The sequence below is a fragment of the Aulonocara stuartgranti genome (genome assembly GCF_965226115.1).
Source record: "Aulonocara stuartgranti genome assembly, chromosome: 2".
NCBI lineage: Eukaryota > Metazoa > Chordata > Actinopteri > Cichliformes > Cichlidae > Aulonocara > Aulonocara stuartgranti.
Genome location: NC_138940.1, coordinates 29218551 through 29340446, shown reverse-complemented (window position 1 = coordinate 29340446; position 121896 = coordinate 29218551). Strand labels below are relative to the sequence as shown.

General features: G+C 40.7%; 5 protein-coding genes across 6 annotated transcripts; 4 read left to right on the top strand and 1 right to left on the bottom strand.

The window, feature by feature from the left end:
* The first annotated feature begins 262 nt into the window (after nt 1-262).
* On the top strand, nt 263-2460 carry LOC309713551 (uncharacterized protein). Its single transcript, XM_082545275.1, has 2 exons — nt 263-384; nt 1379-2460. The coding sequence occupies exon 2, from the start codon at nt 1381-1383 to the stop codon at nt 2146-2148; it is 768 nt and encodes a 255-aa protein (XP_082401401.1). The 5' UTR covers nt 263-384; nt 1379-1380; the 3' UTR covers nt 2149-2460.
* Nucleotides 2461-11384: 8924 nt separating this feature from the next.
* On the top strand, nt 11385-12586 carry LOC309713560 (C-X-C motif chemokine 10-like). The gene is made up of 4 exons (XM_082545288.1): nt 11385-11565; nt 11682-11802; nt 12035-12112; nt 12278-12586. The coding sequence occupies exons 1-4, from the start codon at nt 11502-11504 to the stop codon at nt 12333-12335; spliced, it is 321 nt and encodes a 106-aa protein (XP_082401414.1). The 5' UTR covers nt 11385-11501; the 3' UTR covers nt 12336-12586.
* Nucleotides 12587-16237: 3651 nt separating this feature from the next.
* gfpt2 (glutamine-fructose-6-phosphate transaminase 2) lies at nt 16238-52329 on the top strand. 2 transcript variants are annotated; one of them, XM_082548249.1, is made up of 25 exons: nt 16238-16449; nt 17874-17995; nt 18129-18313; nt 18495-18606; nt 18814-18941; nt 22034-22170; nt 22293-22468; nt 34223-34330; nt 36861-36968; nt 37168-37293; nt 39200-39258; nt 39683-39817; nt 40833-40894; nt 42730-42809; nt 46098-46215; nt 46320-46483; nt 46742-46837; nt 47123-47220; nt 47390-47510; nt 47701-47858; nt 48026-48140; nt 48263-48390; nt 49845-50012; nt 50179-50340; nt 51282-52329. In XM_082548249.1, exons 2-25 carry the CDS (start codon nt 17968-17970, stop codon nt 51324-51326), a joined length of 2817 nt encoding a protein of 938 aa, XP_082404375.1. In that variant the 5' UTR covers nt 16238-16449; nt 17874-17967; the 3' UTR covers nt 51327-52329. The 2 variants fall into 2 exon arrangements, with proteins under 2 accessions (XP_082404375.1, XP_082404374.1); XM_082548248.1 differs by lacking the exons at nt 16238-16449; nt 17874-17995; nt 18129-18313; ... (2 more) ...; nt 22034-22170; nt 22293-22468 and adding an exon at nt 32995-33217.
* Nucleotides 52330-52572: 243 nt separating this feature from the next.
* mapk9 (mitogen-activated protein kinase 9) lies at nt 52573-73673 on the top strand. The gene is made up of 12 exons (XM_082548267.1): nt 52573-52801; nt 57622-57768; nt 60853-60982; nt 61284-61342; nt 61670-61808; nt 62185-62350; nt 65198-65269; nt 66272-66454; nt 66728-66852; nt 66933-66996; nt 67146-67217; nt 71042-73673. The coding sequence occupies exons 2-12, from the start codon at nt 57653-57655 to the stop codon at nt 71176-71178; spliced, it is 1263 nt and encodes a 420-aa protein (XP_082404393.1). The 5' UTR covers nt 52573-52801; nt 57622-57652; the 3' UTR covers nt 71179-73673.
* Nucleotides 73553-77394, bottom strand: LOC309715282 (uncharacterized protein). Its single transcript, XM_082548279.1, has 2 exons — nt 76393-77394; nt 73553-74086 (listed from the first exon to the last, which is right to left on the bottom strand). The coding sequence occupies exons 1-2, from the start codon at nt 77349-77351 to the stop codon at nt 73849-73851; spliced, it is 1197 nt and encodes a 398-aa protein (XP_082404405.1). The 5' UTR covers nt 77352-77394; the 3' UTR covers nt 73553-73848.
* Between the last annotated feature and the right edge of the window lie 44502 nt (nt 77395-121896).

The window sequence follows — 121896 nt, the reverse complement described above, 5'->3', positions numbered from 1 at the left end:
TCAAAACAGTCAGCCAGAGACAGTGCTGGGGCTGAGGAAATGGATGGTGTGTCTATTTTTAGAAGCAGGGAAGGAGGGCAAACCAAAAGTAAGCGAGAGAGAGAGGGAGCGAGAGAGGGAGGAGGAGGATGAGGTGGAGGAGAGGGAGGGGGGATGTGAGGAGAAGATAAACCTGCATTCTGCCTCTGCCTCTGGTCAGAGACAGTTGAAGCTTCACAGCACAATTAACAAGCAGCAGCAGATGAAAACAGAGGATCGTAAATAAAATTGAGGAGACAAAAAAAAGAGAGGACGAGAGCGACGGATGCAGGCTGCTATTTAAAGCTGCACCAGGAGAAGAGACAAGAAAAGATTCGGTGGACTCAACAAAGATCATCCGTAAAGGTGAGTGTGAAGGCAAATTGAGCAGAAAACCTTTACATTATTCCTGAGAATGCATGACGAACACACACACAGAGTGCCTGTTTTGTGCTTCAGCCTCGAGCTGCCGCCGTGGAACCATTTTTAGCTGTTGTATACAGAAGGTGTGGTCTATATTTAGCAGTGGTTACACCTTGGAAGAAACTGGGAGAGGCTGGCATTTTGGTTTGGCTTGCGCTATTTTTGTCATGAGGTCAATACAAGCATATATTGTTGGCTACGCTCTGGGTTATAACAACTCGGCGCTCCACACTCTGAAACAGTTTGAGGCTTTACGTGTCTGAGATCCCACAAAACAGTCATCTGTGTGTGCAGCCTCTCACTGGGATTGTTTGTATATTGAACGGTCAACACACACAACTCCAGAGTAAGCAGCGCACGGTGCCTGAAATGAAGGGAAGGGAGAGGAGAGGCTTCTATGTTTACTTGGTTTTATCGATACAGCCAGCAGTTGTAGTCGGTTGTGTTTTGGGAGCTTCGGGCAATGTGAGCAATGTCCAGATGCACATTATGTCATTAGAAAAACACATTAGACTGATGAGGTGATTAAACAAGAGGCTTTTCAAAAGAAACTGAGGAAAATTTTTTGCAAATACAATGCAACACAACAGTGTGTACGAATGAGAAATTAACTCCAGAAGTTATAAGTCAGTTCGTGAGATAATAGTGCACAGATTAATCTTTTTATTTGTATCGTGTGGAGACACATATTGCAAGTTTCGACATAAATGACACACACAAACAGGGCTCTCACTTTGTAAACTAGGAAGTAAGATTGCATACGCTGCATCTGACCCTATCAGGAATGTGTCACATCTATCAAAATATCCAGTTTTCCAAATGGTGATTATATTTTCCTAAAGGATTCTGCTTTTTTGAGACTTGGATGCAGTATTTCACATTACACAGTTTTTTTCCCCATCTAAATGAGACCTCTCCCGTCTTGTCTTTCTCTCAGCTATGCGGCCGCGGTCCAGACTGCTCTCCAAGAGGAGACTGACGCTGCCCACAATCAGAGAGGGCAGCGAGGAGACGGTTAGAGATTTGAACGAAGCCAACACGCTCCATAATTCTGGTCACTGCCAGGCTTTGTCATCGGAGGACTACCTCCTCTCCATCTGCCACCTGGCCCACCCCACTTTTCCCAGCCGGGATGTTTCCCCGGACACTTTCCACACACAGCAGCAGGACACTGCGCAGCAGAAGCTGAGGCCATCGTGGATTGAATACAACTCGAAAGAGGAGGCACGTGCTGCTGATGCGCAGCAGGCAGAGGGGAAAGAACTAAACAGACAGCTGAAGTTTGGCAACTCTGACCCTCTTGAGTATATTTATGGATACCAGAACAGCTTCTCTACCCTCTCAGGAGGTAGGAGGAGAGCATTTGTCGAGGGGAGGTTTATGAGGCAGCACGGCAGCGTATGGGAGAGCAGAGTGTGCGTGCGAGCCCACAGCATTGCCCTTGGTTCAAATCCAGATTTCCCACAACAACATGAGAGCAGTTGCTCTGAATTAAACAGCAAAACTGACACTTCAGTTCCAAACATCTCCCCAAAACACACCTTGGCCAGGTCAGAGGCCAGCATAGCTTGCAGAAAGGCAGAGGGAGAGAGGCTGAATCCAGCCATCAAACAGTCCCTCATCTCTCAGTGGATCTCTGACTGCAGGCTGGCATGGAGGGAGGCACGCACTCGAGCCTGTATGCTTCCTGCCATTGCTGAGGTGTAGCATGTAAATGGACAGTCAATGTGACATTCTCCAGTAAATTATTCTAATCTTTTGTGTCAGTGCATGAGACATTGACATTAGGAGACACATAGAAATACACATTTGAAAAGATACAGAGACAAGTAAAGACTACTACAATTGTCCATCTGTAACATTATATCAGTGTTAATATTCACTATTACAACCTTTCTGCTCTTAATGTATGCCAGTGATCATAACAAACCATGAAAATGAGCAATTCTGTAATGTCCTTTTTAATATCTTCCAGTGTTTGTAAATGACATGAAGAAATAAAGCAGTCTTTTGATACTCTCTCTCAGATTGTGTGAAACGTGCTTTTCCCCTCAGCTGCAGGCTTTATTTTCCTGCACACGGAGACCCTTCAGAAATGAACTCCACTCTTGGCTCTGCTGGTGCCAGGCGCCGAAGTTTCTATGGTAACTGTCATGGGATCCTGCACTGGTAAACACAAGTGTGGAGAGACACGGGCAGAGCAAAGATGGCACCGGTGAACCTCAACATGCAAGATGCTGGTTATTTATTGCTGCACTGGTACGACAGCAACAACGATGCATGCAGTAAGGTATAACTGGAAAAGGTGACGCTGAAGGACGCAATGCCACACTAATACATTTTCACATTCCAAAGCACAAATGATCTGCATGTAGAATAAAACGGTTCAATGAGGCGTGTGCAGGAAAACTTAACAGGCCATGGCTGTTCTACTAAATAAGAGACACTAGAGGGCAGGCTTCCATCATTACTACTCAAGAAAACACTTTGCATAACTGATTCATTGGACATTTTATAACAGTAAATCTCCCGTAAGCCGTTCTTACTCTCTGTATGGTAAATAATTATTTTCAAAGACTATCAGTTTAGGGATTTAAGGGTCAAAGACAAAGTCATAACTGTACTAACAACCGAATGTTTTGGACTTGAGTCCAAGGTTGGATCCAAAGAAGGCTGTATGCTTTCAAGGCCAGGGTGTTGATATTTAATGCATACACCATCTGTAACTTAAGTTAAAAGGCGACTATAAAGTAGAATAATACGCCATTGTTTGAGGTCAGGGGCAGAGGGTCAGTTCCCCTAAACCAAGCAACCCCCCCCCCCCCCCCCCCCCTTCATTAGTGTACTGCACTGTGCAAAAAGTCTCCAGCTACTCATTATTAACTCAAGAAGGTTATGTTTTTGGTTGTGTGCGCTCATGTCATCATTCTGCCTGTAACTAAACTTAACTAAACTCAAAAAGTTTTGAATGAAAGACTTTATAGGGGTGTAGATAGGAGTCATATTAACAATCCATTCAAACCTGGCTTACAACCACCAAGGTCTTCAAGGTCAGCTTAATAATTTATTGATCCAAAATTGAAAAAATGCCTTATAACTTAAAAATTTAGATTCTTACAAGACTGATGAGCTGTATAAGGATCTATAATAGCATGTCTTATCTGACCTCTGACCTCTCCTTGAAGGTCAATAGACTGATCTAAGTGTAAAAGTAGTAATAATTCTATATAGAGCTACTTGAAACTATGTTTCTTATTTCACTGTTTGTATTGACAACATGTCAGCATATAGGGAATCATATTTGTGGATTCTAAATATCATGTTACTTTATTATGACTTTAATATGTACATTATAATAACAAGTTACAATTTAAACACAATAAAATACAATGTTCCTGCATAAGTATGTAGATATACTACATTGTTTGTATACTGCTTATACATGCTTAAAAAACAAATTAAATTTCTGATGAAAACATTTTTTTCACTTGATGTTTATCATTAATATTCCAAATAAATTTTACTAAACATTTAATGAGTTCTATACCTGTACTATATCCATATAGATAAAAAAAAAATACAAAAAATAATGGTACTCAAACCTATGTCAAGTAAAGGCCTGCACTTTGCATTTGTTTTTGCTGAACTACAATCTGCTTAAAGCATCTTTAAAAAGAATAAAAACAAAACAAAATGAATGTATAGAAAATACAATAATGACGTAAATGAGGAGAGCGAGCTTGCCTGGCAGACGTCTGAGGGCGTCTTGTCTCCTTATACCGTATTTTCCTTCCAAGCTTTAAAGTGGTTTCGAGTCATATTTCTCAGGCTTCCTGAGGGTGTTTTAGAAGTTGTAGACCTTTGAAGCAGTGTGGCAATGTGATGTGTTTATAGACATAGAAGAGAACAAAAGGCAGAAGAGTTTTGAAGGTCCTAGTAATTAAAGAAATTAGAAGAAAGCTTTTCTGATAGTTCAGCCTGTGTTGAAGTTGATCGTAACAAATATTAATTTTCAAGCTCATTAGAATTGTAAAAACTCAGTTTTTGCCTTATATATTATATTTGCTATTTTCCTAACAAAACGTGTATGGAAACTAGTTGGCTCAAGACTTTTGAACAGTGCTGAAGAAAGTACTTTAAAACACATTATGTGTTTTTACATTATGTGTAAAAATGTAAAAACACATAATGAAAACGCTCCACAGAGCGTTTTTTCTTGTGTTGATCAATCGGGGTTACTAGAAAGTAGCAGCAGTGACTATGAGTACCGAATATGATTATTGTGACTGGAGGAAGTAAATCATTTTAGTTCTTCCGTACGCAATATTTATATGAGCAAAATAATGCCAAAAAAGTTGCTGATTGTAAGGTTATTTATTTCTCTGAAAGCAATGGCTTTTAAACCAAATATCAGATTTTTTTAATAGAGTTTGGGACTTACTGGTAGTATGGGAAACCTTATTTGCAGCAAGATTAGCATACACATTATTATTACTGTTGCCACTTCTTATTATTGCTTAAGTAAAAGAAGAAGAGATTTGTTGGGGGGAGAACCACAAGTACCCTGAGAATGAGATATGTTTTAATCAAATATATATTTGCTGTATATAATGCTTAGTGTGTGTGTTAGATTTCTATGTTCAGTGTTGCACATGCAGTATCATGTACTTTCCCTGGTGTTGATACAACGTTATTATAATGTTATTATAACTGAAGAATTCTTTCAGCCAATAAAGGAAGAAAAAAAAAGAAAAACACCATAAAAACTATAAAGAAAAGAAAAGATGTGTCAGCGTTAAGAGGGAGAAAGATGTGGTGGTTGCAGGAAAATATTCTTAGCTGCATTTCACACTTACCTCAACAGGAAGATGAGATCTATTTGCATCAAACTGACAGTTGACTACTAGTAAATTATTAATAATTGTTATTATTATTTAGATTTTTGGTGTATATTTCAGACCGTCCCTCAAAGGGTTGCTGATTTTAGTTTTCAAAATCATATTAAATTATTTTCTTCGTAGCAAATGTTTCAGTAAAGATTTTCAACTGTCAAGACCCAGTGTGTGATTTTAGTGTTCCCTTAATTTCCCTTGTTTTTGAGCAGTATAAATATACCTTAGTAATTTACTAAGGTTTTGTTTTGTTTTTTAGGCACACTATGTTAACAGGTCAGCAGCCTGTTAGCCCTGCAACACACTGGTGATTTGTCCAGGATGTACCCCGCCTTTCACCCTAGCTCCCCCACCCACCCAACCACCGCGACCCTGATAAGGATAAGCCAAAGCGAATGGATGAATGGATGGACTAAGGTAACTCTTCCTTATCTAAACTGTTTTCTACTACATATTTCAACTATATAGTACCACTGATCCATAAACAATTAAAAAATAAGGAAGCATCTTAACCATGTTGTGGAAAAAGTTCACCACACTTGGGAACCACACATACACATGTGAAACTTTTCACAGGATTCTTTGCGAGACTCGTGAAAAACTCCCCATGATTCAACAGCTCGTTGAACACATTTAACAGCAACAAGTTGACACGGGTTTTCGGTATGACTTTTGAAAGATTCGTCTGTCACATTGCTGAGGAATTTCAATGCCCTCTCTTTACAGTGCTTCTTAAGTTCATTGAGGTTTGTCGGCATTTGTTCATGCACAGCTCTCTTGAGGCCTCTCCGAAGTATTTCAGTCAGGTTGAGGTCTAGCTTTTGCCTGGGCCATTGGAGCACTCCAATTCTTTTCTTTTTCAGTCTGCTTTTTGTTTTGTTTTTATCAAAATTAATTCATTATGCAAAATGTTTAAGAAATAAATGTCCATGTGTCTTTGCCTGTTCACACAAACATTCAGCATACAAGTTCATCTCTGTGAGAATTTTTAATTGTTATGCAAAAAGGTTTAATGTTCTCTTGTAATGTATCATATTACCACAAAATGTCAAAATGTTGTACCACCAGCCACAGAGCTGAGGAGTGGGGGTGGAGGGTGGGAGGGTTGGTATCCAGTGCTGTTTTGAGCATCATAGGCTTGTTGTGTGACCCAATTTCACCCAAGCTTTGCCTGTCAGACGGATGACCTCACATTTGACTCTATAAAACTTTAGCATACAAGGATTTCATGGTCAATTCAATCACTGCAAGATCCCTGTGGCTGCAAAACAAGCCCAAATCATCACCCCTCCACCACCGTGCCTGACAGCTGGTACGAGGTGTTTGTGCTGTTATGCGTTTGTTTTGTAGCAGACGTGGTGCGGTGCATTATCACCCAACGTCTGCACTTTGGTTTTATTGGTTTCATCTATCCAGATCCATCTATCCATTGTTCCAGAACTCTTGTTGTTTGTTCAGATGCTACTTGGCGAACTTTGGCCACGCTGCCGTGTGATTTTTAGAGAGAACAGTCTTTTCCAGGCAATCTTTCCAAACAAGCCGTACTTGTTCACTTTTTCTTAAATTATGCTGTCATTAACTTTTCTTTCTTATTTTCTTTGTTCTTTGAATCCAAACCTGAATGCTTCAGAGCAGCAAACTTTCAAAATGTCCGCTTTTATAGGTGTGCCTGCACTTGCTTATGATGAATGGCTTGAGTGCATCTTATTTCCTATGGAAGTGTCAAGTTGTACCATTGTGTACTTTCACCTGGCTACATAAACTCTTGTGAAAACTTTCGTTTACATCTTCTCAACCTTATGAGTTTAGATCACGATCTAAACAACAAAGCCTGAAGCAACGGCTTTTATAAAGTTGTAGTTTTTTAATTCAAAGCCTTTGAGTTGGAGTCTGCATGACTTATGTGCATAAAAAATTTGAAAATCCCTTTAAATTGTTTCCTCTTTCCTTTTCCACAACAAGAAATATTGTTTAGTCGCTTTGTATTTCATCATACCTCCACTCCTACTAAGAAATATCACTTTTTAAATGAAATGAGAAGTGCAACCACACTGGGCTTGTCTAGAAAATTTGTACAGGAAGAGACTCTGCTGATGTTGCTAGTTCCTGTTGGTTTATTCCTATACGGGGTCACACATTGTGGTATTCACCACAAGTAAAGCGGCACACATCCTCACAAAAAGGAAATATAGTCTTAATATGTAAGGTTGGCAATCCCCTTATATACACAAACTCACTTTAACCCCACTACCATTAGGGCTAATAGGGAGGGGGAAAAGCCACTTTCCATTTATGTTCCTGGCCATATCTGTTCCACCGCTCTCCGTTGGACTGCAGTTGCACCACATTTTTGTCCCTGTGCCAGAATATCTGAAAGAACAAGCTGTACCCACAAATGGGAAAAGCCATTAAATATTAACAAAAAGTACATATAAAATATTCAAGCGTGCTAAGTGCACAGAAATACAGTTAATCTGCGTTGGAAGCACTGAATAAAAAAGCGTGATTTCTAAATCTCTCTGTGAGAGCAGGTTTTGATTTGATTTATAGTTTTCTACACGTTATAAGCGCTTCTGTGTCGTTTTAGAGAGGTCACACTTGCTGACCAAGCGACTACTGGTGTTCAGTCTGGCACCGCAAGAAAAAAAGTCCCCATTCTCGCTTTTTATTGGAAGGGAAGATCCCCGTGTCTTAAAATAGCATGCCTCCACTTTGACATTTGTTTGAATCTTTGGTTTAATATTTTACATTTAATCTTCGAATCCAATGATTTTTGTTTTTTAAAGTTCTTTTTGCATGCAACCTCTCAGAAAGCCCTTTTAAAATTGTATTAAATTTTAAATTAAACATTACAGTGCTTGAACCATCATTTCTGCCCCCAAAAACAGATTTTCACACTTAAGTATTGAAATCGATGTGAATGATTTGGATTGCAGCAGCCCACCATCACGGGACATCACCCACATCATCCCAGACGTAGACAGATATGTCAGAAGTTGCAGTAAGTCAAACCAAAACCTTCTGCATGGCTGCAAACGAGATGTTTTGTAGTTTGGGTGAATGCCAAACATGTTTCTGAAGTCCTCAGAGTTGACATTTTAGAGACATAACCCCTTTGATTAATACTATAAACACTAGTTTCATCCTCCTTTCCTCATTTTTTTAAGCTGCTGGTTCTCTACATCACAGCTTTTACAGGAAACTAATGTGAATTCTTCTTATTACATCACTTTCTGTTTCATTCTGGCTTTCTGACCTTCTTGCAGCTGAAAATAGGTTATAAAAAAAAAGAAGAAAATAAAAGTTGATTGAATTTCAGTTTGCCAAGCGTCAAATGAAAAGGGAAATAAAACTGAAACTCCGAAGCTTTCTTTTGAAACCATATTTGCTCAAGGCTTTGATCTTGGTGGCTTTTCTTATCAGATCTGATCAGATTTTATCTGGTGTGTCACCATCAAACCAAAGACAGAAGGCAGATAGTCAGATAAGTCAGAGATTACCGATTTATTCACACCAGAAATGTCACAAATGTACAACTACCGCTTACTACAAATGGAAAGAAATAAAACAAAGCTGCGTGTTTTTCCGAGCACTCACACCTTTCTCATTTGGAGATGAGAATGCTAAAGGTGTCAAACCACTGATGCATGTAACATCATGCCCTCGTGTTGCAAAATAAAAAAAAAGAAAGAAAAAAAAAGAAAGAAAGAAAGAAAAAGCCCACATGTTGTGTAAGTTGTTCAAATATCTGCCTTTGTTATGATAGCAATAAAAAGAGAAGGATTTTTATTGTATTATCATGTGATAGTTGGAATATTACATTTTTCTGATGTTTGAACATTAATAAAATGATATAATTAAAGAAAAAGTTTGTTTCACTTTATTTGTGCATCTGCTCCCTATTTAGCTCAGATATATATTTTTTCTGGTTTATTCAATTAAATAATTTCATTTAAAAATTCCACAAAACTTGATATGACGGAGGTTAAATCCATTATTATTTATTGGGCAGAAAGTTAAAAACATAAAATAAAACATAACTTTAAAAAAGTTATAGGAATAAAGCAGGTAAGCTTTTTTTTTAAGCAAATGTTAGGATTATATGAAATGGTGCATTGTGGAAAATGCACGTGTATGTGAACTGTATGTTTAATGGAAGCAGAAGTTGTCGTTTTTTTTAACTCTGAAACACTTTAATCTGCCCCCATTTTTTATATATATATTTTTTTTCAGTCTATTATGAATTTGATATAAAGAACATGAAATTCAAAATAATTTTCAGCTCTCACAAAACCATAGCCAGTACATCTAAATAGTGGCAGCTTTCTAGTTTGTTAGCCAAGGCCTTGAAAGCTTATTTTACCTACAGCATGTGTGTGTGAGCTTTCAATATCCGCTGCAACGCCGATGTGTTGCAATAACTGCAACTAAATGTTTCCTGTAAAAGCTGCTTAGTCCAACACAGTAACTTAGATGACTTTATCCCTCCATTTAGAATGGCTACAGCTCTGGGATATTTGACAGTTTGCTCACATTAAGTCTTCTAGAGACAACTGATACCCCTGAGAACTCTTATTTTCCAGCAATGGGCTCTATAATGTATTATCTTTTCTGCATTAAGTTTAAACTCACAGCTTACTTAGTTAGATATACCTTACTAGGACCTCATTCTACCTTCAGCAATTACAGCCGTAATTGTTTGCATTCAACACATTGCAAAAAAATTCCCCACAGATTTTGGTCCATAAATTAACACGACAGCATCACACGGGTGCTGTAGATTTGCCAGCTACACATCCATGATGATCTACTGGACTGACATCTGACAGATGAGGAGGCCATTTGAGTACGGTGCACTCACTGCAATGTTCAAGAAACTGATGTGAGATGATTTGAGTTTTGTTACACTGCTCAACTGATACCGAGGGGCCCAAATAGTGCCGGGAAAAGATTCCCTACATCATTAAACCACCACCAGCCTGAACTGTTGACGCAGAGCTGGATGGATCCATGTGCCCATGTTCTTTCTGACCCTATCACCTACATGTTGACTCATCAGACCAGTCAATGTTTTTCCATCTTATGTTATGCAATTTTGGTGAGTCCATGTAAATTTTAAGCTTCAGGTTCCTGTTGTTAGCTGACATGAGTGTCACTTCTTGTGGTCTTCTGCTGCTGTAGCTCATCTGCTTTGAGGTTCAGTGTGTTGTGTATTCACAACAAATGCTCTTCTTCATACCTTGATTGTAACAAGTGGTTAAATGAGTTGCTGTTGCCTTGTATCACCTCGACGCGACTAAATCATTCTCCTCTGACTTCTGGCGTCAACAAGGAATTATCCCACAGAGAACTGCTGCTCACTGGATATTTTCTGTTTTTCAGGCCGTTCTCTGTAAACCCTTGAGATTGTTGCTCAGGAAAATCCCGGTAGATTAGCAGTTTCTGAAATACTCAAATCAGCACAACAGGCACCAGCAAACATGTGACATTATAACTCCTAAATTACCTTGCTTCCTCATTCTGATGTTCTGTTTGAATCATGTCTACAATCCTAAATGCACTTATTTGGTGCCATATGAATATTTAACATGGCCCAAGTGTTTTTCCTTTTATTTCTCACAGGTTAGAAAGGTTTCATTTCTCACATGACCTAAATGTTTTGATGGTTGATGTGGGGGTTTTTTTTGTTTTGTTTTGTTTTTTGTTTTGTTTTTATCAAAATTAATTCATTATGCAAAATGTTTAAGAAATAAATGTCCTTGTGTCTTTGCCTGTTCACACAAACATTCAGAATACAAGTTCATATGTGTGAGAACTTGTAATTGTTATGCAAAAAGGTTTAATGTTCTCTTGTAATCTATCATATTACCACAAAATGTCAAAATGTTGTACCACCAGACACAGAGCTGAGAAGGAGTGGGGGGGTTGGAGGGTTGGCTTTTTCGATTTTGTGGCATTTTTGAGTTTCACTTTCCACTGTCAAAAATTTCCCTTTGTCACAGGAAAGATTACGTATGCAGCCAAAGTAAGTATTTAAGAGCCCACTCTGAGTCGACTCCTCACAGCACTCCTGTCAACAATCAGTCTTTAATTGTTGCAAGACTCTCTCTGGCTTCATTATTATCTTTGCTGCACGTTTTCAGCACCAGTGTCATCTTGAAACCAGCAATGTCAACCCTCATCAAAGCGTTTCTGCTCCTGGCTGTCATGGTCTGCATCTCCCAGGCCCAACGTAAGTTTCTTTCTTTATTTGTCCTTTTAGATGATTTAGATTCTTGGTTGAAATTACGCAAACTTGAATTTGTGCACGTCAAATATTAATTTCTTTTTCATTGCCTTCTTTTCTAGTCAAACAATCAGGACAGCAGTGTCTGTGTCACCGTGTCAGGAATCTTAACGGCATGAAGACTGACATAAAGGACATACAGATCTACCCAGCAACCATCTTCTGCAACAAAGTGGAGATTGTGTAAGTTTTTTTTAATATGACTTTTTTTTTCATTATTACTTTTGATAAATTCAACATGAAGATTTGCTAAGCTTTAATAAAGCATCACACAAGAAATTGCACGACAGTGCAAATTAAATGCATCCTAACTAAAAATACCTTTTTAAGGTAGATAATGATTTTAGAAAAATACTTGTAGGATCCTTAGCTTTTCCATTTAAATTGAACTTACCTCTATTTTCTATTTCAACAGTGTTACCTTGAACAGTGGCCTCCGCTATTGCTTGAACCCCGAGCAAAGAAACGTGAAAAGGCTCCTGACTAAAATCATGTGAGTACACTTCACCACACTCATCCAAGTTTTACATCCAGTACTCTGATTGTCTAAATAATAATGTTAGATTATTAGTGAATCGCTTCAGTTTATAGAAATAAAGTAATAAATGACTTTTTTTTCCTAATGAGTGCACTGTTTGTTTGTTTTTTGTGAATTTAGGGATAAAAAGCAGAAGACCACTTCCTCCCCAGTGGAACCCTCCACAGCTGCCATGTAATTGTCTTTTAAGCTCTCTGAAAGAAAAAGCACCTCATATGACCTCTGAACTCTCAACAAAGTCACCTTGACAAAAAAAAAAAAACATGGACATGAAATGATTGTAGTTTTTTTTATTTAATTTTTTTATATGTGCTTATATTTTATGTCCACTCCGTTGTATCCTGTTTTTATTCTTCTGTGTTTTTGTAAATAGATGAATGTCTCTTTGTACTTCTTGATATTTTTTTAATAAAATTATTAGCTCTTAAAGATTTGTTTCCTCATATTTCATGCCAGTAGGATTTTGTGTCTATACAAACATTTGAACTACTGATCTCTTTAGAATGTATAAACAGCCTAGTTGACGTTAATAAACTGATGATTAATCATTAATTACTGTGTCAGAGGTCAGCGAGCAAGAAGAGAGTAGCATATGTGCAGCTATCCTCTATAATTAATAATATCAATTCAACATTAATAAACACCTCAAACACAAAACATTACAAAGTGCTGCATTATTGCAAAACAGTCTTGCATGTGTGGGACGTGCACATGTGTTTTCCACACTTATTAAAATGGCACAGTGGCAGAATGATTAAGACTTTCCTCTTACAGTAAGAGGTTTCATAGTGTGAACCTCAGCTGGGGTCTTTCTGTGTGGAGTTGGCAGCTCCTCCCAGTGCCTGGGTGGGTTTTCTCTGGGTACTCCAGCTTCCTCCCATCATCCAAAGACATGCGTATTAGGTAAACTCGTGGTTCTAAATTACATGAAGTGGTTAAAGTGTTTGAATTGTACTGAATAAAACACTGTACACTCAAATATAAAAGGTTCTTCATCCTTAAAAGTAACAATTAAGCAAAATGCAACCAAAATGTAACATATTACATTTTATTTATGTAGTAACATTAAATGGGGAAACTTATATGTAAATAAATGAGTTAAAGTCAGTATTTCTGGGCAGAATTATTTTTGGAGTGTATTAATGTATGGTTAAAAAAATGTGACTTGCAGTTAGAGCACTTGCGTTGCGACAGAGTTCTGACAGGCCTGTCCCATAAAAAAAACATGCAGACGGTGTATGTGCAGTCTCACAATTTCAGTATTCCCAAAAACCAACATTTACCTTATTTTGACCCACGCTGGTGGATTTAATATTCAGTATGAAGTATGTATGGGTCAAATTTGATTCTGAACAGCCACGGTATATAAAAATTTGAATCATCTTTACACCAGTGTAAATATATATATATATATTATACAATATATATATATATATATATATATATATATATATATATATATATATATATATATATATATATATATATATATATATAGATAGATATATATATATATATTTTTTTTTTTTTTTGTGTGTGTGTGTATTTTCAGTCACTTCAGTCATCAAATTCCTGTGACTAAAAGAAAAGAATTTCAGTTGTTTTTACATCTGTTGAAATTGAAAATGGGTCAAATTTGACCCAAACAGCATGAAAGGATTAAAACTCAAGTGTGCGCTTTCTCTTTAAGGGCTGTAACTGTTCATATGCTACACCAATAGTGCTATCTTGTGGACCAGCGCTGGTAATGCAAAGTATAAAAATTAAAAATCGTCCATATAATCAGTTGCCATCCATCCATCCAGTTGCGGCAGCACGGTGGCACGGTGGTTAGCACTGTTGCCGCGCAGCAAGAAGGTCCTGAGTTCAATTCCAACATCAGGCCGGGGTCTTTCTGTGTGGAGTTTGCATGTTCTCCCCGTGTTTGCGTGGGTTCTCTCCGGGTACTCCGGCTTCCTCCCACCATCCAAAGACATGCAGCTTGTGGGGATAGGTTAATTGGATAATCCAAATTGTCACTAGGTGTGAATGTGCGAATGAATGTGAGTGCGAATGGTTGTCTGTCCCTGTGTGTTGGCCCTGTGACAGACTGGCGACCTGTCCAGGGTGTACCCTGCCTCTCGCCCTATGACAGCTGGGATAGGCTCCAGTGCCCCCCGCGACCCTGAAAAGGATAAGCGGAAGTGAATGGATGGATAATCAGTTGCTTCTATCTTTACTTACAATCTATGAGATTCTCTTTTGAATTCTTGCAGTAGTGATTGAATTTGAATATTAATTTGACTAAAAACTGATCAGACTTTCATGTCATTTGTAGTATTTTTAAAGAAAATGGCTTGATATTGCACATCAGTGCAAAAATAATCAGCTAAAAATTACTAAAATATGTCTCAGGGAAATGGAAAATATTATAGAATTTTCCACTTGAATTAGTCTTTTAACATAATGAAACACAGTGGCAACATTTAGCACATGCAAATAGCACAGCACAGCCAGTCACACACACAATCCTGCTATACATAACAAGAGGTAGAGGCTAAAGGAGACAAAATCAAACAAACAAACAAGACGGTTGATTTTAAGCAGGTTTGAGTTGCTGAAAAAAATGATATTCTAGAAATATGAAGGTATGAGACCAAAGAATGGAGCATGAATGTTCCCTCTAATTCTGAATTGTATTAATTTGACCCATGAGATGATTTTCATTTATTTTTTAGTCCTGTTCTAGTTATGCTTTATTTATACGTTTTGCTTATATATTTAATTAGTCCCTTCAGGATCTTACTCTCTGTATTCCACTTTGTCCTCCTCCCATGTTAAGTTTATTCATGTGTAAGCATTTCTTATTCTTATTCATGTCCCATTTTAGTTTTGTAATAATTTGTCTTCTGTGTTTCATGTTTAATTTTATTTCACCTCCTAGCTCGTTGCCATTGTCTTCACCTGTGTGATGACCTTGTGTCTGTTTATCCTCCTGTTTTCAACCTCCTGACATGTGTGTATAAATAGTCCTGTCTTACTGTCTTTGAAAACTTATTTCTTCCTCTTTCAGATTCCTGCACTTGGTTCCCTTTCCTGCAATCACAACAGCTAGTCCAATTAGAATATTACATATAAAAAATGTAAAATATAGTATGAATTTCTCTCCTGGAGAAACCACAAGTAGACAGTACATCAACTTTCACATTGACTATTCAAAACCGTGAGAGCTTTGTGTGTGTGTGTGTGTGTGTGTGTGTGTGTGTGTGTGTGTGTGTGTGTGTGTGTGTGTGTGTGTGCTTTCAGCGTCAGCTGTGATGACCCATTTCTGTTGCAATAACTATTACAAAATGTTTCTTGTAAATGCTGAACAGTCCAAGATGCTGACTCAGAAGACTTGCAACCCAACCCTCCATTCAGAACAGCTTCACCTCTGGGATATTTGTGGAAGTGGTTGCACACTTTCAAGCAGATTGCCAAGCATTGAAATTAAGAAGTTAAAGTCTGGCATCAAATAGTACACATGACACTGAAGCTGCAAACAGACTGGGATTACAGGGTCCAGTCAGCAGTCAGCAATGTCCTCACTGACAGGGGTGGCTGAACTTTCCAGAGTCCTATAGGCTGCTATCCACCACACCCTCATCCACATAATTTGCATGTGCATTCCCTGAACCCAAGGGTGACCTTAGCCATCTACCAATGCTTTTACCACGGCTAGACCTCAGTCTAACCTTAGCTTTGAAACCAAGTCTTAAACTGCAGTTCATTTTAAATAAAAGGCCAGGATCTTACAAGGCCCACAACGCTGATCACACTGATCAAGTCTAATCTTTGCAGATAACCCTTTAAACTTCACCATTACTGCAACTCCTCTTATGTAAAACGCTAAAGTTTAAAAATAAAAAAGATCTAAAGTTTTAAATGATAAGAATGAATGGGGATTAGGAATTCACTGCAGATTCAAGCAAACCTGCCTTATCGCCTCAGCTTTGAAGTATAACATTCAGGATTGTTATGAGGTGATAAAATATACACAGTAACGATCTTGATCTATTGCACCACATCAAAACATACTGAGTCAAGTTTCAGCGGATCCCTCCGCGGCGGCTTAGGCTGCTGCCAAGGAGGTACGTTCACCGTGACGTGGGCATATGGACTCTGTTTGCATGTCCAAAAGTCATGGATAAACTAGCCGGCGAACAAACAAACAATATCTTTTTGTTCGTTATCCCAAATCGGCGCGACAGTGGCAACGAAATCACTGCAGCTGTGGAGTAATTTCAGAGGGACAGTGAGAGAATTCTTCACGGGTGAGTTTTAAGTTTTAAATATACGATGAAGGGATCGTGCAAATTCTGGACAACCTAAAATGTAGATCTTGTATGTATATACAAACTAAATGTATAGCCTATTGCAAATCACATCATTTTAAAGTGGTTTGAATGGGCTTCTCTGTTTTTACATACATGTATTTTTCTCGGAAAACACTGCAGCGTGAGTCATGTGTCATTCCTCATTCATTACAGCTAGTTTGCGTTTTTTTTTTTAAATCCTACACCGACACGAGTCAAACATCCCCATGACTTCTTTTCTTTCGGGGGAGGGGTGTGTGCGTTTTTTCTTTTTTCTTTTTGCAAGTCACTGTATCTGGCTTCCATGAGCGCCGACGTGAACAGCACGATGTCAGCTGTCTGGAAAGTAGACCGGACTACTAAACACCACCGACCCGTGTCTGCAAAATCTGAATTCTGCTGCAATATGTATGAGAAACATGTCACATTCTGAGTTCATTTAAGAGCGCATTCAGCTGGAAAGTGAGCTCAGATCACGGCGATTGGGAGCTAAACAAGATTGAGTGTGGTTTTATTCGACTGAATAGGGAACTAACTAACTGGATCAGCTGTCAGACGGAAATGAAAAAGTGTCATTTCCTTGTTTAATCCAGAGCTCGGTTGTGTTGTAGTGTTGTGCGATACTACAGATTGTGATATCAATCTGCTACCAAGAAAATACACTATATAAAGTGTCAATACCGATGCCGAATATGTTGTAGTTGTGTCATGATTTATGAAAGGGATCATCATTATTCTGCGATTTCTAAACACATTTTAACATTCACTACATACTCACTGTGCTTTTTTTCTTTCCAAAATAACGATTTAGCAAAATAAAAGCATACCTTTCAACTTTTCATATATTTTCAAAACTGTTTTTTTATTTATTTATTTTTTACCTGAAATGTAAATATTCCTGTCTCTAAACACTTTGGGTCAGCTTCTGATGCTTTGATGTGTTAGAACTGTATTAAAAATCTTTTGAAATTATTCATTGGGCTGAATACTGAACTTAAATGATAGAAAAAAGTGTCAATCTTGTCACGCTAGTATTAATCTGATACCAGTACTATCGACATTTGGGTAAATTTGGCCACCTCTGCTGTACTCCTCTGCTATCAGCAGGAATTTATGTGTGACTGATATTAATGGCGCTGCTGTAATCAGACTCTGTATTTCTATTTAAGGCAGGTCAGGACATCTTGCACTGTGTTCAGTAATTAATGTCTGTTGTGTTTATTTTTTGCACTTACCCATAATCATGTTGTTAAACATATGCATAGAGTACATGTGTAGGCCTACCTTCTTCCCCAGGTAAAAGAAATGACATTAGTGAGCAGTGTTTTACATTCGTTTCTGTGAGCCTAATAACTTTCCGTGTCTGGTGTCATGTGATGAAGTGGTCAGATCTGAGTCCAGCATCAAGCTGAGTGTCAGGTTAACGGCCAAGCTGTCAGACCCCACCGTTTCCTGCAGTCAGCTGCTCAGAACATAATGGCCTCAGGACGGGGAGACATTCCAGGTAAACAAGATTTGAGATATGGCAGAGTTAAACTGTGAGACAAGTGATTATCTTGTACTGATAACAGAAGTTTTTTCTCTTGTTTATTTGTTTGTTTATTTACACAGTAATGTGTCCTTTTCCTTCATTTCAGTACTTGAGTCCGGCACGCCGTCCTGCCTCATGGGTGCATTATCATCTCCAATTGGAATACAACGACACAATATCAGCTATGATGAGAACATGGATGGCCCTATGCATTCCCCACCTTCTGACTTGACTGTCAACATCCTGTGGAAAGAACCTGTTATCCCACAGAACAGGTTCAGGAAAACTGAGGTGCTCCCGTGTTTACCCTTATTTTCTAACCCACGTTGTTTTGAATTGGTTACCGGAACAAAATGATCCTTGTATTAGTTGCGTGTAAATGCTTCTTGAATGTTAGGTGCGTGCACTTCTTATTTGCTCCATTTCTAATAGTTTGTAAGTGCAGCCTAACACTTAGGATTTGTGTGACTAGGAAGGGAAGAGTGGTGGGAAGTTACTGAGCGTTGAGGGAGCACCATCAGCCAAGTCTCCTGGGCCTGTGGTGAAAGCCAAAGCCACCACTTTAATGAGCTCGCTAAGGATCAGTAAGTCCACGAAAGCAACTTCACTAAACAACTTTATTTAAAAATATAGAGTTACTTAACAAGGCCACTGTCCACTACATGAATTATGATGCTCAGAACGACTTGGCTCCCACTTAAACAATCTTAAGAGTGTTAGTGGAGCTATGCTGGAGTGCAGCACCTTAAACACACTGACTAGTTGTCTGCAATGTTCCCATAATCTCTCAGAGGAATCCCACAAGAGCCTTGAGGAGTTTGAGCACCAGGCTGGACTAACAGAGTCTGGTTATTACCCTCACAAGGGCCTTTCTGCTGAAGAGACCCACATTCACAGACGAGGTGATGTCACACTGCCGGTGAGTATTAACAGTTTTAATCACTGACCGCAAGTAACAATGAACTCAAAAGAAAATGCACACCTAAATGTCATTTGTCAGAAGGTTGTTGTTATTATTATTAAAAAGAGTACATTAAAAAAAACACATCATAAATCTGACCCTTATCAAATTAAGTTGATGGACTGGCTCAGATATATATTTAAAGCCTGTGCTACAAGGCAGGATTTCATCTTATTTGGGTAACTACAGAGTTAATCCTGGGTTTTCTTCCAAATGCAGATCACCATAGTAATTTATGCTGTGAAAGTGACCTACTCTGGGGCAGATTATCATGAAAATTAGAGACCTAGTTTTTTAATAGCTTGCAATGACTGTCTTTCCCCCGATTAGCATAATTAAGAAGTATATGTTAAATGTTCCATCCATCCATCCATTCGCTTATCCTTTTCAGGGTCGCGGGGGGCGCTGGAGCCTATCCCAGCTGTCATAGGGCGAAAGGCGGGGTACACCCTGGACAGGTCGCCAGTCTGTCGCAGGGCTAACACATAGGGACAGACAACCATTCACACTCACACCTAGTGACAATTTGGATTAATCAATTAACCTATCCCCACAAGCTGCATGTCTTTGGACGGTGGGAGGAAGCCGGAGTACCCGGAGAGAACCCACGCAAACACGGGGAGAACATGCAAACTCCACACAGAAAGACCCCGGCCTGATGTTGGAATTGAACTCAGGAGCTTCTTGCTGTGCGGCAACAGTGCTAACCACCGTGCCACCGTGCTGCCCATGTTAAATGTTAACATCTACTTTGTATGAATTATCGGCTGGATTTTAGTTTTCATACATGCATGAGCAATTAGTTTTTAGAAAGAAGAGGACAATATATATCCCTCACCACAACTAGCCACCCACCTACAGGTCCTCAAATTTACTATTTACTGACCTAATTCTTATTGACCTCACAAAGTTACTGAATATCATTAACGTGTAAAGATCACTTAGTAAGGTAAGCTAAGTAAACTTTTACTTAAAGAAACTTGATATGTGCACTTCTAATTACATAAAAACCTATTGTTAACATGGCAAAACGTCTTGATAAACAAATTACGTAATGAGCTCTGCGCTGGCTCCATAGGCTGTAGTTCTTGCAGTATTGTTGCCAAGCAACGCCCCTGCACAAACCAAACCCCTTCCTTTTTCCTGTTCCCCGAGACGGACCAATCACAGAGCTCCTACCAAAACCAGAAAAGGCCTACTTTGCTGCATAGACTGTATCGTCGTCGTTTTTGTGAAAAATAATCGTCAGTTAAACTGGAAATTATGGACAAAGTGAAAGAAATTGTCGGACCGAGGCGTCAACGAAAAGTTATCATAAAAAGGTTAGTCAGACGTCGCTGCTTTAGTTGACGACAGTCAGGTCGAAGGTGTTGTACGCCGTTAGCGAAGCTAGCATTCAAACAAACGTATTTATTCGGAACAATAAAAATAAATGATCGGCATATATCAACTACCGTGAATCTCGCAATACAAAGGAGGGGATGGTGGTTTGCGTATTGATGGGTTAAAGTAGTTAACCATTGTGTGGTTCTTGGCCTTGGTTAGCACTGGCTAACTAGAAACCAGCAGACATTTAAAGGCCGTGTTGCTTACCGTGAGTGGAAGCTTCAGGTAAATAAAATAACCTGAAAGGGTAACTTTAGGGGCTTGGGAAGCCCTTCGCACTTGCTAAGTGAGCGTGATGTAAATATATAACTTGGATAATTACTCTGTTTGCCCCGCACTATCATCATTTTACTATCATGAGGCCTAACGCTAAGAAATGATCGAGGCACAGACTGGTGCTGGCATTATTTTTTTTTAAACTCTTGTATCTGTATTGAAACCAGATTTCACACAGATTCCACTTTAGGTGGTGTTATTTGAAAAGCGTTTTATTTATTACGTAACTGTAATAAATGGGTTTTGTCTTGTTTTATATACACACGAGGAACAAATCGACTACCAGAGGTTTTCCGTGCGATATGTGTATTTATTTTTTTTGCTGTGTTAGTGTATTTGTGGTTTTTGTATGTCTTTACTCTTTTTTTATTTTTTTTATTTTTTATTTCAGCTTTCTGACACTTTATAAGCTATACAGAATTGTTTGCATGTGGCAGGCTGTTGTTATGACCTCCATGTTGATCGTTCTGGCTGAGGGCCAGTCGGGTTCAAGTAGTGACGAACTAGGTTACTGACCCAAGTAATGTGTTTAAAAGGCCACTACGTTGCTTTGCGCTCTTCATTTGCAAAATGGACTCTACCCAGAGTAGAAAGCAGGACCTCATGCACAATGGAGATATGAGCTTGGAAGGGCATTTGCCATATGATTGGGAATATGCCCATACCGAATGGAAACTGGGCACTGAAAATGTTTTTCAAGAGATTAGTCATGAACTCAATTTAAGTCTGATGGCAAGTATAGTGGAACTTGGATTTGTTTTTGGGGTTTTTTTGCCTTTAGTCAAAAAGTAGCTTTTGTTTACTCTGTACTAAAACTGAAGACGACTGATGATTGACAAATACATTAACATGGATTTGTTGTTTTTCGTAGGTGTTTCAGGGATTTCAATCAATTTTGTGAAAAAGTCGAAGTTATGTAATGAAAGCTTAATTTGGTGCGTAACAGTTCTGTGGTTCTTAATGTGTTTACTGCTGTTTAATGATAAATTAAGATGAGTAATTTTTGCACACTTTGTTTCTAACCTTTGATCTGTGTTCCCACCTGCATAACGTAGTCAATGGCAATAGGCTCTGAGAACCTGTGACGTCCTATTTTTCGATCTGCAAACCAAGTAAAACAGTGTTGACCTTGTGCATTGCGTATTTAGGGATGTTTGCTCTGTAAATACAATTAGTTGTTTCACTGACAGATTAACAAAAGATCATAAAACAACAAACTTACAAACAGGGTCACGGGGGAAACAAAACAGCACTGTTTGTGCTTTTGTGCTGGCCAGACACATGTGGGAAGATTAAAACTGTTTAATAAATTTACACTGACAGTGGAGCAGATGGGAGCTTGTGACTTTTTTTTTTTTTAAACTGTTTTTGTTTTTCTTGCTGTGCAGAAGTTGAGAATGCCAAGTGGAAACTTTGAGGACAGGCTTACAACATCAGCATCAACCACCCCAAGTGGCACCCCTTCTGTTACTCCCAACATCACCCCCTGCGTTAGTCCCTACTCTTCACCGAGTGTTCATCGCAGGTAGGAACTGTACTGTTGTAAAGCCAGTTGTCATTCAGCAAAGAAACCCCCTTATATTTATACATTTGTACAATTTCCAATTGGCTGTATGTTCATGTTGTTCTTGGGTAATGGGAATACAGGAACTGGTTTCATCTGAGTCCTGTACCTTTCCTTGCTGCACCTGAGACCCACAGTCCCAACCCAAGCACAGACATGGGAGGAAATGAAGGAGGAGGAGGTGATAGGTGGAGTTTCTTCGGAATCCGATCTGTGGTACAGAAGTCCCCCACTGATCCTGGCTCTGAAACCAGCACAGGTAAAAGATTTGTGCTCACGCCTGTTTCTGTATCTTCAGTCTTTTAGCATTTCTATGCCGATACTCTGCGAATAGGGTGAATTGTCATACCCCTGAACCTTACATCAAAAGAAACTGCACTGACCCTCCCTTTTATTTTTGGGGGAGAAAAAAGTTTGTAAATTGATAGCATTTGAAACTACTTCCTTCTAGTCATACCACAGCCATGTTGAAACCACAACCTGCAGAACTGTTTACAAAGACAGGCCTCGCATCACAGAAACCAAAACAGAAAATGTGATCCTAATCACATGTGATAACATAGCTTGTTTTCACTGTAACATGTAGGGCTGAACGATTATGGAAAATAATCTAATTGCGATTTTTTTTGCCCCAATATTGCGATTGCGATGCGATATGCGATTATTTTTTAAGGTCTTTGTCTTCTGTATTATTAAACAAAGACAAGCAATACATCATATAGTATGGCCAATACTATATTACATTAATTTTAAACTGTTCTTTCCTGGAAGACAGACCTCTGTTATGATGACATGAGGTGATGCATGAATTGATGACTGACATTTTTATTTAACTTCTTCAATCACAACAGTATATTTGAACATACACAATAGTTTATTTTTAGCTTACAAACATCTGAGCATAAAGTGCTGACAAGGAACCCTGGTGTAAACATTAAAATGAAAGTCAGTACAATGTGCAGATTGCAGAAATATACATAAAAAAAATCTGTGGCTTTACCACACTCAGTTTTTCGACATCTGTGAACTACTAGACAGTCATTCAATTAAAAAATAATATTAAATAAATAAAACTAATAAATAAAAAATACACACATCTTACTGATCTCTGCAGTCAGTAACATTACACATAAAGTGCAAACATAATAGCAATTGTATAAACACACACACAAACACGCCTTTAAAATTTAAAGGCGTGAAATTGGACGGTCTAGCCTTCTGATTAGCGTCACCGCTGTCTCGGTGGAGTTTATTAAACTCGGCCGTCTGCTTCTTGCTATCTAAAATATAACCAGACACTGGTGTAAATTCTCGACTGTCTCATACTTCTGTTTAATAAGTTTTCTGTTTGACGTTTAGTCAGCTGTGTGAAAACCAAGGAGGAACCCACCCGGGGGATTAATAAAGTTTTATTTTATCTAATCTAATAACTTTAATCTCAGCCAAACCGATTTACTCACGAACAAACAAAACACTGAAAAAAGCCCAACAATAACATTTTTAGGTTGTCTAAGTGACTTATATATTACGTTTAACCCGAGCAGCGAAACTCCGCGGTGATCTGAAAATGATGTGCCGGGAGTTGTGCCGTTCTCGGCCGCATCAGTAACCCTCGAGCTCCCGGCTAGCTGTCGAGCTGGTGGGTAGCAGACGCCTCTGAAAACGTCGAAGCACTTTTGCAAATATGGGATATCTTGATAAACCGAGCAGATATTTGATGTTTACACAACTACTTTCTCGCCTGAAAATATGTTAAAAGTTTATTTTGTGACCCAGAAAGATTAGTATGAGTAATTTTAAAACTTAGTAGCGGCCGCCATTGCTGGAAACTGGAGTTTGGCTGGGATATGGTAGTAATTTGGACAGCCTTCGGCGCGTCGCTGTGACGTAATCGGTCTACAAATGCGGCCTCAGGAGGATGCAGCCCATGAATTTGGACATGTCCAGAGTATAATCGCAGCCTTTGCGGTTAGAAAATTGCACTTGATCATGTCGCGATATTATCGCAAATGCGATATATCGTTCAGCCCTAGTAACATGCATATTTTAACCCTGTAAAAGACTAGACCTTTTTGAGACCTTGAGTTTGTCAGAAAGTTCAATAAACATTCCAGTTTTTTGTTTTGTTTTTTAAAGAAGAATTTTCTGGCAATTATTTCGTGGTTCAGGCTTTACATGGTTAAATGCAGAATAAGGTGCAATTTAAAAGTTTTCTTATAGAAGCTATAACGGCATGTAGGTGGAATATTTCAGGGAAATTTCACACGGTACACCAGTGATGCTGTGTGTTTCTCTTTGCAGCTCTTAAGTAATTAATGGCATCATCTACCACACCTCTCTCCTGCAGGTTTGTCTCTGCAATCTTATTTTGGTCTGCAGAAATCCTCAACCATGGATGGCACCAACACCCAGGTCAACCTCAAGGTTGATGACCCTACAAAATTTATGCCACCCAAGATTGAAATCTCAGACATTGAAGCCAAGCGGCAAAACCCACGGCCCCATAAACTCAAACCTCGGGACATGAATGTTTTGACACCATCGGGCTTCTGAAGACCAGCTATGTAGCTATTCCTCCGATTCCACATTCTCAATGTTTGTTTTGTTTTGTTTTTTTTGTCTGTCCTCTTGTTCCACATTTGCCTCCCTGTCTACCTCTGTTCCCTCTGCCTCCATGCAATTTCACTCAAGCTGGGGGGAATGAGGGCCCATAGTACCTACAGTATTAGCTAACTAGCAGCAGACTGCACTGCTTCTCCTCCCCAGCTCACAGATTCAGATCAGTTGCTGTCTGCTGTCTATGCCCCCTCCTCTCGTTCTATCTTATTAGCCAAATAATGCAACAAATGGAGTAACTTCATTTGTAACCCTAACATTGGTACTGCTTCCTATTGCTTTGTCACGTAATGGGTGCGTTGGTATGCATCGCCTAGATGTCCTCGTTCCATTGTCAGCGATGGCTTGAGATTAACGTTGAAATATCTTGCTGCTGATCATGCTAAAGTAGCAAGATAATTCAATTTATATCTCAGGTTCCTGTCTTTAATAGTTTTTGGTTTAAAGTTATGTAGTGGTTTTCTCCATCAGCATGCAGAGTATCGTGGTATATGACTGATATTGTGCCTAAGGCTGCAATGGGTGTGCTTTTGGCATCAAATTTCAGCTTTTTTTTTTTTCTTTTTGTTTTTTTCATTATATGTAAGAGCATCTGTGACCATGTGCCTGCTGACCTGAAGTTTTTTCTTTTTTTTCTTTTTTTTTTATATGTATATTCTGCTTTAAATCAAGGTTTCTAAATTGTAGGTAGTGCAGTTTGTTGGGTTTGCCACTTTTTATTTTCTTCTTTTAAACGTAGGACTGAAGTGGCCATTGTCAACTTTTCAACTTTTTTTGCGTGTGTGTGTGTGTGTGTGTGTGTGTGTGTGTGTGTGTGTGACTGAATTTTCCTGCTGTTTTGTTTGGGGGGGGAAACTGATGAATTCTGCTAATAAAATGCACAAGGGAGCTCTCCCACTTTCATCTGTAAATAAATCTCATTATGGAACTAAATTCTTTTTTGGTTGTTTCTTTAAAAAAAAAAAGGGGGGGGCGGCGGCTATTCCCGGTATTTCATATTCAGTGCTCTGTTCAAACAGGAAGTGATTCAGAGGCTCCGAGCCAGATGCATCTCATTCAGTGCCAGAATTCCAGTCATGAATTTGAAAATAATACAGGAGTCACGAATCTATGTATGCTTGTCTCACCAATTTGCCAGAGTTAGAGTAGTACTTTGCATTGTGCTAAAAATGTAAAATATTGATTAAAATATGAAACTGCTCTTGAGCATCTAAAGTGGCAGTTTTCTTTTGTCCCAGTTTCTTAATAACCAATTCAAATATAACACTTAAAATGTTTTCTTTTTGGTTTTGTTGCTACAAGTCTTTTATAATTGTTAAACGTTGTCCTAATTCATGGATAGACCAGAGATGAGTCCTTATCTTTATATTTTCTATATTTTTTTTCAGACAGAGTATATCTAAACAGTGCAACCCTCTTACTATGCTACTAAAAGAAGATGCATTTAAAGTTTCCTACATTTAGTTGTACTATACTCATCCTCAACTTTCACAGTCCATTACTGTGAAATACTTTCATTTTTCAACAAAAATGCTAATGTTACCCTATTAAACAAACATTACAAATATATATTAGAAGTATTTTTGTCAGTCTACAAAAAACTAATGCATCCAGTCAACCCTGATAAGAACAGAAGACATTTAAATTAAAAAATGTAAGAATATAAAAATTATGAAATTAGTCTGTTTTTTTGTTTTGTTTTTTTAGCTTACAAAGGTTTAATATATTCCCTTTTTTATAGTTACTACTTCGAGTGCTGGTGATACAGTTGTGCCAAGCATCTCATTGTTGGTGGTTCATTTAAATAAAACTGAAATTTACATTGAAAAAACTTCATGTTTTTTAGCATTTGTGAAACATAAATTGTCCTCCAGTTCTGGAATGACCCATTTATCCATTGTGAAATGCATAAACGCACTGTAACCTGTTCATCATTTCCTTTGCTATTGCACCATTTACAGTCATTACTGTAGTGATATAAAGATATAAACTGTGGCGCAACAACTTGGCACAAATGTTTTACCTACAATTTTTCACCACAAGATGGAGCAACAACTTCAACATGAGCTCACGGGATCGCTGTAAGTTTCCTCCTCACTTTGACTCTCAAATTTCACTGTGATGTTACTCGGACTACTTTGCATTAAAAGTTAAGAAGCGATGCACAAATTCTGCAGTTACACTGTAGTAGTAATCAGTTCGTGGGATGTAATGAGATAATGAATTTGACCACACAAGCATAAAACCCTTTGAGGAGCCAGAGGGAGGTTATTGTTGTCTCCGGTCATCTACTGTGCACACACTGATTTAGTCTTGTCCCGTAGTCACAGAGCCTGGTTTTATTGCACTAATGCTACTGTTGACAGTTCCACACAATTGTCAAATTTCAATTTCCAAAGCTATTATTACCACATTAAAGCAAACATGTCATATTACAGCAAGCAAACAGAGTTTTTCCCCTGAAAGCTCAACCGTGTGATGGAAGACTTTACCTTGTTAAAGTTCTCAGTAGTTGGTGGTTAATGTCCGGTATGTTGTGTGTGTGTAGGAGAGAGAGGGAGTGAAACAACAGAAAAATGTCCTGTATGTTCATGTTGAAGATTTATTAAAGGACGGACCTTCTATTTTTAATAAGAATAGTATGCAGGGTTGAAGTTCACAGCATTTCAATAATATTTTGGCTACCAACAGAAATACAGTGTCTTACTTTGGCTTTAGTGCTGTAATTTAGGTGTTAACAATGCTCTGTTTGAGGTAATTCACACTTTAGCTGGAGCTTTTAACTGGAGCACTCCTCAGCTTAATGAAAGGCTGTAAACAATTCACATGTGGTTTCCAGGTGGTGCTCAAGAACAGGCTTGTAAATCGAATAAGAAAGACAAGTGAGGACAGAAAGCTGATAGTCAAAAACCTAAAGGTGGTCAACCACTAAAAGCAAAACAAAATGTGGGGGTGGTGGCAGAGGGGACACAAGAACACAGGGTTAGGTGCAAGAGTTTGGAAAAACTACAAACCGAGGTGGAGCTAGTCAGCCTTTTCAGTCTTAAGCCACATTTGTTTAGAGATGTGCAATACAATACATAAACAGCTGACACAATAACCGTGTCTGTAACACTAAACCAAGAACACACAGCAATACAGCAAAGGCAAGACAAGCCGTGGGTGGGGGGAGTCTGGAAGGGAAAAAGAAAGACACGTTTTTTTTTGGTTTTTTTTTTGGAAGATCGCCTACCTCCAGTAATGCAAGTTTATGTATACCCGGACAACATTGTTAACGTTTAAATGTGCATAAAGGTCAGCCTGGAGAAAGATTAGGTGAACTTTTATCTAATACGTGTAGGAGTGGTAGATGCACTTTATGTCAGGTTGACTCCGGTGAGATTCTGGGAAATCCTTTTAAGCACATGCTCTCAAATGGAAGGATTTTGTAATGAAACACTGTTGGGCTGTTGATACGTGACCTAGACAGAGGAATTAAGGCATAAAGCATGTGTTTTCTATTTCAGCTGTACTTAAAATGTTCTTCACTGAAGTTCTTGAGAAAAAAATCTTATGGTGCATTACTAAAAGTGATGAGATATTACCACGTCATAGAAGTTTTTATTACTGGTGTTACATTTCATTTATACTGTAGCTTCCACTGTATATATACTGCCACTTATCCGTCTAACTATTAATAATGGTGATAAGTAATGTGTCATTTTGCAGGGGTAATGTAGCTGTTCACAGAGCTGGTGACGAAATGTAAGGAGGGATTTTTGAGACAAAGTGGGTGGGGGGTGGGGGTGGGGGTGGGGTCTGTTTGACGTTTGTTGGGTGTTGTCTGTGTCGTACGCTACGCCATCTGTCTCCAGAGTCACATCTGGGACTGATTTACAGTGAGCTGGCCCAGAGGTGAACCCACCAAGCTGAGTGAGTGAGAGATAGAGATAGGGGCTGGTGAGGTTGGGTGTTGACCACCGGGACTTGATCAGACCCTCAGGTTGTCCTCAGGTATCCTGTGAAAATAAATATCAATCATGTCCACAACTCTTGGATAGGGTTAAACTTGTATGGCTATTACCATAGATGTGGGTTGCGTACAAATCAGATCACTGTGCTTGTGTTATGCAATAACAGTTTTCTATTCCTCAGAAATCGTGAAGACATGACCCCTTGCTGCGTCTCTGTGTTCCCAAAGAGCCCCCCACAAAAGACAAAACGCAAGTGTCTGAGTAACAAATGCTTTGCAGCTGTGATTTTTGTAAATGTATTCAAAGCTAAATGTGAAAAATTTGTATGGTATCTGATTTTAGTAGCTTTGTCTCTTCTTGATAGGCTTTGATCTTGGATCACTTCCCTCCTAAACTATCAAGATCCAATATTGGTTCCAGCAGAGAGCTGAATTACCTCTGTATTGCCAAAAGACTCTCCGTTTACTGCACTACTTATCTAAGGCAGTGCTTTACACTGTTTGTACACAGTGTAAAGCACAGTACACAAATTTAAGGCATGCAGTTCTTCTGGGTTTTATAAACACCCACACACACACACACACACACACACACACACACACACACACACACACACACACACACACACACCACATATATATATATGGCTTTTTTCTTTCTTTGTGTTCTTTGTGCTTTCACGGAAAACAAATCAAAGAAAGAGGGATCTAAAGTTGCTACCTGTTTCCTATAAGCCAGCTTCCAGCCTCAGGCCCTCATGCTGTTGGTCTCTTCTGTGCAGTTCAATAGTCATTTTCCTGCCATCCCCCACAAAGATTGTTAGGCTCTCCTGTACTGGCCTCCGCGATCTAACTCGAAACAGATGTGAGGGGAGAATCCCCTACAAACTGTGTCTGAAACAGTCAGACTTAGCTGGTCAATACACAAGAACCACATCCGGTTAATGTACTCAGACCTCAAACATTCATTCAGAGCCTGTAAATGCCCGGAGAGTGTGACGATGTCTGGCACACTTTAAGCATTTCCACGAAGCCCCTGCTGTGCATGTCAAAGCAAAACATATAAAAGTAGAGATGAATCATTTATTGGATCTCCTGATATAAATGAAGAATTTAATACCCAAGACACGTATTGTGCAATTGACCAAAGTACATCATATTTTATAATCTCAATCACTCCACCCATGCTTCAGTGTTTCCTTATATAATCTACTCCAAAGCTTGATGCGTCTTCGTTTTCGTTTATCTATGTGAGTTGGCTACTGACCAGGTGTTATCATCACCTTGATATAGGTGTTATCATTACTAATGTTTACACAAACTTCATTAATATTACACTATAAATTACAAGAACTGTTGCCAACATTGCATATCATGCATTTTCTACCAGACAGGTTCAGTTAATAATTTATGATTGTTGTTTTACTATTGTTTTTATATGGTTATAAGGTTATGGTATTTTTTTTATGGCTATTAGGTTTATGTGGGTGTGGCCTAATGAATATTTCTGGCACTTAGAGAGTTAGATGGTATTAATCACCAGTGAAATATCAATAAATCAAAGACTGACTAACTAGACAAATATAAGTTAAAGGGTTATTGGTTCAAACCCTCAATGTGAAAATGAATTAAAGCTTGACTGAAGCTGGGGCCAAACCTCTCTTTGAGCCCATCATTTTACATCGTTGTAGTCATTAAAGAACCTTTGATCTTTGGGGTGAATCTCATTGGATAACCGTGTCAAATCGCACAGACAATTATACTTATTAATCCCTTAAGCCAGGGGAGGAATGTGGTTCTTTGGCTCTTGTCACTGATTCTCACTCACAAACTTCTACAGCAGAACACCTTGACATGAGCTGGCAGAGAGTACAAAAAAAAGGGAAGAGGATTGTACGCAATAGGCTTCAATTAAACACCATTTTCAAAATAGTTCTCCCTCAGTGTGGGCTGATGGGGTTTGGAAAAAGCGAGGCGAGGCGTGTGACTTGGCCAGACCGTCACACATTCCTTAAAAGTAGCCATGGACTGTGGATATGATGTGGTCAGAAGGAACACAGGAACACCCTTTTTCATACTTCTCTGAGTCTGGGATTTTAATTTAACTGGGTGGACACATGCACACTACCTACTCCGTGTCTTTTGATACGTATGCAACCAAGTTACATGCCGGGGCACAGATAAGTTCATATCTGCCTCTCTGTCTAAATAACATCATACATAAATCGACATAAACCTGTCAGTCGTTTCATTTATTGTCTTCATTAACAATTAATGTTGCCTTGGAGTCAGTTCAGAGCACTTGGAGGACCTTTGCACCACAGAAAACTAGAAGCAGTAGGAACTATAAAACTGATAGGGGTTAAAGTTACAGTATAAGAAATAAAACTGAATTATTGGGCAGTTGTGAAATGAGTTTATTTTTTTATTTTTTTTATTTTTTTTAAGACTTTAGAAATCAGAGCGTTTACCATTTCACCAGATGGTCACTACACAGTTGCAAGAACTCATCAAAGTATATTTTTATGACAGGGACTAGCAAAATTGCTTTTCTGGCCACATAACACAACAGGAACTATTCACATACTCATGGAAGTGGGGATCTATTCACAAAGAATTATTTTCCCACCAAATAAACAGTCATTTTTTTTCCCCATATGATTACAATTTAACAGCCCACACCATGGAGGCTATGTTTTTGATAGCGTTGTCATTCATCCACCAAGGTCTTCTGGCTTAACTTGATGATTTATTTGTTGAAAACTGAATGCTTCTTGTTACCAATGCAACTTTTAATCTAAAAAGAGTTTTATCAACAATTTTTAAAAATGCTAAGTTTATTAACAAGCTGAGCTGCTGGAGCGCCTGTGACTCAGGATGACTCAGGAGGTAGAGCAGGTCATCTACTAATTGAAAGGTTGGTAGTTTCTCCTGGCTGCTCCAGTCTGCATGCTGAAGTATCTTTGGGCAAGATGCTGATACTTCTACACGACATCGTCTCAGCCTGGCTATGTGCTAAAATCTCAGTTTCTGCAAGAAATTACATAATTATGGATAACTGATGTAAATATGCCCTGGGATAGCAACTGGTTTTGTTTTGTTTTGTTTTGTTTTGTTTTGTTTTGTTTTGTTTTGTTTTGTTTTGTTTTGTTTTGTTTTGTTAATCTTGATTATTCCGTACATTATTTGTAACATTAAGTGCAGAAAAATATAAAGCTTTATTGACATTTCAAAAGACAGCCACTCCTGGACATTTCTGAAGAACTCAACTTGTCACCTTTCACTACAAATGCAGGTTCATCAGGAAAACGCATTAAGGTAGCTTAAGTCACTGAATGGATGATTAGCTATGACAGAACTATAAATACTGGAGTGTTACTGTTTAACTATTACACTATTCCAACTGTAGGATATGCAATCAGCAGGATTAGGACTGCAAGTCCAGTCCGAATACACTGACCACAAGGTCTCTAAGGAATCCAAGAAAGCAAGGTTTACACCTACAAGGGAAGAAATGTAAGGAAACCTGCAGCTTTAGCGCTTGAAGAAGTAAAAGTTGTTTTACAAAGAAGCAATGGACGCTAACACACTCATAACAGCTAAAGAAAAAAACAGTGATCTCTGAAGCATGTAGACAACATTCCTGACATGCCATATTACTGAATGAATGAATCACCATTCCTGATAATGTTCTATTTTTGCTTCTTTTAAGTAGACACCCTTACACAATGGTCCTTAATGCAAGTTTTTCAAACACCTCGTTATCACGAACTGTGCCGATTGATTCCTGAGTTTCTGCTAATTCGGGGATAAGTACAGAAAACTAGACGTCATTTTAGAGTAATGCGTGGTTATAAACGGATCCCTGTTTAAAATGTTGAGTCTGGATTTAAATCGATTCGTTTTTCCATTTAAATAGATTAACAAATAGATTTTTTTTTAAAGCCTGCATGCTTCAGTGATGGCGAAGGCCTGATTCTTCATTCAGAACCAGAAGTGCCGTGAAAACTGTTGAAGCTGAATTAGAGAAGGCAGGGCCCCACCTTACCCAAATGCATAACTAAAGAGAAAAGCCATTATTATTATTCACACTGTGGTCAAAGTCTACAAACTCCTGAGTCCGGCTGACGCTGGCAGGTGGGTTGGGATAAAACCAAGTTCATCCATCTTTCGACTGATGAAGTAGTGAACACCTGCGTCCGACACCAGGACGGGGTTAACAGAGCAGGCAACGGGGGAGGTGTTAGAGGAGGTGCGGCAGCCGCCTCTCCAGGATTCAGTAGTTAAATAGAGAGGGGGAGTGAACTGGAGAGCGCAGTCCATCTGGATTTAATGTAGAAGCGGTAGAAGCATCACTTCGATCGGGAAATTACAAACGTTCTCTTTCATTTTTCAGCGGAGCCGTGTGCGGGAGCGAGGACGAAACTTGAACCATGTGCGGTAAGACTTATCTTCGTAAATTTGCCTTTTTTTTAGAAAGATGTTGGAAAGGTTGCGGCAATTACGCACGGGAGTCGCTTTGATGGACAGTGGCCAGTGAAACTACCGATGATTTAAATGCAAGTTACAAAGCAAGATACTGGCGGACGTGTCATTTTGTCAAGGTTTTATGTAGTCACTTTGAACTGTGTGTAGTTTGAGCTCTGTTTTCGACTCTGTGTGGATTCCTGAAAAGTTTCAGACTCAGCTGCTACGTGTCAGTGTTTTTACTCACGGGTGTGAGGGACAGGTCAGAGCAGTTAGACCAGTCATCCAACTGTCAAAAGATCGGTCTGTTTCATTCACAGCGACCCGCTTTTGTCCCGGGAAGGTTGAGGTGTAATACTTTTTTTTATTATTTTATTGCTCTTAAAGAATAGCGTTTACAGTCTGAAGTAAATGTTTAACAGTTCTCCGGCCTCACCCCGAGCCTGCAAGGAAGAGGCCGATATTGCAGGAGTTTTACTTTACCCTCTCTACCTGGCTGCTACAACACTGCGTGCAATGTTTGTCCGTCAATGGCCAGCTGTGTGCCTGCGGGAGTAGAGCTGCCCGGAACATTCCTGCAAAGACACACACGTAGTCGTGTTTCCACCACTTCAGAGGACATATGCCCTAAACCTTACAACAAGTCCTTATACTACATTTTACTTACAGACTCGTTGTCGCAAAAATAAAGATCCTCTGATGATTATTCTTCCTGTAGTTGCTCATATCAAGTAGAGCAGCTTAAGTTTGATGAAGGTCATAGTGAATCTTTATTGCAGCTTTATCTTCTTTATTAATGACCTATTAATGAAACTCACCAAGTAATGTTTTCTATCCACTGTGTGTTTCTTGATGCTGTTTGCAAGAAGTATTCCTAATAAATTGTCTAAACTAAATGAACTTTGACAGCAGTTTCAACTCTGACTGCAGCATTGAGCCTCTCAGAAGATTCCGGTTCTGTTTCTGTTTCTCTAAAAGGGATCTTTGCCTACCTGAATTACCAAGTGCCTCGCACCAGAAAGGAGATATTTGAGACGCTGGTGAAGGGACTGCAGAGACTGGAGTACAGAGGGTACGATTCAGCAGGTGAGACACTCAACTTCACAGTTAGCACACACTCCCACACCCACACACGTATACACACGCACCACAGATGCTTTTAGTTCCCCTGTATGAAATCAAGGAAACATTTCACAGAATTCAATTCATAAACACTAACTAAATATATCAGGATTTGCTCTTGAACCCTTGTTTATAATATTTGCAGGCACGCAGTGAATACTGTGATCTCTATAAAGGCACAGTCTTATCCACTGAACCGCTTCCAGCACATGTAGGCTAACTTAGAAATGAAATACTCTCAAGTATAGAAGAACCAGTGTAGCATTCGATACCTGTAACTCTTAGCAAAGTGATATAAGTTACGTGTCAGCACAGCTTTCCTTCTAAAAGCATATTTGACCTACATACATTTCTAGCTGGTAGTGGTGTCATTCATTTTGCTATCATTCCTATACCAGGTAAATACAGCGCCAGTATGGCGGATACCAGTACCCATCCTCTCAACCTCTAAAGGCAGCTGTAGGAGAAAGCAGTGCATCGTGGTTTAAAAGATAGATCATCATCAATTTGCAAATTCTGAACACATTTTAATAACCACTGTGGTTTTAACATTCCACAATAATGAGTCAACACAACAGAAACACATCTCGGAACACTCTGGGTCAACTTCTGTTTTAAAAAATAAGCTCACTGGACCACATTCTGAATTTAGAAGATAGAAACAAAGTATGGACCCTCCAACACTAATATCCTTCCGATATTGCCTTTATAGCCCCAGAGGAAACCTATTTAGACAATAACAACTTAAGCCTCAGGTTCCACATAATAGTATCTGACACGACTTCACCTACTTACAGGCTGCACGAAGATGAGGAAAAGTGGTATTTGTGCAGTTTACCACTGGATTCTTTTAAACTGTCTTAAAGCACTTTGAGTGCTCTGGGAGAGCAGAAAGCACTATAAAAGAATCAGTCCATTTAGCATTTACCAAGATCAAACTGGCCTCTGAGACACAGCCTTTATCTACTAAGTAAGCCTCATACTTAGCAGAAAGATCCTCTTCCTCATCTTCCAGCCTACTTGCTTGTGCTTTACTTGAAGGTCCTATTAGTTGTTTTGAAGACTGATATGACTGCAGATTTTTTAGACTCTTTGAATGACACTGCAAGTTTAATCACTTACGTAAGGTCCTAGAAAACAACATTCGCCTTCATATGAGGAGTCTTGGTATAATTTCTGATTCAACTATGAAATTCGAGAGATGGGACAACTGTGTGATTGTTTCGTTTTAAAGCTGAGGAATATTATCATATTGCATTGTGTCCTCTTTCTCAAGGATATGAACATTGTTAGTACTGCACTAATCTCCTACAGACTTTATTATTACAGCTCACCGCCCCCAACTTATTGCCCAGTAAACACTTAGAGCTGCTTGTGGACGGGTGAGCTCCGAGTATGTGGACTAGCTCTCCTATCGCAATCAAATGTTCTTCTATAAGCACACAGATGCATATTATATTTTACTTAATAACATCATGAAATGTTTTCATTTACATAAGCATGAAGCCTTTAAGTACAAAAAGCATTGCGCCTGCAGTGACAGTGATGAAGATTAACTTCTCCTGACTTCTAAAAACCAAAATGAAAGTATCACCATTTACTCAGGCACTGCTTAAATAAAATCTTTTGCCTTTTAATCGTTCAAATTTATTTCAACCTTCCAAATTCCTAAGAAAGATTTTCCAAGTTTGGCATCGGGAACGATCCACTCTTTCCGGTGTCTCGATACATGCTCAATCACCCAGAGAAAGAAATCCCAGAAAGTCGATTCTGTTCATCTGAAAATGCTACATCCAGATGAACAGAATCGACTTTCTGGGACTCTTTACAGTGATTTCCATCAAAACCATTTCCCCCTCACCTGGCATATCATAGCAGCCTTCACAGGAATACCACCAGTTTCCAAAGGTGTGTTTTTCTTTCTGCCTTCCTGCCCCAACACTTTTCTACAGTTTGATTGAGCTCCTCCTCCACTTCCTGCTACACATCAAACCACTAAGTCAACAGGGAATTTCGTCATTAAATTTTATTGTCGTCTGTAAGCATGATCCGAAGCCGCAGTACCTTCATTAAAGAGAAACATGTCATGTTTGGGATAGTTGGGCTGGAAAACAATATGATCTTTTGACAGTGACATCTAACTCAGAGCCTTTCTATAGTATCCCATACAAAAAGCACACCCATACAAACACATGCTCGTATTTGTTCATCCTGTTAGAGCAGGATGAAGCAACAGAATCAGAAGGTCATTGTAAAACAAACACGCACATGCAAAATCAGAAATAGTACCTCCTATAATAACGTATTGTATCTCAAGCTGCTTTGATTGTCCTAACTTATCTTGCTGCAACTCATGTTCAAAATCTTTCATGTCTTTTTGTGGTGAGCATTATTGTTATAGTGAGCACAGCATTTTGACACTTTACTGTTTGCTGCCTTTTTGTTTGAAAAAATGAGTTAACACCTCACCTCCACCCTCTCTCCCTGTTACCAGGTATTGCTGTGGATGGCCCTAGCAAGACAACAAGTGACCGAAACAATAACAGCATCTGTTTAATCAAGAAGACAGGGAAGGTCAAGGCTCTGGACGAGGAGCTTTACAGTAGGTTTCCTCGGGGGGGGGGTTTCTGTGTCTGTTCACTTGGTTCTGATTAGCTCAAAAACCTTCTCATCGTCCTCTTTAAAAGTACAAAACAATTGAAGGAATTCTGAAAAAAACTTTAGCATTTGTCAAGCTTAAAAATCATCTGAATTCTTGTCATGTCAGTAACAGGGCTGGTTTTGTGTTTTTGCTTGTCCAGAGAAGGACTCGCTGAACCTTGATGAAGAACTGTGCACACACTTTGGCATCGCTCACACCCGATGGGCCACCCACGGAGAGCCGAGCGCTCTCAACAGCCATCCTCATCGCTCTGATAAGGATAATGGTAAGATGTACTCACAAAGTATATATTTATGGGATCCTCATAGACAGCAAGTCACTGAAAAACAAATCCATAATAACTGCATGTTAATAATTAGCATCTTGCTCCTCTTTGGGGCTGGTTTTTACTTTTACATGATCTTTTTAGATCAAATCAGCTAAATAGAATAAAGAGCAAGAAAGTCTACACAGGTGTACGAATAATTAATGTTGCAGAGCAAGGATATCAGACATAAGGAAGATATAGACGGGCAGCACGGTGGCACGGTGGTTAGCACTGTTGCCGCACAGCAAGAAGGTCCTGAGTTCAATTCCAACATCAGGTCTTTCTGTGTGGAGTTTGCATGTTCTCCCCGTGTCTGCGTGGGTTCCCTCCGGGTACTCCGGCTTCCTCCCACCGTCCAAAGACATGCAGCTTGTGGGGATAGGTTAATTGGATAACCCAAATTGTCACTAGGTGTGAATGTGCAAATGAATGTGAGTGCGAATGGTTGTTTGTCCCTGTGTGTTAGCCTTGCGACAGACTGGCGACCTGTCCAGGGTGTACCCCGCCTCTCGCCCTATGACAGCTGGGATAGGCTCCAGCGCCCCCCGCGACCCTGAAAAGGATAAGCGGAAGTGAATGGATGGATGGATGGAAGATATAGACTCCAATCCGGACTGCTGGAAGGCTTTGGAAAAATGTGAAAGAGTAAACTTTTAACTGTATTTTCATAACTTTTGCATTTTTTCCTACCAATAAAGAGCTCCCTAATGCCATTCACACAACACAAAATAATAAAGTTCCTGTTTTTCACTACCTACTATGGAAAAAATAATCCGGTGATTTAACTAAAACTGCGTTTTACAAATACAGGCCAGCCTGGGCAATGATCTACCACATCTTTTTTGCTAATTTTACATCTCTATAATTTAAAAAATGAGATTACTGTCTTTTTTATATTAAAACTTGTCGGGGATTAAATGTTTCATTAACCTCCTAGGACCTGGCGTCCACATATGTGAACATCACATTTTGGGATGTCTAGACCAAAATACCTAATTTTTCTCTACAAGGGGCTGATATCCACTTATGAGGACATTATACTGACACTTTTCTATCAACATTTTAAACGAATGTCCTCATATGTTGATCTAATTTTTCTCAGAAACCAAAATTAGGTGCATGCCATGAAAGAGCTCGGATCTCAGGAGGTTAAATATCTTTGACTCTGTCGGCCTGCATTAAAGCAAAGTGAGCTGTACATATGTGAAATGAGTTTGGCATCTCTGTTGTAGAGGGTTGACGAGAGACTTTCACATGGAAGAAGTTGGGTTCACGTCCAGGGTGACGTCAGAACTCTGCGCTGGCTCACTTTTTTCTCCTTTCCATGTGAAGCACATGCAAATGCCCTCTTTGCTTATTTGGTCAGAGTTGCTTAGAACGATGAGTTGAGGACTATCTGTTTTCAAATTCCCTCAGAATTCTTCCAACTACTGCTTTAACATCCATGCCCAACAAATTACCATGCTGCCTACCTTTTTAGTGCACAGGCACGCCTTCTATTCATGAACTGAAACCAAAACGTTTGTCCTAAGTGTGCCACGTTTACAGGTGTGTCAGTTATGTACCTTGGCTTTAGAACATGCTCATCAGAATTAGTGTGACAGAAAATTACAAAACTGACTCAAAATTAGTTTGCAAAAAAATATAGCAGTCTTATTATGTTGTTATCATTATGATAATATATGTTTTTGCACTTGTTCGTACTCTTTTAAATTGTCCACCTTGTATTGATAGTAGTGTTGAGTATCTGTTAAATCCAGTGCTTTGTGTTAAACTTGCCTAAGCGCATACTTAACATTGTTGTCCTAAAGGTGCAGCGGGTACATAGCTTCTATAATCTTTTCACTCTTGTTGTCTTTCTCAGAGTTTGTCGTCATCCATAACGGCATCATTACCAACTACAAAGAGCTGAAGAAGTACCTGGTACGTAATCATCTCATTAGAAAATAATCCTCTTGACGTAAACGCACTTCCTATGCTAAAGGCCTTATTGTCATTGCCATTTGTTCCATTGATTATAACACTGTTATTGTGGATGTAGATGGGTTTGGTAGTCAATTTGTCACATCACTTAAGCAAATAAAAGAAAATATATATATGTATGTATTAAGATACTAGATGTTACAAATCTGATTGGATTTTTCTTCTAATTTTCGTCTACATAAAGAAAATATGGACTTCAGTCTTAAGTCAAAACTTTAATCTGTTCCACATTAATTCTTTTGAGGTTTCTGAGCTACTGAGCATGCGTGTGTTGCTGGAAGATTCATTAAATGCTTTTAATACAGAAACAGTTCAACAGTGTGGATTAAATTAATATTAACTTCTTTTTTTTTGCCTTCCTCAGATCAACAAAGGTTACGAGTTTGAGTCAGAGACAGACACAGAGGTGATCCCGAAGCTGATCAAATATGTTTATGACAACAGAGAGAATGACAGCATCACTTTCTCCAAGCTAGTAGAGAGGGTGATTAAACAGCTGGTGAGTTGCTCTCATAGCAGCAATGCACAATGGCCTACTTCATGGCTTCACAGATGCACTCTTTTGCTTTCTTCTCCAGTTTTTGCTTCAGTTTAAGCAGTGGAAAAGTTTTACAGCGAGTTTGCTGGTAACCATGAAGGCTAAAAGACTGTCACTGAATGTCATAAAGTGTATCCGTGACAGTCATACACTCATGTACGTATTTTACTTGTTGTGAAACTGCTTAGATTTCCTGTCCATTAAAAAACACGCTCCATTACAAACACACATGCTATGGCAACCGCCTGGACAACATCATCAGTGACATCATTAGTCACAGAAAAAAGGGAAAAAATAAAATGAAATAAAAAACGTCAGTTTTTAATCATGTGAGTAACGCTTTAATGTCACAGTCGCAGAGTAGAAGAACAGAGGAAGTATAGGCGGCCATTCTGAGTAATGGGAACCAGACGGTTGAGATGCCCACTAAAAAAATCCCGGATCATGACACCATCCCTTCGCCCTCTACTGAATGCTTGCTTACCCACTATCCACCCACCCATCCTTCAACCCCCACCCCATATTTCACCACCACAGCCACACACTCAGCCAGTTTGGCTTCAATAACCACCACAGGCAGACTTGAAGTCAGTCCTTTCGAAACACAGCTGATCTTGTACAATAGGGGTCTCTTTTCTTTTAACCCCCCCAGTTTCCACACGCACACCCACCACCTTGCACCTTAACATCCCCCCTCCAACACATACAAACGCACATGCGCACACACATGTTTAAAACCCGTAGGGCCAGGAGAAACATTTGTTTGTGCTCTGTGTCTCTCAAAGGTCCCACACTTTCCTGGAATGGTTAATTGACTTTACGTTAACTTTTTGAGATGTTTCTTTTTATTTTATTTTGATATTATTATTATTATCCTTCTTCCTCACCCTTCGTTTCTTCATCATTTATTGGACTGAATTATTTCATCAAGCTTAACTGAATTCTTTTTTCCCATTGCTTTTTTCCTGTGTTATAGGAGGGGGCCTTTGCTCTCGTGTTTAAAAGCCGTCATTTCCCCGGAGAGGCCGTGGCAACCAGGTTAGTATGCACGCTCTGACGCACATTCAGTCACACACTGTCTTTCACACATACCGCCCAGGAATATGAACCAGACTCACTGGGAGTGACTCATTCCTGTTGTTACCACAATAAAGCAATACAATATGATTTTAGGAGGCTCCTTAGATTTATGTGTTGTGGCTTATCTGAGCTTACATTTACTATGACAGGACTCTGGAACTTCCTTTGTTTATAATAGTGGATATATGCGCTGAGGAAATTCTTGTTCGGCTATGTGTGAGTACAACCTGCATCTTAGGACCAGAGACTGAATTGAGAGCCTCCCCTCCCTTCTGGGCCCCTGGCCCTGGGCCACCTTCTCTGTAATTTATTAACAATGAGGGGTTCGCGTTTCAGCTCCAGGAAATTTGGCTGGGTCGCATGAAACTCCAGGTTAATTGTTTCTCATCAGTTTATTCATACCTTTCCTGGTTCAGTGACCCTGCCAGAGATCAGGGAAAAGGCAGCGCACTGGAGTAAGTTAAGAAGGAAGAGAGAAATGAGGAGGGCGGCAAAATGAGAGGTGGGCGTAAAATCTCACCGTGTTTTTAAGATGAATTTAAGATGAATCTCTGCTGTCTCAGCTGTCGCCTGCGTTCTAAAAGCCGATATCAGTATAACGCATGTCATTGGCCGTACTCGATGTATTTTTGTGGTTTACATGTTTAACAATCAGCATTGTCTGCCAAGACAGAGGGAAAAGAGGAATGTTTTCAATTATCTAGTGATGCTAGACACCACCCACCCTTTGCCATCATGGATGACCTTCACAGCGAAACTTTTACTCTCACAACCTCGGCTTTGCTTTCTGGGACTTTGTTCTGCCATTTCCACTCGTGTCTTTTATTTAATACAAGTCCCTGTCATACCCTGTTGAAGGTGTAGCATTGCGCCATTTTTCTGCCTCACCGGTCTCTGTAACAGGCACTTTATTGTTGTGCCTTTCAGCCTGGAGAGGAAGTTGTAACACTCTGAATCTAACCAAATCCGAAAGTAGATCCAGCACCATTCCATGCAGATGCTGTTGTGTTAGACGTCACACCCCTCTGATTCTGCTATGCTTGCATGCCATACACACTAGAGTGTGCTTGGTGTGGTTTAGTGTAAACAAGCCAAAGTGGTCCTTTAAACATCGTTATCATGATAAGGCTCTCCGTTGATTTCACTTCTTCCCATCTCTCCCTTCTTTGGCGAAACTACAATATTGTACTGGATGGCCACCACATGTTTCTGTTTGCAATCCTCCATTTTCAAGCCCCACGCCTCTTAAAACAACCATCGTGCTTACGTCAGCAAAGCCCCAGAGACATGCGAAGCAGAGAGAAAAGATGCAGACAAGAGAAGGAGGAGAAGTAAGGAGAGGCCTTTAGAATACGGCTTCTTAACTCACAATGAAGTGGTTTTGTGTTGACACACTGTTTGCACTGCGATCACTAAAGTGCGTGTAAAGGTGTCTCCTGTTTTAAGCTTGGCATCCTCACACCTTCCTCCCCCACCTGTGATACATGTTTACACTTTCTCTGCCTCCTGAGCCAATAAGAGACGTCCACATGGCATCAACGGCCAATGCGGACCCAGTGACTTGTTCCAGGAACAGTCAAGCAGTCTTGGAAATATGTACAAAATATGGAGGACTAATGTTGAACACACTGAATGTGCAGTAGTATAAGCAAGAACAAACGAAAAGATTTCTTTAATATTTTGCTTTGTTTAGAAGTATTATAGTAAAGAATGTCAGGACATGTCCTGCAAAGCAGACGATGAATGTGAAACCTAATCTTTCTCCCATCTCTCCCCCCCCCTTATCTTGGCAGGAGAGGAAGTCCTATGGTCATCGGTGTGCGAAGTGAGCATGAGCTGCTGACCGAGCACATCCCCGTGCAGTACAACAGTGGTGAGCTCTATTCCTCTTTTAGTGCCATATTCACTTACACTGCACCCTAAACCTGCCCGTCCTAGAGTCTAACTGTAGATATGAAGATTTACTGCACGATAGAAAAGTGGGACATGATGAAATATTTGGAATGTCAAGATAAACGCTCTGTTAAATTATCTAACATGATCTCACTCCTGCTGGTTATCATATGGATATCTGACCCCTATAAGGAAGCAGTTGTAGTTTTATTGTTCAAGGAAGTTTCAACTGACTGGGACAGTCCCCCTGAAGCAATTTGCTTTCTTATAACAGAGCTGTGAAGTTTAAAATATAAATATCCCCCCGCCTTTTTTTTTAAGCAACGCTATTTCATCACTGCTTAAGAAGCATCTTAAGAACTGTGTGGTAAAATTCTTACCAATTTAAAGCTTGAAAATGTTTTTTCTTCATGTTTCTAGTACCAAGTTTAAATGCTCATTTAAGGATGAGGTGAAAACCCAAACCATTAGCAGCATTTTCTTACTTATGTGTGTTTCTCAGTCCCAAGGTTAGTCAGTCCAATTTAATTTAGCTAAACCTGTATAAATATTCTGAGCTCATACGTTTTTAATGCTTTCTGTGACAGTTTGGCACTGTCATTCTGAGCAAACTCATACTGGAGCAAATATTTGTTCGGCCTTGCTCTTAGCCACTAATAAGATGCACTAGTTAGTATTTATAGCAGCAGGATGGTGTATTTGGGACAGAGTCAAATTAAGATACAACGCCTATGTTTATGTTTAAAGAAGGTATAGAGATTGGTTCATGTATAGCCTACAGAAACAACCCCACACTCTCAAAATAATTTTCCCAGCTACTGTCAAAGTAATACCGGCTTTCCACTTTTTACTGTAAAGTAATAATAAAATAAAACATTTCTTACAGTGTAATAGGGAAACTTTGTGTCAAGTTTTAAAGGCAGTGGTGTTTTGGAAATTGAATGACATCTTGAGAAACATTTAGTTTAACAAAATTCGAGACTTCCCCAGTTTGGGTCCAAACTTTTTGAAACCACCCACCCTGGTGCATTCACTGACTCTAGTGGCGTATTCACATGATAGAGTGTCCACTGTTAAAAAACCCCAGTCCAGTGAGAGCAGCGGGAAGGCTGACCACTAGTCCCTATGCTCCATGAGTAAGAATAACACCGATGTTTAATCTGAGCGTGAGTTCTTCCAGGCTGTGGAGTGAAGCTCAGCCGGCCATATCAGGTCAGCTAATCCACATCAGATCAGCTGATGTGGATCTTTCTCATTTGCAATTCTCATACGTGCTGTGCTATTTAATATATTTTGGGGCTATATACAGTTGCAGCCTCTGCAAGCTGCTTTGCAGACGCACCTCCACCCCAACTCCTCAATTTCATGGTATTCTCACTATTTCTGGCTTCATTATTGTGACTGCCTCTGTTCTGTGAGTGGGTCCTGCTGCTGCTGCTGCTGTTCCTGCTCTCCCCACCTCGTGCTTTCCACAGCGGCACACGAAAGAGCAGGGAGATCCTGGATACAGAGCTAAATATAAATGACTGTAGTTTGAATAATAATCCCATTTTGAATAAAGTGATCCTGATAAAGCTTTTGTCAGGCGTTGTCAAACCACAACAGGGATTTGTTAAAAACCACTGCTGATCTCATTTAGACACTCCCAGTCATTGCTGCTGAATGAGAGATGGAGAAGCGTGCTGAACTGGTATTACTTGCCTGGCTATAGCAAACTGCATTTTGGTGTAGCCAGGCATGAGTTTGAATTTAAATTGGCATGATGATTCAGGTGGCTACATTGGTTTATAGTGATTGCTTGGCACAAATTCACACAGCCCTTCACCCACAGAACCTGCAGATAGTGGAGGGAACGAAGAGGAAAATGTAGTGAGGTGTTACAAACTGATCACAGTTTGAATGTCTAAAATCTAAAACTTGAAGTATCTTTTTTAAATGTCCAGATATTGAATCTTACAAAGAAATCCTCAGCTGCTACGATCACACCGCCCTGCTGGTGTTCTTTCTTTCTTTCTGTAGACTGTGTCCGCAGTATCTTATCTATCTGCGGTTGTTAATGAAGGCATCCAAAGTTCAAGGCAGAGGTACTTCCAGGGCAAGCACTGAAAAGCTTAGTGTCGTGTTTTAAATGACCTCAAAAATGGCGTGATAAGTCCTTTTTGGGTCATTTATTTAAATATACCATTACATATAAGATATTTTCTAAATTTAGTGACTCAAATTTAAATCCCCAGATTAGCTAACAGGCAAAGAGTAATTTATTAACCAGACATATTAAGTACAAAATCGGTGTTTCACTTCGTCTGTTGTTCACATTAAATGTATAAAATTTCTCTTTTTTAGTTTCAAGCCTTGTCAGAATTAGAAAACGTCCCAGCCTTAGCAAGCCCCTCTTCATCTTAGAAAAGTAACAGACAGATATGAGTAAAAAAGTCAGGTATACTTGGAAATTAACAAATTATAGGCTGATTTGTTTGTAGAGGCATGAATGCATACTCTGAGTAGATTCAGAGTATGTGTATAATGTGAGGAGGAGGATGGTTTGCCTCTGCAAATAACCCAGTCTTAGGTACACAATAAGACTTCACAGATGGAAACCACTCTTTCACCCTGCATAAACACTTTGTGTGGGGCTTCAGCAACCCTCAGCAAATTTGTGGGGGTTTTGTTTGTTTTTTTGTTTCTCTGCATACTTTTGAATCTTTTGATTTGCGATAAAAAAAACAGTATCTTTTTGAGCTGCAAAGCCACTCTACTTCTCGACTTTGCAATGTGCAGGTTTCTAATGCTGAGAATGTAATGTTTGCTGAATAAAAGCGACTTTCAGCTGCTCCCTTTTTCACAAGGGGGTCGTCACAGCAGGTAGCTCCACATGTTTGCTTTGGCAGATTTTTTTTTTTTTTAACACCAGATGCCCTTCCTGACATAGCCCCAGAGGGATTTATGTCTCCTCCCTGTAATCAAACAGGACAACTTTTGTGTATTAGGCAAACGTGCAAACCACAAATGAATAAACAAAGGAAATACAGTGAAACAAACTCCAAGGATACAGGAATAAAATCCAAGATATTATTAAGTAAGCCATTCTTTGCACAGAAGCAAACAAAATCCAAGATAAGTCTAGTCGTAAGAGGAACTTGCTTGAAACTTAATAAGTAATAACAACAAGGATAAATGGCTGGGTATGTTGACTACAATTAGTAAAAAGACTAAATGGCAAAAACAGCAGCATGTCACTGAACCTTGATTTTTGACTTCTGACCTGCAGCTCAACACAAGGAGGAAGTCCATGAGAAGAACAGTCGCAACCGAGCTGACAGCTCCAGCGCCATCAACTCTGTGGGGGATGGCAGGGCTGTGGAGTTCTATTTTGCTTCTGACGCCAGGTGAGGCCTCTTCTATGTGACTCAAAATGCAAAAACATAATATTACTAATTTATATTACTCATTCATTTCTTTTCCCCAAATGACCTTTTCTGTCTACCCACAGTGCCATCATTGAGCACACCAACAAGGTGTTGTACATGGAGGATGATGACATAGCAGTAGTGACCGGAGGGAAACTCTCCATCCACAGAATGAACCGGCAGGCCGGTGAAGACCCAGTCAGAGCTATCATGACCCTACAGATGGAGCTGAAGCAGATCATGAAAGGTCAGAAACTATTTGAAATTACTTTGTGGCTCTTAGGTAGCTAATTTCAAATTGCAAGTACTGTGCATGCAGTGCAGCAGATTTAAGTCAACAGTTACACATGCTCGCCCTCTGCTGGCTGAATGCGTGCAAACAAAGCCACAAGACTAACTCCGTGCATCCTTATTTTCTGTCTCACTTCTTGTTAGGAAAGCATTCAGCATGTCACGGTGTGTCAGAGAATGTGATGGTAATGTATGCCCCTGTTGTCCTTTGCAGGAAACTTTGATGCCTTCATGCAGAAGGAGATCTTTGAGCAGCCGGAGTCAGTAGTCAACACGATGAGGGGCCGCATTTGTTTTGACACCAAAAAAGGTGACAAGTGAACTGATAGCCAGTCCTATGTTCTAGCGTGTCCCACTACCCTCTAATATAACTGGGAATTTAAAAAAAATGACTCTCAGATATAAAAACATGTATGTTATGATCGCTACAGCAAAAAACGTGTTTTTATGAGCCTTATTTACCTCCTAAAATGCACTATTTAATAACTGCAGGCGGTAAACACATGATGACTGGGCACTAAAGTGTATGACAGACATTAGTTGTGATGCAGTGAGTGATCAGTAGGTCTAACTGTTTCACGTTCTGTTCTCTCAGTTGTTCTCGGAGGGTTGAAGGACCACCTGAAAGAAATAAAGCGTTGCAGACGGCTAATCATGATCGGCTGTGGCACGAGTTTCCACGCTGCGGTGGCTGTGAGTACAGCAGTTACATCATTATTTTAGCTTGTATATGCTTGATGATGGCATTTTGCAGTAAAGAAGGCAATCATTAGTAACAGACGAGTTCAAAGAATTAAATTATTGTATGGATAGAGTGTAGCAGTGTTAATTAATCCTCTGTTTTTACTCACTTGCTCTACAGACCAGACAGATCCTCGAGGAGCTGACGGAATTGCCTGTCATGGTGGAGCTGGCCAGCGACTTCCTGGACCGTATCACACCTGTTTTCAGAGATGATGTTTGCTTCTTTATCAGCCAGTCAGGTGATAATGTTGCACAATAGCACTTTTTTATCTTCACTTTCCTGAAAGTGGCTTTAGAAAGAAAAGCTTTATTTACACTGTAATTTCCTGTGTGACACCTATCCACGTTCAGTGCCTTTTTCATTTTTTCCTGAAACAGGAACATTGTTGTGGTTTATGAACATATGTTTTCATTCTCTGTGCTCCTTAGGAGAGACAGCAGACACTTTGATGGCACTGCGCTACTGCAAAGAACGGGGAGCTCTGACAGTTGGTGTAACGAACACTGTTGGCAGCTCTATCTGCAGAGAAACCGACTGTGGAGTCCACATAAATGCTGGGCCCGAGATAGGAGTGGCTAGCACAAAGGTATGGCTGGTTTATGGTCTATACTTGTCTCGACTGGTTTTACCCCCAACCGGTTGTGGCAGATGGCTGCTCCTCCCTGAGTCAATTCTAAATTGGTGGGTTCTTCCTCATTGTTCAGCACAGGGGGGCTTATAAAGTGTTTCTGTGTGTGTGTGTGTCTTACACAGGCTTACACCAGTCAGTTTGTCTCACTCATTATGTTTGGCTTGATGATGAGTGAGGACAGACTCTCCCTACAGAAGAGAAGAGAAGAGATCATCAACAGCCTCAAGATGCTACCTGGTCAGTACCCCAACAAATCTTACAAAAAGGCCTCTGTGGATTCAAAATAAGTATTTAGATGTGGAGATTCAAGCTAAACAACATTAATGCATCGTTCACTCATCGTTCTTTTACTCTCTTAGAACTGATAAAGAAGGTGTTGTCCCTGGATGAGAAGATCAAGGCCATTGCCAATGAACTGTATCAGCAAAGGTCTCTTTTGGTTATGGGTCGAGGTTTCAACTATGCCACCTGCCTTGAGGGGGCACTGGTGAGTTACAAAAAAGCCATAATATCAGTCGTAAAATGAGTACAGTGGAATTAGGAATCAGGACATGTTATATAATCCTTACAGGGAAATTGTTTTGTAACAGTTCCTGAAATAAAAGCTATACTAAATAATGACTAACAAAATTATAAACAATCAAATGGCAACACTAAAAGAAGTTATGTAACTAGATGGCCATAGGAGTGATGTTCAGTGGAGCATTTAGTCATTATTAGTCTCTGGCTGAATGTGCACCTCTGGCTAACCACAACGCTGTGTAGAGGGAAGGGAACATTGTCTATGATGCAGAGGAGTTTTGACAACAGCTTCCTCTCTGCTACTACATGTAGACGGTCCAATTCCACCCACAAGACTCAGCCGAGTTTGAACAAGTTTACTGAGGTTTTTCGTATCATGCACCGTCAAGCCTTTGCTCTAATTTATCACAACACAGAAAAAACGTCTAATCATCAAAGGCTCAGGAAACGTCATCAACACTGTGACATTTACGATGAAGGAATAGCTTATAAAAGTAGTCAGTAGGTGACTGCGTCCAGGATCTGTTGAAGAAATCATTCAGCACTGGCTCTGTTGATGTCCCCATCTACATTTCGACTTCCGGCCTTGTAAATGGACTGGTTCTTATATAGCGCTTTTCTACTGTGTCTGAGCACTCAAAGCACTTTATACAACTAATTCATTCACCCAATCACACCCATTCACACAAGCACTTCTTCTAAGGTCTTAAGTGCTAAGTATCCAACATTCATACACATTCACACTCTGATGGATGCATCGGAGAGCAACATGGGGTGAGTATCTTGCCCAAGGATATTTAGCATGCAGACTGGAGCAGCCTGGGATCGAACCACCAGCCTTCTGGTTAGTGGCTGACCTGCTCTGCCATGCACCTGAGCTACAGCCACCCCTTGTAGCCATGGACAATCCACATGCCTTTCTGGCTCTGCAGCGTCTGTGCCATGGTGTTCCCTCGTCTATGATTCACTGAGTGTTTTAGATGTTTTTAATCTCCTTCCTGTCACCTGACATGAACACCCTAACATCTTATTTGCCACTCTCAGATTTCTTTCATTGCCGAGGCGACGTTGCATCTGCATGTCCTTCTGATTTCTGGGATATTTGTTGTTGAGCTGATAGCTGTGTGGGCTTGCTTCAGTATCATCAGCTGGTCCCTGATACAAAGAGTGTAAGCATGTAGCTGATGGGCAACAGTATTGTCCTTGAAAAGAGCACACACGCAGAACAGAAGATGTCTAACTATCATATAATCCAAACAAGTTTAAGGAAAGAATATAATTAAGTTGAAATCGCATGAGAAAAAGCTGCTCACACAGCTTTCATACCATGCAAGGAATGTAGGCTGTGCTGTAATTTGTCTTCATTCTTACTATTAATCTTCATCCTAAGCAAGTTTTACTATTCTTATTCTGATGCAGAAAATTAAGGAGATCACTTACATGCACTCGGAGGGCATCCTAGCTGGGGAGCTGAAGCACGGTCCTCTTGCACTCGTTGACAAACACATGCCAGTCATCATGATCATCATGAGGGACGCCTGCTACACAAAATGCCAGAATGCTCTGCAGCAAGTCACCGCCAGATCAGTAGGTCTTTAACAAAACACATCTTACACATCCACCCAAGGCACACACTCAAAGTACGACAAACAGACACAAATACTAAATTTTGAAAGTCCCAAGTACAACAGAAATGAGTGGACAGACAGACTGATGTTAATATTCTTGCCCTCTCGATGTCTGTCTTCATCAGGGTCGGCCCATCATCATCTGTTGCCAGGATGACACTGAGTTGACTAAGAATGCCTACCAGACCATCGAACTGCCACAAACTGTGGACTGCCTGCAGGGTATCCTCAGCGTCATCCCTTTGCAGCTTATGTCATTTCACTTGGCTGTCCTCCGAGGATATGATGTAAGTATTCAATGCAACCGTTGGTTTGATTATTGACAAGAGTCCTGGGAATAAAGAAATCATCATGACCAAATCCTCATATTTAGATATATAATAGATATCCATAAAGACTAATAATGGGCATCGTTTTAGCAAAACACAAGCACATGCACAGTCACTGCGATGTCTGTAATACCTCAGTAATCACATATTGATGTTAATATGAGATTTATAGCAATATTGATTTTGTTCAAATTCACCCAATGCTAAGAGCAGCTAATTATGAATGTAATGTGTGCTTCTGTTGTTTGGTTTTCAAATGCTTGCAGTGGAATCTATTTGCATGTGGATTTGATGTTGTCACACATTCATTTCAATTCCACACTAACACACTAAGATACTTCATCTAGTTGTCTGATTTAAAACTGATTTAAACTGATTACAAAACTTAAATCTAATGGTACAGTCATGGCACTCGAACATGTGCAGAATTTGGCCTTGAAAAAGATTTCCTTGAAAAAGACAGTAATGGCAGCCAGCATGTGTTCTTCTAAGCTTGTACATACGCTTTAGGGATAGTGGTGCCCATGAATACCAATGCTTTGTCCATGTCTCTGGTTCTGCTTGTGTCTATTCATCTTTTCTTTCCTTGTGAATGCTTTACTTTACTAAGAAGGCAGCTCATGTTCCCTACTCACCACAGTGCAAACAGACTTTATCTGTCAGAATTGTGAACTCTTTATTTACAGTCCATGATCACAACAATGTACAATGTATAACATTTATAGCCAAATCCTTATTATGGCACATCTTTACCAGGATGCAATTGTTTTACCATGTACACTAATATAATGAGTTGGGAAATGTGTTATCAAAAAAAAAGTTATACAGTGCTGCTAAATTGATCATGGAGAATTTGTTATAACAAACTTTCTTTTCTTTTGTTTTGTTTTTTTTTAAAGGTTGACTTTCCCAGAAACCTGGCCAAGTCTGTGACAGTGGAATAATTACAGTTCACAAAGCCCTGGAGAGGAGAGACAGCTCTTTAGGAGATTAACAGTGCAATAGTGCAATCAAACATTAAGTGTGTGTGTGTGTGTGTGTGTGTGTGTGTGTGTGTGTGTGTGTGTGTGTGTGTGTGTGTGTGTTGAATTGGGGGGAGGAGAGAGGGGTATTGTCTATTGTACAATGAACTTGTAAAAGAAAAAAAAGCCAAATGTGAAATCAGACCAATACACTGCTGAAGAATGGCCGTGGTATCACTTGATGAGGCCTTGCAGAACAATCTATGAAAACGACATTCACACAGCTGCTGTGCCTTTTTCTAGTCACGAGATGAGCCAAAACCGTGTAAGAAGTTTAGCATTGAAATGGTATACTGAAGTGTTTACAGTTGTGCAATACGGGGACCAAATGTGCATTATGAATGTACACAATCATGAGGTGATTGATTCAGAATTTCTATTTTATGAGTTTCGTATGTCCACCGGGGGCTGCATACCTCTAGGCTGCAATATCATGAAAAGTCATAAAATCACTGTGCCTGGTGGGCCAGTAACCCATAACTTTGTTTTTTTTTTTTGTTTTTTTTTTAATTTCATCTTAATATAAAATATGTCATCTTTCTGTTCTGTTTCACAGAATTCCAATTTCCCCCGCCCCCCTCCCTCCAAAAAAAAACCCCTTCCTTACTTATAGGGTTGAGCATTTCGATAAATTAAAAAGCACTTATGCAGCAAAAACAAATAATATATCATAACTTTTAATAATAATTGTTTTCTTTTGCTTTTTTGTTTGTGTGTTGTTTTTTGTTTCAGGCATTTGAATGGGTTTATAATGATTCTAATAATAATATTCTGTATTTGACTGTTTTTTTTTTAATTATTATTATTATGGGGAAGACTGATAAAATTGGAGTTGTATCTTTAACTATGATTGTGTTTTATACTGTATCTTTATAGACAAATGGGAACTGCCAATCAATAAATTGAAAATTCATTCTGTTCAAAAGGTTTACCTGTCTGTTCATTTCCCCCACCACATCCCCATTCTAATATTTATGGCTAGTTATTGATTTTGTCTTGTGTGTCTTTATTTGTGCCCTCATAGGATTATTAGTATTATTTTGTTTTTTTGTAATTTTTCAAAACACAAACATTATTACATTAACCAATCACACGAAGAAGAAAAAGTTTTCCAAGTTTTGCGAAGAAAAAAAACTTTGCGCCCACGTAAACTCTGCGTGATGACGTCATGCTTGTGCTGGGTCTCTGCTTGTTGTGGCGTTCCCTTCCTCCGCACCCGTCCGTCCGTGCTGCCGCTGGAGTTAGCTAGGAACTAAAGGAAGGTCTGTCAGTCGTGACAGCCGGGCCGACCGTCCTTTTCAACTTTTCCAAGCCCAGGTTGTGCCTGAGGAGCTCGGGGAGTGTTTTATCTATATTTTCGATGCATGGGAGTGCCCTGGGAGAGGCGAAGGGAGAAGGTAGGTCTCGCCGCAGCAGCTGCATCCTGCTGCCCGTTCTCTAGTCCGCCGGAGCTTACAGTTCAGCCTGACTACCGCATTGCTGCCCACAGAATTGAAAAACAATGGTAGTGTAGGCCCTGCTAACTTCGTACCTTTACTGAGGTTTTGGAAAGTCAGATGTCGTTAATGCTGGTGTAACTTTAGCTGTGTAAACCGATGGTTTCTGACTGTGTTAAAGCACCGAGTGCCAACAGTGCTGCGGCCACGGTGTGTCATACCCGGGTGACTTCATACCTCACTCTGTGTGTGTGTGTGTGTGTGTGTGTGTGTGTGTGTGTGTCTGTTGTAGAGCAGGCGTGTGGCGCTATGAAATGCTAAAAATTCACGTCGTCTAGCTGTCAGTGCGCATACCTTACCCACAGAGCCTCGAAAACACACATGTAGTCCAAATTAATGACATTTGTGTAGGCCTGCTCACAAACCTTAACCACAGTCACCACAAGCGCAGGTGCAGATGCAATGAAAACTAGGGGGATTTTTTTTTTTCACAGCCCAAGCTAGGTTTTTCTGGCATGTCATTGGCAAGGCGAGCCCGTCAGTGATTCAGCCACTTTGTGCGCACTGAACTTTTTAGTGGGATCACATGGATGTTCAGAGTGTGTCCAAGTTTGCTGTGTTTTAATTTGCATCCTTCTTCTTCCCCGGGAGACTGCTCTCAAAGACTAATTTGGTGTGTCTAGTTCAGCAGCAGTAGACTCCCGTGTAGTTTTACCCATCCCTGCTGTGTTTTGTAACTCTGCTACATCGAGATGAGATGCTGAGGCTTCAGGCCATGCTAATATGATCTCATAGCCAGCTCACTGACTCCCCATCTTAACTCCCAAGTCTAGGCCACGTCAGACCCCCAAGCCTGGACTAGACTGAACTGAACAGTCACTGCCACGAGCTTTGGTTGAGGTCCATGATGCTTGTGTGAAGGTCACTTCTCTCATCAACTCTTTGATCATCATACCATTGCATAAATATGGATTAGTGTAATAAGTATCATCAGGTAAGAGAAAGAGTACGTAACCCCCATCTTTTCATTCATATTCCAGATAACTGTATTCTTTACAGTTTATTTGAGTACATTTTCTCAGGCATAAAACTGTAACACTGTTTGCACTAAGAAAACATCCAGCTAAGCTGGATATTCTATACTATTCTGATTCTGATAAACTATTGCTGCATAGAAAACAGTTAAAAAAATTAAATTAATAAGGCTTCCAGGCCTGAAAAGTGAAACCAACTGAGAAGTATCTTAAGCCTTTTCTTTTTTTTTTTTCAAATGGCTACGTGGGCTGGTGTTTTCCGCTGTTGACGTCACATTTTCAATCTCTATAGTACACAGGAGGGTTTGTATAATAGGTAATATTCCCCAACTGGTTGATTATATTCTGCCTTGATTTATGGGAGTAAATATATATAACTGTGTAAGTGAGAATGTGTGAACAATGGCCACAAGGGCCCCGATACCAGTGTTTTCCGGTTCTGCAGAAGTTTACGGGAAAACAGACCTCAGGCTTGACCTCTGTAAACACTTTCCTGATGACATAATGAGCTCAGTCGCTCATATCTTCGATACAACATAAACTCCATTTAGTAAATTTTGGGTATTCTAATTTTCAGAAAGGAGGATCACACACGGTGTGCTTATTGAGCCTGCGGTGTCACTGTCAGACTCACCCCTCGCTTGTCACATCGCTTTTCAAAACACCAACCAGATATGACACGGCGAAAACACTCGGCTCGAGGCTTTTACTCTTACTACGAGTAACCCTTGAAGCTCTTTTCTGAACTGAGCGGATTCTGTCATATTTCAGGCCTGCTTATAGAACAAAATGACTGGGTTTGCATCATTAGTGAGGTCATCAGGGTTATTGATATATACTGAGGTATCGAAACTCACCATTAAGGGTACGGGTGAGGTCATTAAATCTCGTCTTTATGTGGAAAAGAGTTAAAACAGGACTTCACAAACCAGTGGATGATGTCATAGTAGCTACGTCTACCTTTAATTCAGTCTGAGGGGAAAAAATGGAGACACTGTTGATGACAGTGTTCCCTGTAAGCTTTGAGATTAATAGGCAGTTTTGTGGTTAACATGGTTTAATCATCCTTTTTAAAATAATCATCAACCTAAAGCAGTGTTTTGTTTGTTTTCTCTGTAGCGATTGATAAAGTGTTTTAGCAGTTTATCTGCATTCACAGGATCAGCTGCATCAGTGTCGCCCTTAACCTTGGCTAGTAATGATTAATGGTATCATTCATAAGCAGTTTGTTCTGGGATGTCTCTTCCTTTTAGTGTACCCACAGTTGCTGAGGAATCTCTGGGGAACTTTTTTCCACACGATCGATTTCCCTTTTGATTTTAAATAAATTCCTCAGAGCCTGCTGCCCAGAACTGTGGCAGGTGTCTGCCTATGTTTCTGTTTGGCTTTCTGAGCGGTATGTAGCTTTAATCAAACAGTTGTTCCCTGTCAGTGTTTGTGCTGAATCGACTTTAGAATGACCCAGTAGTTGTGACTAACCTGGCACCAGGTGACTGATGAAGCTACAGTGGTTTTGGTTATGAGTAATGGTCTCCTCAGAGCATGCTTTAACTTGATGTGTGTGTTGCAAAAGCTGCACACCAGCTCTTATATGAAAAAATATAAATATCTCAAAATGCTGTTGTCAGTGAGGCTAAAATAGTCTTTTCTGTATTTTTTAGCAGAAGGTGTTTGTGTCCTGTGGCCTAAGATCTGTGCTGTTGAGACGTGCAGTACAGCTTTGGTATTAGCATGCTGTTTTGCCTGTACCTACGTTTTACATGTATGTAAACAGAAAAGCTCAGCTTGCGTGTCAGTCACAGCAGTCATGAAAATATATATCTGTCAGGACCATCATTGGAGATATCTGTGAGGAGGCCGTAGGAACGAGGCAATTGAGGGGGATGTTAGTAGCACAATAGGAAAAGGACAAAGCCAAAGAAGTTGTGAAAAACAAAAAGAATGAAGGAAGTAAAGGTCTTTGGAGTTTTTCCTTTGGGTGTAGTCAGAGAGCCAGCTGGATTTATGTTTGAAAGAGAGGAGACAGGCAGAGGAAGAAAGTAACTGAGAAGGATTCATTTTTCATCTGACTAATGGCAAGGTTGCAGATCGGTACCTCCTACACGTGAAGGCTTTTTCCCAGTGTTTGTTCATGGGCAAAAACCCCGGCCTACAAGCAGGCAAATAAGTCATAACAAACCACAGTAGGAAATAAACAATCATATACAATGGCAAGCAGAGACGTGGACCAGTGCCATCAGTAAATGTCGCCTTATTTGTCGATAACAATGTTTGGCTGATATAGCTCTATACCAGTGCATATCAACCAGTAATATTATTTACACATAACTTTCTTTCTTCATCTCAAAATGGAAGTTAAAACTGCGAAGCGAACAATGAAAATCCACACACACACATGCACTGGAGATTATTTAGGACATGTTTGAAAACAATTACCAGTGGCTGTTATGCTTTACATGGCATGGAAAAGGCCCAGCTGAGGCATGTATAGGTTTTGAAGGAACTTAGTTTGATCTCCAGGCAGTGATCTTTTACTGATGGCCTAGCTTAATTCAACAATGTGGCACTTACTGAGTGTGATGCAGCACAGTGGTATGTGACCCCTTCTTCCAGCTAATTTTGAAATGTATTCCTTGTATAAAACTCAGAATACGCATCACCTTCAGGTAAATGTATAATTGAAATAATTTGCACGCTAATTCTTGATTATTGGAGAATGAACTACAATTATTAGATTTTCTTTTGATTAATTTTTAAATAAATGTTTCCGTCTCCAGTTGAACATTTAAACTAAAGACACACACTTTGATATCTGACAGCAGTTCTCTTTCTAATTCCTTATGTAGCTCTTTGCTTATTGCAGTGACTTTAGCTTTACAGGTTTTTTTTTTTCTGGTCCATTTGATCATAAACATCCTTTATTTTTCTCGTCAGTACTTTGTGTCTGTGACCACGAAATCCAGTGAGTGCTTGTCTCGCTGTTCCCCGCTAAAGGCGGAAAAAAATTGGTCTGCTTTAAACTGATGACTGTCTTCTGAAGGAATGACAAACAGCCGTGACTGCTTGGTGTTGCGTAGCTACACGATTATGTGTTCTCGCCCACAGATGTATGCACATGCGCACATAAACTATTGCCAAGAAACACTTTCATATTTTGTTATAAACACTCAAACACATCGTGTAATTTATTAACATGTATGTGCTCATCCAGTGCTGATAGCTGAACGCACACTTGTAGTGAAGCTGGATGCAGTTCAAGAAATAATGAAGAGACTCAAGCTAAATGCTGCCTGTGTGAGTGTGCGTGGTATGTTCGTGTTTACTGAGGGAACTGTAAGCTGTTAGCTTTCTCTCTCCTCTGTTTTAACAAGCACACCAAACATTAAAGGCTCAGCCTTTAGCTCCAGCCTTATGCTTCTGTTATCATAAAAAATATTGGAGAAACGTAAGGTTATCAATTAATCAATGAAAGCATTTAAAGTTCCATGCAAATCAAGTCAAAGTTAATCTTGGATTAGATATTTTTTGGGCCCTAACACACAAGTTCATCTTTAGTTTTAGAAGGTTTTCAAAGTTTTTACCTCAATAAAATGCTACATTCAACTGAGCCTGTCTCTCATGTGTTAAGCTGTGCTGTGTGCTCCTCTCCAGCCCTTTTCACACACTTTGAAACGGAGAGCAGAGGAGAGCGTACATGAGATTAGAACGTGGTGATATTCATCTGTTTTGTTTTCCTTTGTCCTGCAGACAGCGCTGGTGGTCCTGACTGTTCAGCAGGATGAGTGAGGCGGAGGGGCAGTTCTACAGTGTTCAGGTGGTGGACTCCACCTTCACTGTACTCAGACGCTACCAGCAGCTGCGGCCCATTGGCTCTGGCGCCCAAGGCATTGTTTGGTAAGACAAAGAAGTTTTTTTCAGTCTTTGATTGATTAAATGGGCACAGGTTAAAACTTTAGACTGCTTTGGGAAATCTGCATTCTAACTTGCATAGTAAACAAAAACTCCTTTTTTCCCTACACCATAAACTTCCATACCATTCAAGTTAACACATAGTTACATTTCTCAGGAGGTGTAGGTTACTTAGAATATTGTGGCGTAGGATTAAAATGGGGTTACGGTGTAGATCTGACGCTGTATAATTCACATGTTAGTGATTGTTGCTGAATCGGTTGAGCCCCTTTGGGGTCAGGTGTTAGATAAGCTGGCTCATTATCAAGTGTCACAGCTTGCAGCGACTCTTAAATAGAGACACAGTTAATGTGATCAGTAGTGTCAGCTGTGTTTTTGCTTCCATCATGAGTGTAAATGTTGCTGGAAAAAGTACTGTTATGTCAATATCATTGTTCCAAGCTGAAAATCTCACATTTGTTGAAGCTATTGATTAGAAATATTGGCACCCTTGACTTAATTCATTATTGGCTACATGATTATATCAAACGGAGCTTGAATTTAATTTTAGATACATTTCCCTGAATGTCAGACTTGCAGAGTACTGTGCAAAAGTCCTGAGCCATTATTTCTTTGTTTTGTTTCCAAGGAGCCAGATTTTCTGGCTCTGTTCTTGAGCAATCTTTCTCCAGGCTTTCTGATGGTCTTCAAAGGTTTTCTTTGGAGATTGGCTGCTTTTTGAGGCCAGTCCATGTACCTGACCATTTTCAGAAGATTTGTATTTTTGTTTTGTGTTTTTGTTTGTTAAACCACTTACACCAGGGGTCGGCAACCTGCGGTTCCGCGTGGTTTGGGAAAATAAACTGGAAGTATTTAGCTGAAGTGTATTTTATTTATGTTAGTTCTTTTTTAACTTGTAGTTCTAAATTGGAAGATTATTGTGATATTGAAATATAAAAATAAAATTATATTCTATTATTTTTTCATTGCTCAAAATAAGCGTCACACTCGCGGAAGCCGGTGTACCCGCCAAAACGCCGTGCATTTATCGAGACTTTCAACCCCAGGTAGGCCAATTATGGATCTTCAGATCCACATTATGTCAGCAGCTGTTCTCTATTGTGAACTACGGCTGCTTGATTATGGCAAAAATGATAATCACGATTATTTTCACTGAAATTGAGATCTCGATTATTTGATAATATTTATTTAACAATAACAATGTGTTGAATAATGGCTTTAAAGATTGTCAAAAAATAATATAAAATAGTGTGCAAATACTGATAACAGTGCAAATGTTTGCAATATAAAAACTAAATGAAAAATGTAAACATTAATTTTTAGTGAACTTAAAAATACTGCATAATATTTATGCATACAAATAACCAAACATCAAGGCAAGCTGTGCAGCCACACAATGCACAATTGCATCAAACTGACATTGAGGTATGTCAACTAAAGTTGCTGCTCCTTCATTGTTTGATCGTATGTCACTTTGTGAGCGGTCTTCAAATGATTGAATACATTTGTAGTGTTGCTCTGTGGTGCAGCTACGACACCGTAGCAAAGTTTACACACTATGTCTACTTGATCCACGTCTAACTCCACGAGCCCATAATGTTTCCACACCACTGAAATCGTTTTACCTCTCTTTTCGACCAATGGCATTCTTTCTTCAGCAGCCATTATCCTTTCCTCTCCAAATAACTAGAAGTTATTTGGAGGTTAGCAGAGGTTCAGGAGCAGAAGTCCCATTGTAAACATACCACGGCAGAACCGACGATGTTTGCATGAACATGCTTTTCAGCACCTCTTTATAGGCCACTTTTCACACACGGTTGCTGTACACATACAGCCAGTTGTAGCTTTTCAGCTCACAGCCCGACACATACCAACACAACAGCACAGATAGCGCAGATGTCAAGGCGGCGAGGCGTGATTGCGGGTGGCGCTCAGGTGCGTCCGCCTCCCCTGCAGCGGCGCTGCAGAGCATGCCCTGCCACACACATTAACCAGGTAAAATACATATTTTACATATACATATCTTATGGGATGATTCAGTGTTGATCCCTTAAGTTAGGTGTACAAAACAGACATATTAGCAAAGAACCAATGTAATATAATGTGTGTCTTTAGGCACTTTGTTAGACAGAAACACAATTTATTCAGATTTCCTTAGTTGAGTCAATGGAAAATGACATCCAAAGAACAGCTTTGAATCTACTTAAAGAAGCCTGGAGAACTATTCCTGAAGACTACGTGACTCAGGCTCAGGCTGTGTAGACGTTTAAAGATGTTCATCTCAATTTTTAACTTTCAAACTTGTTGGAATTATATATAGTCTCCCTTTCACTCATATACTGTATTTAAATGTGTTTTTGTACATGTTTCAGTAAATCACTGCCCCCATTCAGTTCGGGTTCAGGTTGCTTTATGGGTACAAACCCATGGGTAGATTTGGTCTGCAGTCGTGAGTCATCTATCCTCACACGCACCCCACACCTGTTTTATGTTGTATTCTATTAATTTGCATTGTTGTGTTATACTTTTATTTTCGTAGGTTTTATTATGAAGCACTTTGTGATTTCTGTCTGTGAAAAGTGCTATATAAATACATTTTACTGAGAGTTAAACTGCTGTGGTTTAGGTCGGCGGTCCCCAACCTTTTTTGCGCCACGGACCGGTTTATGCCCGACAATATTTTCATGGACCAGCCTTTAAGGTGTCGCGGATAAGTATAACAAAATAAAACTAGTACCGGAAAAAAGAAAATTTATTCATAACACACGTAAAAAGACCCAGGAAAACAGAGTAAACGATAAAAACGATAACAAAATAACGCTGAAAACCGATAAAAACCCTGAAAACTATACATTTCACACCTGATTATTTTCCTCTGTGCAGCCCCGATCATGTTTAAAGTAGGGTCGTAAAAAATTATATTTTTATTTTTACTATTTTTAAAATGTGAATGAAACTGAATGTGTAACTAGGAATTTTTGAATAAGCTGTTTTCTCTGGGATGCACTTAGTTTCTTCTTTGCTAACATTTGTCTCTGTCTTTTTTTTCTTTAATGAAATCTGTTGCAGCTCTGCTCTAGATACGGTCCTCAGTATACCAGTGGCAGTGAAAAAGCTGTGTCGGCCCTTTCAGAACCAGACCCACGCTAAGCGCGCCTACAGGGAGCTGGTGCTGCTCAAATGTGTCAACCACAAAAATGTAAATCTTCTTTTTCGACCTGCAATAAAATGTGTTGAACATTTGATGAAGGTTAAACCGAGGTGTGGCAGAAAAATGTTAAAGTTGATAATTTCCATCTTCTCATGTGTTGGACAATATTTCTAATATTAAGAGGTAGCCAGAACATATGTAATATAAATTTAAGTTCAAGTCATCTCCTTGGACTAAATATAACATTTCTGGTTTGGGGTAACAGAAGCCCTGCTGTGCCTTTAGTTGGGCCTCACCAGTAGGTAGGAGAGCGACAGAGTAGAGTAACGGCTTGTCTCTCTGCTTGCAGATCATCCGTCTGATCAATGTATTCACGCCTCAGAAGTCCCTGGAGGAATTTCAGGATCTGTGAGTGGCACTCAAGTGTTTTTTGGCTGCTTTGGTTTTCTCTCACATGCAAAGATTTAAGCTGAAGTATTTTGTGTCTTTTTTTCATTTAACAAACATCCTCTTATTTACTTTCCAACGTTCTCTAATCCTCTGCGTTGCTTTCATTCGCTCTCTGGTTTCTATTTTTCACGCTTTGCTTTTGTCACATTTCCTTTATCTGCTTTCTTATTTTGTCTTCTTTCTGATTGTTTTTTAAATTCCTGTTATTTTGTTTCTTTTCTTTGCACTTGTAGCTCTCGCACAGTAGCACACAAACACAGTTTGCACTTGTTCCCCTCCTCTCAGGTATCTGGTGATGGAGCTAATGGATGCCAGCCTATGCCAGGTGATCCATATGGACCTAGACCACGAGAGGATGTCCTACCTGCTATACCAGATCCTTTGTGGAATCAGGCACCTGCACTCTGCTGGCATAATCCACAGGGTAAGTGCAAGCAGTAAATGTGTTGCTGGCTAAAAGAGTCACTCTGAAAACACAGTAACTTAATACTTAAATAGCGCTTAAAAGTGTAACGTTTCCCATGTTGTGTCTGTAACCTGACAGCTCTTTAATATTTATTAATACATGAAAAAATTTGCATTTATTTAAACTTTTGCTTGTTTTGTGTATTTTAGCATTAGCCAATGAGTATATCTTTGATTCTGAAATAACATTATTCATTTTGTATTTAGATAATTCTTCCAAAGTTTACTTTATAAAGTGGTTAAAATGGTTGTATTACGTTTCCATCTGCTTGTCAACTTTAAGATTATTGTGCCTGTTTTCCTAAAGATTTATCGAATTTTTTTTCCCCCTTCAGGATCTGAAGCCCAGTAACATTGTGGTTAAGTCAGATTGCACACTAAAGATCTTGGACTTTGGCTTAGCTAGGACAGCCTGCACTAATTTCATGATGACCCCGTACGTGGTGACCAGATATTACCGTGCCCCGGAGGTCATTCTCGGTATGAAGTACAAGGAAAATGGTGAGTACAAACCAGCCTTAAAAAAATCATGTAAACACTACTTGGTCAACATGTAACACTGCTCTCTTTCAGAATAATTATTTTCTAATAATCTGTTTAACATGACTTTATGTAGCGTGTCCGAAAATCATTTAACCCATCAGGACTATCAATACAAGCTGCTCCCTGGAGTTCTTCATGTTCTCGAAAAGCCAGGTTTTTTTAAACTTTATGATTAATTTAATGCTCCCAAAAAAAACCCCAAACAACAACACTCACTGAACACTTTATTAGATGCACCCTGCTGGTACTTGGTTGGTCTCCCTTCTACCTTCAGAACTGGGAAATTCCCAGCAGATCAGCAGCCCCAAAACCACGCCACCTTCAGAGTCGCTTAAATTGCATTTCTTCTAGGGCTGGTTATCGTCACTGATTTCTAGGATCGATTCGAATCCGATTCACAAGGTCCCGAATCGATTCGATCCACAATCCGATTCGATTCATTTGATTTGAATTGGGGAAATTTTGCCTCAGACAGTCAGAAATATTATAATTCTGATCACTTATCAGTACATATCTATATTTTTATATCTATAAAAAGAAAGCTGACACTTGTGAGACTTTATCAAAGGTGTGAGCATCACAGCAGATTCCTTTGTGTCAAAGTAACTGAGGATAAAACACAGAAAAACATGAAGGCGGTTTTCCTGGTCTGGGTTTTTGTAGCAGATGACCTTAAAAATATTGTGCAGTAGATCAAAAACGAAGCAGAGCAAAGTTACTGAGGTTTGATTAGAGACACAGCTAAGCATTTTGAAATTTTGCATAATTTTAAAAAGTTTAAATTTGTTCAGTATTGAACAGCCGAAATGAGGCTTTCTTGTCGTAAGTAAAAAAACAAAAAACAAACAGCGACTGACACTGTAGACTGGTGGGTAATAACTAGGGGTGGGTTTTGATTATTGATTTAGAGAGGGAGAGAGAGAGCTCTACATGAAGTGTGATTTTTATCGTGGTGGAAGCAAAACAGCAAAAGTAAGAGGAAATTTGTGACGATGTTTATGTGAAGCGTAGTTTGGATCATCTTTAGTGGCTGGTTCAGTCAATATTGTTTGGAGAGAGATAAAAGATGCAGCTTCAGAATCGAGCGCAAAAAGGACGTAAACCTAAAGTGCCCGCCGACGCTTCAAAATCAGTCTGCTTTCAGCCCCGACGGCGTGAGAAAGGCAACATCTCACTGATTCGGATGCGCCGGGTCTGCGTTTTGTTTTTACATCTTTGTGCAGAATCCGTGTACCTGCTCTCATTTACTGTTTTAGCTGTTTGGTGGTTGTAGAAATTTTGTGAGGTTTAACCTGAGATTCTGGCGTTTCAGGCAAAATAAATTTATATTTAAAAATCGATTCAGGATTTTAATGAATCAATATCACGTTATCCAAGCCAGAATCGATTTTAATCGATAATCAAAACCCAGCCCTACTTTCTTCCCTATTCTGAATCTCACTATGATCTACAGCAGGTCATCTTGAGGCATGTCTGCATGACTAAATTGGGTTTCTGTCATGTGACTGGCTGATTGGGTATCTGCATTAGTGAGCAGTGAACAGGTGTGCCTAATAAAGTGAAAGGTGAGTGTATATTAGCAATGGTTCTCATGTACAAAGTGGAAACATTTAATGGTGATTTTGACTCGTCATAGTAAGTTTGACTCTTGATATATTAACATGATGTTAACAAATATGTTTACTATACCACCACTCTGCTGCAGTGGACCTGTGGTCAGTTGGCTGCATAATGGCTGAAATGATTTCTCACAAAGTCCTCTTTCCTGGAAAGGACTGTATCCTTTCTTGTTCATCTCACACAACAGTTGGTTGCTCTGTCTGGAGCCAGGAGACACTGAGATATTTTTGTTTATTAAAGGCAAGAATTGTTTATTTAGTTGTATAAAACACATCTGGAGGGGGGAATCAAAGCAATAGTTAAGTTAATATTCTGAGAAATGTATACTCTGTGTAGAGCCGTGTAGTTGTCAGTATAGCCATTGCAGTCAGAGATAGAAACCTGACCCATGATATTATTTATCTGCTAAACAGACAGGTTATCTCAATCTTTTCTGACCTGGGTTAATTACAGGGTGGAGCATGAAATATGACTCATCATATTGGGGTAGGTTTGCAAAATGGAAGTAGTCCTTGAACTGCTCTTCAAAGAATGTAGCTAAGCTGTGAGACCAATCATTTATAGGAGTGAAACCTGCCAAGTGTTTACATTTATGTAATGGCTGAGTGGACTTGGAGTAGATTCTCTGGAGATATTTTCAGAGAGAGAACTTTTAATTTTTAGTGAAGCTGAATTTCAGGGAAAAAGAGGAGCTGATGGGTATTTGCCCCTGACGACCACTGACAAGCAAGCAGTCGACTTGGAGAGTGAGAGAGAGAAACGAAATACAGCCTGTCCTGCTAAGTGCGTGCAATTACACACATGAAAAATGAGGGAGAGCGCAACAGCTGTGCAAACTGATAAGCCAGGCTGTGGAGAAAGGCGTGGAAAGCTGAGACTGACTCCGAGAGAAAGAAAAGCCTGAAGATGGCTATGATGAAAGCCTCAGGCCGCGACTCTGCTGGCAGATGCACCAAAACCGATGAGAGCTCGTGTTTCGCATTTTAAATGTTTCTCATTCAAATTTGAATCCATAGAGCATGATTTCCATCATTCTGTGTGTCACTTTATGTTACTATACTTTCAGTGTGGATTGTATTATCTAGTTGATGTTATCTGGTCACTTTTAAGTTAATATCTCTTCTGTGTGGTTATGTGTGTGTGTTTGTGTGCATCTGTGCGTGCTTGTGCGTTTTCTGTTCCCAGTGGACATCTGGTCAGTGGGGTGTATCATGGGAGAGATGGTAAAGGGCAGCGTCATCTTCCAGGGCACTGATCGTATCCTTCGCAGCTCTCATCGTCTCTGTGCCAGTTGTTGTCCCTCCTCCTCCATCGTCATTCACACTCTATCAAATATTTCTAGTCTTGTGGGTCTCCCGGCACACTCGCATCTTCTCAGCTGTTGAATTTACGATTTACAAAACACTCGGGCTGAGTTTAAACTTAAAGTTTTGTGTTTTCTCTGCAGAGTCTAACTCATTATACACTGATAGGAAATATTTATTTTACAGATCATAACCCACTGATAATTTAGAGAAGTTTTTACTCCTAATACATCCATTATAGGTCAGGCTCTAATTCCCGTTTCTCTTCAATAAATATTAATCTCTCTTGTTACATATGTAAGCTGCCTCTTAGCTCCCAGCTTCCCCTTTGCATTCACACCCGAGTAGCTGAGAATGGATGCTGGGCACAAGTGTGAGTCGATGATAGATTGCTTCCCATCCTTTGAAGTAATTGCCTTGCGCAGAAGTAAGTCAACAGACTGTGCACATCTGTATTTTTAGCCATGCTAAAATGGTTTTTCAGGTTGTAATACTGCTCTGTTCACTTAACAGAGTGGCTAAATTAACCTAAACTGAAATTGGCCAATATCCACCTGATGGATTGGGACAGATACCCATTGTTCCCAGATTAGGGACTTTTTATATGTTGCCATGATGTGGTTACATCTGTAGCTTATCAATATAAATCATTGCTTTTGTAGTTATTTGACAGTAAAATGACTCAGCATCTATTTGATGCATTTACATTTCTTTAGAGCACAAATTCTTGTTAATCTGAGTGTGAATGGTAATAATTGGTAATCCTGTAAGGTCAAAATTTTCATCTCTCCTATGCTTTGGTGAATTAAGGCTTACCTTTGCTAGCTTTCATACAAAATTATTTAGTGTACATGTCGGATCTATTCTGTACCTTTTCATCTGTTCTTTTCACTTGCTTACATGTGCACAGGCCCATCAATTTACTGGAGATTTCCATAACAAGTGTGTTTTCTAGACATCGACCAGTGGAATAAGGTGATTGAGATTCTGGGCACACCCAGTCTAGAGTTTATGAACCGACTGATGGAGACTGTGAGGAACTATGTGATGAACAAGCCACAGTATCCTGGTGTCAGCTTTGCCGAGCTTTTCCCAGACTGGGCCTTCCCTTCTGAGTCAGAACATGACAAATTGAAGAGTAAGAATTTTTGATACTCTCTTTATGTAGAGTGTTATTTTTAGTATCCAATGATACTCCTGTACTGCATAGATTTAGTAAAACTCTGCGGTGTAATGTTGTCGTTTAAGAGGTCACATCATTAAATAAAACGGAACAAATCTTGACATTGACAGACATGTTGGCCAAACACCATCAGGGACAATATTCAATTGTCAAACAGAATACTTAAATTTAATGATGTCGTAAGCCTGTTTCCATAGTAATCCTGCCCTTCCTGTGTTGTCATAACAGCAAGTCAAGCACGGGACTTGCTTTCCAAAATGCTAGTCATTGATCCCGAGTGCCGCATATCTGTAGAAGAAGCTCTTAATCACCCCTACATTCACGTGTGGTACGACCCGGCAGAGGCCGACGCGGTGAGCAAGCAGTTCCCCTCAATTTGTGGTAAACTTCATCAGTGCTGCGGCTGTGTGTGACATTTCCTTTTGTTTCACAGCCTCCTCCACAGATTTCTGACAAGCAGTTGGAAGAGAGAGAGCACACTATTGAGCAGTGGAAAGGTGGGATACACTGACCTCTAGAGAAGCAAACCAGCAGCGCACCATACCGGGCAACTGCTGTTCTACTGTTGCTGTTGCTTTTGTGTTGAACGTGCAGGCATGAGTGTGGTCACCACTGAAAGCCATTAACCTGTTCTGTTTCTCCACAGAACTTATTTATGAAGAGGTGATTGACTGGGAGGAGAGGAACAAGAATGGTCTAATGAAAGAAGATTGCTCAGGTACAAAGTTTTCCTCTATCAGCCCAAAATTGTTAGCATAAGCCCAAAGCTGCAGCCTCACTGGACGTGTCACTGTTTGAAAAACGCTTCACACTGACAGCTTCACCAAAACAAACACTCACTTTGATGTTCACAAGGCGCAAAAGGGTCCTAGAACAGTGTGTACATGTATGTGGATGGATGGAGATATATATATATATATATATATATATATATATATATATATATATGAGAGATAGATATAGAGATAGATAATTTTTTTTTTTTTTCGTTCACACACACATATGTCAGTATGCAGCAGTGGAAACAGTAGTTGTCCCTAAATATTGTCTTTCAGTACAATACTCTTAAAACAACTACAGTATCTTAATGCCCTACTGTAGCTAAGGAGTCTGCTGGCATTCTCATGGGCCATAAGACGGGTATCCTTAAATGTGCCATTGTGGACACATGCACTCTGTTAGGTATACCTTGGTGGTACGTTGCTGGACTGCCTTTTTGTCTTCAGAACTGTCCTTAATTGTTCGTTGCATAAATTCAACAAGATGCTGGAAACATTTCTCAGGAATTGTGGTCCATATTGCTTTGATAGCCTCACACGGTTCCTGCAGATTTGTCGGCTGCATGTCCATGATGTGAGTCTCCCATTCCATCACATCTCGAAGAAGCTCTCCTGGATTGCGATCTGGCCCATTTGTGTAGACAGTTTGAATGCAGTGAACTTGCTGTCATGTTCAAGAAAGCAGCTCGAGATTGTTAGCAGAAGAAGCTAGTATAAGAGGGATACACTGGACATGGTCAGCAAGAGTCCTCAGGTAGCCTGTGATGTTTAAATAATGCTTAATTGGTACTAAGGTGCTCGACATGTGCCAAGAATATATGCTCCAGACTATTACATCACCAGTAGTAGCCTGACCTGTTGATGCAAGGCAGGATGCTTTCATGTTGTCGACGACAAATTCTGACTCTACCATCTAAATGTCACATTTTTCAAACCTGTGGTAAGCCCATGTTAATTGTAGCCTCAGTTGCTGCTTGCTGGATATTTCCTATTTTTCAAACCATTCTCTGTAAACCTTGGAGATGGTTGTGTAGGTCAGTAGTTTCTGAAACACTCAGACTACTCTGGCACCAATGACAATGCCACATTCAAAGTTACTTACATCATTTTTCTTTCCCATTCTGATTCTCCGTTTGAACTTCAGCAGGTTGTCTTGAGCATGTCTGCATGCCTAAATGCACTGAGTTGCTGTCATGCGATTGGCTGATTAGGTACTTGCATTATCAGTTTAACAGGTACAGTGGGGCAAAAAAGTATTTAGTCAGCCACCGATTGTGCAAGTTCCCCCACTTAAAATGATGACAGAGGTCAGTAATTTTCACCAGAGGTACACTTCAACTGTGAGAGACAGAATGTGAAAAAAAAAATCCATGAATTCACATGGTAGGATTTGTAAAGAATTTATTCGTAAATCAGGGTGGAAAATAAGTATTTGGTTACCTCAAACAAGGAAAATCTCTGGCTCTCACAGACCTGTAACGTCTTCTGTAAGAAGCTTTTCTGTCCCCCAAATCTGTTTTCCAGACATGTCGTGCCTACTGAGTTCCCACAGATGAGTAGTTTTAAGGCTAAATGTTTTTGAGTTCAAAAGATTTCAAAAACATTAAAATCAGTTACTAGAATTAGGATGGGACTGCATTGTTGATAGATTTTGCATGTAGTCATGATTTCCTGTAGCTGTTCGCGTATTTGTTGACAGTAGTATTTTCTTCCTTTTTTCCTATCCAGTGATGGTATGATTTTCGTTGTGTTTTGCTGTTAGTGTGCCTTTGCTAGTGCTGTAGTCACACGATACAAGACAATGCTCTCCTCCTATCAAAGATCAGTTTTACCAGCCTCACATTGGCAGTTGTATTTATTTATTTTTGGGCAGTTAAAAAAACTGCTGAAACTGAAACATTAAAATCCCACAATGCTTCCTGGGTCCATCTTACATATGCTCAGATCGGCAGTACATTAACTTGTTTCCATGGTGACAGTTCATTGATCTGCCTGATTTCTAGTCATGGATGAACTGTTTTGGCTTCTTTACATACAGTGGGGCAAAAAAGTATTTAGTCAGCCACCGATTGTGCAAGTTCCCCCACTTAAAATGATGACAGAGGTCAGTAATTTGCACCAGAGGTACACTTCAACTGTGAGAGACAGAATGTGAAAAAAAAATCCATGAATCCACATGGTAGGATTTGTAAAGAATTTATTCGTAAATTAGGGTGGAAAATAAGTATTTGGTCACCTCAAACAAGGAAAATCTCTGGCTCTCACAGACCTGTAACGTCTTCTGTAAGAAGCTTTTCTGTCCCCCACTCGTTACCTGTATGAATGGCACCTGTTTGAACTCATCATCTGTATAAACGACACCTGTCCACAGCCTCAAACAGTCAGACTCCAAACTCCGCCATGGCCAAGACCAAAGAGCTTTCGAAGGACACCAGGAAAAGTATTGTAGACCTGCACCAGACTGGGAAGAGTGAATCTACAATAGGCAAGCAGCTTGGTGTGAAAAAATCAACTGTGGGAGCAATCATCAGAAAATGGAAGACATACAAGACCACTGATAATCTCCCTCGATCTGGGGCTCCACGCAAGATCTCATCCCGTGGGGTCAAAATGATCATGAGAACGGTGAGCAAAGATCCCAGAACCACACGGGGGGACCTGGTGAATGACCTGCAGAGAGCTGGGACCAAAGTAACAAAGGTCACCATCAGTAACACACTACAACGGCAGGGAATCAAATCCCGCAGTGCCAGACGTGTTCCGCTGCTGAAGCCAGTGCATGTCCAGGCCCGTCTGAAGTTTGCCAGAGAGCACATGGATGATACAGCAGAGGATTGGGAGAATGTCATGTGGTCAGATGAAACCAAAGTAGAACTTTTTGGTATAAACTCAACTCGTCGTGTTTGGAGGAAGAAGAATACTGAGTTGCATCCCAAGAACACCATACCTACTGTGAAGCATGGGGGTGGAAACATCATGCTATGGGGCTGTTTTTCTGCCAAGGGGACAGGACGACTGATCCGTGTTAAGGACAGAATGAATGGGGCCATGTATCGTGAGATTTTGAGCCAAAACCTCCTTCCATCAGTGAGAACTTTGAAGATGAAACGAGGCTGGGTCTTCCAACATGACAATGATCCAAAACACACCGCCCGGGCAACAAAGGAGTGGCTCCGTAAGAAGCATTTGAAAGTCCTGGAGTGGCCTAGCCAGTCTCCAGACCTCAACCCCATAGAAAATCTGTGGCGGGAGGTGAAAGTCCGTGTTGCTCGGCGACAGCCCCAAAACATCACTGCTCTCGAGAAGATCTGCATGGAGGAATGGGCCAAAATACCAGCTACTGTGTGTGCAAACCTGGTAAAGACCTATAGTAAACGTTTGACCTCTGTTATTGCCAACAAAGGTTATGTTACAAAGTATTGAGTTGTATTTTTGTTATTGACCAAATACTTATTTTCCACCCTGATTTACGAATAAATTCTTTACAAATCCTACCATGTGGATTCATGGATTTTTTTTTTCACATTCTGTCTCTCACAGTTGAAGTGTACCTCTGGTGCAAATTACTGACCTCTGTCATCATTTTAGGTGGGGGAACTTACACAATCGGTGGCTGACTAAATACTTTTTTGCCCCACTGTATACCTAATAGAGCGGCTGTGAGTGGATGTTCCAGTAACAATGTACTAGGAAGTGTAAATGTTGTTGCCATATGCAGCTAAATTTCCTGTTCTGTCTGTTGTTTTTGTGTTTAATGTGTCAGATGTGGTGTCAGGTTCGGCCTCCCAGTCCTCTTCAGCCAACGATATCTCGTCCATGTCCACAGAGCAAACCCTGGCCTCAGACACAGACAGCAGCAGCATCGACACACTGACAGGACCTCTGGACGAGAATCACTGAACACAGACATTTTCCACACATCTCTCTCTGTCTGCCCGCCTGCCATCTCCAGTTTTCGCTCTCCAAACATCAGTAGCCCTTTTCAGACATGGAATATATAACATTGGTGAAGTCAGCAATCTGTTAAAGTGACAGCACAATCTTTCAGACATCGGTCAGTTTTACATCGGTGTTTTCATGGATTCAAACCAACAAACATGACATGCCTGAATACTGTCAGCATTGCCTTTAGTTAAGCGGAAACACATTCTTGAGCGAGTTGTTCTCAAACAGGGGTACTCTGTGCGTGCGTGCGCTGCTGAGAAAAACCTTCCCACACAGGCCCCAAAACAAATCTCTTTCTTCATGAGTGGGAATAATGAAAATGAGGAATGTTTTAATCTTATTGCAAACCAAGTTTATGAGCTAAAATGTTAATATGCACATATTTTATTGTTTAGGGTGTTCTCTTGTGAGCTGAGCAACTCACAAAGACGCGTTCGCGGCACACCTTTTGGTGTTCGTTACCGTTAATGTCCTGCATGCTCTTAGTCTTGTGCCGTGCTGGAAGTGTTACGTAACTGTTACGAGGTCTGACCCAGGAGATTTGCCATCACAGGTTTGAATACATGAAGCAAACATGTTCAGACACCGTCAGGAGAGGGTACATGTCTGAAAGGGGCTTAACAGCCATCATCATCCTTTCTTTTCTTTGTTTTTTAACTCCACATACACTTGTTCTGTCCCTTTATGTCTTTAGTTTTTCTCTTTAGTCTCAATGGACAGGTTTATTTTTCTAATTTGTTACCCGCTCTGTCGTTGGAACTGCTGCCTGCAGGTAAAAGATACCTGTGCTCTCTGTTTTCTCCATTGTTTTACTTGATCACCTGCCTATATGCGGTGTATGCATCCATATTGATTTGCCAGGGAGTCGTTTGTTTTTGTACGCCTGTATTTTAAAAGTTTTATTTTTTTAGCAATTCGAGACCAGAGGTCATCGTCATGAAATCGGGGCAGGCAAGCATCACACTGCGACCTGCTCTAGTGCATGTTACGCCACAAAGAACAAAAGCTTACCATAAACTGATGGCATCAATCATGATCAAACACTGATCAAAAGTTTCATCAAAAGTATTGCAGATCTCTACAGCGGTGCGTTCTGCACAGTGTTTTTGTTTTTAATTGAATAATTAATTGGCTTGAGTGATGTTGGTTTTAAGCTTTTCCCCATGACAGCGAGGGGAAGCTGTGATTGCAGTGTTACTGTTTATTTCCCGATACAATGTACTGTATGTAAAGATGTCACTCATAGTGGCTGTAGACCCTTTCATTACAAATAGATAGGATGTGCTTGTTTGGTTAAGAAATTCAACATGTCTGTGGAGCTACATATATCTATATCTATATATATATTGCAATCACCCTTATTTGACTTACGGTACTGACTATAAGTGTGTACATCAAAAAAAAAAAAATCGTAATCCTGTACATCCGGAAGAGGCAAAACAAGATACTTGTATTTATTTTTGTGTGTTCTTGCAGAGTGTTGCACACAACCACAGTGACGCCCGTGGGAATTAAGCCTCTTGTCAAAACGTTTCATTGACAAACGTGTGGACTGCTCCCTTTTGTCTTTTTTTCTGTCTCTCTCTCTCTCTTTTTTTTTTTTTTTTTTTTTTTTTTTAAAACCATTCCATTAGTGCTGGAAAAGTTACACAATGAATCATGAAATCAGACGACACGTTTTAACCTGCATGAAGGCTTCACACCTGTAAGAAATTGTAGTTCTTGCTATACAAAGAAATGCATTCAAGAGCATTCTTTCACTCACAGTACGTTTCCGTTCTTAGTTCAGAAAGCTTTTAGAGTTAGGGAGCTGTTGTAGTTTTACGAGGGTTTGTTTTTTGTTGTTGTTGTTTTGGTTTTTTTGGCCTTAAATGTGTGTTGTATGTTTTACAAGAACATGCTGTGCAGCACTCGTCCTTTGAATAATCTGACCCAGCTGTTCCCAGAGAGAAAGCAGACATGCTGTGGTTTAAGCGTGGGTGAGACTGTGGAGTCCTGAGTTCAACTGAAGATTGAAAGTCAAAGATAAATGGACTGTGCAGATACTGCGCCCCCCCCTTTGTTCTTCTTTTTTTAAACGTTTTTTTCATAACTGATTGCACATGTGATGGACATGCAGAAAGAAGACACTATGGAGTCACCGAGAACTTATGCACTATGTTGTACACAACCATGACCTTATTCTTTCAGTCATGCCTTAAATGACCTGAGGAGTGGCCATCCAACTCTCCAAATCTTAGCAGATAAGGACTGAGCATCACGTTGCTCAGGTTATCTCATGTGTTTACTATGTTTTTAAAAGAAAAGACTCCATTGTATACACTGTACATCTCGGTTTGTTCCTCCTTTTATTTCCAGAGATGTCCTCTGTGATTGCAATGACCACAATATGACCTTTTGGCCAACATCTTTTGCCCATACTCAGCTAATAAAGTGGACATCAGTGATTATTTTTCTTTCTTTGATGCTGTTTTGTGCAATTCTCAGATTCTTCATGAGGAAATGACTGTACATTGCTTTATTAGTGACATAGTGATAAAAGACCCTCGTTAGAGTGTAATGACCAGCTCATCTTGTGCATTTATTTCCTACTCTTTGCACTCACTGCTCGTATCATAAGCTTTCTCAAAAGCTCTGCACAATGTGTTCTGTTTTCTTTTCCTCGTTGTTGAGCTCTCCAAAGATGTCGAAAAACTGCTCCATCTCCCTCTGCATCGTGGTGTTGTGTGCTTCCGCGGCAGCCCGTGCCCGTTCAGATTCCACGATCTTCGCCTGCACAACCTGGTACCAGTGCCGCTGCTGTGCGAGGTTTGTTTTCAGACGAACTACCTCCATCTGTAGCTCTTCATTTCTCTGCTCCAGACTGATGACGTGAGGAGGAAAAGAGAAGCAATATTAAAGTTAAAAAGGATAAAAATAGGGTGAAGGATACAAATTTATTTTTAATTTATTTAAAAATGACAGGATGGATTACTGGATCGTTCCTTATATCAACAGCATCATTGCAGTCCTGTGTAAAAGTACACACATTTTAATATCCAAGGTAACCTGAGTGAAAATAAAAAAGTTTTTAAATGATTTCCTTTAAGGGGAAAAACACTATCCAAACCTACTTGACCTTGTATGAAAAAGTAACACTGCCAGCTTATTAAATCATGACTTAACTATGATTAACCACACTTTCTGGGAAGCCCAATTCAGTTTCACAGGGCACCTCCAGGCCTCATTGTTACCATATGTGTTAAACTAAGCAGTCACTTAAATAGAATCTGACAAACTGAAGTAGGCTAACTTGTTTCAAACAGTAACACATTTATTTAAAAAAAAAAAAAAAGCCCAGCAAGAAAGAATTACAAAGCTGTTTTTGTGGCTTTGGGACTAGTGAACAACAGAGAGAGCCTTTATCCACAAATGGAGAAAACATGGAACAGTGATGGCTGACCTACCAAAGTTACTCCAAGAGTACCTCGGCGACATCTAAAGAACGGCAGGCATCACCTGCCTCCGTTAAAGTCAGAGTTCATGATTCAGCAATAAGAAAGAAACTGGGTAAAAATGGCCTCCATTGTAGAGTTCCAAGGAGAAACCCACTGCTGATCAGAAAGAAAAAGGCTTGTTTCACATTTGAAAAAACAGAACAAAAAACTTCTTGATGATTTGTGAAAATATTCTGTGGACTGATGAGGCAAAGTTAAACTTTCTGCAAGGTTTGCATCCTGTTACATCTGGCAAAAAAAACGACAGCATTTCATAAAAGGAACGTCATATCGACAGTCATACACGGTGGTGGTAGTGTCATGGTGTGGGGCTGTTTTGCTGCTTCAGCATCTGGATGACTTGCTGTAACTATTGAAAATCCGGAAGGAGAATGTCCGGCCATCCGTTCACACTTGGGTTATGCAGCATGATGATGAGCCAAAATGAATGAAGGTAGTGAAGTGGCCTAGTCAAAGTCCAGTTCTAAATCCAACTCGGATGCTTTGGCATGGCTTCAAACAGGCTGTCCATGCCTGAAAACCCTCCAGTGTGGCTGAATTAAAACAACTCTACAAAGAGGTGTGGATCAGAGTCCTCCACAGTGAAAGGCTCACAATTATTCCAAATGCTTAATTACAGTTCTTGCTCCAAAGGGTGGCACAACCAGTTATTAGGTTTAGGGAACAATTGATCTTTCTTTTTTCTTTTTACACAATTTTGGATAGCTTTTCCCCCCTTAATTAATAAAATGGTTATTTTAAAACTGCATTTTGTGTTTACCCTGGTTATTTTCATCTAATGTTAAAATTTGTATTGCGCTCTGAAACATGCAACTGTGACTAATATGTAAAAAACTAAGAAATCAAGAAGGGGGTAAATCACAGCACTGTCTCGTTGGAAAGTCTGAACGGATAGTTCAAAAGCTTCGTGTGCAGAGTTAAAGCTGTCTTTTGTGACTTTTCATACCATCCTTATTGAGCTAAAAGGATTGTCATCTCCACTACTACCAATGCATTACCTTACTCTGAGTGTTGGTCTATCTATATCAGTAATAAATGAGGTATGTGTTGTGTCTAGGTCAGCAGCATGGCCCCTTAAATTAGCTCTCTTTCCACTGTCATGAGCTGGTCTATATGTCATGCACACGGGCTGTGCTTCTTTTTTTTGCTGGCTAACTAGATGGCAACAAAAAAGCAGGTTTCTTCTTAATTTGCCAGTATTTTGCCACAAACATAGATGCACATCCATTTCCAGACTAAAAAACCCAAATCCCAACTTTGGTTATCCAAAATGCAGTTTCGTGTGTATACAAGCAGCATTTCCATCATAGCACATCATGAGGAGATCTGTGGGAAACTATGACAAAATTGAATCGGCTCTCGCTGATCTGTGAACCAAACAGGATGTAGGGTGAAGCTTGGAGTCAACTGATGGACCACACCAGCACAGCTGAGTGGACACATGTACACACTTTCTTTGCCTGGGAACAGTGTGTTACCCTTCATTGAAAATACACCACAGGCTGGAAAATTCTTAAAGTCATTGAGCTGTAAGTGTATGCTAATATTAAAGCCAAAAGCATCACCACGTTACATTTTAAGATACTTCATATTGTTTCACATGGCATAATTAATCTTTGTTGGGGATTTATAAATAGAAAATGTAGGACAAAGAAAAACAAGCTGACGTTACCTGATTATCCGTGCTTCATATTCCTCTCTCTGCTTCATTATCTGGTGCTGCAGGCTGGTGAGGAGGCTGCGTAAAGCACTGGCAGAGGGGTCTGCCAGGGGTAATGGAGGGGGCACTCTGGGAGACGATGTCTGTTTTGGCTGTTTGACATCAGCCGGAGGCCACAGCGGTGGGTCGTGAGACTTGGTTTGACGCATCTGAGCGGAATTTTGTGTAAGATGTTGAGGAAGCGACGTAGGGAGGTGGTGATGCTGCATCAGGTCCCCTTCTGTTAATCTACAGGATCCTGAGTCCAGCTGTAGCTCCGGTTCATGCTCCTCATCTTGGTCTGGTTTCTGGTCCTGGTTGCTAGAACATCTTTTACTGAGCATCTTTTCAGTCGCACAGTCATCCTCCATCGATCCCTGGATTTGTTTGGATGCTACAGCTTTGTGCATCTGCTCCTGCAAGTGTTCCTGGAGGCTTGTTTCTGTGTCAAAGTCCTGGAGGCTGTTTGATGTTTCAGCATCAGGGAGATTATCATACAGAGACAGAGCGCTCCGGTGCTCCTCACTCTGTGATGGGCTTGGGCTTTGGTTCACATGAACTCCCCAGCTACACCCCTGTTCTCCTCCTCTGTCTCCTCCTCTTGCTGTGTTTATGCCTCTGCTTAGCTCTGCTTCCCAGGCCTGTCTTCCCAGGCCTTCTTTACAGTTGCAGTAGCTGTGAGCTGGCCAAATGCCAAGCCCTCTTCCCCCACCGACCACTGTCTGAACCTCAGCCACAGCTGGGGCCAGACCAGGCAGTGGGCTCTGGGGGCCTGGGAGTCTGGTTACAGCAGGGCACACAACTCCACTCTCCATTTCCTTCTCCCTGGCTCTCTCTCGCTGGCCAAAAGGTGGGCAGTTGTCGTACGGGGGATCCGTGGAGCAGGAGCTGGCTGTGGTGGGGGTATCAGTAGGAAGGCAGTGCAGCTCCATGATCCAAGCAGGCACATGGGGGTGCTGAGAGAGTTAGATAACTGCCCTCCCCTTTTAAGTCTGCTGTAACTTGGGATTAAAGGCTTGGATTGTGGATTTATGAAGCGTGGTATGGCGCCTCCTCTGTGCCAAGTGCTGATGTGTCGCAGGGAGAGGAAGGTGCAGGAGCCCTACTCCCCTTTGGCTGGCTCTCTTTGACCGAGTAGCCAGTGTGGTCTGTGTGCATGTGTGTTCATATGTGTGTGTGTCTTTAAGCAGGACTGACATCAGCTGTTACTTTAGCACAGCTTCTGGGGGAGGGAAGAGGGTGTAATATAGTCCGGACCATTCCTGAAGACTGTCACAGATAACTGGGACCACAGAAATAGATGATGGCCATGGGCACAAAGTGTGAAACACTCTATGAAAGCTGTAATTGCTACACAATGTTTGTGCATTTAAAAAATATATAAACCACAAGGCTGAAATTTACTGGAATTACTTTGAATGCACTCATTCTGCATCACTACAAGTCGTAACCAGCCGCTTGTACTGCAAGCAAAAGCTCACAGCATGAACTCCTGAGGAGTTCATTAGTGAATAAAAAACCACATGGTGGCGCTACAGACAAGCTTTTTAACAGAGTGTTTTTCTGTCAGTGGGTGGCGTACCCTTGAGATCACTCAGGATATTATTTAGTAAGCTCTTAGATGCATGTGATTTAATTAGCTCCTCAAATAAACTGTTATTGTTATTCAGTTTCTTTTGTTGCCTCTCATGCACCTTCATTCACCTGAATACTACAAAAGTGGTCAAACGTTTAGTCTATAGGTGAATAGTCCTGATAATTTGGGGCTCTTAATGATTTCTTTGAATGGCTCTTATATAGAGGGTATCAGTTGTATAGTATACATCTTTGTTGACTTAAATAAAAAAGAGTAGAGTATATAAATTTGACTTTAGTTTGGATTTTCACACCAGGCCAAATTATACACGCAGGCTCAAATGTATCCATACAATGTCCTGTTTATTTTAACCACTTGTCCCACTGAGGACCACTTCCTTTCTAGACCTTAAACAATTCCAAAAAATGTGTTTTATAAACTCGTCACAGGAGTGTCTCACAAATCAAGGATGCACCGCAAATGTATTCTCTGCACAGCCACATTAAACACTCAGTTGTCCATCAACACTGACAAAGCTCCACTTTTATCTGCCCTATGTAAATTACCCCATGCCCTTCAAGGCTGTGCAGACAGACTGGGGTATTTTCTGTTTGTAGTAGTGCACTTTTCTGCTTTACAAAAATCCTCCTTGTCAATCTTGAAGTTAAAGAGGGAATTGCTTTGAGATTTCAAAGCACCTCGAGTGGTCAACAAGACTAGAAAAGCACTGTATAAATGCAGTGCATTTACTACTGACAGATACGGGTAATTTTTTGTTGTAGTTGTGCTCAAGGTAAGACCAGAAAATACCCCACTGAGGCAAAGCAGCAGCAAGAAAACAAGCCAGACATTAACTGTAATCCCTCTCACATCCCTCTGAGGGTTTGCCCTGACCTTCATGCGTCATTGAATATAGGATGGCCAACCTCGCTGTCCCCCTCCTCGTGCTGAATGCTGTGACTTATCACAGCTTGATCTTCACCCTGCAGAGGTTAAGCTTCCTTCAAGTCCGCTTATCACCCCAGCCCACTGCGCTATTTCCATCCTTCTATACTTCCTGTACATCTGCGTAGTTGTTTGTAGCCATGACGACAGAATCCATGGCAACAAAGATCTCCCTGGTATTAAACTAAAGGTAGCTGTATGAGGGGGGAGGAAAGGCGGTGGGGCTGTGAGGGTGTTTTAATAAGCGTCTGGATGGAGAGTAATTGAGAAGGGCCTTGTTAACAAGAGACAAGGTCTTCTGCTTAACAGGCAAAGCTTCTCCGAGCAACACATGCTGATGGCTGTAGAGAGGCACGTACACAACGCACGATGAAATTCAGTTCGTGACTAAGTGTAAAACCAAGAAAAAGATAAAGGAAAGTGTGACTGTGAGAGTTCTGAAAAGGAGTGGGAGAAATCACACAGCAGCTTCGCGAGGGAAACAGATAAGAAAAAGGCAGGAAGGATTTGTCTGCAATGAGATGTTTTTGTCTGCATCCAGGTGTGTTTTGGCGAGATTAACATCCCTGCCTTTCCTTTTCTTTCATCTGCAGCCTCTCTGTGTGAAGCTTCTCTGCTACCTGAACAGGTTATGAACAGTTTCCTTGCAGTGTATGTAGACAGCCACGTGTGCACTTCAGCAGTCACTCCAGCAGCTCTCGCCAAGCCTCTCAAACATCAGTGCCACATCAAGTATAGTGCCAAAATATGTTGCCATGGGTTGGGGATGTTTTCAATTGGGTTTTGCGTATGTATGTGTGTCATAATTGATGAATAGATTACATTAGCTCAGAAAAAATGGGCCTCATTCACACATTTAGAGATTGTCAGCAGGAAGCTGCCATACAAGATATTGATCTGAAGAGATGGGTTTAGGATTTATGTGTATGTACACACATACATGTATGTATATGTGTAAGTATATGCAGCTTCCTTTCTAGTAAAGTCAAATGTTTCTCTCAGTATTATTCAGCACATTTGCATATTAAACTGTACACAGCTCAGTCCATACTGTGTTGTACAAAGACTCAGTGCTCATAGCTTTACCTTTGTACACCTACACAGTGGATTTAAATCAAACCATGAAGATGCGATTGATGTGCAGACATTCATCTTTAATTCAAGGGCTTTTATAAACATTTTACATTTATACTCTGATTGAGAAGGTGTCTGCAGCCTGTGCAGTAAGTGGTGCAGAAGGTGAACAGGATTATCCATGATGGATACCAGTTTGTCCAGTGACCTCCTCTTCACCACAGCTCAAAAGGGTCAGTGTCACAGAGCCGGCCTTCAGAATAGTTTTATCTAATCTGTTGGTGTCACCATCTCCAGTGCTGCTCCCCCAGCAGACCACAGCAAAGTACAATGACTGATAGAAAATCTCCAAACTTTGCTGTACGCACTGAAAAAAATTCTGCTTCTTAAGCAAGAAATATACATATACAGCCTCCGTGTTGGTCATTCTGTTCAGTCTGCTGCTGGTCAGACCGGCTTCTTGCTTTTGAAGTCGATCACCATGTCACCATTCAGAAGCAGAAGATTCCTCGCAGACCCATCCACAAAAACATCCACTAGTGCTCTGTAATCCTCCTCCTGCCGATCACTTATACATCCACTGCAGAGTCCTCAGAATATTATTGTAGGTGATCTGAGGTGTACAAGGTAACCAGGAATGGAGACAGTACAACCACCTATAAAGTTTCTGTACTGCACATCACCAAATCAGACTGAGCTCTGCAAAGTGTGAAGACTCAAACCAGAAATGGTGAATGTTTCTTCAGCTTATATTTTCAAAGACAAGCGTCCTCTGTTTGCAGTTTTTCAGTTTTTGTTGCACTTTTCACATTTTCACTATTCTGTGGGTGTTTTGTGTTTGCAGACGACCTGGCATCCTCCATGCAAATTACAAGTGGCTGAAACATCTTGCTAGCAATGTAAAGAATCTCAAAGGGGCTTTTGTTGCAGCACTATAACCTCTTGGTAACCAGCTTCACCGAGCAACAGCCAGTACAGCCAATACACATGTTGCACATGCGAGAGGTCTCTAAATCTGAATGACTAAGATCTTATATGACTGAGGACCTATAAGGTTAAAGTGTCTTATAATCTTCTAAATATTTACAATTTTCCAGGATATGAGAAAATTTTAAAGTGGGGTTGGATCGAAAACCAGACATGAACCAGAGAAGTGCCGATGAAGAGGAAGACTGAGCTGAATGCATAGGCAATCTGAGGCACAAAAAACATCAGGTTAATAGATGCATGAAGAGGAATAAAGCTAATCATCTAACAGCTAAATTGCCACCGTAACCACTAAAAAGGTAGAAATGAATGTCTGGGACACATTTGGCCTTGACTGACAGCAATGACTCAAGGTAAGTCTGGTTGCCTCAAGTCAGCAACAGTCTGCCTTATGTGGGCCATGTATAAGATGTGTTGTAACATTTGTACATCCTGCCCATGCACCATATGTTATTTGCAGCAGTCCATGTCAGCTCAGATATATGACTTTTGGGCTACATCTAGTCCAGAGAACACATAATTGAGCCACAGTTACCAAAAGTAGACCCAAAATAAAGCTTTATATATCTAAGACAGACTGGAGTAGATACCTATACTTACAGATAGACTGTGGGTAGATATCTACCCTGACAGAAAGACAAAGGTAGACATCTACCCTGAAAGATAGATCAGGATAGATATACACCCTGAACTAAAGATCAGGTAGACAGCTAACCTGAAAAACAGACCAGAGTAGATATCTACCTTGAAAGACACATGAGAGTAGAGATATCTAACCTGACAGAAAGACAAAGGTAGACTTGTACTCTAAAAGACAGATCTGGGTAGATATCTAACCAGAAAGACAGACCTGAATAGATATCTACCCCGGAAGACAGATCAGGTACATATATAACCAGAAAGATAGACCGGAGCAGATATCTAGCTTGAAAAACAGATCAGAGTAGATATCCACCCTGAAAGTTAAACCAAGTTTTGCCATTTTTCAGATGAGTAGATAAAAGCCAGGTGTGTTGAATCAGTAAACCAGTATGAGAGAATAAAGTACAACACCTGCACACACAAACACATCAGCATGAACAGGGAACTAGAGAGGCACAAAAAGAGGGGAAAACCCGGGAATTTTTTTCCTGGTTCTACCACGTACAGTGGGATGCAAGAGTTTGGACAACCTTGTTAATAGTCATCATTTTCCTGTATAAATCGTTGGTTGTTACAATAAAAACAAATGTCAGTTAAATATATCATGTAGGAGACACACACAGTGATATTTGAGAAGTGAAATGAAGTTCATTGGATTTCCAAAAAGTTTCCGAATGGTTGAATAATGCACAGTGACTCCATCTGCTGCAAGATGATGTTGTAGGTCTTTGGTGCTGGACTGGCGATTGACTCTTACTGTTATCACCATTCGTCGCTTCTATCTATCCGAGATTTTTCTTGGTCTGCCACTTTGAGCCTTACTGAGCCTGTGGTCTTCCATTTTCTCAATATGTTGCTAACTGTGGAAACAGACAGCTTAAATCTCTGAGACAGATTTCTGTATCCTTCCCCTAAACCATGATGGTGAACAATCTTTGTCTCCAGGTCATTTGAGAGTTGTTTTGAGACCCCATGTTGCCACTCTTCAGAGAAAATTAAAAGAAGAGGGAAACTTACAGTTGACCCCCTTAAATACTCTTTCTCATTATTGGATTCACCTGTGTATGTAGGTCAGGGGTCGCTGAGCTTACCAAGCCAATTTGAGTTCCAATAATTAGTTCTAAAAAGGTTTTGGGATCAATAAAATGACAACAGTGCCCAAATTTATGCACCTGCCTGATTTTGTTTAAGCAATTATTGCAAACTTTCTGCAAATCCAATAAATTTCATTTCACTTCTCAAATATCACTGTGTGTGTCTCCTATATGATATATTTAACTGACATTTTTTATTGTAACAACCAACGATTTATACAGGGAAATAATGACTATTAACAAGGTTGCCCAAACTTTTGCATCCCACTGTATATTAAGATAACATCAAAATAAAGCAAGATACAATGACGAACTTTACTCGACATGAAAATGTAGAAATGTAGTTTGAAGCTATTTCTGGTCCAAGCAGTTAGTGTGATCCCATTGCAAGATTTCTACCGTAGTTAATGATTTGCATCATATTCAAATTCATATTCAGTGACCTCCGCTGCCCAATTTTTCTTTCATTGTGCTACATTAGTATCTTGTCACCCATTTACAAGCTTTTCAGGACTGATTGTTAAACATTCAGATTTTAACAGAATCAGAACTTTTCCGGTCATGCAGCACCCTTGCCCTTTTAAAGTGCCTGTTTCAAGGTTTCACTTACCACCATGGATGATTTGAGAACATTAACAGTGTGACTTCAGGCAACAAGAAGCACGCGCTCACATGGATACACACTCCTGTTCTTTTTCTCAGACAATCCCACACAGATTCATACATTGGAGATGTGCGTCACTGGTATTCATGTGTGGGTAGGTTATGTTGCACACCATGCTAAATAGGATTATATTGCTTTTTTCTGCATGCACTCTCAGTTAAAACCCTCAACACATTTTAACTTTTGACACATTCATGCCCCTGTGCGAGTGTCCAGAGGCTCTATAGTTTCATTATAGCTCATATCATTAACATTTTGATTAGATAGCTCTTATTATCGTCTCTTGAGGCAGCTGTGCAATGTGATTATCTGCAGAATAAATCAGTGACACACTTTTGTTTGCCAGATTTTCTCTCATCACAAAGTATTACACATTTTGACAGACAATTAGAAGACCTCCCAGGGTTACCATGGGAACAACTTCTTTGAGAGTAGACAGGACAGGCGGGAGTGCTCAGGAGTAACATTTCCCAACAACTAGCCTTTCTGGATCACTTCAGCCCTGAGCAGCTGATGCATGTGTTAAATGTATATATGTGACTCCTATTTGCATAGCACAGCTGCCGTCCCAGGGTAGAGTGAAACAGATGTTCACTTTACTCAGGCTGAAAATGAAATAGAGGGGAAGAGCATTTTATTGGAAATCCCTCATGAATTTAGGGTGGAATCAGAGTGTCCTGCCATCAGATTCCCGAGTGAGGGGATGAACAGGACGACTGTGTACAATGTACAATGAGAGTACTAAACAGAGATGGGAAAGGAAATTAGCAGAAAAAAAGTTAGTTGAACTGAAGGCAGTGAGGTACAGAGAAGAAGAGAATCTACAAGGGATGAAAATATTTGCATGAGGAGATAAAATGGACAGCGCGCAGTTCAGAAGACAAAAAGGAAAAAGAGATTAGATGACTTATTCGGGACTATCTAGTTCTCTCCTCTGAGGATCTCTGTGAAAAGCAGCATGTTTGAAGTGTCTGCATACGTGATATTCTGTCTGTCAGTGGGACGTGGAGCAGGAGGTGGTAGAACAGACACAAGGACAGATACACAGCATGAGGAGATGTGACTGCAAGGAGAAAGGAAGTAGAGGAAATGTGACAAAAGAGGGCAGAATATTTATGCTCTCTTCTATACGAGGCCTCAGTAGGCACCAGCAAGGTCGGAGCATGAGAACAGGTTATTAAAAGAGCTAAAGCTTATCTCTTGCATTTGATTAGTAGTAAAAAAAAAAAAAAATCTGGGACGGGATAGAAAAATATAAAAAAGAGCAGGATGGGAAAGGACACAACAAAGGAATGTAATACATGAATAATAAAAAAAATATAGAAACAGGCTCTGAGAAGAGAACAGCTGCCTAAACATTGGTGAGATATTAAAGCTGAGAAGTGGCACCTCCACAGCTACGTCGTTCGCTGGCCTTTTCACGCCATTGTGAGGAGAAAGGACAGGCCTGAGCTTCTGGCCGGCTAATGGGCAAACAGAGGCCTGACAGTTTCTCAGTTTAACAGGACAATCTGGACTCAGTGTGTTGGCTCCCAGGCTCCTTTGTGTGTGTGTGTGTGTGTGTGTGTGTGTGTGTGTGTGTGTGTGTGTGTGTGTGTGTGTGTGTGTGTGTTTGCATTTGGAACATATCCAGCTTTCACCGAACCCCCGGAAAACTCGGCTCATTGGCTAACCTAGCTGTTGCCATGGGAGACAGCCGATTGGGTCTGGGAGAGTAAACAGTAGGACGATGAGAATAGCCAAAGCGAGGGTCAAAGGTCATCAGGGTGGATACATATGAGCGGTGCAGCTACATGCAGAGGAATCACATATAACACAGTGTAAATACTGTAATGAATTCATAGATGTCTTTTATGAGAACGTTAATCTCAGGTTGTGTGTGTGTGTGTTTATGTGTGTTTATGCGTGATATTGATGAGAGAGCACTGCATGTGTACGCTGTTCATCTTGGCAGGCTTTCATGCAGCATGCGTAAAGATACTGCTCTATTGGTCCCTTTCTATTTGAAAGATTAGTGACAGCTACAGCTCATGTTTATTTATACGGCTGATACATACAGAGACAGCAGGTGAGGGCTGGTACACTGCACACAAACAGCCATGGGCATTTATTAGCTCACAGTTAGCGTGGCTTCATAAAGGCACAGAAGGAGACTGTCTTTTCTCTTAGTGAGCGCTGTGCTTTAACATATTAAAGGGATTTTGAAAAAAACCCAAAAACAAAAAAACAATCACAGTAAGTGAGATATGACTCAGTTTGTACTGATCACGTGTGGCATGTTTGTGTGCACTGTAGGTGTGTTTCTTTTGCCAGAGCTGCTCCCATCCCCCTCTGAGAACAGTGGAGGAAGGCCATTTCTGTGCTGTTTAAACTGTAAACACATAGGAACTATGCCTAACTTCCTCCATCATAGCAGACATACAGGGCCAATTTAATACAATTTTAGTACTGAGCAAAGGTCTTAAGCTACCCATCCTATTTTTATATTTTGCTTCCAAGGAGCCTGACTTTCTTGTACATTCTTAAAGTACTCTTGAGTAATAATTTTCCATGCTTTCTGAACATTTTTAAAAGTGTTTTATTGGACACCTTTTCTTTCCCATGGTTCGGAGCTGAATTTCAGCCAATGATGTTGAGGATAGGGATGCACCGATACCACTTTTTTGGAAATGAGTACGAGTACAAGTACTTGCATTTCAGTACTCGCCGATACCGATACCGAGTACTTAATAAAAACATGATTTAAATTTGCAGGTAACAGCTTTAGTCCTATAATTTAACAAAAAACAAACAAACACGGGACTAGTTTGGAAATAAGAACATTTATTTAAAATGAAAAGCATGCAACATATTACATTATAAATAATTATAAAAAAAAACAACATTTAATTTTAAATTTGTTCGTCTGTTTCTCTGTTTAGAAGTCTCACTAGCACAGTCACAGCTGGGATGACATCAGAGGCTAGTGCGTCGTAGCTGCTCACTTTTTTTAGTTAGTTCCTCAAAGGGGGCGCCTGTGATTAACCCCTTACATGCCGCTCAAACATAGACAGGTCTCAGACCGTGGTATCGGTCCTCGGTATCGGGGGACTTTTAACAAGTACGAGTACTTTAGAAAATGTGGTATCGAGGCCGATACCCGATACCGGTATCGGTGCATCCCTAGTTGAGGATATTGTCAAAATTGACTGAATAATAAACTGAGAAAAGTATCAACAGATACTTTCAACACCATCCCAAACACACTGTCAGTACAATGGACTGGTCTCCCCACAGCCTGGCCCTCAACATTACTGAAGCAGTGTGGGATGATGCAGTCACAGAGTTCGGGCTGTGTTAAAGAATAATGGTGGTTGTACCAAGTATCCACTTTCAAGCTTATTAGAATTGTACAAACTTGTATGTGTGTTTACCATATTTCCAGTTATGCTTGCACGTTTCAGCAGAAACATGTCAACACACTTTCACGCAGTACTGCACTATCAAAGGGAAATTCCAGTGAAATATAACTTGTGTTCCTCATTTGATTACTGCTCTGCTTCTTGCCAGTCTCCACAGTTTTCTGTCATAATAAAGCATAAAAAGCTTATTTCCTAATTTCATAGATGACAGCAAGTGAATGCTATAAACTCGGCCATAGAGTTTTAGCTCTCATTATTTCCTTATTTTGATAAACCTGTTTGGTAAACCATCATGAACCCACAGTTCATGATGATATTTCAGCAATACGGTCGTGTATTTTGGTCTGAACTGCATAGCTACGTTCCTGTATCTCATTAGCATAATGAATGCAATGTTATTATTAGCAATGGAAATGACCGACGAAACCGTAACTCGTGTGATATGAAACTGGAATTTCCTCCCAACTTTAAGATGAGGAAATCTCAAAATAAAAAAATAAAGTTAATATGTGATTCTGAATAAAAGAAGAACACAACGCAAAAGCACTGTTTGCAAGAAAAGGAACAAGCTGTTGCTTTTGTGTCTGAACAGTAGCGCTCACGCACAGTGTTTACCTGCTGCTGTGTTTGGAATTATACTTCATATGCACACCATCTATCTACACAGTGCATGTCATAATCACACACCTCTCATTCTATACTGAACAAAAAGCTTCTGTGTCCTCTCCTGCTTTAACTTCCTCATCCTCGATGGAACAACTGCCGCGTGCTGGCACGAATTTACATTAAATGCTGCAGAAAACAGATTTCTTCATTCACATAATGTTATGGATATTACAGATCAGTTAAGACTTTATATAATGTGACAACTTGAGTGTTAATGATACTGAACTTTTGCAACAGGTAGCAGATCTTCCTTACCCCCGTTACTTTGCTCATCAACAGCTTCCCTATTATATGTTAGCTAGACATGCAGTTATCACTGTTATCTCCAAAGCCTGTTTTCCAAATCTACACATTTTCTACTATGCACTAAGCTGACTAGGTAAACTGTGGCACTAGACTGGATAGCACATACGAGGTCGGTTGAAAGTAACACCAAGAAGCGCTGCAGGCATATGCTCTGTCTCACTCCGCTGTCTCCCTCAGTGGGAGGGCCGACTATCGCAAACCCAAATACTTCTGCATGTGAGTATGCACACCTACCGCTTTCCAGCCCTGCAGGCACAGACATTTGCTATCTATAAAAACAATCTTTCCTCTTTAATTCAAGCTCAGCAGAGACTTGTGCTCCAAATATCAATGATAAAGGATTCACGGAGCAATCATTCGCTTCATCCTATGGATAGTTATACAAAGCCTTGTGAAGGATATGGGAGTGTTTTATTATGCACAAGAGGAAGCTCAATACTCCATCTGTCACACATAATTCCCAAACCATTATGAGTCCTCCCACGAGCAAACATCCATGTATAAATAGGAAGACTTATCTCCTAGAAAAGATGTGATTATGAGTGAGGTGGGAGACCATAAAGCGGAGATTTAATAGGCGGAGGCTGTTCTTTTAATGTACCTGCTGCTGCAGAGACCCACATCCATCAGATACTCTTTAAATTCTCTCACACAATGACAGGAAATAGGCTCGTTCAAGCTTACAGAGGATCCACATAAAATCAAATTACTGAATATAATACTCTCTATTTTTGTCTCTCTCATTCCTCTCTCCCCCCAAATTCTAAGCTCTCTTATCCACAAAGACGGCTTTTTTGTGAAGATTTTGAGTAGTTCTTCCAATCGGGAAATGTGTCAAGCAAAACAAGTCATATATTTTTTTGTTTGTGTCACAGAAAAAAAGACAGAAGTCATTTTTGAACACAAAAATGAAGCAAAGTGACAAAAAAGGAAGGATTTTTTTTTAGAATGAAAACATTCAGTTAAATTGCATAACAGCATGAGGAATGATGAGCAATACCATTAACAAATCAGCAGTGCCAGCAATTTGCATTAATATTCGTGCTGGCTTTATCATTACTTAGAGTGTAATGCTTTTTCTCTCTTTTCCTCCTTCTGACTTGCCCATTTTCACTGGCTGTATCCCAATTCAGGGTCTGCAGCCTTAAAGGCCGCATTTTAAGGCCGATTACGTCACCGCGACGCGACGAAGGCTGTCCCAATTCGAAGGCTGCTCGAAATGCGGCCCTCAAATGCGTCCTTCCTGAATATTAAGGACGTGGCGTGACTTCGTGGCCCAACATATCCCAGAATGCATAGCGCGGCGGTGGGTGTGGATAATTTTGCCGAAAAAAACGGCGGATGAGGGGCGCCCAAAGAGTAAACTTTAAGTACTGAATATTATGTCACTTATTTATGTGCAAATGTTTAATAACGAAGAAAATTAAAACATTACTGTTGGCCACATGTCAGCAGAGTTATGTAACATTAGTGACGTTTGTACTAACTTGGTTTTAAAGCCTTTACTTTAAAATATACGCCGTTCAATAGCTGAGCTTAATCTTACAGAGAATGATCAAAGCTCATGTAGAAACAAACAAACAAATGAACAAAAGATTTTCTCCTTCATTTCTGTCAAACAAAGCTGTATGAAACGTTTCCAGCTGTTAGTATCATGGTTGCTAGGCAACCTGGGCAGCGCAACGGAGGCTAGACCGTCCCATTTCACAAGCCTCGCACTTCCGGCCCTAGCGGTCTTTAAGTACGCGGCCCTTGAGGATCGTTGAGGCTGCGTACTTTAAGGCTGCAGACCCTGAATTGGGATACAGTCTTGTCATTGGACTGGGAAGCACAGGTGTTACCAATTAAACCAGGTCAACAGGCTGAAAACTTGCTTCAATTTGAGATACGTGGGGCTCAGTCTCAAATTGTCCTCATGTGTGGACATCAGCTCTCTCTCATTAAGTGAATATACACGGGCCAAAAAAATCAAAGGAACACTTTTTAATCAGAGAAATCAGAGAAAATTAGTTACATGTTAAGTTGCAGAGAGGGGTTTGTTAATCCACTTCAGCTGGTTTGGTGTTATGACATTAACAATAGAATAGAATAAAATAAAATAGAATAGAATAGAATAGAATAGCTCTTTATTGTCACTGTTGCAAGAACAATAAAATAGGTGCACTAGGCGGGAAACAATGAGACAACACCCAAAACAGGAATGGCTTTACTGGTGGAGAATAATGACATTTTTCCCTCCACATTTTTTTCTGACTGTTTTTATCACTAGTTTTGCATTTGGCTACAGTCAGTGTGTCAGTACTGGTAACATGAGGAGATACTGAAACTCTACAGAGATTGCACAGGTGGTTCAACTCCTCCGTGAAGGCACATCAGTATGTGCCACTCCCACAAGGTTTACTGTGTTTCCCAACACAGTCCTAACAGCATGAAGGATAGATAGATAGATAGATAGATAGATAGATAGATAGATAGATAGATAGATAGATAGATAGTCATCCATAGATAGATGCAATCTGACTTCAAAAACTGAACGTTTTATAATATTTTTTTAGTCCATAAAGCTTTGCAAAAGATTAGCAGATGCATGAGCTGTGCCGTTGAGGTGTTCCTTGTAATTTATTCAGTGTGGTTTCTGTGCAGACTGTGATTGCTGAAGTAGCTGGAGGTGTTATTTCTACCTGAGTTTCATCTTATTTCCCCAATTTATTTCTTGAAAACATTACCAAGGTCCTGTTACAATTATAGCGAGGTGTCCTCTTTCTTTGGTTTCTATAATTGCCTTTTTGTCTTCCATAAGAGGCTTCATTAGAGGAGAGGCAACACCCAGTCTCACCCACACATAATGAGTATTCCCCTGGATCTTATTTGGCCTCTTATACTGGAAATCAATGAGGGCCGAGAGAAAAATTACAGAGGACTCTTACGCTGATCAGCCAGCAGTTAAAGACAAAATGTGTAGTCATTATTTACCCATTAGATTCACATCGAGACATGCGGGGAGCAAAGGAGGCAACACGCCAGCTCCAGTAGGCTATCACAGGCAAAGTGGGAGTAATGATGGGAGGAGAAAAAATTTAAATTGGCCTGTCGAAGAGAAAAAGAGAAGAGAGGAGGCAATGATAGAACAGTGGAGAAGTAAGTATTTATCCGGTCATATCAGAAAGGACCCTCCGTCCCCAGCACCTCTTCTGCTAAGCGAATCCATGATTTAAATTCAAACAGTGGGATATTCTAAACTGAGATTCATAACTTTTATTTTGAAGAACACAATTTAAATAGAGCTCATCTCAGTGTGTTATTGCAGTGTGGTAACGGATTTAGAAGTGTAAAGACGGCTGTGTCATAATGTGATTTGGCCAGTCTCCTATCAATAGTATTTTACAGACAAAGAGAAGCCACACCACCCATACTTCCCCTTCCACTCTCATTCCTCCTTCCTCCCCCAATGCCGGTAGTCATTTCTCAACTATCCATTAACTGCGCCAAATAGATGCCTGGAGGAGGAGAGGAAAAGGTCCTCACTCTGTTAAAGAGATTTTCTGAGAGATGGAAGGACATGGAGAGAGGCAGCGAGGGAGAGTTCACTAACAATGAGCGGGCACGAAAGAAAAGGGGAGTGAAGAGCGAGAGAGGATGAAATGGCTTTAAAATGATAGTTTGGAGAAAAACAGGAGAGGGTGGATGGATGGCATTCAACATGACATAGAAAGTATCCGGCGACCTACTTCTGCCATCTCATTCATTATGTTCCTCTTGGCCATTTCCCTGTTACTGGTTACCAATTAACTTACCGTATCCCCTCACATTCACTATGCATGAGATGACACCAGCAGTAAAAGCATATAGCACTTTGTTATCCAAAAGGAGAAATACAGCTATTCTTCTACAGAAGAAAAGCGTGCTAAATATTATGAGGTAGGGGAAGTCCTGCCCATTTTTCTCTGTTAGAAAAAAAATACAGTCTTTTAATATTTTTCTACAGTTAAAAAAAAGGGGAAGAAACACAACATGTGGGGGATTCTGTCTATAGTTTAAGCTAAGCTGGTCGTGCTGTGCTATTGTACTAAAAAGTTCCTCATGATGTGAACTGAGATAAAGCAACAAAGCTGTTGTTTGTATCCAAAGGCTAGAATTCAATGCATGAACAGCTTATATGAGACACTGATTGGGTGGTAAAGCCTGGAATACATTTTCCATCCTAATCAAGTCCGAACTATTTTTATTCCAGACCGGGGATGTCAAAGTCGTTTTACGTCGTGGACCACATACAGCCTAATTTGATCTTAGGTGGTCCGAACTAGTGAAACTACACGATAAATGTGTAAAATTACTGAAAATGTTTTGGCAGTTAATGCACAAATCATCCTATAATTGTAAAATATTAAGTTTTTCTGTTAGTTTTTTGTTTACTGTAGATTAATTGTTTAAAAAAAAACACATTTATATAGCAGATAGTAGAAAAACAGGAACGTTTTTGCCAATTAACCTTTTATCTATTACTTAACAACTTTGATGTAGTATGAATGGCAGTGGTGGGGGTGGGGGGTATGAATAGGAAAAGCTTATGAAAATACAGTTAAAAGCTCAAAATCTATGCACTCTTTCACATTTTCCAAAGCCGTCCAATGGTCCATAGTGGAGTCTTTGCTGAGCCTATTCTGGCCCCCAGACCTTATGTTTGACTCCCCTGTTTTACACTAACTACACCTGGTTTATCATGTACCTCTCACTTTCAGCTTAAACACTGAAGTTTGAAGAACACTTTTATTTTATACTTTTATTAAAAAGTACTCTCTCGATTCCACGGGCTTAGGAAGCACTGGACTGCAAACAGGTCTGGAGGTTACAGTTATTGGTTTGAGGTACTGATGGGACATGAAATCTGACTCTAAGAAGTCCAAATGGAGTAAAGCATTAATGCCTGTGCAAGAGAAATAAATAAATCTTTTTAGGTATTTTCCAAATATTGGATATCTATAGGGTTTGCTACCGGGAAACAAAGTCAAAAACAAAGGAATAGACTAGTGTGACCTTAAATATGTTCGATCTTTCCTCCCCCTCAGTGCATTTTGAAGTCTGTCTTTCCACTGTGGTTTAGAGCATTATCAGTCAACATCAAACAGTGGTGCTGCTGAGTGTCATGTACTGATTTGTATATTTTTTTAAACTCTGTAAAAGAGACTACTACCAGTGGCAAAGCAGTCACAAAGCAATATTTTGACATGACCAGGGAGTAAAATAGGTCCTTCCTAGTTTAGTCAGTTGGTGCTTGTGGTGGAAATACACTACCTCCAAAAGTTTCTAGTCACTGGGGGAAGTTTCCAGTGGTATAGATGCGGTCTTAGTCTTTCATACTTGTCGCTGTCCTGTTAGGTGCTATTCCACCTGAGATGTTGAGGTCTGATGCTCCTGTGGTTATATGGGACGTAAATACATTAAGAAAAAACTCCTACAAGCGCAGAGTGAATTTATAGATCTGTCATGCATCAGAAACTGGGCCATAAGCACACCACTTCCCACCACAACGCTCTGGTAATCTTTGCAGCTCAATCTGCTGTCGCACATTCAAAGGTTTAACATTTAATAGTGACTAGTGAAATTCAGAGCAAGGCTCACTGATAATGTACATACATTTGAATGAACGTGTATCAACCAATGCAGTACAATAGAGTAAAAACATACTCATCAGACTCCTTGTTAAAAATATGTGCCACAGCTACAGCCTGCAGCATCTGGGTGTTTGAAAAGAGGGCTTTCTGCTGGTGGACGGCCAGCGCGAGACGGTGGAGAATGGCCTCAATCTAGATGTAGATCTGGGTTCAGACTCCAGACAGAGGCAGTCTGTCTGCCTTTGTGGCCCCCAGTGCTTTCAGCCTCGTCTGTGCTCTCAGACAGAGGTAATGAATGAGCTAAATGCTTTTAGGTCTCCTTAGTGTTTTGAGCTGTTGTCTAATTCCCCTTCAATAACCTTAAAACATTTCCTCTGGTCAAGCTTGTCTCGTTTTGTTATTATTTTATTTTTAAACACATACATTAGGACAAATCGATAATGGAAAACTGCAGTGTATTAACACAAAACACTGGGTTGAAGTTCAGGCTCTCAAAGCCAGGGTGCTATAATGATGTAAAGTAGTTTCAGCAACTGAGAAAGAGGTGGAAACACAGTCTGGCTTATACTGAAGCCCGGTGATGGACACTTTGTTTTCTTGTTTTTCTGTCCAGCTGGGATGAGGGCTTAACAGACGTGACAGCATAAACTGAAAAAAGGGTAAAACAGGGAAGCAGGTGGGCTTTTTAAATCACCATGAGCTTAGACCTCACAATAACAGATCACGCTTTAAGGGAGGGGAAACAGAAAGATGCTCCTTAAAAACTGAATTCACCTGGTTATTCTCAGCGGTACAGCGGATGAATTGCTGGGATTGTATTTTTTCCCCCGTGTGTGCATGTCTGCTCTAACTGCTCTGGCTTTGTTTGCAGTATATATCCCCCAAATAATCAAATATAATATATATATATGTGGAGGCTAAGCTGAAGGATATTGACCAGCTCTGTAACAGGGTCTCCTGGGTCATTGTAAGATAGAAGAAAAATTCATGGCTGACTCGCATGCGTTCATCATCCCTCTCTCTCCCCCTCCTGACTTTTACTCTCGCACATTCAGCCTCCTCTTTGTCTGCAAACCTCGCTGCTTCTCCTGTGCACATGTCCTTCCATACGCCCACATCTGAACATTTTTGTTCTTCTTCTTCCTCCCCAGTGGCCTTCAACCCCCACACCTCTTCTCTGCCGGAACAACAGTTATTACAACTCTAACTTTCCAGATGAGCAGAGATCAGTATTGACTTCCTATGACTCCATCTTCCTTGCTCGTCTCCCGTGAATTGCTCTGGTATATCATTAATTTGAAATTGAAATTTATATTCAGTGTTTTGTTCTAGCATAGAAAGCAGTGTGATGTTCACAGACGGGAGCCAGAAGTCAGGCTGGTGGATTTGGATACAAACCATATGACTTGGCCTGGTCTCCTGTTTTATGATTTAAGTCAGAGATTAGATGCAGATGATCATAAAAGCCTTACTTTTTTAATTTAATAAAGTGAAAATGATAAAATAGACAATGTTATGAAACTGTTGTATGGTTTAGAAGGACAAAAGACTGAGAATCAGGGGCAGATGGCAGCTGCAGGAATACGTCTATAATAGGCTTAATAACATTGACTGTGCCACTGAAACAATTATCAAATAACATGAAACCCTTTTTTTAGTTGATTTCATAGGTAACACTTTAAATTACAATGTAATTATATTTACTTACAAATACTTGGTCAAATCAAATACATTGAAAATCCATTTAATTACATGGAAATTACAATCCTTATTTGTAGGCTGTATTATAAAAGGCTACCAAGACTTTTGGCCATCATTAAGATATTTGCACATCAAAATTCTTCCATCTTATCTTGTGATAATGGTTCTTTCTTCACTTTCACAAGATGGTTGCAGCTGATCGTGACACTCCACATCTAATAATCAGGCAGTGTGTGTTTGAAAAACTCCCTGTGACAGAGTCCTTAATGATTTGGAGCTATTTGAATGTACACGTCAGCTTTAACGTGTAGGTTGATTCATCAAGAGTCGCAGAGCCACCTCCATCTACTGCACCCCTCCTGCACTTGCCTATTATCATGCTAATGTTCTGGAATGAGATTAGATCGCTGTCTCACTTTGGTCAGATCAAGCAATCCTATAGTAATACCGTACTAGACAAAGCCGCTGTATTGCTATTGAACTTCAATGCACCACTGACAGAGGATAAATGAGGCAGATCCAAGCAGCCAACAGCCTGTTTGGTAATCATCCCATCTTTCAAATGATTTATAACCACTTTGCATTGGGTACTTCTTTATAGATGCAGCTGATGATTCTTTTTATGGTCTTCTTCAGTGTAGATGAACAACAACAGCGTTTGTAGGGTGAGAATAGAAATCCACGGTTACTCCCTTATTTCCATATCTGGTATTTAAGTCTGACGTTATTAGCCCTTTTTGGGTCCAACCTCCGCTTCAGGTCCCAAAGGCAAACAAACACTGCGGCGTCACTGCGAGTTAAAAACTGTCTAAATTCTTTCATCTTTAATAAAATGATCAGTGAGGCTGCTCTACCAGGTGTAACAATTAAGTTTAACATTCAGGCATCAATGAAAACAGGATTTATGACGTTTAACAGAGTTAGAAGTTAGCATGGAGTTAGCTTGCTAGTTTCCACCTAAAGATGACATACTGACTGAGGGATTTCTGAAAAATGTAAAAGTACAGCTCTGCTATCACTCCTGACGTAAATGAAGACAGAAAACCAAACAGCAGTGATTTTTGTAGGGTTATTAAAGTTGGGCTAGCTGGTATATGATGACGTGCTACGTGGTGGCTAGCCACACAGCTATGTTAGCATAATATAAACACAGTGAAGCTGGAGGATGAGTGCTAACCTTTTTCTACTCAAAAAAAGTTAACGTGAGGGTTCCCGATGGTTAGGGACAAATGCAATCACATGGCAGGATGTTGTAAACAGACCAAACTTCATTCAGGAGAACAACTGAGATAATCCAGCCACAATACAAGGTTAGTCATTAATATACTGCTGCATGGGCTGGGCTGTAGTTACATCATAAGGTTTTAAAAACTGAGCTTTAAAATGAATAGTGGTAATAAAAACTGAGAAAGGCCGAAAGTGATCACTGACTGTTTTTAGGGGCTTGTTCAGATTAAATAGAACAAGATACAAAGCATTAAAACACTTTGGACCCAGAAACAGGGTTCATACTTCATCACTTCAAGACCGGATTGGATCCACTGCAGTGGATTGATTCAGCACACTTAGCCGGGTTTGGAACCGTCATTAGAAGCACACTATCTTGTGTCTCAATGAGACTGGGTTTGTCTCCTCCCAGTCTTGAACTGGGGATCTTTCACATGTTAGGCGAATGTGTTGACCACAAATGATTCATCTTGTTTAACGCTGCATATTTCCCACCTTACACACACCTACGCGAATATAAAAGGGGATTTTTGCATGCACTGGAGAGACCCTAACACAGGTCTGAGATGTAAATAATAAAAAAAGACAACAAGCAAATGATGGCGAGACAACATCTTATGATCTCACAGTTAATAGAATAAAGACATAATGTTGCTGATTTAATTTAATCTGACTACAATTATCATTATGCCCATAATGATGTCATCAGTAGTGCTCCTTAGCCTATAGGTTTGGGGAATGTGAAAAGCTTTGTCCTTGAAGGTGTGTGGGTGTGTGCGTGGACGACCATACACCGGAAATGTCAACCTAATGAACTTCAGTCTGATGATGACAAATTGGAGTGGAAACACACCCCTCTGCACAATGAGATTACTTAAGCATTGTAAGTGAAGTCACATTTAACGGGCTTGTGAAGGTAATAAGGAAGTCATACAGTCATTTAGACATAATGACATGAAATATGGACATTGTGACATCCCGTGAATACATTCAGGAGCATTATTATGCTTATTTCTCGTCTTTGAGTAGAATTATACTCTGAAGTTGGTAGATACTTTTAAAAATAAAATAAATCTAAATGTGCTATACATACAGAAAAGTAAAGAGAACAGCTACAGAGTCCTGCCCTCTCTCACGTGGAGCTCATGTTCCTTGTTAAATTATGTGCTTTCACAGCATAATTACAGAATTTGTTCAGAAAATACTGAAAACCTACCAAGTGTAAATATATATTATGTAATAAATCACACAGGAGTTGTTGCAATTACTAAAACATTTTGTAATTTTGATTTTAAAAAAAATTAAATAAATAACTAAAATGCCCTGCTGGGTGTGCAGTCTGTTATGTTTTGTCTCAGTTCTCAGGAACTTTGGGTGCCTCAGCAATAATTTCCACAGCAAAACATGTTATATTTATATATTGTGCTGGAAATAATGAGAACAAAGCCGCTCTCAGTTTTCACTTCTCACTTCCTCTGTCTGTGACCTGACGTGGTCCTTTCTTTCAATGGCCAGACTGTGGTCACTTACTGACTCTGTACACAGCTTATTGCTGTCTCTCTCTCTCTCTGTCTCCCTGATGGAGGAGGAGACCTTCTATCCCAGATCATGCAATGAATCACTCAGAAGCACAATCATCCTAAATCACACACTATAAATCTCTCTGTCTTCCTTTTCACAAACACACAGACACACACAGAGCAGGTTTCTTGTTGAGTTGGTGCAACATGGTGGCTTTCTCCAGTCTATAATAAGTGTCTGCAGCCTCCAGGCCTGCAGAGCTCCCGCCATGCATCACGGAGGAGTACATGTTGTGCTTGTGTGGCTTTGTTTTTGCATTCATAAATAAAGTAACTATTAATAGTTCATGGGCTGCCATTGTTCTAATGAATACTTTCAATCTGTCTGCGTGTATTAATGTTATCCTGTGTAGCACTATCTACAGATTCATACTGGTCTTATCTGTCAATTTGTAAAATGAGCCACCCGTTTAAGGAGGAATGCTGTTTCCAAGTAGCCTGAACGAGCGTTGTTGTTCTTTAAAATTAAAGCCCACTTTTGGGAATTGTTTCATGATTGAGCTGAAAGAGAGGGAGAGCAAGGGAGCAGAGGCTAGTTATCCACTTGCTGATGTGGGGCATTGTGTAGAGAGCAGGAGATAGCGGAGAATTATCTTTCACCCTAGTACAGCGCTACCAGCTGTCTCCCAAGCCCCAGGAATGAAGACAGATAGCAGTGAATGGCTACGATCAGCAGGAGCGGGAATTCATTTGCTACTGTAAGAGAGAGAAATGGAAGAGAAAGAGACTGTGTGTGTGTGTGTGTGTGTGTGTGTGTGTGTGTGTGTGTGTGTGTGTGTGTGTGTGTGTGTGTGTGTGAATGACGCATGTTGCGGGAACATAAATTTGTTTACACAGTCACAGTGTGGGGACCCACTTCCCCTTTCAAAATGAAATGTAAGTCAATATAATGTCCTGTGAAGTAATGAAAATAACATTTTCTGTGTGTGTGTATATGAGTGTGGACATATATTTGTGTGCGTGGTCAAGCTGTAGAGCAGTGATAGAGAGGAGTGAGCCATGCCGCTTTCACAGACCATTTCACCAGTTACACCTCAAAGATAGAGGCAACACTTCATATGGTTTAAGATACTCAGGATACTAGATGATGCAACAGTAATGACTGTGGGGTTGAAATTGTTGCACTACTGCTGGAAAAACCATATTAAGTAAGCATTAGCTTGTTTTCCCTTGAAACATATCCCTGTGTTTTATTTGGATGTTGTCATTAATACAATGCCAATGACTTCTATGAATACTAGGTGTGTACTTACTTTAGTGGTATGGGTATGTTTTCTCAACCAGTTGAGAAAAGAAGATCACAACATCTGACTGTGTCTTCATCTGCAAGTATGATTTGAGATGCTAAAACAGCAAATGATGAGTGTTGATTTCATTTTTAGGGGTCTCATCTGTGTTTAGTCAATTAATGAGCAAACACCATTTTTAGCATTGCTAGGGATCATACATCAAAGTAAATCCGTTGGGCATCTTTCTTTGCCTTTAGACAACAATTCTGATGGCAAAAGAGCCAAATGGGACAGGCAAAAAAAAAAAAAAAAAAAAAAAAAAAAAACTTATGATGTAACTACAGCCCAGCCCATGCAGCAGTATATTAATGACTAACCTCGTATTGTGGATGGATTATCTCAGCTTTTCTCCTGACTTAAGTTTGGTCCGTTTACAGCATCCTGCCATGCAATTGCATTTGTTACTAACCATCGGGAACCCTCATCTTAACTGTTATCAAGTGGAAAAAAGTTAGCGTTCATCCACCAGCTTCACTGTGTTTATATTATGCTAACATAGCTGTGTTGCCAGCAGGGATGGGCAGTAACGCGTTACTTGTAAAAAGTAATCGGATTACAGTAACACGTAACTTGTAACGCGTTACTGTAATCCGATTACTTTTTTCAAGTAACGATTAAAGTAAGGGATTACTATTGCAAAAACGGTAATTAGATTACCGTTACTTTCCCGTAGGAACGCTGCGTTACTAAAACCGTGATTTTCTTGCGAGAATGTCTCATGACAGTGACGTAAGCGAGTGCGACGTTCGTGACAACAGCTGTGTGCAGATCAACAATGGATAATATATCGAGTGCAGGAGAGAGTGTGAGCGCGCAGCGTTTAAAGCGTGGAAGTACTGACCTTACTTTAAGTTTGATTCCATAAAAAGTGACAAAAACATTAGCGTCTGTTGTGCGTGGGTAGAAAATTTCTTTTTACAGCAAAAAAAAAAAAAAAAAAAAAAAACCCTAAACTTCCAAGCAAGCACCGAGTGCGCAACGACGTAATGGGAAATTCACAGAGAAACTCGCGGATTCTTCCACTGACCACTGCGGCACACCCGCACCAGGGTAAACCTCCGCCTACGCCAATCCTGCTTTACAGGTGAAAATAGAGCAACAGGACCGCTAGTCTTTGACTTTATTTATTTTCTGCTGTGTTTTACTTGCATCTATTTGAAAGACTGGGTGTAAACACAAAAAAATATATATATATTTTATGTGCTGGAATGTGCAGAAAATAGGTTTAAATATTAAACAAATTTCTTCCAGTCAGAGAATGTTGCATATAATTACATTTTTGCTTGATGCATAAAGTTAAAAAATAAAACTAATAAAACAAGTTTTAAAAAGGGACCTTTCCATTTGATTACATTTTGTATGATGGATTGTAGAAAAAAAAATCTATCACTTTATCACCTATTCAGGTTGTAAATCGTGTTTTTAAAAAGTAACTGGTCGCCAGCGATCACTTAGCACATCGTTATATACCAGCTAGCCAAACTTCAGTAACGCTACAAACATCACTGCTGTTTACTTTCCTGTCTTCATTTACGTCGGGAGTGATAGCAATGCTGTACGTCTTAATTTTTTCAGAAATCTCTCAGTCAGAACAGAATATTATATTTAGATGGAAACTAGCGAGTTAACTCCCTGCTAACTTCTAACTCTGTTAAATTTAATAAATTCCATTTTCATGGATGCCTGGATGTTAAACTTAATTGTTACACCTGGTAGAGCAGCCACACTGATCATTTTTTTACAGATGAAAGCAAAAAAGCCCAAGCAAAAAAAAAAAAACAAGGAGCACCAGAGTCCAAAAAACGCAGGAAAGCATATCAAAAACAAAACGAAACCAGAGCTCACCAAGAGTCTACAAAAAGTCCAGGGGGCCGACCGTGCACACGGCAACGGTGGCGACGTGCGAACAGTTCTGGAGGCCGACCGTGCACATGGCGACGGCGGGCAAACAGTTCTGGAGGCCGACCGTGCGGACGGCAACGGCGGCGAGGAAGCAGTTCTGGGGTCCGACCGTGCGGACGGCAACGGCGGCGAGGAAGCAGTTCTGGGGGCCGACCGTGCGGACGGCAACGGCGGCGGGAATGCAAGCCTGGAGGCCGGCCACGCGGAAGGCAGTGGCGGCGTTCAGGAGGGCGTCCATGGTGGCGGAGATGCCCAACAAGCGGCCAGGCAGATGACCGACGATGTGGAGGTGGTAGTAGGGGACCTGAAGGCTGCGTGGCCCCTGCAGCCCCAGGTGAAGCGGAGGCTGGACCAGACGAGGCGGACGCTGAAGCGGAGGCTGGACCAGGCGAGGCGGACGCTGAAGCGGAGGCTGGACCAGGCGACGCTGATGAGGACGCAGAGGCTGGACCAGGCGACGCTGATGATGAAGCAGTGGCTGGACCAGACGAGGATGAAGCAGTGGCTGGACCAGGCGAGGCGGATGAAGCCGAAGCAGACGCTGGACCAGGCGAGGCGGATGAAGCCGAAGCAGACGCTGGACCAGGCGAGGCGGATGAAGCCGAAGCAGACGCTGGACCAGGCGAGGCGGATGAAGCCGAAGCAGACGCTGGACCAGGCGAGGCGGATGAGGCCGAAGCAGACGCTGGACCAGGCGAGGCGGATGAGGCCGAAGCAGACGCTGGACCAGGCGAGGCCGAAGACTCTGAGGCCGCAGCAGGCGAGGACGATGAAGCTGCAGCAGGCGAGGACGATGAGACTGCAGCTGGCGATGAGACTGCAGCTGGCGATGAGACTGCAGCTGGCGATGAGACTGCAGCTGGCGATGAGACTGCAGCTGATGGCTGGACGGGCTCCTCGGGCCCCCCAGCTGACGAGGCAGAAGGCTGGACGGGCTCCTCGGGCCCCCCAGCTGACGAGGCAGGACGCTGGACGGGCTCCTCGGGCCCCCCAGCAAAAACAGTCTCAGAACCAGTGGGCACTGGAGCCCCTGGCACACACAGAACAGAACCAGCAGGTGCGGAGACCTCTGGCAGGGACGCAACAGAACCAGCAGGCGCACGGGCCTCTGGCAGGGACGCAACAGGACCAGCAGGCGCACGGGCCTCTGGCAGGGACGCAACAGGACCAGCAGGCGCACGGGCCTCTGGCAGGGACGCAACAGGACCAGCAGGCGCACGGGCCTCTGGCAGGGACGCAACAGGACCAGCAGGCGCACGGGCCTCTGGCAAACACATAGCAGACTTCAGCCGCCCAGAGCATTGACTCTGCTCAGGCAGTGACAGCCGGGTGCAGTCCTCAGCTGGGTTCCTAGCCTCCAGGGGTCCAGAGTAGGCTGAGGGCTGAAACTCAGCCTCTGGGGAGGCCCTGGAGCGCGTCACAGTCTCTGAACTGGCCAGCTTTTTAGGAATGATTACATTATCATGAGGTTTGTTGCTCTGCTTAGAACAAACTGATGAAACACAGTTCCTTTTAGATTGATTTGACTGAGCTTGTTGTACCGGGGTAGCAAGTGACACAGGGTGCAGGGCTAGTGGCTGCTGAACAGGAGGCTGAACTGAGGGTGACTGAAACAATGGTTGGGATGACGACGGTGGTGGAATTGGAGACTGAGCTTGAGGCCGGGCGGCTAACTGAGCTTGAGGCCGGGCGGCTAACTGAGCTTGAGGCCGGGCGGCTAACTGAGCTTGAGGCCGGGCGGCTAACTGAGCTTGAGGCCGGGCGGCTAACTGAGCTTGAGGCCGGGCGGCTAACTGAATAAACATAGCTCCAGAATAAACAGATCCAGACGGAACAGTCTTAACTCCTGGATCTGAAAAAACATCAGGCGCACAGTCTTCTGAACCAATGGGAAAATAGTCATTCTTAAAACGAAAACTCTTATTTTCCCGAACCGGAGAAACACGAGCTGTAGTGTTCATGTAGCTGGCGTTCGCAGCTTTGGGGGAAACAGTCTGTCTATCCCTTGACAAAAAAGGCGAATGAAGGGAGACTCTGTCACTCACCCTAGGCGGTTGTTTGAGCTGAATCCCAGGCTCCTGCTGGAGCTGTGAGTGCTGGCTGCGTGTTCGCTGCCTCCCTGTTGAAGAGGGAGCGGCGTTGGCGGAATGTGACGAGGGAGGACTCTGCTGTGGCTGCTCCTGCTATGATGTGGAAATGCTGGGTGAGTCAGGTGGCACGATAATAATCCCTAACATCTTGTAAAAGGCTTGTGCAGGCGTGAGCTGATTGCTTGCAGCCTCGTAGTAATCCTCCCGGGACCGGCTGGAGCGTTTTCTGCGAGACCTGGGCGTCCGCGGGGAGGAAGCAGACGAGTGGGGCGAAGGGTAGGCTGCCAGCGAGGAACGGCAGCACGGAGGCCCTCCAAGCGCTGGCCGAGTCCCGTCAAAACGGGAGCTGCGCTTCCACGGTGAGTCCGCTGGATCCATTACTGGTCGCGTCGTTCTGTCAAGGCTCTGTGTGCGGGCAGGCAGAGATGAGGATCCAAATGCAGGACTCGGAAAATGGAATGTAACTCAAAAAACCTCAGCTTTATTGCTGGCAGGAAAACAAACATAAAGTGAGGACGGAACACTGAGACCAAGAACACACAGGCAAAAACTGATGGTACGACGCGACACTGAGCATGGGAAAACACAGGGCTTATATACACAGGGTAGTAACGGGGGAATCGGCAACAGGAGGGAGACACAGCTGGGAGAGATCAGGGCTAACGAGACGGGGGAGCTAAGCTGCACACACTAACATAAGACAAAGACTTTCACAATAAAACAGGAAACATGAATTACTAAACAAGCATGCAGACTTTACACTGAGAGACAAACAGAATAACACATGGAATCTGAACTAAACTAAACGTCAGATATAACTGAGAACAAATCCTTAAGCACGGATAAACAGAAACAAGAAACTAATAATAATCATCATCATCACTACGAGAAGAAAACAATCCATGAAGCAGAAATAAACCAAAACATAATAAACTCAAAATACTGGGTCCAACGGACCCAGAACCGTGACAGACCTGCAGTAAAGTTTGTGCCCAGACACGCTTAATGACGTCAAACTTAAAGACCGGATTAAGTGAAAAAACAATTCCTTTAAAAAATATCTCTCACAGACAGTGAAATTTTGAAAGGCTGTCAGAAAATCTGGAGAACCTTTGCTCAAGACTAGAGATGGCACAATACCACTTTTTTATGTCCGATACCGATACCGATATCATAAATTTGGATATCTGCCGATACCGATATGAATCCGATATAGTGTTTTTTAATCAACAAAACTGTTTTTTTTTTAAATATCTTGCTGAATTTTGTATAAGTTCATACTCAAGTTTAAAACAACAACTACACTAAAGCTATTCTGTTATACCTGTATGCAAAAAAAAATATTTCATAGTTCAGCAATACTGATCAATCTAATAAACTTAAACCTACACCATCCTCCCTATTCTGGTATTTTAAAGAGTACTTAGCATAAATATTAAGCAACCTAACTAATAGGGTTCCAACTCCTAGCAACAAAAATAAATAAATAAAAAATAGGGAACCACCCCTCACGCTCCACCTCATGATGCTTAATCGACGTAATCAACCTTAATTTGATGCAGTGTGAAAAAAAATGCACAGAAATCAATTATTTTTCAAGAAATATTAAATAGATTCAACATCTTTCTTCAACAAAATTGCAGACTGCACAGATGGTACCTTCCCAAAGGAAGTAACTTAATAGTTACTATATACAGTAATGGACTTCTATTCCTTTTACATCAAATTAAAACTTTGGGTGTAAGATTCAGATAATTATTTATTAAAAGCTAGACATTTTAAATGAGAATAAAGAAAAGTATGTCTTTGTGCCCCTTTTCCCTGTTAATGCCCTATCAGCCCTCCTGGCTAAACTTTGCTAGATCCGCCCCTGCACAGTTACCAGCGTCAGCTGTAGAAAAAGATCCTGGAGTAGAAATTAATATTAAATAAATTCTAACAACAGCTGATCAAGCTTAAACGTGCTGCTGTTGTTCAGCCGCTGGTTTCCTCTTTCTGGTGCAAAGTGGGCCAAAAGCAAACTAGAGACACGGACTCGCAACAGAAAAGCCGATCAGCTGATCGTTAAGCAGTTTCATGATTGAAGTAGCAACAAGAAGAGGCAGTCGCTCCATATATCGCTTGTTAAGCTTAACGCAGGAATGCTTTACAAACATTCAGAGATGGACTTACACACTTGCTTTACTTCTCTCGGGATAACTTTGTCGGAGATGAAATGCCGGGTTGCTAGCGAAGCTCCACATGCTATCCAGACCACCGACAGGTCCCGCATGCCACAGCCGCTCTATCACGTGATGCATACTGCTCCGACGTGCTAACGTTCTGAGGTGAGTTACGGCGTGTTGCAAGTTTTGTGAGGTGCTTTCGTGATATTTAATGGATCGGATTACATTTTTTATTTTTCTCCGATATCCGATCCAGTAATTTAGGTCAGTATCGGACCGATACCGATACGTAATATCGGATCGGTCCATCTCTACTCAAGACCACTTAAAAAATGGCAACAAGGTCAGACTCCTTTGAAGCAAAATATAAAGAGATGAGTGGTGCCTCAAGACTTTTCGACAGTTCTGTAGACAAATGTAATGCAGCCTTATGGCAAATGCTGCAAATGATTCTTAAACATTTCCAATGCAGTTCTTACCTTAAATGTCATGCTGCAACATTTTGTATCATCGTCCTCAATAATCCGTCTTGTAACTGAAATGTAATAGCATTGGAATTCTAATTAGACTGATTGTGTCAGTACTCTAAGCTCCTTTGTAAATGCAGCCCAGGGCCTTGGCAAAGATTCATATAGGCCATCTGGGCACATGCGAGGTGGAACTAATGCCATGTTTCTTTCGGCCTCTTGCCAAAAGACAATAAATGTTTACATTTTATGGTTTTTATGTCATTTTTCTAGAAGAGAAGCACCTTTGCTGCAGCTGCGTTGGTGTGTGACTTGGTGCTCGTGTGTGTATCAATAGGCAGTGAAAGATAAAATGTTTCCCCCATTCCCAGTAGAGTTTAATCCCCATTAAAACAGGAATGACACAGAACAGGAGATTAGGCAGTTATGCAATAATTGGAATGTCAAATAGGGAGATGCCCTTTCCCTACGCTTCCTTCACTTTTTTAACCCGAGGGATGTTTCACAAGGCAGAAATCTGCTGACTCATTAACGAAAGCAAGAGAATACTTCACACTATGAGAGTCTGTGCACGCACATGCTCATGCAAGTTCACGCACACACACATTTTCTGCTAGTAATCCCCCCAGCCCTGTCTTTCTGAGCCTCAAATCAAAACGAGCAGCCGCTGCAGAGAACACCGCAAAAACAGTTTGGCTCCCAGTTAGCTGTGGAAGTGGTGAACAATCGTCAGAAAACCGAGGCGGGAGCATTTGCTGAGAATTTGACACCTTACTTCTAACGCAGGCTCTCTGCGCTCTGGGAGTACACACGGAGACGCACAGCACCGGTGACAAAGCTGGAGGCTAAAAATGAGAGAGCACCCAAATTTACGGGAAGGTGTGCACATTCGGTCGCATATTCTGTGGCACCTTAAAATCACATGTACAGAGAAGCACACGTGCGGGAACACAGGGGAGTATTTAAAGAAGCAACCTTACATCATGCACAGAAAGCAAATCCACTCTTATCACCCTCTCCCCCAATAACACAGCCATACTCCTGCCAGGATGAGTGGGTTTGAATAGTGTTTTGGATAAGCTGCCCTGACTGATTGGTGTGGGCGTGCGGGTAGTAGTGGGCACGACATCTTCAAAGACTCATTGTTTAGTGACACGTTGGGCACGAAAACAAATCTCCGAGATGAGGAGTATAACCCTTTGTGCTTCATCCACACATATATGTTTTTCCATAGAAGTATGACAGCTATGTTGTTATGTAATCAGCCATGTATTGAAGCTGTCACCATCTTCAGCTGGCTGCAAAGACGCTGTCTATACATAGATTCCCCTTTCTGTTCATCCAGCCTTCCCTGGGCCTACACGCTCTGACTCACCAGTGGCCTCTGTCTAATTCTGCAGCAGCGCTTACCGTGAAGATAGATGCTGTCACTGCTACACTTCAGAGTAGTTTGATAGGTTTGTTAAAGACCTTTTGTAGTCCTCAGTTTTTAGACTGTTTTTAAGGTAAGCAAATGTAGATGCTCTAACTACATCATCTCATAATGAGAAGGGAGTGAGAGGAACTGCAATGCACAGTTTGCAAATGCTGTTTCACTGATAGAGAATATTACTGAGGAAAGTGAATGAGAATGCTTGAACTAAATCACAGCGAAATGAGAAAGGAGTGAGAGGAAATGCAACGCAAGATTGGTAAACACAATTTCACAGCTCTTCACCATAGTAACTGCGCCGGTCTCTGCAGGCATGTGGGCCTTAGCTGGAAGCTGAGCGGAAATGACACAAACAAATGACTGAGCTGGCACAAATCTCAAGCATTTACTTTTGTAGTAGAATTTTCTTTTCTTGACTTTTGTTAATTTGCATTTCAAACTGTGGCCCGAGGATGTGGGCATTTCAGTAGCGACCATGTTTGTGCTGCATAAGAAATAACTGCAGAAATATGTTCTAAATAAAGCTATGGAGTAATATTGTTACATATCTGCTGCAGCTCATCTGCAATCTACATAATCACTGGGTCCAGCTTATTAAATGACAAACTATGTTAATAGCCCAATCAAAATGAACAAGATTAACTTCATCACTGTTGGGGGATGGCCACGGTGCTTTTAGCGCATATGGATTTCCCTTTAATATGAATCATATCACAGCCGTGAATGATAAGAGTGTGACGTGCTGAGGTGAATTCTGTATTTACCCTAAAGCAACGTCTTTTATCACTGTACAAGTTGTTCCAGCATGTTCAACAAATACACCCACACGATATCGGGTGGGGTCCTTTTGTACCAACACACATGCAAAGACACACATCCGTGCCCACATTATGAGTTGGGAAAGACAGCTTCTGTTTCTTCAGGGAAACTCTTTGCAGCAGGCAAAATATCTTACTTTTTTCATCCTCCTCAGCTCCTCGTCATCCCCCCCACCTTAGCATCTTCCACTTCTTCTTCTTCTTTCCTGCTCAGCTTATTTCTCCTTTTCTTACTTCTCATGCACACTTAGACTCACGGTAACCATGGGTACTCTAACGATGGCACAAGTCAGATGAGTAACAACTGGGTGACAGTAAATTGTATGTGAAGTGTGCGTGCATATAAATGTGTGTGCTGCATCTGCTTTTACAACAATGCTTGTGTGTTTCTTACAGGAGGATGTGACAGCAGTTCGCCGCTCGTCTGCAGAGGAACAAGACAAAGCGGTGTACAGCTGTGCTGCTGGCCTTGTGAGGCTGATACACAGCGGCACTTTCAGCTAAATGTTAATCTCAGCATGTTAACATGCTCACAACTAAGACGCTGCTACAAGGGCTTGTCTTAAAGGAGAACCGATCCGCCAATGAGCAAATTCGCTGCCTAACCTTATTTTTTTTAAAACAGCTTAAGTGGCCCCCGCAGCATTAAAGTAGGAGGAAATACACAGTGGCTAAGCAGCTGCTTTGATAGCTGCCAATGTATGAATGTCTAAGAAGAGACTGTGAGCAGGTGGGGGTACATATCCAGAGAGCCTAGCTTCCATTAAAGTAATTAGAGGGTAATCAGGATGGGGACACTGCTATCCCCCTCTTTGCACCAGCCCTTACACAGACCTGTTGCTAGGAAACCCAATAGAGGGCCTGTGGAAGGACTATCAAAAACAAACCAGCCTGATAATAAATTCCCTGCATCACAGAAGGCATCACCAGATGAGATTCTGGCAAATGCATACATGATTATGTGATGGAGCAGTTATAAGGCTGAAAGGAGGGCTGATAGCGTAAATAGCTTTCCTCACAGGTAGGAAATAGGTTTCAGGTTCTGAAAGATGGGATCACCGACGTGGTTTATTTGATGCAATCTGAAAAGCATCCGTTTCAGCTGTTTAAAGCGAAGGAAGTTAAAAGCTAGAAAACTGCTTCGACATATGTCTTTGTGTGTGCGTGAGTGTCATTGCGGTTGTTTTGTGGTGTGTGCTGCTAAGTTTATTTTAATCCCGCTAATGACAGAGCAGCGTCTTGGTAATTACGGAGAAGGAGAAGCGACCACGTGGGTTCATTTTCACACATAATGAGACGAGATGCTTCTTCACGCATCCTATCAATCTCGCCACCATTCTCACTCGCTTCTGTCCTTTTTTTCCTCCTTTTGCTTTCTTTCCCTAACTCACTCTCTCTTTCACAAACAGACAGGGTTTTTTATTAATTCCCCAGGATATGTGGCATTTACGCACTGTGGGCCTCAATGGCGACTAGTTTCTCCAAGATCTGGGGAAAAAGAGTGGGCGCAGAGTAACACAAAGGATGGAGTGAAAGAAAGTGATCGAGCAAAGAAAGAATAGCCTTCTTTAGAAAAAAAATACAGAAAGTGATGTTTCTGTCAGGGTGGGATTCACTCGAATAGCAGCAGACACCAGCGATGACAACTGCAGCTCACATCATGTGGCTCTGAGTTTGTGTTTGGTGAGGGTTGAAGGGAGTTTGTTATGTCAGCTGGTTAAAAAAAGCGCACCTTGATAAATCCTGTGAGTCTCCATGAGGAATAACAAACTGCCGCAGCACATGCAGGGGGCAAGGTGACACACTGCACATATTACAGACGTGTACGCAAAATAATTCTAACTCAGACTGTCTGTGAGTCATAATTTATCAGCTCCTATCTTTGCATTATCCAGCATAAATTGACTATCAGAGTCATACACCCACTCACTGCCCTGACAGTTCAAAGTAGCTGTTATGACTTGAAGCACTGCTCACACACTGACTTCGTGCAGTTTTGGATAGCATTCTATCAACTCTGGTGATGTGAAGCCATACATGTCACGCGTGGTTATCATAACTATGGCTCAGAGGGGGTGGCTTTAATGCAATGCCTCTTTGCAAGTATGGACATGCACATTTCTTATATTTTCTTCATGAAAACAAAAGCATTTTGATTTTTACTGTCAGGCCACATTTCTCTTTCGATCCTGTGTGATCTGTATGCACACACTTTTGATTTGACACTGTACTGCTGTTGCATTTTCACAGCACCCTCTGAGGTCTTTTTTCCCTTCATTGATACTCATGCTGTCAGAATTACTGATGTACACACTGCTTACTGGCATGTAGGCATGATCAAGATGACCTGATAAAGTTCAAACTGAGCATAAGCATGGGTACAAAAGGCATGGGTAAGTGACTTTAAATATGGCGTGTTAGTGCCAGATGGGCTGCCTGATTATTTTAGAAACTGCTGATCTATTGGGATTTTCCCACACACAGCCATCTCTTGGGTTTACTAGAAAATAGGAAATTTCCACTGAACTGTAATTCATTGGGTGAAAACCCCTTGCTGGATAGGTCAGAGAAGAATGGACAGATCGTGTTAAGATGATAGGAAGGTAACAGTAACTCAAATAGCCATTCATTACAAACAAGGTACGCAGAAGAGCATCTCTTCTTGAACCTTGAAGCTTGAAGATGAGCTACAGCAGCAGAAGACCACACCTAGTGCCATCCCTGTCAACTAAAAACAGGAAACTAAGGCTACAATTCACACAGGCTCACCAAAACTGGACAACGAAGATTTGAAAAATATTGCATTGTATTGTCGCACAGCTCAAATCATCTCAAACTGATTAATTGAGCATGACAGCGAGTTCACTTTACTCAAAGGGCCTCCACAGTCACCAGATCTCAGTCCGCTAGAACAGTGGTGCATCACAGACCGGTTTAATGTCAGACAATATTTTCACGGACCGGCCTTTAAGGTGTCGCGAATAAATACAACAAAATAAAATTATACGACCAAGAGAAAAACTGTGGTATTTTGTAAATATAATAATAAACGAGAATTCACTGTGTCATTGTGTAACTTTATTAGTAGCGTCCTTCTGAAATGCGCCAACAACACTGAGAATAACGTGCTCCTCTCTTCCCCTTAATGCTCTCTGGTCACCATGGTAATGCGTAAATATTTCTTTCAAAATAAGACACAACTATAACACGGGAAAAGACGCAGGGAAACCAAGTTAACTGTAAAAACTCTGAAAACCATACATTTCACACCCAAGCCTCAACTCTTGCGGCCCAGTACCAAACGACTCACGGACCGGTACTGGTCCGTGGCCCTGGGGACCACTGCACTAGAGCAGCTTTGGGATGTGGTGAAACAGGAGAGCATTATGAGTGTGCAGCCGACAAATCTACAGAATCGTGTGATGCTGTTATGTCAATACGGATCAAAATCTCTGAGGAATGTTTCCAGCACCTTGTTGAATCTATGCCAAGCTGTTCTGAAAGCAAACACAGATCTCACCTGGTATTAGCAAGGTGTATCTGAAAAAGGGTCTGGTGTTGGTGTAGTTTCTAATTTACTTTAAAATTGCCAAATTTTACTCCCATTATTCCCCTGTATCTACCCTTCATTAATTACATCCTAAATTTATAAAACATTCATTCCATGAACGTTGGGAAATAAAACCATAATCTGCAAACTGTATTATGAAATATTACTGAAATGATTTCTAGTTCATACCAGGCTCGTGGTAGTCAACTGTTGTATTTAGAAGACATTGTGTGTGCTTCCAGCTCTTATGCAATTTCTGTAGCCATCACTGCTGCATGGAGAATCTTCTGTGAAGCGTTCCTCCTGAAGCTGTAATACAGCCTTCCATGTTTGAGCGTTTGACATGATGTTCATTATCCACCCGTAATTAAACATGTCACATACCTGCTGAACAAAATGTGTGAAGACTGCTCTGAGATGTGACAGAGTGCTGGCGTGTATCTTTGTGTGGTCATGTGCCTGTGTGTGTGTGCATACCAAGGTGTGTGTGTGTGTGTGTGTGTGTGTGTGTGTGTGTGTGTGTGTGTGTGTGTGTGTGTGTGTGTGTGTGTGTCGAGCCCCTTATGACTAATTCGACAGTCACACTTGTCCACCTGGTTCTTCCTTAATTATCACTCCAAGACAGCTCAGCGTCTCACCATGTTCCCTTATCTGCTTCTTCTCTCGCATGTCTGGCTCCTAACAGGGAGATAATATACTTACCTTCGAACACCAACACAAAACTTAGAGGAAAAAAGGACCTAAAGTTTAAGAAACGGGATTCCAGGTAGGAATCTGTAATTACAATATGGGAACATTTTTGAAAAAGACGACCCAAAAAGGAAATGTTACAGCAAATGAAAATGTTTGGAGTTTTATCTCATTGGCATCCACCCAATCAAATATAGGTTCATCACTCTTTTCGAGGTGTAACCTGACATAAACAAGCCGATGTGTTTTCTCCAACCATGTGCGAGCACGTTTGTCATCGTGCACATAAATGCTCGCACGTTCCAGTAATACCTGTCATCAGTTCTTCAGTTGTGTTTCGCTATCTTAGCTCCCCATGGGAACTTACCTCCTTCTGTCAGGGAATCTTATGAGTGTTTCCCCAGATTTTCATTTTTTCTTCTGTTTGTTTTCAGACTGCCAACACGCTTCAGAGATCAAAAGCATATACAACCTGTAATGGGTTGTAGATTTTTTTATATTTATTTACTTTTAAGGCTGCTCTTGTTTTCTGCAGACGTGTAACAGAAAAAAGAGCTTCACAGGAAGAAATATTCATTCAGGGCTAAGATGAGTTTCCACTCCTGCCAATGAAATAAGCTGATAGGAAGACCATGTTTTTGAATAATACAGGATCAGGAAAAAGCACAAGGATTGCCTTGGGTAGGGTCGAATCAGAATATATGGTAGAAGCAACAACAGCAGCAGCAGGTGTGCTTGTTTATTAACTCAACAAGCAGGCGCACAGACAGTCTACATATGAGTTATTCTTCACACCTGGTTTTAGATGATAGATTTCCACATTGATTCAGGAATGATCTGGGACCTGTAATCATTACTAGTGAGGCTCTAAACAGATTATTAGACACCTGCGATCGTAATAATTGACTCAGATGGATGATGTCAGCGCCTCCATAGGGAAACTGACTGAAGGGTGATGTCATGGTCTCAACGCTAATCAAGTCCAAAGCTTCATACTGGTGCCTCAAAGCCTGACTGGACTAGTGCACAAGCACAATGGATGATGTCATCTATTTCACTTGGCACTGGCCCAATTGTGCCACGGGCACTGCCAGCGTGAATGATGAGCTGTGCTAATAGCAACGTTGTTAGAGATGATGCTAAGTGACAAAAGGAAAAACGGGGGGGGGGAGGAAGGGGAGAGACAGAGAGAAGCAAAACGAGAGCTACTTTAGCTGAGGAAGCAGCTGCCTCCAGGCTGTTTTTTTGACCCGTTCCAGTTGGTTTTGAATCAAAGACTCCCACCTCTGCCGGCACAGGAGGCCAAAGCTCTATGTTTAAGCATCATCCGAGGGAGAGCAGAGAAATATCTTCACTGTGAATCACAGACAGGCACAGTCTGCTTTTAATGTCAGCTCCCATTCCAGAGAGAGAACAGTGTGCAAGATTGGTGTGAGAGACTATGAGGCAATGTCACAGTTAGAAACACAAACGACTCACCGTGCACTGTTTGTCTGTGCCGCTGTCATTTGTCATGGGAAGTGTAGGATTGACTAGGACTCAACCACCGTTCCTTTCTCTCTCTCGCACGCTCACCAATCTGAGGTGACAGAGATGGAAACCGAGTGTTACAGCAGAGAAAACCCATCTGTCACCCAGGCAACGAGAGAGGTGGGAAGGGTATTATCCAGCAGGAGCAGAACACAGGCCTGTCAATCACTCGGCCTCCTGGAGCATCTGGTTGTGAAGTGAGAGGATGGAGAGACGATCAATAAAGAGAGAGGAGTTCATAAGGAGAGCATGATAAAAAAAGAAAGCAAGTTAATGTAAGCTGTTATACTTTTTTCCTCTAATTTATAGTCTCGCCCTTTTAGCCCCGACGCACCTGTTTAATGGCAACTGTTAAATGCACCATATAGAACGAAAATGTGGCCTCACTCTCTGTTGCTTCTGCGATATTGTTCAGACCCATCCAGTGGCATGGTTGTCAATCATTTTAAGACTCAACAGCGCCCAAGTTCGAGACGGAAATAGCTTCACTGCTCCTTTCATCTAATTTTTTCAAAAGCAGGTCAGAGATGAATAGTTTCCACATCAAAATGATCAGTTTTACTCGTGATTGTCGAAGTAAAAGCTCCTGCATCAAATGAATATAGCAGTTCCTAGCACCTACATGAAGCCAGATTAAAAGCATCATAGTAGTATCAGACAGACACAGATCAGTCCTCTATTTTCTTGGGGTTTTAGGAAGAAAATATGGCATAAAAGCCTAAAATAGTAAAGTATAGACGAGGACCTGTACTGCTGAGTTTTTGGAGAGGTTTGTAGATGAAAGTGACGATGGGGATGTTTTTATGTGGAATCCATTCATGCCCTGTTTGGTGAAAAATAACATTTTGTAAAGTTTTTATAATGAAAAAAATATAAGTATTATTATTATTGACACTTTTTGTGAAAATTTATCCCAAAACAATTTCATTTCTTTTTAATCTTGATCCATATTTACCATCCAGTATCAACCAAACTGAACCACAGATGCTCCTGAACATGCAACAAAAATGTATTAAATATTACAGCCAATATTCATTCTTTTAATTTGAAATCCAAATTCAATAAATCCAAATGCAGGATCCAAATAGTTTCAAATCTATTCGAGCTCACCTCTGTCCCCTCCAGCAGAATGAAGTTCCTGTTTTTCTAAGTAAGTTTCTTTTACATTTTGGCCCTTGTTATGTAAATTGGTTTTAAATTTACTCTGTAGTCTTATCAGCTACTCAAAGCGAACTGTCGTACTACAAGCCTCATTCAACCATTCAGCACTTTCACTGTCATACTAACAGCCAAGGACACTTCAACATGCAGACTGAGCCACACATTAAACCACCCACCTTCAGATAAGTGGACGACCTCCTCGACTTCCAGATCCACAGCCGCTTGTTGTAATCATTGGCTCTAACATCCAGGATTTTGGACAGCACATATAAGCCTTTAACTGGGAAATTTTCAATTTAAATATTGAAAGTTTATGGACGCTGGGTTGACCTAACTTGGCCAACCTGAACAACATTCAGCTTAAAAGTTTCATTACATCCTGATAGCCTCATGTGCTGCCTCTGACTGAAGAGGACAAGAGTTAAAGTGTCACTGACATAGAGAGCAATGTGGATAAGAGATTTTTGGTTTTTGCTGGTTCACACTCATTTGTCTACAAACATTTATGCCTTAATTATTGAACACACATCATATATGGTCTCAGTTTCCCTAAAAACCAAAATTACTGCCACTTTTTAAGGGGTTTTTAACTTGGCAGTGACAGTCATGGTGAAACATGGTAATCATTTAATTCCGTATGTAAAGCACAATATAAATAAATATGAACGTTGCAGAATGTAAGATCACTGCTTGCTTATTAAGTGCTTACTTGTCGCACTCGATTCAATTGCAGTTGAAAAACTGAGTAGAAATTTTGACAAAAAAAATATGCAACAACTGTAAACACCACCTGCTGATGAAGCTGCCATGATTGACATTTGAGAACATTTACTGTATTCAATCATGAAGTCACGTCAGCGTTTCCAGTAGCAGGAATGAACTCTGAAAGGTCTGCTAACCACACTAAGGACAACGGCTCTGATCACATGGCTCAGACGTGCACGTTATTGCAGTAGCACGTGACCTCTAAAGTGAACGGTAGATAATAAATGGTGTTTCTGTTTTTTGTTTTCATCACACAAGTGATGCAAAGTCAACTTCACCATCTTCTTGAATCAAAAATCATTTTAAGGGGTGGGGTAAAAGCTGCTGTCATGACTGTATATTAATATTCATGTTAAATTATCAACAAATAGATGTTCTGTGTCTGTGCCAAGTTTTTTTTTTTTCAATTTAATCATCACTCATAACTTTGGAGCATAAGAGATGAGGCAGGTCAGAAGCTGTGGCTCGGGAGGTATGTTGAAGTATCCCTGGGCAAAATACCAAACATTGAGTCTCCACAGTTCTTCCATCAGAGTGTGAGGCCTTTACAGTGCCTTGCAAAAAAAAAAAAAAAAAGACACGGCATTTTTTGTAACATATATACACACCGAAAATTTTGCAATTTTGCCAAAAGTTCATGCTCACTACAAAAAACAATTGAGGTCAACATCAAGTAATGATGTTTGGAGCCGATGTGTCTAAACAAGAAAAGGAAGAAACAGAGATTCTGGGAGCAGTAGGGAGAATTTCATGGTTTGATCGAGGTGCTGAAACTGTATCACGGCCGCTTTCTGACATATTTCAAGATGTCAGTGGGGCAGTTTGAGCTAATGTCAGCAGAGATGGGACCACATCTGAGGAGGCAGAGAAATAGCAAAAGAGTCGATTGACCCAGAGTAAATCAACCTGTGCGTCTGAGGCGAACGAGTATTATTTTCCTATGTCTGTATCATTGCATATTCAGTACCAGTGCATGTTTTTAGCATTGGTACTACCCCCGGACCTCAGAAATATTAGTTCATTCTCTCTTTTTAAGTCCACCCTCAAAACTCATCTGTTTAAAATTGCCTATTCTTAAATTTCTGTATGTTTTAACTTTTATCTTCTATTTTTATCATTGTGTATATTTCCAGTTTTTATCTGTTGTACAGTGTCCTTGGGTGCTTTGAAAGGCGCTATTTAAATAAAATGTATTATTATTATTATTATTATTAAATGCAATGGTCAGATTGATCAGATATGTTAATTTGCATGATAAACACAGGAAATATCAAGTGTGATCTGAAACAAATGGTGCAAATCCATCCTGCAAAATTCCCCAGATGGTGTGAATGTCTACATTATGAATAAGTGAGTCTGAAAAAATGTTTTATCGCACAAATTTCATCCATCATCTGTGTAAAGGCCTTAAATGTTAGGTTAAGCATACATAAAAGGACTCGTATGAATGTGCGTGTATGAATGGTGAATGAGGCTTGTAGTAAGAAAATACTTTGAGTGCTTTTTTTCTAGCAGAAAGAAGAGCAGAAGTATTACTCCACAGGCAAAAACCAGGTCAAACTTAAGTTCACAGAGATTAAAATGAACTGTTTGACATTCGTTTTAATCTCTATTTTACACAATCAGCGTTGAAATCATTCAGTCAACTAAAGAGATGGCTACCTACTCACAAAGTATTAGTCAGAATTCTTTTATTTGCATAACTGCTGCAGGTCTTTTCTTTAATAAAGCAAACCAGCAAGCAAACGTTTGTATCAAATAACTGTGAATGGGTCTTTTTTTCTTTTCTTTTTTTTTTTTTTACATCTGAAGCCACTGAGACATACAGTAAGTACAGTGTGTGCTGAAGCCCTGGCAGATACGTGATGTCAGGACCAAAGCTGTCAACTCGGATTCCTCGAGCTTCACGATGACCTTCCATCAACCGATCCTTTCTGCATCGGTTTACACACAAGACGTGACACATGTCGGAAAGCGTCAGCCACAAACGTACCGGAGCAACGCGTTGACGCAATTGTAATGATGCCCTGAAATCCACTGTGTCCACAAACCCCAGAAAAGATTTGTGAAGTTGTTTGACAAACAAGACTCCACATCGATCCCTTTTAGCCTTGCTAAATATTGAAGCTAACTTGAATTTGGATCTTTGATGTTTGCACGGCTTTGTCTTTAACTGGGAACACAGATATCAGCTGAAACATCAAATAATCCTCCTCTTGTTTGATTACAACTAAGGAACAAAGCAACCCTGAAGATCCCCTTATGTGAATGGTTTTCAGGAGACTTCGCCTGATTTTACAAGTATTTTCAAGGAAAGTGGTTTGTTTTTGTCAATTTAAGTTACTTGACATATCTAGAGGAAAAAATAGAAACTGAATGTCGTTGAGCGGCCAGCACATTTCCCTGTATGTGGTCGTGTAATTCCTTGCACCCTGCTGATCCCAGAGCCACAGGGCCACAAGAAAAAATGGCTGATCCTCTATCCCACTGAAGGGGCTCTGCTCTGGGCAGGCTAAACACAAACAGACCCATTCACCCCTAGCAGTGCTGCCAACATGAGGGGGATTATGATGCTGCCTGACATCTCAGTGTGTGCGATTGGCATCCAAGTGCAAGCTATACATGACAATAACGTCATTAATTATATTTCCGCTTTGATGGAATAGCAGAGGTTGGTGCTGTGTGGGAAGATGATGTGAATAGATGTTTTTCTTCACAGTCTGAGGTGAGGAAAGAGAAAAGATAACAGAGCTTTCTCATACACCCCCACAAACACTCGCTCTGTTGAAGGTTAAAGATTTTATAGTGACTAACTAAAATCACTTTTGATAAAGTAATTTTTTTTATTTACCGCAATTGTTCTTTCTTGTGCCGTCTTTTTTGCCTCCTTCCATTTACCCCTGATGTAAGTGTGCATTTCTGAGCGTTGGAAGCATACCCACAGACACCTTTAGTCAGTGCTATTAATGCTCTCTAAATTACTGTTGAGTTATTCCCCTATTGCACTGCCTATCTGAGAGAAGCAGTAGAAAAAATCACCACGGTGTGCTCTTGAAAAACAAATGACATTTAAAAAAAACAAGTGTTTTACGCATGTAAAGCACTGAGTGTGTCTCCTTACTGGAAGAGAGTCCGCTGATTGGGACAGTTTCTCAAATGTAGACATGCGAAATTAAGAAGTGATACGCAATAAATCAAATTCATATTTACAAGAAACTGTGAAGTGAGAAGAAGGTTTAGCATCAATTTTTTACTAAGAAACTAAGTTTGATTGCTCTTTAAATGACGTCTTTCTGCGCACTTCGCGTAACAGATCTGAATTTCTGCTCGCTCACCCTTACTCGGTAAGTGTTATCAATGTGTGCCTTGATGTCAACTTCTTGTCATATATCAGCATTCATTTAAGCTTTCATTTAACAAAACTGCTGATAAAGTGTTGATTAAAGTTGACTAAAGAATTAAAGCAGCTTGCCTTCATAGCTAGCTTAATTCTGCATGGAACAGAATCAACAAGGTGCTGAAAACATTACTCAAAGATTTCTGTCAATGTTGACATGAGAGCATCATACAGTTGCTGCAGGTTTGTTGGTTACACATCCATGATGTGAATCTCCAGTTCCACCACACCCCAAAGGTGCTCTATTGGACTGTGAAGGCCATTTGAGTACAAGAAGCTCACTGTCATGTGAAACCAGTTTAAGATGATCTGAGATTTGTGACACGCTGGAAGCAGCCATCAGAAGATTGGTACGCCATGGTCATGAAGGGATGACACAATACTGAGGTGAACAGTGCTCAGTTGGTACTAAGAGGCACAAGAAAGTGCCAAGAAAATATCCCCCGTACCATTACAACACCTCTACTACAAGCCTGAACTACTGATCCATCCCCGTGTTTTTTATTGTTAATTTCTACCCTATTAACCAAGTGTCGTAACAGAAATTGAGAAATCCAGGATTTTTCTGACATACCCAGACCAGCCTGTCTGGCACTGGAACCATGCCACGTTCAAAGACATGTAATCCCTTTTCTTCCTCATTCTGATGCTCAATTTGAACTTCAGCAGGTCATCCTGACCATGTCTACATGCCTAAATGCACCGAGTTGATCTGATAGGATTGGCTGATCAGATATTTGCAGTAACAGGCAGTTGAATAGGTTTACCTAACTAAGCGACCAGTTGGTGTGTATGACAGGGCGTGCCAGTTCTTGGATTTCTCAGCATGCTGAAGTGCTTGGGCTTTCTTAGACAGCCTTTCCTAAACAAAAACAAAGGGGGGAAAAGCAGAAGAATGAATCAAATATAGCATTTATAGGCTCAGTTGCAAGCTGTGAGCATTAACCAACTAGGTTACAACCTAATGCTAATGTAGTACTCCACTCGTATTTTCTATCTAGAAATATTTAGAAAATATCTAAAAAACAGTTGAACTTTAATATAACTTCTTCTTTGCTTGATATAGTGTATATAGCTGTGAAAATCACATGTGTGAGATCCTTTTATACTTATCTTGTTTCAAAATGAGTCAGTCAGACTCAAACCTTTCAACCTACTCCACAAGTTGATTACTCATCTTGCATGAACAACCTTCTGAACAGAGTCCCGACAATACTCCACGTCACTGATATAAATCATAATCCAGACTAGCATGGTGAGGGATTTTCACTGATCTCTGAGCTCCTGGTGACTCACAGTTTATGCCATTTTGCAAGTATATTATGTACACACCAACCACCTACCTCATGACACCCCCTTCCCACCCTCAGTCAAACCTACTGACATACATCATCTCTCCTCTCCCGCTTTGTCTGACCTAGAAATCAGCATCCACACCCATTTTGTGGGTCTATTGGGTGTTGTTATTGTGTTTGAGTTCTTATTACTTTCCAATTATTTTTGCCAGAAGGGGCCTATGACAGGGAGAGTCAGACAACCATCTCTTTCCTCCTCAACGGCCACAAAAGAGCCCTCTTGTTTTGTCGCCTCATCCTCTTTATCCCCCTCTTCTGAAATTGAGGGGGACATGGGATGGGTACAGACTGAGCTATTGAGAGACAGAGAGGCGCCTGTTGAAATGAGGAGCGATCAGCCAAGGGTAGGAAGACCAGACTCAGATCTGGCACTGACAACACTGTGGCCACATTCTTCACAGTGGACAAACAAAATGACAGACAGCGAAAGGTCTCTCAAATCTCACCGAAGCAAATCTGTCCTGTGAACGCTTTAAATTCCATATTTTTTAGCTTTTGGTTATAGGTACCTGTCATCTCTCCTGAATGTTTCCTCTCTTTTCTTGCTTTCCTCCCACTTATCGCTGACAGCTACTAATCTGTCCATCCTGTCATGCACAGAAGAAATATTGCAGTCTGTAATGTAATCCTGCATCATCCTCGTGTTCTATCACTCGTGCTCTTCCTTGAATCTTATAAGAATATTCTATCTGCAGTAATTATAAGTTAGTCTAACTACAGACACAGCATGATGTGACCAAAAAAAAGGTTGTTTAATAGAACTAATAGCCTCCTTTTAGAAGTGAATTATACACTCGTAACAGATGTAAAAGTAATTTTACATTGTTGTGGTACATTTGCAGTGGCATAAATAATGAGTATGCTTCTGGCAAGGCATGTTGGGCCCTGCAGGAGAGCCGAGGAAGCAGGGCCGTTAGAGAGACACAGAGAGAGGTGGGAAGAGATAACGCTGAGAGCAGAGAGCAGAGAGAAAAGATAGGATATATCTTTTAAGTTATTTGCTGTCTGGATTTAAAAAAAAAAAAAAAGGTCACCTCCATCACTACCAGCTCGTGCTATGTACTGGTTCTATTAAAAGAATTAGCATAGCCACATTTCAATAGTGGCTTTGTCATTGTACTAAAGTGACTGACTGCTGCAGTTGCTGTGAAGATCGTAATGGAGAACACAGCATTCACACATATACTGACTGTAGCGCTAGATTTGATCTGTGACTGTCGAGTTTATTTGCAGCACTTCTCTGGGATGTTGTTCTCACGGCACCAAGCAACAGCTTCTGATGAAGGCGCAACGGGGGTGTTATATACTGCAGGCAAATGATTACAAAAGAAAGAAAGAAAGAAAGAAAGAAAGAAAGAAAGAAAGAAAGAAAGAAAGAAAGAAAGAAAGAA

What these genes read in the sequence shown, in the direction of transcription:
- LOC309713551 (XM_082545275.1), top strand. Translation starts at nt 1,381, where the DNA reads ATGCGGCCGCGGTCCAGACTGCTCTCCAAGAGGAGACTGACGCTGCCC.
- LOC309713560 (XM_082545288.1), top strand. Translation starts at nt 11,502, where the DNA reads ATGTCAACCCTCATCAAAGCGTTTCTGCTCCTGGCTGTCATGGTCTGC. An exon ending in CTGCATCTCCCAGGCCCAAC is followed by an intron (nt 11,566 to 11,681) that starts GTAAGTTTCTTT and finishes CTTCTTTTCTAG; the next exon opens with TCAAACAATCAGGACAGCAG. An exon ending in AGGCTCCTGACTAAAATCAT is followed by an intron (nt 12,113 to 12,277) that starts GTGAGTACACTT and finishes TTGTGAATTTAG; the next exon opens with GGATAAAAAGCAGAAGACCA.
- gfpt2 (XM_082548249.1), top strand. Translation starts at nt 17,968, where the DNA reads ATGGCCTCAGGACGGGGAGACATTCCAG. An exon ending in TCGCTCTGATAAGGATAATG is followed by an intron (nt 37,294 to 39,199) that starts GTAAGATGTACT and finishes TGTCTTTCTCAG; the next exon opens with AGTTTGTCGTCATCCATAAC. An exon ending in TATTTTGCTTCTGACGCCAG is followed by an intron (nt 46,216 to 46,319) that starts GTGAGGCCTCTT and finishes GTCTACCCACAG; the next exon opens with TGCCATCATTGAGCACACCA.
- mapk9 (XM_082548267.1), top strand. Translation starts at nt 57,653, where the DNA reads ATGAGTGAGGCGGAGGGGCAGTTCTACAGTGTTCAGGTGGTGGACTCC. An exon ending in TATGAAGTACAAGGAAAATG is followed by an intron (nt 62,351 to 65,197) that starts GTGAGTACAAAC and finishes TTCTGTTCCCAG; the next exon opens with TGGACATCTGGTCAGTGGGG. An exon ending in CATCTTCCAGGGCACTGATC is followed by an intron (nt 65,270 to 66,271) that starts GTATCCTTCGCA and finishes TGTGTTTTCTAG; the next exon opens with ACATCGACCAGTGGAATAAG.
- LOC309715282 (XM_082548279.1), bottom strand. Translation starts at nt 77,351, where the DNA reads ATGGAGCTGCACTGCCTTCCTACTGATACCCCCACCACAGCCAGCTCC. An exon ending in TATGAAGCACGGATAATCAG is followed by an intron (nt 74,087 to 76,392) that starts GTAACGTCAGCT and finishes TCACGTCATCAG; the next exon opens with TCTGGAGCAGAGAAATGAAG.